The following is a 140,241-nucleotide window of genomic DNA, read 5'->3' on the forward strand; positions in this document are numbered from 1 at the left end:
TCAGTATTTAACGAGACGAATTTTTAAGCCTAATTAATCTATTATTAGCATATGTTTACTATAGCAAAACATTGTCAAATCATTGACTACTTAGGGTCAAAAGATTCGTCTCGTAAATTAGTCGCAAACTATGTAATTAGTTTTATAATTAGTCTATATTTAATACTTCATACATATATATATCCAAACATCCGATAGGATAATAACTAAAATTTAGGAGGAGGACCCAACACCCTTACGTAGGAGCTGGTAGATCGGGGTGATACTGGTACGTGTCCAAAGAAGCAACTGCTGGGAAAGAATCGAGTGCTTTATCTCTTGCTGGCAAGTGGAGTACGAGTAAGCAGTTTGGGCGTGGTGTTTTCTTTGCGCCTTCCGAGTTTTTTTTTTGGAACATGAAAAAAAAATGCGGTGTGATCGTTCTCGCCGGCTTTAAATCCGTCTGTGTCAGTGTCGTCGCAGCACCCAATCATCTCTAGTGACTACTAGTGGCATGTGCGTCCTTGCTCATCCACGCGGTTACGTAGTAGTATTGTCCAAGATGTGTTTAAAACAACTCCCTAATTAGTATTTTAGTAAGATAAAATAAAAGAAAATAGGCTTACAATAATAATATTTGGATCTCACCTCTTCAAAAGTAAGTACCTGGAAAATCCTCTCTCAACTTATAAATATGCGTGTGCGTTTTGTGTTTTTTTGTTCATCCGGGTCACCGGGTGTCACGGTTTTTCCTTCCTCCCGCCGCTGCCGCTACCTACCTCCTTGCGCTCGGCGGCTCGGCCTCCGCTACGCCGTCCACGCTTCCGCCTGCCAGCAGCCGGCAACCCAGCTCTTGCCCCTTAGTCCGGCATCCGCTAACCCTAGCAGCTGCCGCTCGCCCGCTCGACACTTACAGTCAGAATGATACGAAGACTGACAAGTAAGGAAAAAAAGGCCGATCATATTTGTTCATGGGCTGGCAACTGGCTTCTCTACTCAGTATGGGCCGCTGAAACACACGTGCTGCCCACGAAGGCAGCGCAACTGGCCAACTCGGAACTACTCGTCTTCAACCTTCGTTGGGAGCACTCCAGCCCCTCTAGCCTGTTGGTAATGGCTGAAATTTTTATGGGGGGCTCCAATGGCACGGTCGTGGTAGCCCCTCTACCCCGATGGCAGATCCACCCGGTCGTCACGTTGGCAAACACGTTGGGGTCGGCGTGGACCACCGCGACCTTCACGCTGGCAAACACGTACGAGGTGGTACTCGAGCAGGGAGAAGGTCACCGTGGAGTGATCCTTTTTATTGTGCGCCTCAAGGAGCAACGCGAGTTTCAAGTCTCAGGTTCTCGACTGGCCCTCGTCCAGGTCGTAGTCGTACTTGTAGATCAGCACGTCTAGGCTCGCCCTCGCACCGCCACGTACGGCGCACGGGCCCCAGCATCACCACCACGAGGATGTCGATGGCGCCCACCAGCACCACCACCGCCAGCGCCATCAACAGCGATGCCACGGACCACTCCACCGCACCCGATGGGAGCAACCTAAAGACAGGGGAGGATCCAGGTTCAGAACTCATTGATGTCAGCTCCACTAAACCATGATAAATCTTCACCTATGAACACTATTTTGCAAAGAAAAACACAAGGCATCATTGTTGTCACGTGACAGCATGAAAATAGGGTGGCTCCTCTCCTACCTGAAGTTCTGCCGCAGCAGAGGCAGCTCCTCCTCCCGCGCGGACAGCCGCCTTGCGCCGCCCGCGAACGCCATTTCCTTCTTCATGGATCACCTCTCTCTTTCTCCACCTCGGTTGCGTGGCGACGACAGGGAGCGAGTAGGGCCACGCTTGTTTGCAAGGGCGAAGCTGTAGCATGACCAGGGGTGCACATGCATCCCAAAAAATTCAAAAATTAATTATAACTAGCAAAAATACACGTGCATTGCAAATGGAGAGATAACTATTAAACATTGGGGGGGGACAATAAATTATCATACATATATGTTTATGTTTTATTTTTTGTAAAATTATAAAAGTTACGTATATTTAGGTACCTAACAAAACCTATGTAATTATATTAGAATTTCTATTCGGGTACTCATCAGATGGATCTAATTGGATTAGGATTCTAACTATGTAGGCCTCAAGAACATATATATTCAAGCGGTAGACGGCGAACATAAACAATTTTCACATTCACATAGTTAGTTAGGGAAGGCCGTACCAAAAAAAATGGGAAGAAATTTTACCTCCTTATTATTAGATATAGATATAGGAAGCTAAACATTAGGAACTATTGGAGGCAGACAAAAATAGAGCTCTGTATTCATTTTGTTCGCTTGATATAATCATTGGTTTACTAAGTACTCCCTCCGTCCCAAAATAAACACACATCTCGCCTTTTTTATATAAATTCAACAAATTATTATTTTTTGAATTAAAATAACTCTAAAAGTTGATTTAGCTAGGAACGAAGAAATTAACTAAATAATTGGAGAAGAAAAAGCCACCCAAAACACAAATACAATGTCTAGTGGATTTGGATATCTTTCTTAGAGGCTTTCTCAATTTTTCACATAGTGGATCGACACAGAAAGATCAAGAGTCTGTTGGACCCCTATTTTCTTTCATCATGTCTAAAATGAAGTTTTGGGAAAAGATTTAGGATACATTAGAGATGCTCTAAGAGCCGTATTTGGCAAAGCTCCATGCAAATCTCGCGGAGGGCCAAACTGTCCCGATAGCGGACTCTCTTTGTCCCAAAAACGAGTACACATCTTAGTATTCTGAGAACTCAATCAAGTTTAAGTTTGACTAGATTTATAAAAAATAGTCTTGACACTTAGAACTTTAAATAAGTTTACTATAAAAACGTATAGCATGATTATTCTAATAATGTGTATTTTATGTTATATATATATATATATATATATATATATTTGATTCCTCAAAGTGTGACGTGTGTAGAATTTATTTTAAGAGAGAGGAAGTAATGGTGTGAGGCTGAAATTGGGTGCCCATGTCACTGCAGCCTCTGGTGCGAGCGAGTGCCAGTGCCAGTGCGACGCCCCCTTTCACTTTTTACTTGTCAGTACGGCTAAACTGGTGGATCACGGATCACCACTTACCAACAGCTGAATGCGATCCATTGGGGCATCTTTCCTCTTTCCTCCCTCTGCCGTCCGCCCTGCACTGCACACAGCACACTGTACGCACCAGAGAAAGAGAGTTTGCACTGCACACAGCACACTGTACGCACCAGAGAAAGAGAGTCCGCCTGTTCGTTTGGCTGTAGCTCGTCGTAAATGATCGTAAATTTCTAGTTGGAATAATATTTTTCTCTTATATAAATTAGTCAGCAATACTTCTTCACGAACCAGCAACCATACGAACCAGTCAACCGAATAGACTGTCTTTCTCTGATGCGTACAGTGTGTTGTATACAGTATTAACTATTTTTCTCTCATAACAAATCAACGTCATCACCCGTATTAGCTATTTTTCCGATCAGCCGAAGTAGGCGAAAGCTGACTGTGTAAGGACTGAGGTAAGACTGTCTCCAACGACGAGTACCCAAATCGAGACCCATTCACCGATTTAGGTCACGCACAGTAGCTAGAGTCCGGCACCTAGAACCGGTCTCCTCCAACAGCGTATGCAAAAGTAGAGCACGCTGGCCTTCACGAGCACGCTGACCTCCGCCGGCCTTCTTCTCCAGCTCGCAGGAGCCCAAATCGAGCCTCCCGGCGCCCGAATCGAGCTTCCCCGCCTCCGAATCGAGCTTTCCCGTCCCCAAATCGAGCTCTTCTCCACCACTCGCGTCGGCCGCCAGGTGCCTTCCATGGCGGACAGTGGGGGCAGTGGCGGCGCTCGACGCAGGAAGGAAGAAGAGGAGTCTCCGGCAGGCGGGCACAGTGGCCGGGCTCTGGCGGGCGGGTGCAAGAGCGGGGCGGCGCTCCAGACGCGGGGCGAGGCGATGCTCCAGGCTCCGGGTGCGGCCGGGCGGGCGAGCGGCGCTCCAGGCTACGGGCGCGGGCGGGCGGGCGTGCTCCGCCCCCAACTCCGGCGCGCGGCCATCCGGGGCGAGCACGCGGCCGAGATCCGACCCGCCGCCTGCGCGCTACCGAGCGATGGGAGGAAGGGGAGGCGCGGCCGGGCGAGCGGGCGGCTTTTGCGTAGCGAGGAGAGAGGGGACGCGTTTTTGCGTTTCCTTTGCGCCGGTATCCAAAATGAGTCGTATGAATGGGTGATCCGTTGGAGGCGGTAATGTGATAGGCAAAGCACTGTGCGAGACTTATATTTGGGTTTGGTTAGCTTAGTTGGAGTCAGTCTAAGGCCACAGTATTACAGCAGCTTTGGCAGGTACGCACCGTGCACATGCGCCTGCCTGCCCTGCAAAACTGAAACTACCATGGTCTCGGTCGGGTACCTTCGTACTCCTGCTGCCCGGCCATGTGTTTGCGTCTTTTTTTTTTACTTTATTGCTTTATGAAATGTTCTCTTTTCTCTTCTCAAGGCCTTTTCTGCAATAGATATCTTCTCTAATCTCTATACTTTAATGTCAGCATCACTATTAGAGCAGCCAAAAAGCTATGAGATACTCCCTCCATTCCAAATTACTACCTCCAGTACAAAAAAACAACAACTATGGATTACGTGCCACGTAAAGTAGTTCATGTTTGACCAAGTTTCTAGTAAATGATATTCACATTTATGATTCTAAATTAATTTATTATAAAAATATATTTCGTAATTAATCTAATGGTATTTATTTGACCTCATAAATTTTAATATTTTTTTTATCTATAATTAGTCAAACTTAAGGTACTAAAACATGACACTGTGCTAGAATTGTATTATTTCTGGGACGGAGGGAGTACAAGTCATTACAACTTTCTTAGAGAATCAAAACATTTCAAGTTCCATCAAAATTATAAAATAACTGTCAGGAGACCTGTTAAATCAGGTAGAGCAATTTTATAAAATGCAATAGTTAGGGAGCCAGCTTATAGCACTATAAACTCATGGATGGACAATGATAGAGGAGTGTTAAAAGCCTAACTGTTTAGTTACATCTTTTTGGCAACATTGTATAATCTCTACTCTACCTGATTGAAACATCCTAAGAGCAAAGGTTAATAATGGAGCCAAGTGCTTGGCTACAAGTCAAAGTTATAAGAACTAAGCTATATAATAGTTAGTCTTCTATTTATCTATAATCTTTTTATTATTATAGGTTTTCTTTCTCTTTCTGATTCCTCCTTACATACATCTCTACTGGGACTCACTACTACCTATGCTTCCGAACCATAGCTATATACACTAGTACGAGGCTCTACTCGGTTCTAGACCATGATCCGCCACTCTCCATGTGCACCATTGCCGCAACTAGCGTCCTGTTTGTTTGGGCTTGTTTGGCTTATAAGCTGTATTTTTTCAACCAACGAACAATATTTTTCTCACACCAAATCAGCCAACAGTACTTTCAGCTATGACTTATCAGTCAAACAAGTCCAAATGAACAGGGCGTAGGGCTATAAAAACCTACGGCACACTCTATGACGGAAATCTAGCCCATTTACACTGATATGTTCCATGGCCGCCTATATTTTTTATAGTCAAACAACAGCCACGATTTTTCTGGCACCGAGGCGTTTGATGGCGAGGAACCAAGCAGGCCGTGTTATATATATATTCTATAGCTAGCTACAAAATAACATATTCTATAGCCACTTTGGGTTACGATAATTACTATGTTAATTTACGAGATTATAGTAACTCCTTACTAAGTAATTTACTGTAGCGTTACGGTAAATATCCCCATGTGTTAGAGTAACCTAAATTATTATAAATATGTATTGACATTATCGTAAATTAGTATATAAAATTATCGTAAATAGAGGTGGCTATAGAATAACTTATTTTGTAGCGCTACTGAATATACTCTCATATATATATATATCGTTTTCATGGATCCATGGAGGCAGGCACCACTATCTTTCTATATTTTCTGGGTACAAGTGACCAGTAACCTTATCATTTGCCTTCATCACAGTGACCTGCCTGCCAAGTGGCCACACACGAACAGTATTTGCATTGTTCCTGCATGTTATTTCGCTCTCCTTTCGTCTGATTAGACAAGACTCGCCCGGGCGGTACACTGCCTGCGTTGTCTTTGCCATCCATGCCCACCTTCGCTCCTGCGCACCTGTTGTTCATCTGCCATTGGACAACAAAGTTGCACTGCAGGCTGGTCCGCTTTACATTGTGCTGTGTCCACAACCTCACACGCACGGACGCACCATATGGCCCTGTCACAACCGTACAGTACGTGTAATATTTGGAGGAGGAGTGCATTGGTTGCGTTGTCACCGTCCTTGACTTTTTGTTTAGTCTTTTCAGATTAGAGTACAAGGGTGTTAGTTCTAGGAGCAAATTCCTTAATTGTCACTGAAACATATAATACTATCTTCACTGTTATTGAAAATTATATGTTTCCTTCACTGTCATCCATTCTAAATTTCAAATCCCTTCACTGCCATTGCCGTCCAATGTAGGGAGATTGTTGTTAGACAGCATGTGAAAGACAATCTTACCCTTAGAAATTTTCTCTACAACAATTCCTTGGTTGCCATTGAACTTTAGAACACAGGCACAGATCCTATGAAATCTGACCTTCTCAGCAATTTTGTGATGATCTATTACTACAAAACTGCCAGGGCAGCATCTTTTCACCTCTGCCTTAAACCTATACAGGTTATTGAAGCTGCTGTCCCAACTACCGAATAGTTGTGTTCGGGCTAGCTCCTTACCAGCATACACTCTCTTGTAGTTGATATATACCTTGTGCTTGTCCTTTATTCACCTCTGTAATTCTTTAGCTCCTACGCTCGCATCTTCCATAAGCCAATCCTTTACTTGTTCGCATATCCAGAATTTGCTTGCATTCCTAACTTCCTTGCTCCTTCTTGCACTAGAACAGTCATGACGACGTGGGTTTCTCCTCACCTACATACATTTAAACAAGATTATCAAATGTTGAAAAATAAAGAGCAAAAAAAATGTGTACAACAGTTCAAATGTTACATTTATTGTTACGTTGTCCTTCATTGTAGAAGCATGTAATCTCCATCTACACCCTTCGTCTTTCTTCTTTGAACAATATCCCCTCACTCTTCTTAGGTCACTCTTTTCAATGTTAAACTCAAATTAATGCTTGATAGCATGCTGAGATAGTGCAATCCTAAACTCACGCATGTTGGGATATATGCTGCCTACACCCATTGGAGGATCTTCTTTGTCATAAACTACAACTGGTATAGGTGGCAGAGGATCTTGCCCAACTAGCCCATCCTCTTTGTGGTACTCCTCATCAGATTCAGAGTCAGAGTCACTGCTATCGCTAAGAGCAGCTCTAGATTTCCCACAGGTTAGGTACAAACATTCCTCATCAACACCCACATGTTCATTATGTGGTTTTGGATTTGCTAGGTAATCATCATCATCAGTAGGCTTATTTATGCTAGGCTGGCTTGTTGTGGGCTCAGTGGGATTGCTTGTTGTAGGCATAGTGGGCTGGTTTGTTGTGGGCTCAATGGGATTGCTTGTTGTAGGCATGGTGGACTGGCTTGCTGCAGCTAGAATTGGACAAGCCACAGATGGAGTGCTTGGGATATCAAGCACATCTGCATTTTGTTGAGTATAACTCTCAGGGATACAAACAACATCCGTGGGCTCACTGTAAGTAATCGTCATGCGAACTTCCTTGCTATCAACATGTTTGTTGAACATTGCAAGAAGCTCCTGATCCGTTGTGACTTGTGGGAAATTCTTTTGGACCTCATCATAGTAAAAAACAGATACTATTTCATTATAGCCATGAGGGTATGCATCCACAATTGTTTCCACAAGATCCTTAAAGTTGCATAGATCAGAATCGACAACCTTGGTGATATGAAAGCATGAAAATTCTTTCCTATGCTTTTTAGGATTTCCAGTGAGTCTGATTTTCAGTAGGTAAGTGGACTTAGGGTCCATCCTGTGAATGCAAACGCAATAAAGTGTAGTCGTCTATACTTAAATGTAAAGAACTAAGAACAACATACGAAGCACTTACCCTGCAGGAAGCCAAGATGTGTCGGGGACTTGCCCCGGCGTTCCCATGCGTCCCTCTTGTCTCCTCAATCTATATCCAGAGGGAGTCGCGTCAGTTGATGATTTGTCTCAACTGTTTTTAAAAGCACAGCTGGGTAAAAAGTTGCACAGTTTGAGTTGGAGATCAGACACTCAACCTTACAGTTTTTTAAAAGCCTATTATATTAGTATAGATCACATCTATCCTTCCTTTCCTGTATGATGTATCTGCGTATTGCCACTGATACATGTTTTGTCTTTGAACGACATTTCAGTTTTATGGCCATGATAAAAATGTGGATAGTAGTTTGCCCATCAAAACTGACAAAGATACACTGAGAAAAGGATACATGTAAGAATGATGCTAGTAACAAACCTTTAAAATGGAAGTCTAGAATTTTAAAGGGTATTTAAAGAAATTGTATCAAACTATCAATGTACATGTTTTCTCATATATTATTATTATACCCCGAGAGATCAGAAATATATATTCTTGCAAACAGGAACTGCTATTTGTTGATCAATATCAATAATATTCAGTAATAACCAGAATATGCTCTTATGCAGGACAATAACCAGAATAACACTAATCTGCACTAATTGAAAGATTGATTGGCATGGCTTTCCATTTGAGACTCAAATAGTCAAATATCAAAACCACAGGGAGCCTCATGAAACTAATACTCTCAACCTAAGAAGCTTAAAAGATCCTAAACATGGCTTAATTTGAATTACATTTAGCTGGCACATGCAAATTACAAGTATGCATCAATTCAATTGATCAGTTACATATAAGAATAGACAAAGTTAATTTCCATAATATGGAAGTTATTCAGTAAGATTCAGCGAAAAGATAAAAGGCAAATAATTACTCCCCTCCAAGTAGTGACTGTAGGCTGAGTTAGCATTTACTACTAGTATATCAGGAGACACCTGATTTTCACATTGTATGAAACATGGTTGCACATATCGATTCTAGTACAGATAACAACGACACTTGCACATATCGAGGAAGACTGGTAATAAACTAGTACTAGCAATAAAGTAGTAGTACTTCTTCCTTTGTTACTCGTTTGCTCAGAATATTTGCAGAGTTTGGGAAGGGTAGGGGCAAAAGAACCCATACAATAGATTTGGGAAAGGAAAGGTGGAAGCGTATGCATACCAGTCTGACAGGAACCGTAGGGTCTTCAATAGAGAGCGTGAGTTCTTCGTTCCATTCCGGATTGGTACTCTTCTTCACCACCCGTGTCTTCAGTTTCTGTGGGTTGTTGGAAAAATAATCACGATTCTACGCACGCATGTGTGAAAAAAGGACAGACAACTTCATAGGGGAACGAACTCCAAACAGGGAAAATAAAATCCGAATAGCTGGAATAGCGTATTAGTCGTCGTCTCTGCTGTAGATCGGGCGGGGATCGATTCGAACGAAGTTCGACAGATCTCTTGACGGACAAAACCCACCAGTAAATCAAGGCAAACTTCAATCACATGTAGAAAAAGAAAAGGAGGGGAGGAGAGGAGGAGGCACGACGTCGTGGGGCGGGTCTGACGTCGCGTCGGTGGAGTCGGAGGTGGGGCGTCGCGTCGGGCGATGTCAGAGGCGGGCGTCGCTTCGCGTCGTGGGTTCAGGCGAGGCTCACCAAGCCAGGGATCTAGGGTTCTAGCTCGAGAAGATTTGGGATGAGGGAGCAGACCACTCGTGGTCTCTATTTTCATTGTTAGGAGAGGGAAAATTGGTACAACACTTACGTAGAGATAGTCTTCTAACGCCGTTCCGTTACCTCAGTGGCAATGGAAGGAACAAAATATCTGTATGAATGGCAATCAAAGGAACGAAGTCTATGTGTTGGACTGCAATGGCAGTGAAGGGATTTAAAATTTAGAATGGATGGCAGTGAAGGGAACATATAATTTTCAATGGCAGTGAAGAGAGTGTTATATGTTTCAGTGGCAATGAAGGAATTTGCTCTAGTTCTAGTGCTAGTTACTGAAAGGTCAAAATTTTGTTCAGATAATAATTAAAAGTCAACACGGTTCAGATCACATGAAAATCGCACCGAGAAAATTGTGGAAATTACCACCAAATTTAGGCCGCAGGAGTCAAAAAGCGTTGCCCCGGTCTTCAGTGGGAGAGGTGGTCCATGAGACTAATGTAGGGTGACCCTATTTAAAGTTAGTTCAATTAGTTGTGGTTGGCTACACAGTTAGCTAAGGACTAGTTGAATACCTGACAAAAAAAAAAATATCAGCCTACTTATTAGTCCTATTTGGATGCACTAGAATTAATTTGAGTTAAAATTAGGTAGCTAATAATTAGCCCATGGTATCAAACATCCCTTAGGCCCGTTCGTTTACTCGAGAACATAACGACAAGTTTATTTATAGTAGCAATGATCAGTCGGATTATTTTTCTACCCTCAATTCACCCTAAGCTAACGAGGCCTTAAGTATTGCAAAGTGTCACTAAGAAAACAACCAATCTGGTACTGTATAAGTAAACAATCAGCAACTCATTTAATGAAACAAACAACCGAAGTGATGCTACTTTGCTACTAGCACTTAATGAATGTTCGATCGTTACCCCTTTTTAAAACTGAGCAGGTGGCTCATGTCCATGACCATAAGCAAACAAATTAAATGCTCATTTGCCTAACTAAATTATGTAGGGTTAGGGCAACATGAAAAGTGGTAGTTCATTTGCAGCACATGACACCAACCTTTGAGCTTTCAAGGCCAGCATCGGTGGTAGTGGTCCGCCTAGCAGAGGTAGCATATGGTGGTACCACATGCATGCAGTGGTACCACTGTACCAGCACTCAGTACCATCTCCCTCTCACGTACTAGTAGGGGAGTACTACTAGGGATGCGGTTAGATCGCCACCTAGACTAGTCGTCAGCTAACTAATTTTTTTTTACTAATCCTGTGTACTAATCCGGTGAATGGTGATGCATGCTGCTGGGTGGGTGGGAGGACGTCGCCATCGGAGCAGAAGTGTAAGAAGAAACCAGGCAGGCGACGGATGGATTAGTGGAGTCATCACGTCGCAATCAGTCCATCCATCCTCCCTAAAGAAATGAAGCAATCAAATCAAATCGAATCAACCCCATGCTCCTCCCAACCAACCAAGCCCGTGTTTAGTTAGCCGAATTTTGAAATTTGGGCTACTGTAGCACTTCTGTTTTTATTTGGCAATTGGTGTTTAATTATAGACTAATTAGGCTCAAAACGTTCGTTTCACGATTTCCAATCAAGCTGTGTAATTAGTTTTTTTCGTCTATATTTAATGTTCTATTCACGTATCGCAGGATTCGATATGATGGCTACCGTAGTATTTTTTTTTTTGGGAATTTAGGTTTGAACTAAACCCGGCCCAACCCAGCAGCGGGTATCTCACCGGCGCCACGGCTCGTGCGGCTCCGTTTCTCGTGTCGTGTCGCGCGCGCGGCCGAGGACGGGGAGATCACGTATTCTCGTGGCCTCCCAAAGGCAAAAGACCCCCGCGATGTCGCGAGCCGCGCAGGCGGGAGACGATATGGCCAGATGGGGACCGATAAATCGGCTCGGCTCGCCCCGTCGCTGTCGTGAAATCTCCTTCTCGCGCTCGCGTTGCGTAATTGCGTCTGCAACTTGCACGGAGGGAGGCCAATAAATTTTACTGTTGGGGGATGGGAACGGGAGTCTGTCGTTGCTGGGTGAAAAGGACTGGTGGGGTTGCAGGTCAGGTGGTGGACCACCGCATCCATCCGTCTCTCTCGTGGTCGTGGACATCTTCCCTCCCAGTATCTCCCACTAAACCTCCCCACCATTCCATGCTTTTCTTTTATATTCTACTAGATACCATATTCGTACGTTGCTATGAAATAACTAACAATTTATACTAAAAATATACGGATCGCACGATAAGATAACAATACTGTTAAATTAAATACCAACGTTAAAGTAACATTTAATCCAAAAAGCAAAGTTTATGAATTTAACATAGTCACGGAGTGCGCGGCGTCGCAGGCTCACAAACTCTAGAGCTTCTAGAGATTGGGTCGAATCCAACCTCGGAACCCTGCATCTTTTCTTGGACAAGCTTCACTTCGGATGCGCCGGTAGCAATATCAACGATCTCCAGTCGATGGACCAAGTCGTATGGATCCCCATACAATGGCTCAGATATGTAGATTTTGTTCTCTTTTTACTTGGATACACTTGTTCCACTAAAGCTTTCATTGAAATATTTAGACACGAACAGTGTCTGATCACCGATATCCCTCACCCTGGATCAATCCGGCGTACGGTCGTAGAGGTTACACTTGTAGATCGCGCTGCTGTAGATGAAGCTCTGTATCTCGTGGAACGTGCTCACCATGGCACCCACAATGTGCAGCTCATCGTTTGATTCCAGGTAGCTGCGGTGGCAGCGCCCCGCAGGTGGCGACAGCGATGGCAGTAGCATCACGGTTGGAGTAGCGCCGACGGTATTGCTACTGCAGACAGAGATTTCTCCAGTGCAGTCAATTGCCAAGAACTTATCTTGGAAGTAGACGATGGACCCCATGGAGAACTCCAATTTGGTGTCGAGCAGCGTCCACGCGCTGTGGACTCCAACCCGGCAGAACGCGACCTCCGTGGAGCACCCAAGCATGGCCATGGCCACGCACTCACGACCGGCAGCGTCAGGCGGCGCCGAGAGCACGATCTCATGGAAGAACACATTCTTCATGTTTTCTAGCTTGATGGCCCTGCCTGCGGCATTCACGTCCCCGTAGCCGTTGGTGGGATGGAGGACCCACCAACCGTGGACCCTAGACACGCGTTCCAATAAGGACACCGTCGCGACGTGTTCGCCTACTGGCGGGAGCTCAACGCGGGGGGCACGGGCATCGGCGAACAGTGTTTTCCTAAACGCTAAACGGTAAACAGTCGGCCACCTATCGTTTAGCCATTATTCGGGCAAAACGTCCCATTAAACGGGCTAAACGGCCAATTAAATGGGGTAAACGGGTGATTAAACGAAAACGGCGCACCACCGTGTAGCGTTTACACGGTGTTTAAATGGGCTAAACGACCATTTAGGCGAACAGTGCCGGCGAATGGATTCAGCAGCGTCATGGATGCCGCCTCGTCCATGAGCGCCAGCCACCCACACGAGGAGCCGCACACCACCTTGCCGCGCACGTCGGGCAGCATCTTAGACAAGACCTTCTTCTCTGGGACGTAGTAGAAGCCGACGCGGTCTGAGTCGGGGTCGAACGGGAGCAGCAGGAGCAGCCCGAAGGTCGCGAACGGGACGGCGGCGCGCCATGGGGAGCAAGCGGATCGGAAGGACGCCGCGTCGTGGCCTAACGCGAGACGCTGCTTGATGGACTCGAGGAGATCCTCTGGCAGGCCGGATCTCCAGTCAGGGAGAGGTAGGGACCTTCTCTTAGGATTGGGAGGCTAAACCATGGAAGACAGATGACATCAACTATGGTTCACGCAAGAAACAACAAGCGATGGCGATGGAACACGTAAGCGTAAAACCAAATGAAAGGAGAAAAAAGTTGTCCCTTTTTTGCAAATGCAAAGAGGGGAAGTAATTAAATGTAAGCAAAATTTGGCAAGGTTCTTAGAAATACAAAGAGGTTCCTTTTGTCTTAATTATCTTTCCTTCTGTGTTAATTCTCTTTTCTTTTGCTCATTGCCATGTATGCTGGTGCATGCAAACATGCAATGTGTATATGGATAGCACAATAATTTTCTACTTCCTATTTTACCATGATTCCTCTATCACATGACAGGCAATATTCAATCAAGGAGAATTGCACGATCAATCAGCAATTAAGATGTCGTGGGATCGCAGGCGTGGACGGACGGATGAACCAAAACAAATGTCGCACCAAAACAAATGTCGCACCAAAAAATGTCACATCAAGCATTAGTGTATCAATGCCAACCATTGACTCATCCTCTAGAGTTTACAAATGTAAGCCATGGTGTCGGGTACCATAAAACGGGGTACCCCGAGCGTATACCAAAAGAATCACTTAAACCCCATCAAAAAACAAAGCCAAAGGGTAAGCCATTTGTTAAACCCCGGCCTCGTCCGAGCCCACCGGCTCTCCGCCTCGCTCCTGGCCTCGTGCGGGAGGTCTCGGCGGCCTACCAAACCTCCGCCTCGCGCGAGGCCTTGCGCAGGGGGCCTCAACGGGGAACCGATTTTCCGTCTCGCCCGAGGCCCCGCGCGTAAAGCCTCGGACAAGATGTAGATTCTTCGTCTCGCTCAAAGCCGGCTCGGCAATGATCCGTTGCTTCTGCCTCGACCGGGCTCCCCGACAGAGCGTCATGTCCCATTAATACATCAACCACTCCCGCAATCTCAGCCGGACGATGGCTCGACACCGCAGAGTGGCCGACGGGACAAGGAGTCGCGTCGACGCCATACCGACTAGGACAGGGCGCGGCTAGGATTACCGGCCACTGTGTTCTGGTGCTGTGCCCACGATCAGCGCCTACACTACACTGTGCCACGTAACCCCCGCCCCGGAGACAACGCGGCATGGGGAGTCTAGTCCGGGTCACCATAGCCTCGGAATCAGCGTACGAGACCAACTGTTCCCTCCAAGCCTCGGCAATCTACTTCAGAGGCTCGACAACCCTAGGATTCACGTCTACCGAGCCTCCCACGATGGTTCGGCCTCAGCACCAACTGAGCCTCGGCTTCTCGCGTAGTCAACACACAGTGACCCGCACGCCGACCACCACGCCCGTTGCGAGGTAACCCTGGAGCTCCCGCGACGCACAGGATCGGATGTGACCGACGCGTCACACCAGTACTTCAAGGACGGGACCACTCCGTCGCCCACGCCGCCACAGTAATAGGCTACAGGGCTCGGACATGCCGCCTCCGTCCGCACGACATCGTGTAGCTAGCGAATGTATCACCCTGATCCCCCCTTCAACTATAAAAGGGAGGGACCTGGGCCGTTTCTAGAGGGAGACGAACGATTAGGTCTAGGCCCACGCAACGAACTCATGCACAAACGCACAGATGAACGCTCGAACTTCCCCGCGGCCTAAGATCAACATCTCAAGCAATCCATGCCACCCCACGTAGAGACCTGGGATTAGCTCCCTCTCTCGCCCTGCTTGTAACCCCCTACTACGAGCACTTCGGTGTAAGGAATACAAGATCGATCTCTCAAACTGGACGTAGAGTGCTTATTACCCGAACCAGTATAAACCTTGTGTCTCTTTGCATCACCATCTAGGATTAGGAACACAGTACAAATTTACTAGTTGGTTGAGGACCCGCCGGTCCGAAACACCGACACATGGCAATAAATTGCAACAATTCAGGGCAAGTTCAATGAGAAATCCCTCTTTTTCAAGGTTTAACTTCAGTGAGAAATCATCATTCTTTTTCTTGCCTACCATGCGGCCGAGCCTAACCAAGCAGGGTGACGACACAGTACTAGTTGACCAGCGATGCACTCCTCCACCTCACCCCCCCCGCACCCACCCCACCGCGCAGCACGGGCGGGGTGACGGTGAGCGCCGCCGGGTGTCGCGTCGGCGCAGCGGGCCCCGATGGTGGGCGCCTTCAGCTATGGCGGCGCACCCACGCGCGCGGGCTCCACGGCGGAGTGGTTGTGATGCAGGAGGCTGGTTCCATGGCTGAGTTCCCCAACATCGCTGGCCTGAGTCCTACCAAGAAGACGCGTTCGATCGTGCAGCGACGAGCGACGATGGTCTTTCGTGTTTGTAGCGCATGCAAATCAGGGTTAAGAATTTCATATTTGTGGCACGAGGGCGGTATGATCGAGCGTGAGACGTGGGTGATCACTTTGCTTGCTTGAGGCAATTAGGGTCAAGACTTTCCGTGTTTGTAGCGCATGCAAATCAGGGTCAAGATTTTCCGTATTTGTAGCGCATGCAAATCAGGGTCAAGACTTTCCGTGTTTTCTTCGCACCAAAGGATGCAGCATGCGGGAAATGTCGTGGGATCGTAGGCGTGGGCAGACGGACGAACCAAAATAAATGTCGCACAAAAAAAATGTCCACGCTTTGTTCTTTTTAGTTGCAGGAGATATATTCTATTCTAGTATTTGTTTGTTTTTTCTACGCAAGTACCACAAAAAAAATACAGTTCTAGCTCTATCCTTAGTCAACCCATCTGAAATTGTTTGATCAAATCTACTGAAAAGATTATCGATATTTATATTACACCAAATAGATATGCTATAAAAATATATTCCACAACAAATCTTAGTTAAGAGTAAAATTCATCATCTTGATGTTATCTATAGGTGTCATATAGATTCCCAAAGTCTCCAAATGTATTTTAGGGTCTCTGACCCACATGTGAGTGGCAAATATTGACAAGAGTTTTTTTTGTCAGATTCATATAAGCACCGAGTCCGCATGCCACGTCAGCTACCGAGTCAGGTAAACGCCTGTTTAGACCTGGACGAGACCCGAACTAATTCCAGGGACCCAAAAATATATTTTGACAATCTAGGGACCTATATGACACCTACAGACAACTTCCAGGACCTACGGTGCATTTCACTCCTTATTTAATCTGCTACAAATATCGATGTTTATTTTTTATTTCCAAATCATAGTACAGACGCAACACTCTTACATACATGCACACCCACACCTACGAAAACGCATACACCATATCCCTATGAGCAGCTTCGAAAAACCGAGCCAACTTATAGACTTACTCATACAAACATACGTATACACCGTACCGCTATAAGCACCTTTAAAGAGACTCATATGCGTCTCATTGCCGATGGATACATCACCTACTACTAAAAGAACGCCATTAAATCTAGAGAAATACAAAAACCTACGTCAAATCGAGAATTTGAACCTGAATAGACAAGTTGAATTACAAGAAACTTACTATATCCGTCCCTAAAAACATGGAAATCTCATTTTTCATGGCCTGTTTAGTGAGGACGCCCACGTTTGTCCTTCACCGCGCCACAGCAAGTGTCCGCCGAAACTTCGAGATGAAACATCTGACGACGGTGTGAACGCTCCTCTGGATTCTCCGCATCCGCTATTTTTATTCTGGGTGCGGAAGGCCGGAAGGCTGCCTTCCTGCCAGTGCTTGAGAGAATCACGGATGGATGGATGCATGGATAGATCGTGCGGTTGCATGCGGTTCTTTTTTTTTATTGGTAGGTCCTACAAAAAAAAACTGATCCTCACCACATTTACATAAATTTTGAGACAACATTTAAATACCAGGATCACAACTTTTCTAGGACGGAGGTAGTAACTAGTTTGTAAATATTAATGATTTCCATATGAATTTGATATAAACTTAAAACGGTTGGATTCGGTACTATACTATGGCCTTGTTCTTTTGTCTTATAATCCGTACTTTTCAGCTTATTTTTTTTAGTCAGAACGGTGTTTTTCTTCCACAACAAATTAATCGAAACAGTGTTTCGGCTTGTTTTTTTAACGAAGCGAACGGGACCTGTACTATACTGGAACTGTCTTTTTTTTTCCTTCAGGCGGAAGAGTATTTAACATTTGATGGTAGAGAAAGTTTACGGAACTGGCTTTCGGCGAAAGATAACAACAGCCCAGCGGTAGGTTTACGTTTCAAAGTCCTTGTACGACACGACGCGGCTCGGTTCGGTTGCAAGATTTGACGTTGCATTGTCAACTTTGTCGTTGCGACTTGCGACGCTGATAGAGCTATCACAATCACGTGTCTGATGAACAGTCATTGCGTTTCTTCCATCCGAAAGTTTTGGATGAAATGACTCGCTTTGTTATGTCGCCGGTTTGATTTGATGTGAGCAGACAAAACAAGGGAAGTCTAGTATATCCATGCATCCATGACCATAACGGAGGAAGAGGAGAGAGGCAACAAGGAACCTACAAGCGGATTGCGCAAACTAGCATGTTCAATTCAGGCTTTGGAACTTGCAGACAAGACGACAGCATAACGCATGACGCAATGCAAGTTTGCAACGTGTATGTTCAGGCTTTCTTTCAGCTGGGAGGATCACTGAGATCCATGGTTGATGGCGACCCCTCCTACGTCGTCTGAAAAAATCAGGACAAAAACACAGCTGTTCATGAAGCTCTCATCATCTTCAGGGTTGAAAGAACAATACCAAAAAAAAAAAAAAACACAGCAGGGCTGCAAATAAAAACTCAAATCAAAACAAAGTCATGTGTGTATATTTTAGACTACTGGATTAGAAAAAGCCAGTGCATTTCTTTCAACTTTGGTCCTTTGCGAGAGTGAGAGTTGCTGTCACCCCATGCATGTTCGTTGCCTCGTTTGGCATCTCCATTTTTTGGTCCCGGGGAATCTGCCTTTTTCTTCCCTTCCCTTCCCTTTAAGCCCAAGACAAGAATCTCCCCGCTACAGGCCTTTTTCTAGCTATATTCAAAGTCGTCCAGAGACATCTGATCTCACGTCACCGTCTCACTCCATCTCATCTTTAAATAACATAACAATACAGTATCTTTATTGAAAGCGAACGGAAAAAAAAAGGCACAAAGATGCGCTTGGACCTGCTCTGAGGCCTTTTTCTAGGCCCATCTCACTTCCCCAAACCCCATGCAAGTAGCTGGGGTTGGCATTTAGCTCAACCTTGTGCATGTCCACCTAAACAAAGCAAACTGCTCATGTCTTTGCACCTCTGTTCTTGTGCAACCATTCTGGACTTTGTCCACCCATCCCAAACTGTTCTTGTATCCCTAATAACTCATTCCTTCCCCGCTATCACTCTATCATGGCACGCGACTGTCTTGCTTTCAAGATGCATATTCAGAGGAGAGGTGTGCAGCTCGATACAAGATGCCCAATTTGTCACCGGTTGGATGAGGATGGAGGACATTGCTTTCTTAAATGCAAGCTGGTGAAGCGATGTTGGTCTACTCTTTCCCTTGAACCGGTTCGCCAACAGCTGTTGTCAAAGCAATCGGCATGGGAAGTGGTGACTGAAATATTATCACTGAAAGAAGAAGCCCGAACTAAAACAGTGTTATTCCTTTGGAAGTGGTGGACTGAGAGAAACAAAATTAACAAAGGGGAGAAGGGTCAGGGTGTGGATGACGTTGCTGCAGATGTACTTAACTTGCTGAACGATCTGAGCAAGTCGGAGAGGAAGGAGCCGATCAGGCAGACAGCTGGGAATGCTAGATGGAAAGCTCCACCGCCGGGCCAGCTCATGATCAATTCGGTCCAGGAGATGATGCAAGGAAGTTGGGGCTTTACTGTCCGTGACTATGAAGGCGAAGTGGTGCCTGCAGGGGCCAGTCGCCTGGGATCAATCCCGGATGCGATCACAGCTGAAGCAGCCGCGTGTGCCCAGGCTTTGCAAGCGGCTACAGATCATGGCATTTCACGAGTGCAGGTGGAGATGGACTCGACAATTCTTCAAAAAGCTCATGTCTCACCATCCATGGATCTGGCAGCATGCAGAATGTTGATAAGGGACACTCGTGATTTGTTGAATGAGCATTTTGTATGCAGTAGTGTCATTTCTATTCCTAGAGCTTGTAATGGAATAGCACATAATTTAGCTAAGCTCGCTATGTGTTGGGACCCGGGTGGTCGCCACGTGTGGGCCCTCCCAGAATTTGTAGAGACCTTGATTGCTCGCAATGTTGTCGAGATTATGGTTCCAATAACAGGGCCATAGAGCCAGGGGTTGCATAGAAAAAAAAAAGAGTAGTGTAGTACATGTAGGCCTTTTTTAGGCCCACTTCAGCTCCCCAAGCCCATGTGAGCCAATTAGCCCAACCTGCAGGATCTCCACCTAAACAAAACAGACTGCGCTTGCCTTCTCACCTAAACTGTCCTTGTTCAATCACACCGGACTTCCGTACATGCTAATTCATTCCTCCCTCTGTTTCACATACAAGCATACTATGTTCTACTGAGCAAGACACAGGTTTCAGCAACAAAATTATAGGGTGACACTGACAGGACTACAAGTGTAGATAATAATACAGACTGACAGACACTGCCTCTGGTAACAGTCCTACACTACATACACCCTCCTTTCCGGGAGCTCCAACATATAAAGGCTATAAAGGCTAAAGGCGAAGAGGTTCAGATTGAGGGGCATGCTGGCGCTTGGGCATAATTCAGGCACAATCCAACTGGTCACGGTTTCTCCATTCGGATCTGAAGCCACCCAAACAGCAGCCATGGACATGTTGGACCACGTGAGCACATCTAGCAACAGCCAATGTTTACTCGCACTTGATGGAGCGGTAGATGTGCCGCACGAAGAAGAGCGATGCGCGGAAACCGACGGTGCCCAGCATGAGGAAGAAGCCGTAGCAGACGCAGGTCATGTAGCCAAAGAAGAAGGATGTCTGCATGAAGCCTGACATGTCGGACCGCGCATGGTAGTAGTAGATGCAGTAGAAGAAGATGAATATGCCCGTGGAGCCTCCACACAGGACAGATCTGCAAGCAGACATTTTTACAGGTTTGTAATTGTATTCCATATGGAAGATAAAACTGCAAGACAGAGAATGAAAACATAAACCTACAAAACTAGAGAACAGACATCTAACAAGTTTATCCAGATATGGTTCCCTAATGCACACATAAATTCTGACTTCTCTGCTACAGACCACGATTCCAAAAATGTATATGTTCATTCATATCATTCATTATAATCCACATCTTGAGTGTCCTATATCCATCAGCCTTATTTTAGCACCAAACTTTATCCAAGCATCAGTTGATACAAAACAACAGCAGATGATACATATTGCTGAAATATAACTTCTTAAGTGCTATAGAAGTAAGTTTATTCTAATTTCTCATTGGATGCCCGAGTGTTTATTAAGTTCCAGTACTTTCATAAATGCATTTTCTATAAACATTTCCCAAGGAAGCTCTGATCTAGCAATCCATGTACTAAAATAGTTGCTACAAACCAGACCTTGTGCTTCTCATTTCTAGTTTTGATGGATGGCATTTTCAAAGACAATAAAAAGGTAACCACAGACAAGAACAAAAATGAGGGATAAAGCATAAAGATGAGTTGATATTCCAAACACTGACCTCCACCACCACTCATGATCCTCAACAGCAAGCTGGAAGTACGTAAGTGCCACTGTGACAAAGGCTGTGACAATGATGAGGATAATGAACACAATAAAGAGGATGCTGTAGATAGTGTATATCTTATGCCCCCAGATACTGGCAAATATATAGTACAGCTCAATGTAAATTGCGCTGAAAGGGAGGAACCCTGCCATTGTCATCTGAGGAATGGTGCTTCGGTACCATGGAAGCTGAGGGATTTCCCTCGGGTACTTGGTTGTGCGGCAGGGGGATTGGAATTCTGTATTACTATTTTTCCCGGCTATACCACCCAACACAAGGAGAGGAGAGGTTACAAGTGCCCAGATGAGGATAATAACAATGATAGTGCCGAAAGGCAAAGCTGCTGTAGCACTGTACGCTATTGCAACTGTATTTAGGAAACAGAATGTCAAGAAGAGAGGTCCACAGAATAAGCAGCCAGTCAATATTAGATTCCTAACCTGAAACACATAGACATGATGTGTAAACATACAGCAGCAAAGGATTGAAGAAAGATGATCATTAAAGCATGGCTTACCCAGTTTGTTCCCTCCAGTTGCAGATAGAAAGAAGTGGCTGTGTATCCAGCAATACCGGATGTAAGAGCATAGATGACAACAAGGGCAGTAAAAAGAGCTCCCCGGTTGTATGGATAAAAGACACCAACAAGAGCGAGGAGGAAGATGAAAATCGCACTGTGAAACAAGAATCATTTATAACGGATAGGATCCTTTCAGAGCTTGACTAATAAGATAATATAAACTGACAGAGGTCTTACAGGGCAAGAAGCTGAGTTCCAGATCCAATAAGTGCTGCAAAAACGGACTTCTGTTTGGGGAAACGGAAGACATCACCATGAATATACTTCCATCCAGTCTCCTCTTGGTCTTCAAGGGACTCATCTTCATGAGAATACCTTCAATGAAAATTAATGAATTAATAATGCATCTAGTAAACTGCAAGCTAGGTGACTAGAATGGAGCCCAGTAGCTAATATCTTACTTGATGAAATCGTTCTTGAGAACACGCATCAAGATTGTAGCCAGGAAACCAGTCAGGAGGAGTACAGTAACACACGAGTTAATTATGGAAAACCAATGGATCTCTAGATGTTGTGGCATAGAGGAAGACTTGGAGTACTTATCCATTCTTTTCTCAAAAGGAATATCTGTCTTTTTCCATGTCACTGAATAAGAGAACTCTATTGGCACTTCCTTGTCCTCTGTGATATCCACAGCCACATTTGGATCAGTCTGTACATTGATTTCTATGACTCGGTTATCATTGTACATGATGTAAAAGTGGATGTGCTTAAACAGTAGGTACTTCGCATCTCCTTGATCCTTGTCCTTGTTCAGTTTACCAAGGAATCCCCATAATGGCAAATCATCGTAGTACATCTGGAAGTAGTAATCCTTGGCAACTGCATCCCGGAGGTTGGCAACTTGCTCTTTTGACAATACTTTCTTGCAGAGAACCTTGGAATTCCTGTCTTCCTTGAAGTCCAACTCATATGGGGCATCAACCAACCGGTCACCATTTAGAACCTCGCCAAGAGCTTCCTTTTTGTCCTTTGGATGTTCTATTACAAGCCAGCATTTAACAGAAAGAAGCAATAAATGGTCAGAACCAGTCAAAGAGATCGCTAAAGCAAACAACAGCAGAAAAGGTTGGGATTTGTATACCTGGTGCACAAAAGGGTAGATCATAGTACCGGTACGTCTCACTGCAACACACGACAACTCATGATCAAACAAAAGCAAAACAGCGCTAACAAGAGGCTCAATAGAGACATCGCATGCTTATTCCCTTGTAGATTCTGTTTTTTAAGCATTAACAAAAATATGAAAATGCCATAGCTCACATGGCATAATTGCCCATATAACCTATCCTCGATCGAGATATCCATACTGCTTATTTCTAGCTAGTGTAAGTGGAACCACAAAGACTGTAACAGCAACCAAGAGCATCTGTAAAGCAATTCCTCTAGCCATATATTGAGTTTCTTGGTAACAAAAAATACCGCCAACAGCACCCCAAAATTGTTCTCCAATTATGGCCATACCACATCCTGCAATCCTCGCTAGCTAGAGGTGGAGAGTCGACTCCACTCTGAATCCGGAGTCGTGAAAACCTTCCCACACAGGCAAGGAGCACAGCATTCCTTCCCTGCGCACGCAAATCCTTTTCCCGCGAGGTCTGCCTATTGCCACATTCCCCTTCCCCACATGCCACCGTTTCTGCAGATATGCCATGTTGGCGTACTCCATGAAACAATTCTGCAGCCCATGGCCTGGAGAGAACCCAATCGTGGCACCGGCAGGTCAATCCACATCCCCAGATGCTTGGCAGTGGTGAATCCTTTTCGTTCCAGTCAGCAGGTGGGGGAGACAGACTCCAGCTAGGGCAAGGGCTGTCGGCCCATGCATTGGCTGAAAGATGATGATCCGCTCAGTAGTTTTTGTTTTGTTTGATTCTGCAACCGGCTAGGGTGAAGCTCTGTCTTGTGTCCGAGTTATGGATAGGATCATCTTTTGGGAGAACAGAATCTGAAGTACTTGCTTAAAAAAATCAGCACATATAATTCTCCCATTTAGGCCAGCGGCCAGCCCCTCATGTGGATCTAACATAGATTTTCCCCCGGGTTACATCTCAGGTGTTAAACTGTTTTGTTTGAAAAGTAAATTGTTTTCTCTAGAAGTCAAAGACTGAAAATTGCCTGGGAAAAGCAAACTCTTGTGCTTGATGCAATAGCGGGGAAACTATAAAAAATAAATAAGTGATAGTAGCTCAGTTGGTAGAGTCTTCACTTTGTGAGACCATGAGCAGTACTACTAGCTAGTACTTGCATATGTAATTTAGCTGTTATTTTCTGTTCACTTGCAGCCTCTATTCAGTATTCACTTTGTTAGACCATAAGCGATACTACTAGTTTAGCTGCTCTTTCTTTTATGTTTTTTTCCGTTCATAGAGAGGCTCTGTAATGTTTTGGCAGGCCATATACATGGAGGGTGATATTTCACAACCTTGATTAGAGATGGTACTGATGCTGTTGGTTTGAGTGCTCAGATTAGCCAATCTGAGGAGCAAATACCAGCACAAGAAAGGATTAAACTTGATAAGTCTGAATTTGAGTTCAAGAGGATGTTGGACGAAGAGAGAATTATGAATCGACATTAGTACCATGCCCATCACTCAGCAGGAATACTACAAAAGCCTCTAGGATGGTATTCTTGCTCGACGCCTCAATAGCTAGAGCCTAGAGCTCATCTGCCTACAATTGTGCCTAACATTATTCCATAATTTCTAAGACAGTGTAATACATATGTACTGATATGCTTATACAATTGCTTCACATTGTTCTTTTATGGAATCTCATTTGTGCATGATCTACTCTTACACACAATTGGTGCTTGCAAATTGTGATATGTTCTTATACACATTTGTGAATTGTGATCTGAGCTATGTGTCAAATGTGTACAGAAAAGAATCTGTTATTATGTGTCAACAGAGAATATGTACACACTTGTGATCTGTGCTTCTGTGTCAATATGTTTTTATACAACCTTGTGAATTAGTGATTTTCTATTCAGCTGACCTGATTGTTGAAGGTTCCGCAAACATAAGTCATCTTTGTGTGCCATGCTGATCCTGATTGTTAAAGTATGCAGTCTGTGCTCATCCCATTTTTTTCGGATGGATTGTGGAAGTATGCAGTCTGTACTCGGTTCATTTTTTCAGTTATGCAAGATTGAGGGAACATTCTTTGTGCCATGCCATGACATTCAGCACGGTACAAGTATGGAGTTATCAAGATTATTATCAAGCATTCAAGCTAAATATGTAGCTCTGCAAACACTTAGTAATACATGACTCCATTCCTATAATTGAAGAATACCACTATAACAGTCTCGGAATGCAGATTCATAACTTTTATACTAAGCCCTATAATTGAGTAGTACATGACCTACGATACACTTAGTAATATTTAAGCTGCTGCGTCCAAACCATATTTTTTTAAGAGAAACTGTGGAGCAAAGCTCCCCAGCACCAAACAATATATTAAAAAATGAATAGAAGTTACAGGGTTGTTAGCTCGGAGCTAACAGAAGGACAAACCGTACAAGGAGGAAAAGAAGCTACCAAATTACAGAGATGCTAGCCATTGAATAATTACATGATGGTGACTGGGGTTAAAGCGACATAACTGCATCCAAACTGTTAGTGATCCCATTGTAATGTAACCACCAACATAAACAGCAAGCTTATTAAAACTCGCATTGTAAGGATAACTGAAACCATAGTACAACATAATGCTGATTCCATATCTAAAGTTTGAGCATTGCAAGAGTGTGCTGTACCTTGGATTGTGGAAAGGCCCGACCTTGTTGGCGTAGAGCGGAACATGATCCCCTTCCTTGTACTTGTGATCAGAGCCATCAGCTCTGGCTCCCAGTGCACAAGCCAAAACCACAACAGCAAGAACAGCAGCTGCCCCAGCGCTCGCCATCTCCGCAAGCACCTGTACAAGGGCACCGACAGAACTAAAGTCAGAGAGATCTTGACCGCACCAGAGAACGGCCTGCACATGCAACGCGCAAAGGCGAGATCCTTGCGAGCGAAAGGGAAAAGAGGACACGCAGACTCGACCCCACCAGCCCCTAAGATCCTTACCAAGATCCAAACTTTCCACCCGAATGAAGCTCAGGCGTCAAAATGACGAGACCGCGTCGGGAGATTTCAGCGGGAATGCGTCCCAACGGCGCCGCTCCCGCGCCGCTGCGGGGGCGGCTGATTTGGTGCGAACCCGTCGACTGGGGCGGCGGATTTGGGTGGGAACCGTCGACTGGGGCGGGGCTCTTGGGAGGCAACGGCCGGGGATCTGCTGGACAGGGCAGCTCGTGGAGGTTTTGGGAGGAAGAGCCGGAGAGGGGAGATGGATTGAAAGTTCAATTTTTTTTATGGTTTGTCTGGTCAAACAGCTTGGGAATGGAGAAATCTCTTGGATCTATGGAAGAAGGTGAAGAAGATAAAAGAGCCGGACGTGTTTCTTCTTTTGACTTGCAGGCAACTCGCGATTTCTAAATTCCGCAGCTTGGCTGCGTTCAGCACAGCGGGGCGGCGGGGGCGCCCGTTTGCCGGGTCGCCTATTACTGCCGTTCGATATTGCTACTGTGCGGCGTCGGTCCGGACCGACTCCGCACGACGCGACCGACTGCGCCTCTCTCTCTGCTCGTCCGCGTCCTCCTCCCACTCCTCTGCTCGACCGACGGCGTCTTGGTCTGCTCGCCCGCTCCTACTCCCACTCCTCCACTGCTGGCACGCAGCACTCGCGGGCTGCCCCTTTCTCCCTCCGCGATCTCCATGTCACCGGAAAGGAGGACGACGGCGATGGCTTTCGGCGAGTCTCCCTCCCTCCCTCCCTCTACGACCTCCATGCCATCGGAGAGGAGGGCGTTGGCGGCGGCTTCCGACGAGCCGTCCCTCCCTCCACGACTTCCATGCCACCGGAGAGGAGGATGTCGATGTTTTACCACCGATAGCCTGCCACGGGGGTACCCGGACAGTTTATTCGGGCTTCAGCGTATGCAGAACTCGACGGTTAACGCAAGAGACAGACGATTTATCCTGGTTCAGACCATCGACCGTGATCAAGTAACAGCCTTACGTCCAGTCGACATTAGCCTTTGCATTGAATTGATTGTAAAGTGTTGCGTTATCTAACTCTCCTCTCTTCCTTGCGGTGTATCCCGTGGGTCCCGCATCGACAAGCCCCCGAGCACTTCATGGTTGAACTCCAGAAGCCTTGTCTTGTTCCTCCAGGTCTTGCCGAGCAGGAACAAGCGTCGCCCGAGTGCTTTCTTGAGTGAAACCATATAGCGCTTCTTGGAATCTTCGAGTGGTGTGTGCTTTTTTGAAGAAAAAGTACTCTCATCTTGGTGTAGTCCCCGAGCCTCTTGCTATTTGGAACAAAAAGTTGGAGGGTCTTGAATCTAAGTTGTTCACAGAACTGAAAACCAAACCCGCGAACTACAATAGGCTATCCATATACCATTGCAAGTCAACACAGTTGCGCCACCGAGTAGTTTCCATAATTAGCTTGCGTGCTTGATGTCTTCTTGCATGCTGCTGTATATTATGCCTCTTTCTTTGTTTCGCTTGAGTAATGAAAGTACATATAAATATGCACGTGCATCCTCATATTCGTGCTCATCTTGCTCACGTAAAATTTTCTCGTTCGACCATGATCCGATCCGAGTAAGGCAACCTAGATAATCCGTTAAAAGGCTTCGGGTGGGCAGTCCCCTCACCGGAGACCCCGTATCACCCCCACCTTAGAATTTTCAAATCACCGCAACAAGGTCGACCTTAGTTGTCGAGTAGTTGATCACCTCAACCGAGTAGTCGATCACCGCGACCGAGTAGTCGGATGTCCTGGCGACTTGTAGAGCAGCAACCGAGTAAGACAGCATGGGGCATGTGTCTCACCCAACAAAGTAGTGGCCAAGTAAGGCAGCTAGCGGTGGGCGAGCTCTTTATTTGATGGCGTGGTCCAGAAAATAGTTCCCTGCAAAGTAATCATACGAAAGTATGTAATAATTGATATACAAGATATCAAGTTGGAAGTATGTCCCAGTATTATAAAATGCATATTAATTTTTTTCGCGTCTTGCTCTTACTAGGCTATGTAATTTCCCTATGTAGGTAGCCTATTATGTTTAAACACCTCTCGCACCTTTCCGGCGAGTATGCTTCACGGATTAAGGCCTCGGCAAACCAGGTAAATTAACAACCGTTAAGAGAAGACATTATAAAATGCATATTAAATTTTTTCGCGTCTTATTCTTATTAGGCTATGTAATTTCTCTAGGTAGGTAGCCTGTTACGTTTAAACACCTCTCGCACCTTTTCGGCAAGCAGACTTCACGGATTAAGGCCTCAGCAACTCAGATAAAATTACAACCGTTAAGAGAAGACTTTAGTAGTCGGAGATGCAACTGTAGCAGAGCCACGGAGACATATGGATAATATCCGGAGATATATGATGATTAAAGAATATTTGAAAAAATATTAAACCATGATTTAGCTTGATTGACGCCGCGTGGTGAAGTCGTGAAGGCGCAGTCGAACGGCTTGATGCAGTCGGACAGTTTGCTATCGGCTTAGACGTCTCGCCACCGGCTCAATCGACTCGCTGGCGGCTGGAGTCGTCTTGTTTGAAATAGACTTGCATGTAGATGGCTCGGTTCCGGCAGTGCTTCCTGTAGCGTGGCCGAGTAGAACTCCTTTGTTTGCTATACGGATGGCCGTAGTGTAGACGTACGGCTCCAAGACTTGCTGTAGCATTGGCATGCTTGATGGATCCCGTACAACGTGCAAGTGCCTTACAAGACTTGCTGTAGTAGTCGTCTTGGACAGTACTCGGCACCAAGAATAGTACCCGTCTACAAGACTTGCTGTAGTAGTCGGCTTGGACAGTACTCGGCACCGGATTCCGACTAGCAGTGCAAGCACTCGTGATGTCGAACTCATGTAGAAGTAGGACCCCCACAGCACACGTATTATGTTTCGGCTTTGTCGAAACCTGGCAACCGACGCCGCGTGTCGATGGTGTAAGGTCGAGATGCATGAAGTGTAGCACGTCTAAGACTCTGATTTGAACTTTCTCTTGCACCGTTCGTATGGCGCAACGCGTTGCTAGAGAAGGCAGCAACACCCGACTTTGACAGCCCGTGTGCCGTGTCCAGATACGACGTCAGGCTCTCTTGGATGAAATCGTAGCTGCCGTCTCGTGACCGAGTTGATGTCGACTTGAAGTAATTGACGAGTAGACCATGTAGGACGATGGGGACCTGCATGGGGAAACCAAGCTGCCGCGGACGGCGCAAGAGATGCACGTTGATCCCGCCGGAAAAATCATGTTGTTGAGGTCCGTCGAGCTCTCAGATGTAAATTCGCCGAAAGTAACACGGCACACAGGATGTTTCACCACCGATAGCCTGCCACGGGGGTACCCGGGGCAGTTTGTTCGGGCTTCAGCGTATGCAGAACTCGACGGTAAACGCAAGAGACAGTCGATTTATCCTGGTTCGGGCCCTCGACCGTGATCGAGTAACAGCCCTACGTCCAGTCGGCGTTAGCCTTTGCGCTGGATTGATTGTAAAGTGTTGCATTATCTAACTCTCCTCTCTTCCTTGCGGTGTATCCCGTGGGTCCCGTATCGACAGAGCAGGACGGCGGCAGCTTCCGGCGAAGTAGGCGGATCTGAGCCCTCCTCCTCCACCCCCTCCTCCTCCTCCTCTGGATCTTGATCTGAGAGACGCCGCGGTGGCTAGGGTTCCGACAAGCTCTATTGCTGTAGTCTTGTTTTGCTGTTGCAACAAGTATTATTCATTTGTTGCATTACTCTTTTTTTTCTAATGTTGCATCCCGTATTGCGCTTTATTTCTGTTATTGCAGTATCGTTGTTTTGCTGTTGCAACAAGTATTTTTTTCTTTGTTGCATTAGTCTTTTTTTCTGATGTTGCATCTCGCATTGTGTTTCATTTCTTGTTGTTGCGGTAGCTTTGTTTTGCTGTTGCAACATATAATTTTTCTTTGTTGCATTATTTTTTTTCTGATGTTGATTTCTTGCATTTGCGCTTTTGTTCTGTTTTTGTTGCAGCAGCCTTGTTACGGTGTTGCAACAAGTAATTTTTTTTGTTGCATTAGTTTCTTTTTTCTAATGTTGCATCTCGTATCGCAGTAGCTTTGTTCTGTTGTTGCAGTTACTTTGCTTTGATGTAGATTTGTTGTAGTAGATTTGTTCTGATGTTGCATCTCGCATTGCTTTTTGTTTGATGTTGCAAACAAGTAATACTTTATGATGGGAGTGCGATCAGGATGCGATGCACCTAGCATGGGCGCGGCAGGGGGATGGGGCGGCGCGGTGGGATGGCGGGATGGCAGCGCCTGCGGACGGAACGAGTTTACTGTTCCATGGGGTGGTGGGCGTTAGGTGCTCCGTTGTTTTGGTCGGGGATCGAAACGAGTCTACTGTTCTGGGGGCGGCAGGGGCGTGGTGTCATGCGTGGGGGCGGGACACTTGGACGGGGCCAGAGGTGCGTCCGGACGCGCCCCTAAATCTGGGCGTCCGAGTGCTAAGAGCGTGCATAACGCCGAACCGTCTTTTTTTAACTGATGAAAGGTTTCCACTGACCGGTGGCTCTAGGTATATCGTCATAGACCAAATTGGTTACAAATTCGGGGACCTAGTCCATCAACACATCAAAACCATATCGCACAACACTCAACCCCATAAGCAGCAAGGCTACCATCCACTTTGGTGCAAGATCTCAAGCAAGACTGGATCTCACACTGATCAGAAGACTCATAATTTCCTTTGTACGGCGAAAGATGCAGCCTTCCGCACTCCTTACCCACGGAGTCAGACCTCGGAGCCTTCTCTAAATTTGTTGCATCAGTCTCAAGAATAATTCAGGTCATTCCCAAGTGTGCCACCCTTTGAAGACTTTCCAACGCTGCAAAGTGCTTCAGCATGTATGGGGCTTGTAAGCTGCTTAAGATGTCCACATCCCCCTCTAAGAACTCACCATTGTTGTTGTGAGCAACAAAGCCCCATCCATCAGACCCGTTGTAGCACGGTAGGCAGCATAACTGTTAGTTAGCTAGCAACATGACTTAAGTATCTTCACACTAGATATGTTTGGTATCCAACATCCATAGGTTCCATTTTTTATGAAAGGGACAAGGTCAAGATGTATTGGCTGCGACATGTACAATTTTTTGAAAAAAAATGCTTAATGCATTATTTTGGCAATTTGGGCAGTGATCGATAGCATTTGTTATAGCAAAATGAAAATTTTAGATAGCTTCAGAGCTGGCCATTTATTAGCCAAGAACTTGAAAATTCAAGTTATTTACCCCCTTGGTCACTCTAATTTAATTAGCAAATGTGATCCAAATTTCTTCATACTTGGCAAAGGTGATATAGAACAGATATATGTTCCATTTTTTTGTGTGACAAGGCCAGGTTCTATTATCTGCGACATATGTAATTTCAAAATTGTTCAAAACATTGTTTTTGACAAAATTGCATTAGTGACAGTTAAGACTTTTTTATACTCACCGACATTTTCTCTTTCCTTAGCAATCCACACGTAACATGTGTATTTCTAGTAACCTCAATCCTAGGAACCCGCGCAATTGTAGCATGGATGTTGGTCTATTTAGATTTCGCTGATTGTACTACTAACAAAGAGCATCTTCAAGAGTACATAATATTTTCTTCCTAAAACATGAAGTTTTACAACTCCTAAAAAAATATTGGAAGAAATAAAGAAAACCATCTCTAAGCTTATAATCTACTCCTAAAATATAGAAGACAATTTTATATCAGAAATCTTATACTATTTCTAAATTATACTTACCACTTTTATATTTTCTCTTGTGTACATTTGCATAAGGAACAATTTCCTACTCTTTATTCTTTTCACGCACTTTCACTTTAGATTGGCCGACAAACACGCGCAGGAAAGAGAAGATACGCGTGACTTGGAAGCGCGTAACTTTACGCGGAATAGGGTGACTTTTCCCAAGTTAAAAAGATTAGTAGGATGGATTAATAGTTGTTGGACAAGGATTTTTTTCTCATCTTGCTAAAAACTAAGGATTAGAAAGGGATTTAGGGAACTTCTGGAGATGCTCTAAGATATGTTAGGCCAGACAGCTGAAGCAGTAGTCTGAAATTTTGGAAGGCGTGACAGTAATGTCTGCACCGCCCTCCTTTGAACAAATGAACAGGACAGGCAAAGCCAAGAAATACTAATATTTGGGATTGTTGGAATTACAGTAATTCTGATTAGGCTATAAATTATTAGTTCGTAATTATTTCATAAAAACTCCTGAAATGGTTAAATCAATAGATTAACATATGCAAGCAACAAATATACGACGTGTTCGCTGGTTGGTTTCTGGGCTGGTTTGGACTGGCCGGTGCTGGTTTGTTGTGAGATAAAAACATTGTTGGCTGGTTGAATAAGCCTGGCTGAAACCAACGAGCCAACATGGTGATAGATGAACAACAGATAATGTGAAAAAAATGACTACATATGCAAGCAACATATGCAGCAGAGACGGGTATCTAGCGTTGGCGATCTGCAGGGACGAAGGTACTCACGGAAGCTTCCCTCTCTCCCCGTCTCCTTCATCTGACAGGGCTATAGGATAGGGTGTACTGCAACTACGCTGATCCAGTCCACACACGGACAATACAGAGGGCATCGATAATAGAGGCCCGGACAGACGAGCGCATAATCGTATTTGCGCCGGAATGGAGTTTCTATGATTTTTTTGGAGGATATAAAGACACATTGTTTACCAAACCTTGCTTGGTTATGACAAAAGACCGGTCAGATTAATGGGGGCATTGTTTGCGTATTTAGAGTTACTGTATATTACCTCCATTCTCATATGTATATGTATGATGACATATACTCACTCCGTTCCTAAATAACTGTCGTCGTTGGTGTGCATGCCGCAAGTTTGACTCGATTTTTAGAAAATATATGTAATATTTGTATCTCTAAATAAATTTATTAAAAAACTTGATTAAAAATCTTTCTAATAATATTAATTATGTACCATAAATATTAATAATTTTTAATATATATTTAGTTAAAGTTGTTTCTCAGGAAGTGAAAACGATAGATATTTAGAGACAGATGGAGTATGAGTTAAGTGCAATTTTCGACTAATGGGTGACAGACAAGGAAGATCGGGAAGAGTTATATTACATGACTATGAATCTAACCAGTGCGGTGGCAAGCTCGAGTTTAGCATTAAGCTCAATGGGTTAATTAGGACTCAGAGGGTTTAGATTTTGAGAGCACTCCTCCTACATAAATACCAACAGTAGGTATTATGTTAGTGAGATGTCATGAATGGCATATTAAGTCAAGTTCAGAGCGTGACATAAAGTGGTTAAAAGTAGACCGGGTCGTGACAGCAAGGGATAGGAGTTGAACAGCGTGAAAAGACAATTACACCACCACCAATCATTTTAGAAGACATGTAGCAGAAGATAGCGCGTACCTAGCAATAGCAAATTACTTGATCACTTTCACACTCTCACCTTGCATATATTATATTGTATCAGCAAACTACATACTTAATCTGTCTTCATTACATATCTTTGTTGACCTTTTCTTCTCCCCTGGGCTACACTAAACCAAACACTCTGTAACTGTCTGGCTCTGGCATTATAGGTTGTGATGTGATTGGAAGTGCTTCTGCAGCATTATCGACACTACTTTATCACTGTCTTTCAACGAATAAATAATATTTTTCTCTCACTATATTTTAGCATAAGCCAAATTTCAGCGAAATTGTAGCCTGCTGCAGCCGCACCTCTCAGCGGCTACTGTACGAGTCAAATAACCTCTGCAGAGCTGCCGTAGTCAAGCAGAACAAAGGAAAATATAGTTTAAGAGCAGGACAAAGTAAACAAGGAAGCTATGCTCCTTGGGTCCATAAATATCTGTCGTATTCGCTTTCTAAGAAACAACTCTGACTAAATAAATATTAAAAAATATTAATATTTATAGTACATAATTAGTATCATTAGAAATATATTTGAATCTACTTTTTTTTAATAAATTTATTTAGAGATATAAATGTTGCACGTATTTTTTATAAATCGAGTCAAACTTGCGACACAGACACCAACAACGATAATTATTTAGGGACGAAGCGAGTATTTAACAACACTATTTGTTTTCTCGTAGTCTGACCGGCTGTCTTTGCTCATGTGGTTATCCTATTATACGTGAGCATGATTTCTCTCCATGAAAGAAACGAAACCTCTTCATCATAAGTCATGGCTAGGCAAGTGACGAGGATCAGGAGATCGATGGGGACTGATGGTGTCCAATATATAAATGTTGCTCCGTCGAGAAGAACTGAACAGTAAGCGACACTTGTGTTGAGCTGGAATGTGATGGATTCGTCTCGCTGCTAGCACGGCTGGTACAGGTGGACACTGTATCACGGCTGATTTTGGATGATTGAATAGTATTTTGTGAGAGAGAATAAGCTGAAACAAGCTGAAATAAGCTGGCACATGACCAGCCGAACGCAGTGTATAACAGCACAGTTTTTTAGCAGTTGTTTGGTGGCTACTGTAATTATAGCATGTCATACTTTCTAGTATTATTATGTCCCACGTGTTATAGGCTCATTTTTCCTAAGCTTTACTACAAATATGATTTCAATTTTGCTCGTCACACTTTATGTGAGCGGTGACATCCATATAGGTGGGGATAATGTTTAGGATACATGCACACATTTCATTAGATGCATAATCATTTTCCACACTACGGGAAACACGTGATTTGCCGAGTGCAAAAATCTTTGCCGAGTGCCAAATTTCGGGCACTCGGCAAAGACCTGCCTTGCCGAGCGCCGCACTCGGTAAAATATGGCACTCGACAAAGACCTGCACTCGGCAAATGCTGTGGCACTCGGCAAAGGCAGACACTCGGTAAAGATTGGTAGGGGCCTAATGGCATCCATCGGCGTCCTCTTTGTCGAGTGCCCCCTTTTGGCACTCGGCAAAATATATATTTTTTTGGTTTTTTGCCACCAATTTTTTTTGAAGCTTTAGTACACTACCACAAACAACATGTTTAAATTTGGGACATTTTCATTGTCTTTTGGCATATTTCTATAGTTTATTTTGTTTTGTTGAATTTTTTTAGAAAATGTAAGTTTGAACTGCAGGTGCATCGAATAATGGATTATATTCGTTCAAAAAATGTTATCCTTGTTTCTTAGTGTAAATTTAGGCTAAATCCATGAACTGTCTTGAAATTTCGATCAACGTGCTCATGGGGCAACGCCGCCAACTTGCGTGGGAGCGATTTTTAATTGTATAAAATGCGAACGAATTCCAAAAATCATGAAACCTGTCGAGTTGTCGCCGTATCGTATGCGTATGCCGTGGAAAATTTTTTAAAAAGTTTTGAGCACGTTGTCACGTACGATGCTCACAAACCAGGACATCTCACAAAAAACTACTCCCACGCAAGTTGGCGGCGTTGCCCTATGAGCACGTTGATCGAAATTTCGAGATAGTTCATGGATTTAGCCTAAATTTACACTAAGAAACAAGGATAACATTTTTTGAACGAATGTAATCCATTATTCGATGCACCTGCAGTTCAAACTTACATTTTCTAAAAAAATTCAACAAAACAAAATAAACTATAGAAATATGCCAAAAGGCAATGAAAATGTCCCAAATTTAAACATGTTGTTTGTGGTAGTGTATTAAACCTTCAAAAAAATTGGTGGAAAAAAAAACCAAAAAAAAAAAAATTTGTCGAGTGCCGCCCAGCTGGCACTCGGCAAAGAGCTGCTGAATTTTTCGTCGAGTGCCAGATCACGACACTCGGCGAAGAAAATTGACTTTGTCGGGTGCCGCCGATCTGGCACTCGGCAAAGCAGCTCTTATTCCTTCACCCGCGCCCGGCCGACGCGCGCTCTCTCTCTCTCTCTCATTTCTCTCTCCCTCTCACCTCTCTCTCCCTCAGCCGCCGCCGCACATCGCCGGTCCGTGCCTCCGCCCCAGCCACCGCGCCTCCCCGCGCGGGCCCCCGCGGCGCCCATCTCCATCTACCTCCCCACGCCAGCGCCTCGCACGGCGGCCCACGCGGCCCATCCCCGTCCGCCTTCCCGCGCCGGGTCCTCGCGCGGCCGTCGCCCCCGCCCAGCCTCCACCGCCTGCGCTGGCACCCTTGGCGGCCACCTCCCCCTTTGGCGGCCACTGCCCCCGTCGGCGGTCACTGCAGAAGAGAGGAGGAGGAGGCAGGGGAGAAGAAAGGGGAAGGGGAGAAGAAAGGAGGAGGGGAGAAGAGAGGAGGAGAAGGAAGGTGCCGGCCTAGGCCCGTCGACCCTCACGCCGCTGCGGTCGTCCCCGCTGTCGTCGCCGACCCTCGTTGTTGCCATTCTCGTCGCGAAGGTATGCCCTACACCTGTAGTAGTTAGTAGTAGTACTTAGTAGTGTTAGTAGTAGTTAGTAAGTAGTAGTAGTTAGTAGTTAGTAGTGTTAGTAGTATTGTTAGTAGTAAGTAGTGATAGTAGTAGTGTTAGTAGTAGTAGTTGTAGTGGTAGTAGTACTTGTTGTACTACTTCGATACTTTCATCTGCATGAAAAGAGAACTAAAGTACATGGCTTATCTTGGTATATATATGTTTGTTGGCCTTCGTGCCTATATTTGGTATATATGTGGTTGTTGGCCATCGCGCCTACGTTTCTTGCAGGTTTTGGAAACCTCCCCGTGCAGGAGAGGTGCTGCCGAAATTTTTAGGTTAGTACTGTTTTATTCGTCGTTCATTGCTTTTACACATCTACCTTGCCTGTGCATTATTTAAACATTGCGGGTGGAATGTTGCAGGCCGACTTGCGGAGGTTGGAAGCCCAGCAGGCGGCCTAGGCGGAGGCCCATCGGCTCGAGATGGAGGCTATATAAGCCCAGAGGGCGGCCAAGGCGCAGAGGCTACAGGACATGTTCAGCTTCATGGCGAGCCTTCAGGCCTTGCTAGATGTGGTCGTGCCCCAGTCGCTGTTCGCTCCAGTTGTGGCTCCTCCTCCTCCTGTAGGGACTCCGATGAGTATATATGGTTGTTTATTCCTTTAGCTTGTGCGGCCCTCCTGTAGATACCCATGAATTCGCTTCTCCTTTGTGCAGCCACAGTCGGCGGGTTCGAACCCGACTCCTCAAGGTGGCCCTTCTCCATAGGCCGAGTGGCCAACTGGCCCTCCTCAAGGTGGCAGTTCACACTCTGGGTGGGGAGGCTGGCAGTAGGTACCATTTATTTGTTTCTTTTTATGTTGCATGAACTTGTGTTAGACTTAGCCTTATGTTGGACTACTACTAGAGACATATATATATTGTGATGGATATTGTCATGGATGATGCGAATGTATGTGATGGATTATGGACAATGGATTTGTATGTGATGTATTATGGATGGTGGATGTGTATGTGATGGGTTATGGATGTGTATGTGATGGAATATGGATGTGTATGTGATATATCCTATGCTGTGTGTTGATATATATGTGATTTCTTTGTTTTGTGCTGATGGAAAGCAAAAAACCAAAAAAAATTAGCATTTCCCCCTCTTTACCGAGTGCCACACTCGGCAAAGAGGGCTTTGCCGAGTGCCGTGACCATGGCACTCGACAAAGCTGGGAAGTAGAGACTCAATTTCCTAGCTTTGCCGAGTGCCAGAGCCATGGCACTCGACAAAGATTTTTTTTTAAAAGAAAAAATTTCTTTGCCGAGTGCAAGAGTATGGCACTCGGTAAAGAATTTTCAAAAAAAGGAAAAATTCTTTGTCGAGTGCCGCTGAGGTGGCACTCGGCAAGGAGGCCGTCAGAGTTGACGTCGGATTTTTTTTGCCGAGTGCTGACGTGACACTCGGCAAAGGCTTTACCGAGTGCCCGATATGTGGCACTCGATAAAGAAACCTTTGCCGATAGGTTCTTTGCCGACTGCTCTTTGCCGATTACGGCACTCGGCAAAGCCTTTGCCGAGTGCAATAGGGGCTTTGCCGAGTGCCCTAAGCAATCGGCAAAGAGCCCGTCTACAGTAGTGCCATGACTACTCCATAAAAGCAAGGAATTTATGTCTAGGTTGTAATAAGACTACCACATGCAACAATTAGTTTCTACTATTTATGCTATTATATGTGACCTTGAATTTCATATATCGAACGTCCAAGACAACCCTACGTATCTCAAGTCTGTGTACATAACAGTAATAATTGATATACAGCCTATTAGTTTTCTACGAATCTGGTTGGAGCATTGTTGACGGTAGTTAAATCGTCAATATAACAGGCATAAGGGCATAAATATAATCACCAACGAAGGTCTAGGGGTTTAAACTAATAAGTTCCATGAGTTTTGGTGAATCTATATCTTCTGCAGGGTTTATCCAGAAAACCGTCAAGGTGGACCTACAAGTCGGAATTAATCGCGCTTATCCGCAGCGAAACGGACACCAGAAGGCTCTAGAAGACTCGAGAGGACTCCACACCGAGGCGGAGCCCGAGTGGCTACCAGGTGGGGCCTGTAGGCCGCCCTCCCTCCTGGGCCCACATGTCAGTCCCTCATTCGAATGTCGGTTCTCCACCGTCTCCTAGGTTGTATCTACGCTGTTCTTTAAGTCGGTTTGATCCAAGGGCTCACGATGGACACTCCGGCCTATATATATCAGCCCCTGCCACCCACCTGAGGAGATTAAGAAGTCATTTGAGAAAACAAAAACTCTAATCATCCTCAGAGCTCCATCAATTCTTGGGCATAGCTAGTTAGGCTAGGTCTAGAGGGAGGCAAGTAGGCTTCGCTTGGATTTCCGATCGTGTCAAGAGCGTGGTTTGGTATAATCTTTGTACCCCCTCTCTTTTGTTTCTCCATTACTTTTATATGCTTGCTACAATTGTTTTAACAATGTTAATATTCATCTCATTTATGTTCTTCATTATAATGTTTATCGTCTACTTTGATTATATGCTTAGTATAGTTGGATTATCATCATGTTCATGCATAAGTTCGTATAGCGCTCACTCTAAGGATCCATGGGTGGGTGGTCGACATTGTGTAAGCGTGGTGCTTATACGTTGTTTATCTGCGGATTCACCCTATATTTCAGGTCATGTGGTAGATCGCGGATGTGACACTCCCGTTGAGTTCTTTGTAGTCCACTCCCCGAATATAGGTATGCACATAGGATGCGGTTACGAAGGAAGACAAGCTCTGTTCTTAATCTTCCTTAGTAATATCCCTTATGTGTAGATATGACGATGGTCTTAACAATGACTACTAGGTATAATTGCACTACTCAATATATGCTTTGACTTGTAATTAAGAATGACTTAGAAATTATTCCTCTAATATTGTACCTAATCATGCTAATGCCATAGAAAGGAGTACTATGAGTGATTTATCATTATCATTGATCAATACTTATCATATATATATCTTATCCTATGACTTACCCCTGTTATGAGTAGAATATTGGTTATGGTTTACTTCTCCATCAATAGTATAAGTTATCAATACATGTCCATGCTAGACCTTTCCTGTGATAAAAATATAAATAACGATACCTGGAATACTCTCAGGTGAAGTGCTATAATGGTATATTATCTGTACCCTTATAGATCATTTTCATTCATATATTTATATATTTTTTCTAATCACATAAAATGATAAAGAACTGCTTAGTATTATTCTAGTAGTAATACTATGTAGTACCAACAAGCATCTCTGACATCATCACTAGGAATGACAACCTAGTAAAGTAATGTTAGGAGATATAGGTTTATAATAGGTGACTACTAAAACAAATGACAAGTTAATAGATACCAAGAAGCATCTATGGGATGTTTTTCGAAGCTTTATTTTACTACACGTTTACACAGTCAACCTACTGCCGACAATAGTAATGTATAATACTAGCTCAAAAATTGTCAATGGTAGGAATACCGTATATAACGACCCATCTCAACTCCTTTTCCTATATACAAGTTGTACGGCGGTTAGAACACAAAAACATACTTGGACTTGTTCTACTACACCAGAGATATACTAGTATTATTATTCAGTTGTTTCTTATATTCATGTACACATGTTTTTCAACCCTTGTGTTACTAAACACGCTCTAAACAAATTTGCATAAACGGAGTCCTAAAAGGCCGGCCGGAGATCGATCATGCCACACAGGTGACAGAGCCTTCTAGGTTCTAACAAAGAGGGAGAGGGCGTCAACTAGCATATAGTACTATAAATAATAAGGAGAAGAGAGAAGAGAGGTGTCGTGATCCCAAACTCCCCAACGCTCCAGCTTGCAAAGGAGACAAAGCAGCGAAAGATCGAGCATGTCTGCTTGCTCGTTTTCTGTACGGGCAGGAACGTGCAGAGATCCTAATCGTGCCTCCCTCAACTTGCTAGGCTTTATTCTTGCTCCGATCCCTCTTGCTACCTCCACTCCCTTTGTCTACCCACTACTTGCAATGTCATCTACCGATGTAATCTCGATAATGTATACCACAATTCGAATTCTATCATTTGTAGCGATGAAGAATGGGTAATTTATAATTATTCATGGCTATGCTAATGATGGCTAGTCTTCCTCTCGAAACAATGACCTACTCTTCTAGTAAGAGCTTGTTTGACGCGAGTACTTCTTGTAGATCCGGCTCCTCCTAAACCAGCACGGTAGAGCATTGTTCACATGAGTTATCTTTCTCTGTCTTCATGAAATGAATGTGGAGTCAGAAGAAGCCACGATTTATAGCTCCTGATCTGGTACAGTAGTGAGGAGCCCGAGCCCAAAAGAGCCTGGCCAAATGGGCCCTAAAACCTTTTCTGTTTTTCATTATGGTGTTAGGGTTTCCCGGTGGCAGTGAAAAGCAAACCTTAAGATGTCATGGAAGCAAACCATATTGAATCAAACTACTAGAGTATTTGATGCATGAACAGGTAGAGAAGAATTGACTGTTGTTAACGATTCCATGCAAGCACATTATTGCTAACTAAGTTTTGTCCATAGGAGTACTAAAGACATCATTGCACTTATCTTACCTATTTAGGGCTTGTTTGGATACACATGGCTAGTTATTAGTTAGGGCTAAAAATTTGTCCAAGTTAGTTATGGTTGGCTAACTAATTGGCTAACAACTAGTTGAAGACTTGGTTAAAAAATTAGCCCACCTGTTAGTCCTCTCTTTGGATGCACTGGGGCTAATTTTGCCAGCTAACTAGTAATTAACTCTTGTATATTCAACAAACCCTTAGTTTGGAAGGGTAACAATTGTTGCCTACCAGCCACACTAGAAGCCCTATTTTTGCTATCTAATAAGGACACTAAATAAGAAGAAATTCATATCAACACATTCTAAAAATGAGACACGGGGAAAGCATTTTTAGTCAAAAACTGCCATAGAGAATCCCTTCAAACACTGACTATTGCATGTCCTTCAGCGTGATCGCTGGGCTGGCTGGCCAGCCTCCTCACAAAAACACTGTTCATCAGAACCAGCCAGCGGTACTTCTCTCTCACATAAACGAACCAGCAACGATACGAACCAGCCAAACGAACATGTCGCTTGTCTGTGAGCAAGCATCATCCAGAAATGCTCAAATACGCACACAAAACAAACCCAGGAGCCAGGTGGGTCTCGTGGGGCCCACATGTCGGTCCTAGCGGGGACGCCCCGGGATACGTTTCCCCGATGGCGCGTAGCTATTTTTGCAAACGGAAGCCGGATTTGGGCCAATAATAGCGCGTCTCCCCTGTTCCTTCTGCCTGTCGTCTACGTCCCTTCCGGCCGCGTCCTTCGCCTCCCAAGATCTCCCCCCGTTGTCTCCTTCCCCCGGCCATCTCCATCCTCCGGCACCGGATTGTCGTCGCCGCCTTGCCCTGGCCCCTTCCGCGAAGACCCATTCCCACACCGCTTTATGCCAAGTTGCCGCCTCCGCGTATTCGCGCGCGCCGCGGTCGGTGTCTCAGCTTGATTGGCCCGGATTGGCCCAGGAGCACGGCGAAAGGCGGCGTCTTGGTGTGACGCGGCCGCGCTGAATTAGTTGCCGCCGCCGCTGGTGCCGCGGTTTGAGAGTGCGCGCAAGGCTTTTCGCTCTTCCTGCCCTGTGTGGGGAGTGGTCGGCAGGCAGGGTCAAAGGAGTCGGCTTTTCCTCTTGTCCCTATCGCATTGTTGATCTGACGCGGTTCTTGGGGAATTCGGATTGGGGATCGGCGGAGGGGGAAGTCGTCGTGAAGGAGGCGGCAGCGGTTCGCGTGAATCCAGGAAGGGATTTGATTGCGTTGGGATTTGGGAGGTGGTGGTTGTTCTGTTGCTGCTCTTGTGTTCTGTTGTTGCTCTTGCTGTTCTTGGCATGAGCGTTGGAGATGGGGACGGACTACTACAATGTGCTCAAGGTGAACCGGAGCGCCACGGAGGAGGACCTCAAGAAGTCATACCGCCGGCTGGCCATGAAGTGGCACCCCGACAAGAACCCTGGCGACGTCAAGAAGGAAGCCGAGGCCAAATTCAAGAAGATCTCCGAGGCCTACGAGGTATGGAATTTGCAGCGCGACATTTTTTTTTACTTTGCAGTTACGTTGGATGCAACTGCAGCGCCTCCTAGCTTAGCTTTTGCGGCGCAGGCCTGATTACACTTTGGAGTATTTGGTAGTAGTTGCTACTGGTATACCTCTGAATTGCAAGCACAGTTTGGATATATTTTCATGTGCTTGTTACAGAGAAAGTCCATTTTGACTAGTACAGATTAATAGTGGTTGTTTTGTTTGCGAACCTTGTTTTGTTTGCGAACCGGATATATCACGGAGATTCATGTCGACCTGTGTGTTATGTCGGTTTTCAATATGTTGATCTGTGCTATCCTGATCGAGTGGTCGATCCTGCCTCGAGTGATAACATTGTGTGTAATTTCTAATTCTATGGCTGGTCATTTCTGCTCCTTTCAGGTTTTGAGTGATCCCCAGAAGAGGGCGATATATGATCAATATGGTGAAGAAGGTCTGAAGGCCTCCGCAGATGGTGGTGGTTCCACATCAACGAATGGGGCTGCCAAGCAACGTTTCAATCCTCGCAATGCTGAAGACGTGTTTGCTGAGTTCTTTGGCGGCAGCAAGCCTTTCGAGAACATGGGGCGAGCGAAGTCAATGAGGTTCCAGACAGAAGGTGCTGGCACTTTCGGTGGGTTCGGTGGGAATGAGAACAAGTTCAGATCATACAATGAATCGGTTGGCACCAGTTCGAGTCAGGCTCGGAAGCCGCCGCCTGTGGAAACCAAACTGCCCTGCTCACTTGAAGAGTTATACGCAGGTTCAACACGCAAGATGAAGATATCCAGGAACGTTGTGAAGCCGAATGGGTAAGCATTTTTTGTAGCTGGGTTCTTGCTTTGCATCATCTTTCACATTTGAGACTACTCAGCTTTATTTACAATTAGAAACTAGACGTGTTTCACCTACGAAAGCACACCCTTGTTTGTAGTTACAAGGATAATGTATTTCAATTTTCAGGTCATAAATAACTAAAAAATGCTAATCTGAACAGATTAACAGTCTTACCTCAGTTCTCTTACTGCTGGGTTTTAAACAGGCAACTAGGGACCGAATCGGAGATTTTAACAATCGATATAAAGCCTGGCTGGAAGAAGGGAACTAAGATCACATTCCCCGACAAGGGCAACGAGCAGCCAAACCAGCTCCCTGCTGATCTCGTCTTTGTTATCGATGAGAAGCCCCATGATCTGTACACAAGGGAAAGCAACGATCTCCTGGTCCACCGGAAGATTGATTTGGTGGATGCATTGGCAGGAACTACGGTCAATCTGAAGACCCTAGACGGGCGTGACCTGGTGATTAAGCTCACAGATGTGGTGACACCTGGTTATGAGCTTGTGATTGCAAAGGAAGGGATGCCTATCGTCAAGGAGAACGGGAGAAGAGGCAACCTGAGGATCAAGTTCGATGTCAATTTTCCTAAGAGGTTGTCGTCAGAGCAGCGGCACAGCATTAGGAAGGTTCTTGGAGGTCAACATCAGCAGCAGTGAGCAGACTTTTGAAAGAAGATTACTTACCCATGCAATGCAGAATTGCAGACTAATTCAGATGTTCTTCTCTTTCTTCAGCTGGCTTGTATGTTTAGTTAATTTTCCTGTGCTATTTTCTGATCTTCTCCCTTATTGGAAAAATAGTGATGTTGAAGACCATAGGTGTAATACAAGAATGTTGTCTTTGTGTCTTCATTGAGTGTTAGGGCTGTCCATATCCTTTTCCTATGAATTATGTTTATTGATGTAAATAAAAACAACCTGATATCAGCGTTGCACAACGATGAAGGTTACAATCATGGTATTACGTGAAAAAGACTGAATTTTCTGAAATAATCATGCTTTGTAGCCCCAGACCCCAGGTGCATTAGTAAAAATGCCAAATGCTTTTGAGCATTCATTGAAAAAGGGCAGGAACCTGAAACATTTTCCAAATCCTCTTTTCTTTTGCAGTGGAAATATACATTTCACAGCAACAATAATACGAGTCTGAATTAAATCACTGTACGCGTGCAGATCGTGCATTTCATGGTGGCCTTTCACCGGGGAGATGCACAGCTTGAGCGCATCAACAGATCCCACATGGTCCTCATTCCGAAGAAGCCGGGCGCAGTGGATGTGGATGCTTTCAGACCAATATGCCTGCAAAATTGCACACTCAAGATCCTGACCAAGGTGCTTAGACCGTCTCCAATGCATGACCCATACGGAGACCCAAACCCAAAATAGGTCATGAATGGTACTGTATCAGCCTTCAATAGAATACCTATATGCGAAATCCATTTTGTGTTACAGCAGAGACACAACCCCCAAATATGAGTATCCTTTCTCCTAGAGACTCATTTGCAGAAAGGGTTCTCTTTTGGGTCCTGTTGCTGGAGAAGACCAAAATAGTTATTAAACTCTTTGTCTGTAGCGTTACCCAAACATAAAATGGGTCTCGTATTTTGGGTGATGTTGTTGGAGATAGTCTTACTAACCGACTGCAAGATGAAATCCCGAACCTCATTACATAAACCAGACGGGCTTTATCAGGAAGGTCAATCTACGACACTTTCGTATATGCCCTCGAATTGGTTCAGGTATGCCACAAAAGGAAGAGGGAGAATTGGTTATGTAGCATCAAAAGATTATGAGAATCGGAAAATACCACTGGAAAAACTCCGTCACGTGAAATACCATAGAAAGATGTAAGCGTTAACCGAAATTAGCATTCCGTCACGTTCAGTCAATTTTGGGGTAACGGCCGTCATCTCCACCCGCACAAGCATGCGCTGTGATGCGCCCTTCTTCCTCCTCCGTCCATGCGGCACAGGCTAGGCAACCCGAGGCACTTCTCCCGCAACCGCCCCGTCCTCCAGCCGGTGGAGGCTGGTCAGCACCCGCCACGCCGCTGGTTCCACGTCGTGCTCACGACCCAGGCCGGCGCGCTCACGCTGGCCACGCGCGCCGACAACCTCTACCTGGAGGGCTTTCGGAGCCGCGACGGCACGTGGTGGGAGCTCACCCGTGGCCTCATCCCGGGCGCCACCTACTTGGGCTTCGGCGGCTCCTAACGCGACCTGCTCAGCGACTCGGACCGCCTCGCCAGCGTCGCCCTCGGCCCGCAGCAGATGACGGAGGCCGTCAACGCGCTCGCCGCGCGCGTCCCGGCTGACCTCGCATCCGGCGCGGCGCAGCAGCGGGCGAGGGACGCGCTGCCGGTGCTGCTGCTCATGGTGCACGAGGCCACGCAGTTCGCGACCATGTCGTGGCTCGTGGCCGGCCTGATGCACCCCAGGGCGGCGATGAAGAACGGCTGTGGTTGAGGAACTCGTCCTCAAGGAACCTCCAGGCGCCACGAGCGTTGAACTGATGCAGCATCAAGGATTAGAGCAGGTCGTTGGAGACGGTGTCGTAGATCCACCACGTCAACACCGTGCAGTCCATATGGACCCAGACACGGCGGTCCGACAGAGCTTCATCGGATAGAACATGGGGAGTCAGGGCGTACTTTTGCCAAGCACCACGAGGAACAGGCCGCACCATTTGCTGAAGTTGTTGGCGGCCGGCTCCAGGGTGACCGGGATCAAGGCCTAAGTGTCAGATATAGAAATTTCTCTCTGCTTTCTGCCCCTATCAATCATGGCCTTCCTGTCCTCCGGCGACGGCGACAAGCCGACAGCCGCCTCGTCGTCGCGGATGGACTTAGGCTCCTGAGGGAAACAAAAATGTTGGCCGTACGGAAGCCGAACGCGAAGACGCCGGATGGGCTCATGATGGCGGCGACGCGGTGGCTTTGCATTGGTGCGCTGATGGAGGAGGCAGGAACAAGAACAAAGCGCAAGGAGAAGGAGCAGCCAGTACACGTGCGCGGTGTCGCGGCCGATGTCGAAGTTGCGCGTGGCGCGGCAGGCTGGCAGCGCAGCTGCGGTGCCGTAGGGGTCGTGCACTCATACTGGCACGCGCGACAGCAACTCTGTGGCCGCGCTCAGCGCCTGCCTTCCTTGCGCCGCACCAGCCAACGTGATCCTGGGCGACGGAGATGGGGCTGCTGCGGCGTTGGCGTGTTGCCTTCTGCCATGGCCTCCGGCTGGTGAGCTTGGGCGGCGGCAACTTCAATCGGCACTAAAACAGGCTAGCGGCTAGACAACAGTTCCAAACGTGAGCGCCAAGCAGCTCGCGCTCGTGGACGGCGCCAACTTGAGCAACCTCCTACTGCGGGCGTCGCCCATGAACTCTAGTGTCAAGTGCAAGTCCGTTTTCGCGTCCTCGACTCCAGCGACCCCCAGCTCCTCGCGGACGGTATGCGGATGGCGGCGCGGCGCGGTGAGGCGACGTTGCTCGCGGACGTGCGGACGGCGGCATGGTGAGGCAACGCTGCTCGCAGCTGGCGAGCGTGGGCCGTGGGGATAGCAGATGGACGGAGGAGGAAGGAGTCACAGCGCATGCTCGTGCGGGTGGCGATGACGGCCGTTAGCCTCAAAAGTAACTGAACACGACGGAATGCTAATTTCGGGTAACGCTTACATCTTTTGATGGTATTTCACGTGACGGAACTTTTTCAGTGGTATTTTTTGATTCTCATGATCTTTTGATGCTACCGAACCAATTCTCCCAAAGGAAGAAGCCAGCGCTGGTGCTCAAACTGGATTTTGCTAAGGCATTCGACATGGTCAGCTGGGCCGGTCTTTTCAGGGTGATGAGAGCAAGGGGTTTCAATGAGCTGTGGATCGGTTGGATGGAGGCCATTCTCAAAACCTCCAAATCCGCGGTCCTTGTCAACGGATGCCCGGGTCCTTGAATCACTTGCAAGCGGGGTCTGCGGCAAGGCGACCCGATCTCCCCTTACCTGTTCCTTCTAGTTGCTGAAACACTGCAGTGCATGATCAGGAGTTGCGGTGACATCCAACACCCAACCGAAGAAGGTTTGCCTTGTGCTGTTCTCCAGTACGCCGACGATACACTCATAGTCCTCAAAGGAAATCTGAGAGGAGCGTCTGCACTCAAAAGATTACTGGATCAGTTTGCCTCCATTTCCGGTTTGCATATCAACTTTGCTAAGAGCACTCTCGTGCCCATCCACATGGATGAGCAGACGGTTGCTCAATGTGTCGATGCCATTGGCTGCAAGAGGGAGGGTTTTCCGCAGCCTTACTTGGGCCTACCTCTTTCGGTCAACAACCTTCCGTTGTCCGCTTACACCCCAAACATTAAAAAGACGGACAGGTATCTCAGCGGCTGGCAAGCTAACCTTCTGAACTTGATGGGCAGAGCTGTGCTTGTTAACTCAGTCCTAGATAGCCAGCTTGTGTACTTCATGAGCTCCCTGCAACTGCCACCGTCGGTCATTCATCTTATGGACAAGAAGAGACGCGCCTTCTTGTGGTCTGGCGATAAAACGGGAAAGTCGTCGCCGGCGAGCTGTTTGGTTGCTTGGGTTCAGGTGTGCGCTCCAAAGGATCACGGCGGGCTGGGGATCAAGGACATGGGAACACAGAACATATGCCTCCTGCTCAAACTAATTCACAAGCTGCACTGCCCCCAATCCTCTGCCTGGGCGCAGTGGGTACAGGGCAGGGCCTGCATCTCCACTCTGAAAGGCGATATTCATGGGGAGCACTGGGAGGCGCTGAGATCTCTCCTTCCATTGTACCAAGCGATCACCTCGGTCCAGCTCGGCAACGGTGCGAATTGTTCCTTCTGGATGGATGTATGGGCCAATGATGAAGCACTAGCGGACATCTGCCCGGCGCTTTTCAGTCACTGCACTAAGAAGGAGGCTACGGTTCAGGAGGTAATACAGTCAGGCTTGCTTGATTGCTTGGTGCCCAGACTATCACCCACTGCGACACAGCAGCTGCAGTATGTGCAAGGGATCATTGCTGAAACTGAACTGACAGAGGATCCTGACACAAGATCACCACCATTCAGCAAACATGTGTCCGGCTTAGACAGTGGCGCCATCTACCAACTGTTAAAGGCTAGGGGTCAGCCGGCAGATGTAAGGGCCAAGTTCGTCTGGTCCAACTCGGCTCCACCACGCCTACAGATGTTCATGTGGCTCCTCATGCAGTGACGGATTCAGTGCGGAACCGTCCTATATCGGAAACATGTGCTCCGGACACCATCTGCGAAGTCTGCAGTGCGGAGGACGAAACTCCAGAACACATTGTATTCGGATGTGTTATCGGCGCCCAGTTCTGGGAGAAGATTGGAATGCCAAACATAAACCCTCCGAGAGACATTCCCAAAGAAGAGTTCTCGGCGTTCATCGCCCTTTCCTGTTGGCAACTATGGAAGACAAGGAATGCAGCGGTTTTCAGGAATGAAAGGCACAACATCTCACAAGTTCTTTCTGCATGAAAGGCAGCGGCCGAGCAGTGGAGGTTCAGGTTTCCAAGAAAAAAAAAGGCCCATTGTTGATCAATGGTGTCAGGTGTTGCAAAGTGCACCATCTAACCCCTTTCCTCCAAATTCAATTGTCATCACCGTCTGAGTGATGCTCCATGTAAACATGACTTGTAAAACTTTATAGCGGGCCGTTTTGGGCCAATAATGAAATCAGGTGGGGAACGCCTCCGCTGTTGACCTTCAAAAAAAAAAATCACGGTGTCCAGACTCTTAACCCATTCAGTTCATCATAAGGCAGCCCTGACAGGGCAGCCTTCCAATTTTGTTGCTAAAAAGGAGCAAACAGCACTGATGCGGTGATGCCTAACCACCATACCCTAGTTTAGAGCATAACAGGAAGGAGAATAATTAGTTTCCGAACAAAAAAAACTATCAAACTTCTTGGAAATGCAAAGATTTTTCAAGCAAATTCAATCGTATACGCGTTTTGCGAATAAGAAATTTCACAAAATAAAGTAAATCATACTATTATATGTACATACAACCGAGCATTTGCCGTTCCGTAAATAGCAACGGCCTCCCTCGAATTGTGCGAATTGTGGGACCCACAGCGTTCCTGCAATCTACCAACCGTCACTTTTTTTCCCCTTTTGCCGGTCGTTATTTTCCCGCGTCCACCAAAACCGTTGCCGCTTTTTTTTTCGTCGCCACGGACCAGGATCCAGTGGTGCCGATGAAGCCAGCGGAGGACGCGGCCGTCCCGGAGGCGACGGCGACGCCGCCGCCGGCGGCGGCGCAGACGGTTTGGTACGATCCCATGTCTTCGCCACAGGCGCCGGCGCCGCAGCAGCAGCCGGCGATAGAGGCTGTGGCGGAGACCTCGCCATCTGTGAGCTCCGACGCGCGGCCTCTCAGGGTGTACGCCGACGGCATCTACGATCTCTTCCACTTCGGCCATGCGCGCGCGCTCGAACAGGCTAAGAAGTCGTGAGCGCCTCGTCATCCATTCGATCTTTAATTTTCCCGTCTTATTTTGCCTTGTTCCAGATTTTGTGCTTACCTCGCAACTGGATTATTCAGAGATCCTGTAAAGTCGTTCAGATTGTTTTTATTTTCGTTTACTCATTAATTTGAACATCAAAAAGAAAATCCGTGTGGAAGTGGTCGAACATGCAGCTGCCAACTGCCATTAATTGTCTTGAAAAGATTGGCAGACTGCTTGTTGATTATTTAGCGATATGAATCGTATAGGTGATTAGTTAGAAGAAATGATGAAAAGTTCATTAAAAAAAAGAAATGATGAAAAGTCCGGAAATTCATATATTCTGATATCAGTTTTTAAACTTGAATTCTGCTAAATTTCTCTCGGCAGATTTCCCAACACCTACTTGCTGGTAGGTTGCTGCAGTGATGAGATCACCCACATGTACAAAGGAAAGACCGTCATGACCGAGGATGAGCGCTATGAATCGCTTCGGCATTGCAAGTAAGCTTCCACCTCCCCATTTTTCAGGGTTTCAGTGGTGGCACTGCCACCGAAACTGATGGGGGTTCTCTCTGACTATTTTGGGTACCTGTATTTTTTTTTCTTGAATATGCAAAAGATTTGCCCATTTTTCAGGAATATTCTAGTTACCTGTATTTTGGTTACCTGTATTGAATTCCAAAGGTGGGTTGACGAGGTTATACCGGATGCTCCGTGGGTGATCAACCAGGAGTTCATCGACAAGCACAACATCGACTATGTCGCTCACGACGCGCTCCCGTAAGTGTGTGTTGATGCAACAAAGTTTTGCCAAATGATCAAAGGAGAGGTGACTAACGCAATCTGACTGTTTCAGATATGCTGACACGAGTGGAGCTGCCAATGATGTCTATGAATTTGTTAGGACCTTTGAATCTCCCCGTTTTGTCATTTAGGCATCTATGAATTCTGATAATCAGGTGAGGGAATGCCTGATGATTGTGTCTATGCAGGTGAAAGCTATTGGGAAGTTCAAGGAGACAAAGCGCACCGAGGGCATCTCGACATCGGACATCATCATGAGGATCTTGAAGGACTACAACCAGTACATTATGCGGAATCTGACCCGGGGGTACAGCCGTAAAGACCTTGGCGTCAGCTATGTTAAGGTGATTTGTTCGTCCACAGGAATTTCTCCCGAAGACAGGAGAATGAGAATAGCCTCTCAATTGTGTCATTTTGTTGTGATTTGATCAGGAGAAGCAACTGAGAGTCAACATGGGGATTAGCAAGCTAAGGGAGAAGGTGAAGGAGCATCAAGAGAAGGTGATCAAGTTGCTTTGCAACTATTTTGAGACAGACCTTCACATGATTCGTAAAACTCTGATATCAAATGTGCTGCACACGCAGTTTCACAGTGCGGCAAAGATAGCTGGAACCAACCCTGTGGAGTGGATGGAGAATGCAGACCGTTGGATTGTTGGGTTTCTTGAGAAGTTTGAGGAAGGTTGTCACATGATGGTAAACAAGTTATAAGGAATATTCTAGTAACCTATCATTTCTAGAAGTAATTTGTGACCACAAACTGCATTTGGTTTGGTTTCGTTCCTTCGACAGGAAACCGCCATTAAAGATCGAATTCAGGAGGGATTGAAGAGGCAAGGCAGGTCAGAGTCAAACCTTTCTGGAGAGGACTCCGACTCGTAATGTTCTGTAATATCCAAATCAAACTAGACAAAAGCAGAACTGGAGATCATATTCCCACAGTTTGTGTAACAGTATGAGATTGAATAGCATGTTCTTGTAGGACATCAGGAATCATTGTTTAGTTGTACCAGGAGATTACGTAATGTTAAGAATAATCGTATTTCTGTATGCAATCAGTTGTTGTTCCTTGATTGAGCATCTGCATCTGGCACCTGCTAGGTGCTGTTATTATTTCCATAGAACTAAAGATGCGAAGAATCTGACCCTTTTCTTCTGAGTATGTGCTGACCTATGAGATACACCGCCAAATGAACTGAATATTGCTCATGTATCTCTTCTTGTTTAATTTATCGTCCATTGGGACATAATGATAAATTTATGGGTACCGCGTATTGCTGAGACTCCATTTTTTGTGGTCCTAGCTAGGAGTAGATACTGCAAAATTCGCTCATCTGTTGATATGTTAGAGCATATTTCGAAATTTTCAGATGAGCACCATTCCTTGGATCAAAACAGGACTTAGAGTCAACTGAGAAAGTTTGTAACTTAAACATTAGAAGGATGCATGTTTGTCTTAAGGGTTAAACTTGCCTCCATAGTGTTACGAGTGAGAGGAGGAATGGATGGATAATCAGTTCTATTGAACAGCCCCAAATGGGGTATATGTAGTACATGAGAGCACCCAAATACTAGATTAGTACAATGACTATAATACCCTTAACACAGTATACTGATAAATCTGAAATAGATTGGAAACATAAACACAGATACAACTATTAACTTGGGGATGTCAAATGGTGGAACACACATACTATCCTGACCAAAGGATTAACATCTGATCATAGCATTTCCTTTCTAAAACTCTGCAACTGATTTTTGAGGGGGGACTAACACTACCATACAAACATAGCAATAGATCTGAACACAACAATAACTAGACACAGCCTTATAAAAAAAATATCTTCTAAAAAAAATAACCAGGCACAGCGAATTCATTATTTTCTAATCTTGAACTTTCTGTTTTACACCCTGTCACCCTGATATTGCTCTCAGATAAACTACTTTTCTGAATGACTTCATTATCTCATTGCCAGTCTTCACCTATGCCCTCTGAAATACATGTACACTCTCTGCAAAAAGAGTTACAAAAAAGAGAGAGGGATCAGGATCATGATACCACCAGTTTAGTATACAGTTGCAGTACCGCGCGGTAGATGCGGAGAGCAATACTCATACAAACAAAAAAAAATGATAATACAGCAAAAACTTATCTGATGCAGTAATTGAGTGAGGAATTTATAAAATTCATGCAACAGATGCTAGGACTTTCATTTTTGCCAAATCAGATGAGTTCATAAAGATAAACTGTAATAAGCAGCTAAACAAGAAAAGGATGAAATAAATGAAGAAATAGGCAATGACCTCAAGCACCCAGATGCTTATAAGAGATTCCAAGGTAAACAGTGCAAAACCGAAAAGATAAAGCACCTGCAGTACTCCAAAAAATCTGACTATTAGTTCTCTCAGAAGGGATTTCACTTAGCTTAAAGGATCATGAACTGAGATAAAAATGTTATTAAAAAATAAAATAATGCAGGACAGCTTACGCCAGCGAATATATCTCCATCTAAAACTTCTATTGCAACAAGAACACCCCTGATTTAGTAAAGAAATGGTGGTGAGAAATCGCAGAGGAAATTCAGAAAAAAAATAGAACTTTACTAATTATACTCACGTGAGAGTTTTTCCCCTAAATATTATTGGAGGAGCAATTGCAGCAATGACACAAAATCCAACATGCACCTGGCACATATCAAGCCATTGTGATGCTCAGTACATAGAATTCCATTATATGATCAGAAGATGAAGAGTGAGAAAACTTTTCTAATTGAAAAGGTGAGAAAATTCAAGCTATGATAATATATTAGTAGAAATTTTACTGTTCTAGAATTTTCCAAGATTTTAAATTTGAGATTCATGAAACTTGACTAAACACAGAAAATTACCGAGTAGAAGACGAAGAACTGGCCAAAGGTTACCATGCTGTCAGTTCTGGACAACAGATGGCAGAGAACCAAGTTCAAAATTTGCATATCTATAAAGTGCTGTTTAATAATGACTGAAACTTGAAATAGTTTGAAGAAACCTCATCGCACGGTACAGAGGTCTGTACCAAAGTATGTATGAAAGAGGACACCCGGATATTGCATAGATTACAGCGAGGAGGAAAATAACGATGTCTGCAAATCAGAAATCTATCAGGAAAAATGTACATATATACTGAAGAGGATTGACTGGACGTTGAAATATTGGTCACCATCAGTATGAATTGATTCCACCAACACAGCAAACAGATTCCAAACGAGACAGGCAATCAGTCCTGGAAAAAAGAACCAACACAAATGATTAACTCTATGAATGGCAATTCAGGGTGAAAAAAAAATCAGCTATGATTTCAAGAAATAGGGAAAGATATATAGGTTCAAAGTCAAGTACCTAGCCAGCTAGCAAACGCCGTGTATTGCAACTTTTGAGCATGGATTGGTATTTCGCTGGCTATATCATGATGTATGATGGGATAGAACTGCGGCCAATTTCTCACTTCCACAGTGACACCAGCTGCGCAAACAAATGAATCTTCAGTACTCTGACGAAACTGAACACACTGAAGCATAAAGCAAATGGTATAGTAGATCTACCTCTGTTCATTGCATCCTCCCTCCGTTTAATATCCTGCAGCAAATCCCACACTTTTTAGGACTTGGTTAACAAAATCAACACAGAGAAAGAGTTCTATACCAATTAAAATGAACACATGGCACCTAAAAAATTCTAGTTGATTATGGAAGTGATCTCATAGGATCAATAGGAATGAAAAGGTGTTCGACTGAACCTGTTCCCGCCGTTTCAGGTCCTGCTCCCATGACAGCAGCTCCCTCTCCTTCTTCTTAGGATCCTACAAGCAACAGAACACCATAAGACAAGGATAAAACATCATGCTAATCTTGTAAGAACACCAAGATTATGTAGTGTGCATGGACTTTCAGTGCAAGAACATTGAACAATTCAATAATGTACCCCGAGGGGAATGTCGATGGTTGCGCCATGCTTGCCGCTTCCTCCGAAGCCTGCCGGGAGCCATGATTTCCTGGATGGCACAGAAGCTGGTGTTGTTGTTGCTGCTGCTTTCTGAAAGGCATTGCAAATGATAAACTGATAATGTTATTTTGCTGCATTGACACCCTGACTAAATTCATGAATATATATGATGAGCCTTGCATGGATGAGATAGAACCCATGAGGAATGCAAGATCTAGCATTAGATGCTTCTGATAAATTTCAATTCACGTATCAATAGTTCCTTGCAGCCAGATCAGAATGCAAAAGAATTTACCAGAAATCCCAAACGTTCCCAGCCAGAGGAACATTGGTGCATTTAGAACAAATTGTTCACATAATCTAGAGGTATTGATGCAAGATCATCCAACAAATGACTTCTTCCAAGAGAATAGATTGAACTATAGAAAATCGATGTTTATAAATGAAATGATCATTGGAAAGAATATGAATTTGAGTGACCATGAATACCGCGGTAGGGTTGACATTTTCTTCGTCGAAGGGATTGTTGTTACGAGGCATGGAGAAGATCAATCACTTGCGTGAATAAATCCTGGCGTCCTTTGGCCTCTGGGATGACCCGGAATCTGAGTGGCCTAATAATTTTTGTGTGGCCAGTGGAAAGAAGTTATTTTCAGTTAATGCCCGTTTTTGCACTTTGGTCCTTGTCAGCGTCCAGGTCATGCCGATTTGCCCCTCTACTGACAAGCTTGGGCATTTCTAAATGGTAGTTTCGGAAATTCACGTCATGGATAACCAAGAGGCCAGAAAAATGTTTGCATTTTCTTTTTGCTCACTTCGATACAATTCATCAGTGATCCTACCCACAAGACCACAATCAAGTTGAACTATGACTTGAATCAGGTACATGCATTTTATTATTTATTTGAACTTCTGAAGTCATTAAAAACATATTGATCTTGTAAGAACATGAAGATGCAAACGGATACACAACCAAGAAAGCAGATAAAATGCTCAATGAACTCCCCGGAAGACTTGAAAATTTCTGAATCAAAGTACCGAACTGAAGCACATGGATCCCAGAAATAAATTAAACTGGCTCAGCAAGGAAAATGTTTGGATCATGGATCTCCAGAAAAATAAAACTTCTGAGATTAAATTGCCCTCAGAATTAATTCCGTACTTTTCATATTCAGAGTTGGATTTCAATACACATATAGCTTGTATCGACTCTGAAAGGGGGGAGGGGGGGGGGGGGCATAATTCATCTATAGAAAAATCAACCCACAGTTAACACAGGATTATTAAAAAGTCATCCGAAAAGAGGATGATCATCAAAGGTAATACTTTGCCCTCAAGCATAGTACAAAGTACACTAGCAGAACTTGTGAAACAAATGTGCATGCACAAACTCCTCAACTCCAAACTTCTGCAGCGGTAAACGGCAGTATCTTCCCTATTTAGTGATGGTGAACTTGAACATAACGGAGACCGCAGTATTTGCATACATTAGGTGCCTCCAGATCAAGGCAGATATACTCGATCGGGTGGCCAAGTCCAACACCTTCAGAAGCTGAAACAATGCAGCAAGCACACAGGTAAGTCAGTTTTACATTAAATGTATGATATGATCATCAGTTTGAGAATGTGCAAGATAAATAAAGTTTGCATATTCAGCTTTGGTGCCTACCCCCTTCACAGACGGCAATGCGACCATCAACCTTGATTGGAGGTACCTCGTTGATCAGTTCCATTGGTGACTTCTTGCTCGTGTCCTAAAACAAATAAAATTAATGAAAGAAAATTTGATTGGGAAGAAAAGTGATCCATATGAGAAGGGAGGGGAAAAAAAGAAAAGGTCTGCAACTTCAGCAAATATCATAGCAACCAAAAAGCTAAAACTTTATCATGGTCTCACAATGATAAACTATTAAACTGGATGAGGACTCAGGTAGTCAGGTGGCAAGGCTCATCTCATGTGTGACTGGCCCAGGGTTCAAATGCTGGTTTTAATTTTCCAATACTAACTGATGCTACCCACCAGATATAGATACAAATCCTGAAGTAGTTCCAAGTTTCAAAGATATTTATTGGAAACTACAGAATTAATAAATCATTTCCGGTAGTCATTTTGTTTCTACTAACAAGGAACTCTGGTCTTCACGCCACTCGAAAAAATCATTTCAGGAACATTCAGCATGCAGGATAGTGCTTGATGTAAATTGTGAAGTCATCATAATACTAGAAGAAAAACAAAATATAAAAGCCATGTTGAGAACCTGCTTTGTCTGCTTGCTCTGTAACAACCACCTACCTTTCCTAAGTGAAAAAAAACTTGTTTCATGTGATCAACAATGGAAACTCATCTCAACACACAAAAACATAATAACCTACAGGACATGTTAAACATGTAGCGCGAAACTGTGCAATTCGAACATTCATCAATAGTGAGCTCCCATTCATCAGCTCAAACCTATACACATTGCATCAAGATGATAGCTTCCTTAGGAATCAGCTAAAGAAAACCTAAATCTCATCTGCAAACCTATATAAAATGAATTGCTTCAGAAAACAGTTCTTATATTATCTAAAGGTGCACCCATAGGAATCAACTAAAAAAACTTAAATCTAATCCAAGCATAACTGAAGTCTGCAAACCAATATAAATACATTCTTTTACTTCAGAAAACAGTGCTTATTACCTAAAGGCGCCACTACATGTTAAGCTTATAGGTACTGCAGAAAAAACTATCTGTTCCATTCCCAGCTCCTTGAAGGCACATAGCTATGTGAACAAGGCACGATAAAGTATAAACAAACTGTCATATAGAAGCTGTGTCTACCAGAACTGCAAGTCACTAACATGATCCTATAGCCCTTCACAATGCTACTAGCCAACTACTACAGTAAACCATTGCATGGGCATCAAAGCATACTTAGTTTACCAATGATCAAGAATATGTGATCTCTCATGGATTCACATACGGTAGCAATACAATGATGCCTGGTAAATCTAAAAGACAAGACCTGCAGATCTAACCAGGAACAGACAGAAACGTCAACATAAAACATGCATCCAGCAGCTTGTAAGAACTAATCGATTATCAGGACTCCTCAAGCGCATCAAAATGTCTCAACAACACCCAGGACGACCTAAACTAGAAAAGGGCAGTGAGCCAGTTAACCGGCGCGGGCTACACACCGAGCATAACCACCACATGCGGACCCCTAAAGGCGCGGTCTTCCCCGCCGAATCGGGCAAGAACCACACGGAAATGGTCTGGGTTCGCGAGGCCAAGGCGGATCGGAATCTAGAGATTGTGGGGGCACGGTGAGGAGAGGGATACATGTATACACACACCTGCATCCACTTAGCGGTGTGTCTGCCGACGACGGCAGCGGCGCCCACAGCCTTCTCCGTGGAGAGGCCGCGCGCGCCGGCTGGAGCTAGGGTCTTGAGGAGCGCGGGCAGCAGCCTCCGCGTCGCGGTCGCCATGGCTGGGGAAGGTTAGCGAGCGAGGTGAGCCTGGGGAATTCGGGAAAGAACAAGGAGGAGGAAGAGAAAGAGGAGGGCCCTTTTCTGCGGATGTACCTACTGGGTCAAGCGGCCCAATTTGTGGTATGGGCTTCTCATGCTGGGCTACTAATATGTCATGAGGCTAAGAGAAGAAAGGTAGGCCCAGAAAATAATGGATTGAAGGGAAATTCAGTATGGGCTCTAGTTAGTTTGATGCTAGTCTTTTCTTTTTCCTGATGGAGCACAGCAGTCAGCAGACATACAAAGCACACTCACCTTGTAGACGCTCACTCGAGCTACACTTTGGAGACAAGTTTGCATTTGTAACCTCAGTGCAAAAGCATTCGGCCCAAGAAGTTTTCAAATCACAACCTTGGCAACTTGAGTTAAAAATACGTCCTCTGGTTCTGCAACTCTCCTGATGACCATGAATTGGTTGCTGAGCTGAGCTGATCAGCTGGTCTCGGTCTCTTGCAGCTAGCTCCGTTCTTGTTGCATGGTGCATTGCTTGCATCAAGATCAAGGCACCAACTTGCATTGAGACCCGACACCCTCCTGCAGCAAGACCCAAACATTTCAATCTCTCGTGATCAGATCACGCCTCGCCACTTTGTCCGGTCAATTTGGTCTTATTGGACTTCTGCTTGTCTGTTGTCTCCCACCGGCCCTCAAGTTGCTCGTCCTCTCGCGCACGTGCACGCACGTGCGCGTGAGTCCACGACAAGCGGACCAAAGTTCAACGATCCCACTTGTCAGCGAGTAATCATATGGGGAGTATCTCCTGATTAATGACTATACTCAAATCATATGCATCGCGAGTAAGTGTAATCGCATGATCGCATCATTACAATATTTATCGTTCTTGGGATTCCGATACTAAACAACCGTTGGAAGATCACGGTCGCTTTGCACCAGAGGATTCGATGTTGAGTGGCTCAAGGGTGGTAACGATGCAAGTGCCCAGTTTTCTTTCGCATTATCATGCATGCATGCACCTAAGCACTTGTTTAAGTGGCCGGCCACGTGCTTGGTGTGTTGGCGGCTTGGAATAATCCCCATGTCTTGCTGGTGGCAGAGAGCAGGGGATAGGGCGCAGCCTTTATTTGTGAGTGTATTCAATTGGAAATCGAATCCTGATGCCATTAGCGCGTCCGCAATGGTGCTAACGATGTAGCTAGCTTACGTGGAGGTGAGAAACAAAAGCAAAGGCTATTTTATATATTTTTATTTTTTTTATATACTATTGGACCCTACATGTTCCTCTCTCGTATTCTTAGACTACGTGAAATAGATTATCTATTTATTCATCGCCAGTGGCTACTCTTTCTTCTACTTTTCTCTGTCCATGTCAGAGTAGCTAGCCAAATAGCTAGTTGTTGGGGGACGCCCTTACCATTAGCTAGGTGTACTTCTGCCTGCACAATGCACAATGCACAATGCCATTGACTAAGTTGGTTGAATCTATCTAGGTCTTGAGGTGCTGAAACTGCTTGAGCTGAATTTATAGCATGGTATGGGAAGACGGGAGTTGGGTCGATGGAAATGCTCAGCCAGTCAGTCAAGAGCAGAGCATACAAGTGGCTGCAATTGTGGATCGTTTGCATCCAGTGTAGGAGGGTGCTTCTTTTGGTTTTGGCATGACAGGACTCTGTATATGCAAAGCAATGTTAGAGCCCCTTTGGCAGAGCTTCTCTGCTCGGGCTCTGTTGGTGAAGCCGGAGCATTCAGGTAGAGCAAAAAAAAAAAAAGTAGCTTCATCTCTGTACAGACAAAATGGCTCTGGCTCCTCTCTCATGGGTGAAGAAGCACTTCTCCTTGTTACGTGCAGCTTCTCTTACTATGGTGTTTGAGCTATCGACGGAGCCAAAGCCGAAGTCGCACCAAGTAGACCCTTAGTTTGATTGTGTATAAAATTGGAGCGGGGGGGGGGGGGGGGGGGGGGGGGGGGGGGGGGGGCTTGCTATAGTACTTGGGTTCCCCTGAGATACTAGTCTCAAGGAATCATAGCTATTGATTTTTGAATTTGTCAAAGCTTAAATATTATAATAATCAAAAAGTAAAAAGTAAAGTCTCACTCCTTGCTATATCTGGCCCTTCTTTTTTACGGAGGTAAAGCTTACTTTTGTAGAAAGCAATTGAGTTTAAAGCAACAGACTCAACCAAAAAGAAGAAGAAAAGAAAAAAAACCATCGATACTACTCTAGGTTAAGAAACATCATCAACGTAACGCCCTAGCTAGATACCCAAACAACAGCATACCACAAAACGAAGAAGGAACCAAAGATGAAAGACCGCCGACACCTAGCACAAACCTACTTCTACTAAAGAGAACTGCGCAGCTTCACAAAATGCCTTCTACTTCGAGATCTTTAGTTTGCCTCCAAAATTCTTTCAACCACGTATTCATTCTTCTTATCTCGTTGTCCAAAAAATCTAGCATCTCCATCCTTCAGTAAAATTCGCCATTTCTGTAAGAATGTAAAAAATTTGCAGAAAACTTCATTAGACAAGCTCAGGAACCTTTTCTCTATCCCCATCTTATTCCTAACATTCCAAATACCCCACAGAACAATAGAACATGAAAAGCTTAATGTGATAATCCATGCATCCTAGGGTAATCCAGTAATAAAAAAATATCCTACAAATTGTTAGGCACACTTTCCCACCCTAAGGCCTCCTTGAAGCAAAAACATAAGACTTTTGCTATGTGACAGTGAAAAAATATATGATCAGTAGTCTCATTGATCCCACACAGACAACACTTAATGCTCACCTCCATGCTCTTTCTTTAAGTTTACTCCTGTTTGTATTACATCTTGTGTGTAGTCAACTAGACAGATATCTTGAGTTTATTTGGAAGTCTACTCTTCCAAAGTTTCATCATCCTTCTATTGGTTATACCTCTAAAAGTTAGTCTTTTGTTGATGGATCTAGTGGTATAGTCCCCTGATTTGTCCAAAGACCAAACAAACTTATCTTCTTCTTCATTGAGCCGACAATCTTCTAAAATCTCCATTTACCTTTCCCATTCTAACATATCCTCATTTCCTAACACTCTCTGAAAACTAACGTTGCATCCGTGCCCCTCTCAATAGTCACTCACTAGGCATTTCTTATCACCACATAAGTAGAAAAGATAGGGAAACTCTAGTTTCAAGGGAATATCCCCCGACCTATATTTCTTCCAAAAAAAATATTATGTCCTCCCTCATGAGCGGCTCTTTTCCTTATCTAGACATCACCTATCACGGAACGTGGAGGGAACACAACCGCAAGAAGTGCAAGTGCTGGTTCATAGAATCCAAGGGAAGTACTTTCACATGGGTAAAATTTGAAGCAAACATGAAATTTTGTAACAAATAACACTTTATCATCACTCATGAAGATTCAAAGAACATGCATAAGAGTCTTGGTCCACCAAAACCGTTTATATAACACAATTTTGAGTACATGCTTGCACGAAGGATCATGCTAAAACAATCTGGAGGACTATCTACAAAGCTACTAGGTTAACTCCTCCATGTATCCCATAAGTTAGGGAGTTAGCTATCAAGTTTTAATTTTAAAAGAGAAGAAATATATTTTGGTTGGGTAGCCATATTATTTTGGGGTAACTTGGAGATGTCATGAAGATCTAATCTTCAAAAATTGCAAATATACATCTTTTATGCAGGCCATTTTCAGGGGGAATGTACTGGCCATGATTTTTTGGGCATCGTGCTTCTACGTGATGATGAAACAAAGGAGTCTTTCCAATTAGCGAGCAGAAAATTAGAGACCACTGCGTTGGAGTTGTTCGCCTTTCACGGATGGAAATTTAATAATAGCCTTTGTCATGTATAGTTTTACATTCCTTGTTTTCCTGATTCATCTGCAATGTCGTTAAAACTATGTAATAATATAAATGTTGTATGTGGACACGTAGAGACGGGATGTTGCTGCCATTTTTCTAGAAAATGCTTAGACGAAGGAAACAACAAAGGGACACCTCATATTTCATTCACTACAAAATTCATACTTATAGAAGTACCATTTTAGATTTTTAAAGCGTAGATTTAAACATGTTCCATTGCAACATGGGAGTCAAAGAAACACGTTCTCTTTTTTTAAGTAATTGGACATGTATCATCGAAATGTTATGTATGATTTGACCCTATGTTTCTAAGTGTAGATCAAGAAGTGGATGGGTTATTTTAACTAAAGTCGCTAACATTGGCATGCAACAATTTAGTATCGATGAATGTAAAGCTCTCAAAGTAAATTGCACGAAAGGAAATTGAGCACTATTGACACCAGGAGTGGCGCACATGTAATAGACTGCAAGCTCACGGTTGTCAGAGTAGCTTTTCGCCAAGGAGTAATCCCGGGTTCGATCTCCGGCAACGGTGCCAGAAAAGCTTGTTGACACCAGGTGTGGCACACATAGAATAGACCGCAAGCGCACGGTTGTCAGAGTAGCTTTTCACCAAGGAGTAATCCTGGGTATTGAATCCACAGGGAACAAGGAGTGATCTAAATCTAGAACTAATAGATTCCTATGGATGTTGGGGAGGAAAGGAGTGGAATACTATGGGTTCTGTAACTATTGCTTGAACAAGGAATAGTAAATATCAACTGTTTACTTTGGGGCACAGCCCGCCTACCAATTAGAAGGGTTAACTAGACAAGGTCTGCCACGAGCCCTACGATTTAATAACTAAGCCTATCATGGTGAAATATAGAGGATAGACAAGGCTGTCACCACTTGCCACCTATCACTATCTATTCGGAGACTTAGCCACAAACACAGGTAAGGTATAGCCTAAGCACCACGCTTAATCTATGCGCTTACTACTCTAATTTGGATCCCGATGAAATAATACTAGAGCACTCTAACCAAGCAGTGAAACCCATAAACAACATAAATGTAACAAAACTTAATGCAAGAATGAGAACAGAATTACCATAGAAGAGCCGCGAAGCTACATGAAGAAGAGGATGCCGACAAGCCCGGCTCCTCCTCCAGCTTCTCCTTGCCTTCTCTCTCTCTCTCTACTCTAGAGACTAGCTATCCTAAGCTAAGCTACTCTCTTGAGAGCTCTTTCTTCACTTGTGTGTTTACAAACGAGCATCACGAGTCCTATTTATAGTTGAAGTGAGGCAGGGGGTACTTATAGGCAGCCACCAAGGCGGTGGAGGTTACTTGGGCGCCGGGTGGCCTCAAGGGGGCGCCGCCCGACCCTTGGTTCCACCGACCTTGCATCGTCGGGTGCTGATCAGCTCTCCAAGGCGGTGGCAAAGACAGCACATGTCAAAATTCCCACGGTAAGGTGGTGCTTAGGTCGGTTTGGAGCTCCTCTTTGTATGACAATGGGCACATCAATCCAAGCGAAGTGAATCTCAGCCACTGAGTGAACCGACATTGGATCAACGCCCCCACAGCACTCCAGGACACCCTCCCATGGATCAGTGACGTGGCAGGGCACCAGGTAGGGCCGGACGACGCCATGTTGGCATCGGGCGACACCCTCTGTGGGCCCTGCCTCTCCTGACCACGTGGATGGCTTCTAGAAGGTATGTTTTTGCTCCTTTTTACCTATTTTGTTCCTACAAGCACAATTCTCCAATACATGTGGAACCAAGTGAAATCTAAACATAAAATGTCATTTCATGCTTGATTTTATGCATTTCATGGCTATTTGTTGATGACAAAAGAGGGTGTTAAGAGCCGTCAACAAGCACAAGTGATAATAATTGATCGCGAGACAAGAATTGTATCTTGTGGCCTTGATGACTGCCAGTCACCCCTACTCCATGTTGACATGGATTCAATGTTCAAGTCCTCCTCTATTAATACATCGCTTATTTTTGAACCGGTTAGAACCAAAGAATATCTCCACACTCTGATTTAACTAGAGTTGCTCTGCACCGCTTGATGGGAGCACACAACCTCTTACAATCAACTCCTTGGGGCATGATCACAATCTGCTTTCAAGTGCTTCATAGATCCATGAGCTCTAAGCTGAAGGGGACAACAATCTTTAAGAGTATGAAGTAAATGGCGCTTGCTTAAAGACTCTCTAGTGCCACAAAACTCAAGTTCTTGATACACTACACTAGGATGCTCTCAATTTCACCAAAAATACAATCCTAAACAAAGTGTGTGAGAGAGAGGTGGAAGAAGACCCAAGTATGTCAAGGAAGCTTTCCAAATAGCACATATACCTCCCCATGATTGCGGGGATGTATATACAGCAACCCAACTATTTTCTAGCTATCACAGTGCCTTCTTCATGAAAACAACGATTCTGTGGAACGTCTGTTACAATGCCCGAAAAGTCTACCTTTCTATCCCACAACTATATTCTCATTTTTATGCGCTTGTGAGAGTCGACCATTAGTGACTCAAGGACCATCCTCCTCAGAGGGTGCGAACCTTCCATGGTTCAAAGTTTTCATACATGCTCGTGACTCCAGTTGGTAGTAGCACTACACAATCTGGTTTTCTCAATGGCGCGCACATGGTAGGGGGATGAGGGGGGCTCCAATGGCGCGGTAGCCCTACCTGGGTGGAAGATCTGCCCGGTGGTCACGTTGGCGAACACCACTCCGCCGTCACCTTCTCCCAGCTAGAGATCTGCGTCCTGTTCGCCAACCTCACCGTCGTTGTGGTCCGCGCCAAGCCGTTCCGGGTACCTGCCGGGGGCACGCTGCCGCTGCCATCCGTGGTGCGCGCGTGACTTCTCACTGGACGAGGCCGCGACTAGCTTCTTGGATGCCGCGACCAGCGACCGCAACATGCCGTTCGTGCTCGACGGAGAGGCCAGCACACACAGGACGGTCGCGGGGAGCGTCGCCGTCAACCAGCGCACACGCCTAAGTTGCCACGTTCACTTTTTCTGGCCAAACGTCTCGGCGGTTCCCTTCAACTGCAGGTCAAGGACAAAATATCTCTTCTGGTGACCACCATGCTCTCAAGACTGGACATCAGCGAGGCTAGCTGCTTTTATGTGGCTGCATCCTTCTAGATATGAAATTTGATTCGTTTGGTGACTGTAAGTGTAAGCTCACTTATGTAGTTTTGTTTTTTGTGCTTGCTTTTTCCATTGGCTGTGAGCTATTGAGTGGACTTAGGGCCTTTTGGCATGGCTTATGCCGACTTTGGCTTCATCTATTTTGCGCAAATCGAGGCACTGTAACATGAAGCCGTTTTGTAAGCCGGGGTTAAAATGAACTAGAAGCCGGGAAAACACAGTTTTTCTGGCTTCACCGGTGAAGCCGTTTTGGATGAGCCGTGCCAAAGGGGGCTTTAGTAATAATAGGCCCCGTTCAGCTTACCTTAAATCTGGCTTGTTCAGCTTCTTTTTTTCAGCTGGAACAATATTTTTCTCTCACAACATTGCAGCCAGAACAATGTTTTTAGCCAATTTATTTCAGCAAGCCGAACGGGCTTATATCACAATGTCTAGCCGGTACGGTGGGTTCACTACTAATTTTGTTTGCTTGACTCTGGACCCATTGAAAGTACAATCAGAAAGCTCTGCGGGATAGATGGATGTAGTACTGTAGTAGACTAGCAGCTAGTATGTTGTTTGCCCTGCTCAGTTGATAATATAACCCAGATAATCCAAGTAGAGGCGGAACCAGGGAGGGGCTACCGGGGGCCGTGCCCGCCCCCCCCCCCCCCCCCCCCAACCCCCGCGCACACTATAGATGTCAACGGGCCCGTTCCCTGAATCCCCGCGGGGAATTCACCCATTAGGAAACGGGGATGGTATGAATTCTACCCCATGGGAGATTAAACGGGGCTGAAGTTATCCCCGTCGGAGATCACGGGGGCGGGGATAGTATGTAGGCCCCCGCCCCCGCTCCCCGCGGGGACCCGATTCCAAAGGCCCATATCCTGGCAATGCCCAATACCTGTGATATATAAGCAATGTTGCAATCCTAGCTCCTGTCGAAACAATCAACGGAAACGCGAAACGAAAGTTACATTTCATAGTCCCGTTATATCACTTAGAGTTTTAAACCAATTTTTATTAAGCGAAAATGCTATAGAACATATATGTGCTACTTAAATAAAGTTTGAAGTGCAAACTTTGTAGATGATGATGAAATATCTACGGCCCATGGGGATCCCCACGGGGACTAATTCCCCGCGGGGATGGGGATGGGGAGAAAGTCTCCCCCGTGGCACTTGACGGGGATGGGGATGGGAAATTTTCTTTCCCACAGGGACGGGGATGGGAAGGCACTTCCCGACGGAGAATTCCCCGTTGACATCTAGACCCCCACACACACAACAACACAATACACAAAAATATTAATACCCCTGTAAATATTCATTTTACAGCATAACAATGCATCAAAATAGCTATTTATTATGATAATCTTGTGATTTCTCTTTATAAATACTAACTACATATGTAAAAATATTAAAAAAATTGTTGAGAAATACGTTTAGGTATATATTTATCACATTTAGACATGTGGTCATATTTACCGGGCCCTCTTAATCAAAATCAAAATGGCTGGTTCCGTTTCTGAATGAAGGGATTTGACAGATATAAAAACTAGGAAGCAGTAGGAGCACAGTCGCGACGTGTTCGGTTGGCTGGTTCGTATCATTGCTGGTTCGTAAAGAAGTACTGCTGGCTGGTTTGTGTGAGAGAAAAATACTGTTCCAGCTGAAAATTTATGATCGTTTACGACAAGCCACAACCAAACGAACAGGCTGCTGATCCCATAGATGACCATACTGATAGCCACGTAGGAACAAGGCGACAAACAAGTGAGCAGCACAGGGAACGAAAAGGTCGGCAAATTAAATAAAACCTTTGTTTTTGGCCTTTGGAGACCTTAAAGAAATGGTTCGTGTGTAACGGAGATGAGTTTGTTCGTTTAGCTGATAAGTTATGATAAAAAATACTATTAGTTGATTTGTTGTGAGAAAAAAATATTATTAGTTAGCTTAAAAAATATGACTTACCCGCCGAGCGAAAGGGACGAAATAATCTCTAGGTAGAACATTTGTCACCTTTCCCTGTGCAAGATCTTGAGTGGTCCTCAGCTGGAAGCCGTCTCTTCCATTCCATCGTCAAACGTCAAGAGAGAAGATGGGAACGAACACTGTTTTAACCATCAGTAAACTTCTCCTACAATTTTACAGAAATTTTTACACTCGCTGGTCAGTAAATTTGCTGCGCTAAAAATCAAAAGTTGTGACCTTTTCGTTGCTGGCTCGCTGTGTCCTGTGTGCGGTGTCCCGGTGTTCACAAGTCACTCCACATGGCATAGTTTCTGTGCAAAATGAACTGGACTGGACGGAGTACAAAGGTGAACTGGCATAGCCGACGCGAGCAGGAGCGCTGTGCTCCAAACAAAAGCTGCCACGATTTTGTCAGCTAATAAAAGCCTTTTGGAATCCCTTCAACAGTGAAGGAAAAAAGTAGCGTTGGGGTGCAGTGCAGGGGCGGAGGAGGAGATTGTTCACGTTGAGGCCTTGAGGCGGGGCAACAGTTCGTCCGGCCACATCCTTGCTGCTTCCCTGCCTTTTACAACGGTGAATGTGGCGCCATGCATCAGATCGGTCTAGTTTACCACCACATACTGAAATCATTGTAGTGCATACGAGTACATACATGAAGTGGTCAAGAGAGACATTGACTGAATTCGCGTGACACTTTGGCAATTTGGTATGATGTGCGATAAAGATGGAACGGCGACAGAAGATGATGTGCGAGTCTACTCTTTGTGCTCGTGATAGTACAGTGTTCAAACCTTCAAATCAACGTGAAAGGTAATAGTTCAGTGTTCAAACCTTCACATCAACGTGAAAGGTGGAGACTTTTTGTGCTCGTGAAAGCCATGGAAAAAGTTTGCGGTAACAAGTGAGGTTGGCACCAGAAAATCTCCACATTTTAACCTTTTTCCCCTCCCAACAAAATACAGTATTACTTCCGCTATTTCAAATTATAAGACCTTTGGGTATACATTTATGTTTATACATAGCAAAATCAATACACATAGACAAGTCAAAATATCATATAATTGGGGATGGAGGGAGCAGGAAAGAAGCAAAATTTGGCCGCTGGTCACTGACTCTGCAAATTCATTGGCCACCTACATCAAACCTACTACACATACTGCTGCTGCTTGCATTGCATGTTGCAGCTTCTTTCAGGAGAGGAGAGATCGAGACCGAGAGGGACCCCTCTGCATCTGCACTGCATCAAAGGAAACCGGAAAGGCTACCCTCTCTGAATCCGGACACGAGGACACGGGCCCATTTCCCTTTTATTATTTGTGTTTGTAGGAAAGTACAGAGGCTTCAATTGATGTGCCCCCGTGTGCGCTGTTTGGCACAGAATCCACGATTGATAGGGCTCATCACGATCAGACCTCGTTTGGCCGGACTCCGGCCAGCTCGGGCTCCGCCTGACAAAATCTACGCTGATCACTGTAGCACGCGGGAGCCGGAGAAGAGAAAAACCGAGCGTCCGGCTCTGATGAACAGTGCGAGGGTGGGGAGAGGGGCGAGAAAAACCGCTTCTATAAATAGTAAGAGCTAGAGCCGCGCCAAACTAAAATTTTCGTCCTATCGCATCAGATGTTGAGGTACATACATAGAGTGTTAAATATAGACTAAAAATAACTAATTGTACAGATTGTGACTAACTTATGAGACGAAATTTTTAAACCTAATTAGCCCATGATTTGATGATGTGGTGCTACAGTAAACATATGCTGATGATAAATTAATTAGACTTAATAAATTTATTTCGTAGATTACTGAGAACTTATGTAATTTATTTTATTATTACTATCCGAATACTCATCTATAACACCTGGATATGACGTCCCTGAATTATCAGCACCTCAACTCCACGCGTTGGAATTAATAGACAGACGCTTTCTTTCCTTTCCTCCTGTAGGTACTGTACCCCACTTATCTAGTGGGGTGAGTACAACCTCTGCACAGGATCACATCTTTCAAGGACATGTATTTGGTGAGCCATTACACTTGCCATCCTTCCTGCTGCTTCAGGCTCAAACAACAGAACCACAAAAGATTTTGTTAAGTACGCCAAATGAACATGAAAGGAAGTGCTAAACCACCAAACCGTCAAGTGCTCAACTTGGTCACGGACATGCACCTAGAATCGTGGAACAAAGCCAGGAATCCCTCTGCCAAACGTTGAAACAAGGAGATCAAAACCCTGTTGGAATCATGAAAAGAGGGAAAAAGAAATATAGTCCGGCAGGAAGGTGAGGGAGAGTTGCTACTTGGAACTTGCTGCTAGTAGGTAGGGGGAATGGGGTGGAGTGGACAGCCTAAACTCTAGTATACTGGTCTACTGAACTCTCAATTCCAGCCTACTGAAAACCGACGTGACCTTAATCCATTGTTTAAACAGGGCTTTGTTTAGATTGTAAATTTTTACAATCCGGACATTATAGCACGTTTCGTTTGTATTTGACAAACTTTGTCCGATCATGAACCAATTAGGCTCAAAAGATTCGTCTCGTGATTTACAACTAAATTGTGCAATTAGTTATTTTTTTATCTACATTTAATGTTTCATGTATATGTTCAAAAATTGATGTGATAGAGAGAGAGTGAAAAAACTTGAAATTTTGAGGCAATCTAAATGAGGCCTAGATCTCCTTGTCTTTTGCCAAAGCATGTAAGGCTCCGTTCAGTTGCCAAAAAATTTTGCATAGTACCTGTCACATCGAATTTTGCGGCATATGCATGGAGTACTAAATGTAGATGAAAAAAAACTAATTACACAGTTGATCGAGAAATCGCGAGACGAAACTTTTGAACCTAATTAGTCCATAATTAGACACTAATTACCAAATACAAACAAAATGCTACCATGAGCCAAAATCCAAAAATTTTTTATCTAAACGGGGCCTAAACGACCTGTGCCCACCCTATATTAATTAATGCTTTAATCAGTGTAGATGCTATATCAGCACATGCAGTTTGGGCCTTTGGGGTCATGTGGTGCCGGTGGTGTGGTGATAAGGGGTGCCGTGTCTGGTGCGGTTCCGGCTCTGCTACTGTAGAGCGGAGCCGGGGAAGCATCCTTCGGCAGAGCTCTCCTGTGCGCAGGAGTCGGAGCCTTTTGCTTGCTCGCTACAGGATTGCACAGGAAGTAATAGGGACGAAAGAGCCCGAGCCGAGAATGCAGGAGCCCAAATAGACTTGTTTGGCACGGCTTCGGCCAGCTCCGGTTCCGCCTGACAATCACCACGCACATCACTGTAGACTGTAGTTCGGAGCCGAATTTCTCTCCTGCTTTTTCCTCTCGCTGTAGCTCGGGTACTGTTCACGGAGCCGGAGGAGTCAAAATTTCGGGCTTCACCGGTGAAACTGCTGGCTGTGAGAGGGAGAGGGAAGGAGAGAAAGCTGGCTCCGCTACAGTGAATGAACAGTAAATTGGCAGGCCGAAGCCGGAGCCGTGCAGGTTCGTCCTAAAATTTATGTCACATCGAATGTTTAGATACTAATAAAGATCATTAAATATAGATTAATTACAAAACCAATTACATGGATGGAGGCTAATTTGCGAGACGAATTTTTAAGCCTAATTCACCTGGCATTAGCATATGTTTACTGTAGCACCATGTTGTCAAATCATGAACTAATTAGGCTTAAAAGATCCGCCTCGTAAATTAGTCGTAAGTTATGTAATTATTTTCGTAATTAGTCTATATTTAATACTCCATATATATGTCAAACATTCGATATGACAGGAATTTTAGACGTCATGTACAAACCTAGTAGAGGTGCTCGATTTCCCTTCCGTTTTTTCTCCTGTTGATGTCTTCCTTTACTCTCTGGACAGAATAACAAATTGATCTTACGCACTATATATATATATATTTTAATAAAATCAATCACTAGAAGTAATTTATAGTTTTAACCTTTTTAAATAATACAACAAATGCTCATTAACACATACACACACTGACTCTTATGGACAATCCTACTGCCATGAGCATCTCTAAACACACATCTCGAATTGAAGAAATCATTGTAGACCCATAACACACATATCAACTATCATTAAAGTAATAGAATCACTAAGGGCTTATTTAGCATGTCTTCTATGAAGGAGCCAGAGCACTCGAAGAGCCACAAATTATAATCCTATAAACCCAGAAATAGCTCGACTCTTCTATTATTCTCTCCGACAGACATAGAAATAGCTCCGAGTCTTCTACTATTGACCAGAAAATGAATCCTTCTCTAGACCCCAAAACGGTTCCAACTCCTCTAACATTCACCAGAAAACGACACCTCATAAAGTATTTGATACGACTCCTTCGTGGCAGCTTCTGCCAAAGTCAGAGCCAGTGTCATTGCCAAACAACGCTAAATCATGCAATAAAGCCGTGAAAATGCAGGCGCTTTGTATCAAGTCAACGATCTAAATCTAGGTGGGCATATTCCATCACAAAAGATATATACTGCGGTTTTAAATTTACTCCATCGATCCCAAAATAGATGTCGATCTCACTTTCCACGAAGTCAAATACTTTTAGCTTTAACCAAATATATATAAACAATATTAATACTTATAATACATAATTAGTATCATTAGATAGATTGTTGAATACACTTTCATAATAAACTTATTTGAAGATTAAATGTTGCACATATTTTCTACAAACCTAGTCAAAGTTGAGAAAATTTAATCTATGTGCTTCTCATAACGACTTTTATTTGGGACAGAGGGAGTATATTAGTATAATAACTAAAAGATGTTATTAACATTTTTTTAAGAAAACTGGAAGGGCGTAGCCCCTACAGGAGTTTATTGAAACCAAGCGGTACAAACATATCAAACAAAAGAAATTACAGAGGTTACAGAAGAAAGAAATGAAAAGAAAGCAGTTCACAAACAAAGAAAGAAACAAAGAAAATGAGGCTAAGGCTTTGATTTAGCTTTATTTTAGAAAAAAAAAAGAATGTGGAAGAGTTTTTTTTTTTTTTTTTGCATTTGCATAATAACAGCCTGTTCGGGAGGCCATATCGTATCGTGGATTATTTACTGCTGGCTGGTTTGGTGTGAGAAAAAAACACTGTTTCTGGCTGTAAATTTACGATCGTTTACGAGCAAACGAACAGGCTCGTCATCTAGAAATATGCGGTTTTCCATGCCCTGAGTTGTCCTCGTCATCATGTAACAGATTATCATGAGAAGCGTGAACGAACTCGACTAGAAACCATGGTCATTTTCATGCATGTATCATCACTCTTAGCTGTAAGGATAGATGGCCATAGAAAAACCAACAAACTTCTCACAAGAGACATCATCAGAATCTTATAGCTCTACAAATGTACAATCGTCATAGGAAGCCTGCAACCATCAACTCAGAGAACGCTAGCACTTGCAACAAAGACACGACCAAATTTTGGCACGAGAACTAAATGTCTCCTAAACACTCACGCTTGACAAAAATAACACGACAGTAATTACAACAATCTCATCAGATTTTTTTTACAAAGAATTATCATAGGTGTCCACAAAACTGACAGCTATGTTACTCGTGAACAACACGAGAACGCACCACGATAAATGTTCATGGAATTAATACATGAATCATCTCAAATATCCTGAGAGCACGATAGTACACACCAACAAAAAGCCGGTTCGCTGGTTAATTTCTAGACTGATAAGTTCAGCTAATACTGATTTATTGTGATAACAACACGGGTGACTGCGAACAGCCTGTTCACTCCAATCTCCGTCTCGGCCTCATCCGGCCCGTCTGATACCACGATCAGACGGTCCCCTGTTCCTCGATCGGCGGTGGCACACGCGGCACTGTAGCGGCGGCCTCACGCCGCCACGCTGCAGCGTGTCCGCTCCTCCCGTCCCGTGCGGCGGCCTCTGCGACTGCGAAGCAAAACAAACCCGGCGACGGTGAGCCAGCCCGAGGAGGAAAGAAATGCGATGCAAGCAACATCTTTTCGCAAAGGCGTGGCGTGGGGATCCCCTGCACTTTCCGCTGCCCTGTTCCAGCTTCATCTGCTGCTGCTCTCCCCACACGCGCGTACCCCTGCTGGCTGCTGCACGCACACAAACAGCATCTCTTTCCTCCCTCGGTTCCGGTTCCTCCTCCCACCCTCTCTCTCTCTCTCCTCCACCCTCTCTCTCTCCGTCTCTGAGTGCGTATGGGTGTCAGTGAGTAATAAATGGCAGTGAGCAGTGTGCGTGGCTGAGGGAGCGCTCGCTAGTCGCTAGTGCTGTGCTGTGCTGTGCAGCTGCTGGCTGTGTGCTGTGTGTGCAGCGGTTGCTCCTCCTCCTGGTGCTACTCCGCTCCTCGTCGCTTGCTCGTTTCTCACACTGGTAACCGCCGCACTAAACCCTCCCAAACCCCTCCCCTGTACGATTGGTACACCATGAATGCATTTCTTTGATGTTTCTCGATCGCTATCTCCCTGTTGAGATTTCGGAGATGCTGGTGATCAATCGCCCGATGGAGTGAGCCGGTTTCTTTGGCTTTTTGTTTTGATCAGGGCGGATTTCTTTCTCGCGAGGAGGAGGAGGGGGAAAAGGGCTATCCGTTTCTTGCGGGAGCCCGTTGCTGCAGAGATCCATCCAACCAGCCAGGATTCAAGAACTGGCCTTTTTGTGCTTTACTCCCCAAGAGATTTTCACCCAAAGTTTGATCCTTCAAGCCGATTCGATCCCTGAAAACAACCAAAGCTGCCGCAAATCCGTTGTGATTCCAGGAAATCGCAGGGTGGAGGGGAGAGGAGAGGAGAGGGCGTCCTCTTCCGAGCAGCCCCGCATTGCCGCCTGTCGATGAGTGAGCGCTGCCTCCGATGCTTTCGGGGTGCTCGGTGTCCAGTCTCGCGGCGCGGTTCGCCTTCTTCCCGCCGGAGCCGGCGACGTACGCCGTCCGGAAGGATGAGGCCACGGGCCGCCTCGTCGCCTCCGGCGTGCCGCGGGACAACGCCATGGACGTCCTGCTCGTCAACACCACCAGGGGGAACAAGGTCGTGGCTTTCTACTTCCGGAACCCCTGCGCGCGCCTCACCCTGCTCTACTCGCACGGCAACGCCGCCGACCTTGGCCAGCTGTACGACCTTTTTGTGCAGCTCAAGGTCAATCTCAAGATCAATCTGATGGGGTTAGTGGCGCACCATGTTTCCTGGCCATCTCTTTGATCTTGCAAATTTTCCCTTTCAAGTGTTTATTAGGTGCATTTATTCTGCTGTTTCCTAGTTTCTAGTATCAAATGCTATGCTCCTTAATCTGTTTAGGAAAGTGTACTTCAAGCGTTAATACCTTTCTTGTTTTAATAGGATGCTCTGCCTAGACATGCCTTTGCTTTCTATTCTCTGGATTTTATTTAGAGGGGATGGAGCGGCGCTACTGGATAAGATACTCTTTACCTTTAGTGACGGTTTGTGCGAATTACTGATGCTGCATTGCATAGATCAGTTTCATTTTGCATGTCGAGGGCGGCGGAAGCACGCCGTTACTGGAATGTGGGATTTGGAAGTGGTTATGACGTGTGCTACGCCGTCACTGGAATGTGGGATTTGGAAGTGGTTATGACGTGTGCTTCAGTCTTTCCGTTTCTTGTTTCAAACGTAGAATCTGACATCAATAGAAGATTCAGTTCTTATCGCTGCGTATGCGTTACTGTTGTGAATGGTTATCAAGGAAAAACGTTAATTTTAACCGTTTCTGTTGTTGAAATATTTCATATCACTATATCATTGGCCCAAAGTTGACTGCGTCTTCATTCTCTGACATCAATAGAAGATGATTTGGCGTTTTCGGTTTCATCAGTCTGCTCTTAAGGTAAGCTATAAAGTTGTGTAGAATATGCTGATGTGATTACTGTGTTTTTCTGTGATCGCAGATACGACTATTCTGGCTATGGTGCATCTACTGGCAAGGTAAGGATGAACTTATTTCTCAAGTGTAACAAATTGCTAAAAAGGGGCAGACCTAGTGCCGGAGGCTCCCACATGAGTGGGGTCTGGAGAAGGGAAAAACCGAAGTGGTGGTGAATTGCTGATTGGCTGTTTCAAACACTTGTCTTAAATTTTTGTGGCCTTTCAGAACTAACACATATACTTCTGCAAAAAGGAAAAAAAAAAGAACTAACACAGATAAATAGTTATCTAGCGTGCCTAACTACAGAGCTTGCAGTTTTTGCACTCAGTCTCAAGATTCAACGTGCCATGCTCGAGAAATGTGGCTTCGAGAAATGTGGCTTTAGTTTCACATTACAAGAAAGTTTCACATTACAAGAACGTAGTTTATATACCTACATGCGAAGAGGCTTTTTGGCCCATGCCTGACTGGTGCATTACTGGCACAGCATGGCCAACGCATCTTTAAAGGCTGCTCAGAGTCTCAGAGATAGCAATGGTCATCATATTTAGATTCGAACCCTTTTCTTGTCAGCCATGCATGCCATTTTAAAGTGTCATACTACAGTTTTAAGAATCAGCTTTTGCAAAATTACATGCATGAGCAGTTTGTTCCATTCAGGTCCACCTGCAGGCTTCATGGATGTCCCAACTATCCATCTCACTGTTGTGGCATGATATGCAAGTTCTGTCTCAATGGCATGTGGACCCAACATGTCATTCCCAGTTCAATGCAAAAAATCATTTTAAGCAAAATTTCATGATATTGTTTATATATGTCATAAAATTGAATTGAGGCTTTTAAGTTCTGACCTAATGATACACTGTTCCTGAAATTTCAGAATTAGATAAGCAAACTGGAACTGTTTTCTTTTGATTTTCCTGTCTTGTATTTTAAGACTCCATGTAGTCAGTGCAGCGATAATTCCTGACTTATTAAACTTTGTTCATCTTAAATTCAAATTCTGTTTTGGATACTAGATTGACTGATATATTGCTATATGCTCATTTGAGCTAAGTCAGATGCCGTGTTCAGTTTGTATTGCTGCCAGGTTCCTGGTTTTTGTACTTATCATACACTTGTATTCTTTCTAGAGGATTACATTTTGGAGGACTGGATCTTGTGTTTGTTATTTGTATGCAGCCAAGCGAAGAGAATACATATGCAGACATTGAAGCAGTTTACCAATGCTTAGAAACTGAGTATGGGATCAGCCAGGAAGACATTATCTTGTATGGACAATCTGTGGGCAGTGGACCAACATTACATTTAGCCTCTCGTTTGCCTAGATTGCGTGGGGTGGTTCTCCACAGTGCTATACTGTCAGGCCTCCGTGTTGTTTGCCATGTGAACTTTACTTTCTGCTTTGACATTTACAAAGTAAATAACTCAAACTGATTCTCTTTTGCAGTCCACACCTCCTATGCCTAGACTTACCCTTTACTAATGTCTAGCCAAACCTATTTCTGCAGAATGTGAAGAAAATAAAAAAGGTCAAATGCCCAGTGCTCGTTATTCATGTAAGTGTTCTCTAATAGGATATCTAGCCTTTGTCTATTTACTTCATTACTTGTCTGATTGGACAAGTAGCAGTAAATTTCAACTAACATGCACTGATCCCTTCTGATGGCAGTGTGCTGTTGTTGTTCCTGCTACACTAGCAGTTTATGTATTGGAGCAGTAATGCTATTACTGGTAGTTGTGATAGTGAATAAATTCATTACTCATTACACACTAGTTCATCATGGCATCAAAACATCCTTTTAGCAGAAAAGCAATTTCATGTAATACCTTTTTTATGCAATTTTAGATATAGGAGTCAAAGATGATGACCAATTGAAATCTGTGTAGAAGAAAATCCATTTAATATCTGGAATCCCTTTGATCAGATTCTCTCCTCTGTAGTCTTGCTACTCCTAGCAGGACAATTCATCATCTTGGTGCTAATTCTTGGCTTTTGAAAAAAAAATTTAAACCAAATGTTTTAGCCAATGTGTGGCCCAGTACATAGGTTTAGATGGGGTAACCTCCAGCCTCTACACTAACCAGGGATGTATACAGCCATAGGTAGATGGAAAAATACATAGGTGGAGGGGGAAAAACAGAACTACAAAGGCTAGAAACAAAGTCTTCATATTCAGCCTGTTGGCTTCTACTACTTGCCGCCGCAAACGAACACCTGTGCGGCACTGTTCCTTGTGCTGCTGTTGCAGCGGCCGCAGCCGACTGTTCCGAACAGGCCCAAAGCCTCGACTAGCCAGCAGTTACGTCAACTGAATTCATGCCCTTTTATGGGCTGGGATGTCACTAGCAGCTGTAGTTCTCTAGTGTGCAAGTTGTACACGTGGTAGCCTCACCATATGCCCATATGGGACCTCACTGACTTGATTCAGCCTGTAACCCCAAAGAATAATTGGGCATTGGCTGTCCTGGCATGGGTGGTTGTTGGCCTTTCACTGTTCATCCTGTCATAGTGAACAACTTATATTGTCTTGGCTGAGCCCAACCAAATTTATAGCCATGTCAAGCTAGTAGGCCCAAAAGATCAGGATTGTTCTGGCCCAAATTTTTGCACAGGCCTAACGAAATCTACAGGCTACATCTGAGTCTATTTGTTTGTTGCTGCCCTGCAAGTGCATATTCTTAGCCAATGATCTCAAAACATGAAAGGCCAAATCGTAGGGCCTGAAAGCCACCAGTTTACAGGAAACAGTCCTGTTACCCAGCTTTTTACAGTAAAACTATTTCCCAGCTTGTCTGACATATTTCATTTGATTTGCTCTTACCTATTTACAGTTTTTATGTTGTTGGTTGCTATCAGGCTGTCAGCATTAATTTGTTACACAAATCATAGGCATTTTCAGTTTTACCTAGATCGCTTGTTCATGCAATGGATATATATTTTGGGTGCTGATTTGTATTATTTAGCATTGCTAGACCCTGTTAGAACAAATGAACAATCATGAAAAACTGGTGAACATACATCCGAATTCATCTATATGTTTCATTGCTGTATGTTTTGTCATAGGGTTGCTTGTATTCCAATTATATTAGAAGATATTTTTCCTCAAAAAAATATTAGAAGGTATTTGTCTAAGTTACACCCATTGATTGTTGCAGGGGACGGATGATGATGTTGTGAACTGGTCACATGGAAAGGAGCTGTGGAAACTAGCAAGGGATCCTTATGACCCACTCTGGATCAAAGGGGGAGGTCACTGCAACCTGGAGCTGTACCCAGACTTCATCCGCCACCTATCCAGGTTCATCCGTGAGATGGAGAACATCACAACAAAGATCCGGCTCAAGAAGATCAGGCCGTCCCTGCAGCCTAGAAAGAAGGCCCACCACCAGGCGAACACCGCGACAACAACCACCTTCACCGCTAACTGCTGCTGCCGCATCCGAGTCCGCAAGCCGACCTGGCCCAGCTGCAACTTCAGCTGCGGCTGCTGCAGCGGGCTGAGGAACTGCTTCGCCTTCCGTTTTTCCAGGTGCTGCCGCCCTACTACCTGCTTCACCTCCTCCTGCAGCGACGGTTGTTGCTCGTGCAGGAGCTGCTTCAAGTGCTGCTGCTGTGGAGACGTGCGATAATGAATGCCACCGATCTTTGCGCATGTATAGTAAAGATTTGAGTCCTGGGATATCTGCTAACCCTTTAAATGCCGTAGTCTGAAACCTAGATTTGAGTTAGCTGAACGTTGTATTAACAGATAGAGACTCCCCCGCACTTGTGCTAGCTTCGTCTCTGCCGGTGCCACCTGCCCTCCGTTGTATTTGCTTGTCAGATTCGTTAGTCTAATTATTGACATATATAAGCCGTTTGCTGTTTGGAGTCTAGAATAATGCTGATACTTGGATTGATCCTTCTTTTTCGGCTAGTATCTTTTTCTGGTTGTTCCAGTAAAGCTCAAGCTCCCATTATGTAGTGGTCGGTCCATGCTGAGTTGCTGATGTCCGTTGAACTCGAGTCTGGTTCACCTGCATGCATATTTTCTTGATGAAAACTGGAAGATACTCCTTGCATGTGCAGACGGTTGTTTGTTAGACTGACAGGCAATGAGCCAAATGGAGTGGAATGTTTTTGAGATAGCATCTACCAGGCAGACACTGAGAACAAATCATAGGGCCTGTTTAGATTGAGGTTAGGAATCAGTATTGGGCACTGTAGCACTTTCGTTTGTATTTGACAATTATTGTTCAATCATGATCTAACTAGACTTAAAAGATTCATCTCGTAATTTATAATTAAACTGTGTAATTAGTTTTTTTATCTACATTTAATACTCCATGCATGTGTTTAAAGATTTGATGTGATGGAAAGAGAGTGAAAAAACTTACAATCTAAACAAGACCTGATAGTTCTTTCCACCACTGTTTTCTGTTCGTATTGTCAGAAATGGGCGATACGGTCGGTGGAAGAGATGGACCAGTGTAGTACGAACCTGAAATCAATCGATCATAGGGCCTCGCCGCTCCCATTCATGCTCATGCGTGCAGATTCAGGAACTGGCGCCCATTCATACAGTTGAGTCGCATACATACAGGAGCCAGCTACTAATGATTCTCTGATTCTGTACAAGGCCATGGCCATGTGAGGGCATTGAATTGGATTTCCTTAGAAAATGCGCGACTAAACCAACACAACAGTCAGTCGGCGCCTCGGCGGGTCGATGGATTATTGGAGCTCACGAAATCTGGCATGCATTCAGCTGCCTGCATTCCAGATTTCCAGGGTCAGGATCTCTGAACTTCCCTGAACCCCTTCCTGCACAAGCACAACCGGATTCCGGTGGTTGATCTGTAGCTCTTGCGCGTTTCACCGAGGATCGGAGGCGACAAACGGAGTATGCCGATGGATGTATGGGTGCACCAGCACCACAGGGTAGCTGTAGCTGCAGGTACACCAATGCCGTAGTACTAGTATACGTGACGTGTCATGGGTCTTGTGGCGATGTCTGTACGTTGTGTTGGAGTATCTAGTGCGCTGCTGCATGCCTGTCTCTGTATGCGGCCAAACGGCTACCTTGACACGTACCTTTCGCCAAGCGAATATAGGCTGCCCTGCCCAGTTGGAGCTAGCGCACATGATTGTGCACACACAAAACAGAAAACACCTACTGATTCTCCTCACACACAAGCACACAAAACTCGAGTGCACGAGCTAGCTACAATTCAGTTCTCCAGAGCTGTAGATGGTGGACGCAGATTCTGGTGTGGTGACTGACGGGCCGCTGAGCAATTAGGCAGCCCATGGATCCAATTGGCAGGTGGCGATTGCCGCTGTAAATTGTGATGGCTATGCCCCGTTCGCTGGGTTGATAAGCCATGGTTGAAAATACTGTTGACTGATTTATCGTGAGAGAAAAATATTGTTTATTGACTGAAAAAGTATGGCTTATAAGCCAAGCGAACACGGCATATGTGTGCAGCGTCCCTGGAAGGAAGGAGGGCAAACATGAAGCCATGGCTCGCTCACACTGACCGTCGAAGTGATGTGTCGCCGTACACTACAGTGTAGTCGCGGCAGCAGTAGCTCAAGCGTCCTAGTACACTGACTGGTCCATTGGCCAATGTGATGTGGTGGGGTATGGGTGGGCCCACGGGCCAGCAGTGTTGATGGGCATCCCCGGTGTGTTTCCTTCCTCCAATCACCCCCAATTGATTGACAATATCTCTCCTCCTTTTTATTTTTATATTTCCTTTTCCTCATGATATCTTTTTCTTTCCCCTTGCTAGCTAGGCCAAAGGCCATGCATCTCCGGAGGAATATCAAAGGGGGGCCGGGACACTGAATTAAATGGTGCTGGTTTTCTTTTGTCATAAAAAAAAAGAGATAGAGATATATATTCACAGGAAATGAAATGAATTGATTTATTAATGGCTTCTGTTGGGCATGGCTCCATCAAGTAGTAGCAAGTAGCCATGGCTGTGCTGCCGTGGTGCGTTTTGATGTAACACATGCATGCCGCCTTCTTCCTCCATATCTTGCGACCTGGCAGATCTTGTTCTGTTGCGTTGCGCCGGGCCCTAATGCATGTAGTAGATTAATTAGACCCCGGTTGGTGCAGGTAATTGCGCGTCTAATTATTGGTGGGGTTCGTCGCATCCACTAAATTAGTAGCCGCATCCAGTTGTTTAACACATCTTGATAGGTTTGCAGGAGTTTAATAAGAATCGACAGGACTGGAGCATGTAAAAGCAGGGGTTTTTTTGTATGTATGATTTGTGCAAGAGTTGTAGCATTTTTAATTTGCTGAAACTCTCTTGAAGTTCCACAGGCCGTTTACATGGTTTGTTTCTCTCTTTGCTTATTCCAGCCTTTCACCAACTGGTTACCTGATTTGTATTTTCTCCTGCCAACTGCCATGTGTATGTGCATATATATGCTTTGCTTGTGTCTCTCAACTACATGCATTATTGAGGCGGATCTTCTAGCCATCTGTCCGGTCTCCGGTCCGGTGCATTGCATTGCATAGAGTTGGTAGCTGGGGAGTCCTTCTTGCAAGGGCGGGGCCCACGGCCGTGGAGTTGTCTGAGGGAGTGTGATGTGCAGTGGCTGTCATGTAGTAGTAGCATAGCATCACTGGTAGTGGTAGTGATACTGATGTCTTCAGCGGCAGTAGTACTGGCAAGCAACAAACAAAACCAAATGATCTTTGAAGGTATATGCTTGTGTGTATTATTGGCCTTGTTTAATTATTCACTCACAGGTTTCGCTGATAATGATGCAGGCGAGTATCTGGTGATGCGGTACTTCACTTAGCTCATGATTGAACACTGATGGAATGTCTCGCTAGCTAGCTGCTCTTGGCTATTGCTTGTGCCTACTGCCTAGCTAAGCCGCATCACAAATGACAATGAAGTATCAGATGCACTGCTGTGTTTTAAGGCCGGCTGGCTACCTTGTTCACACGTCAGGGCATTTCCTGGGGGTGACATTTGGCGATCTGGAGTTCTGGACAGTGCTGGGCTGACAGTCAGTCAATGTGCACATACTGTACTAACCATAATCTAATCAGTTAATGGTTTGTGCTGCACAATCTGATGGATCTTTGTGTTGCAGGCAGTATTTAATTAGTAGCTAGAACTGCAACACTGGTCAAAATCTTTTGAGTAATACAAAGCATTGGTCGTCATTAATTTACAATGAGCATTTCTCTGCAAGCATGATACATGTGTTTGGAGCAGTAACTATAATCTAATCATGATAGTGCATGGTCTGTGTGTTCCACGTTCTGATCTCTGGTTTCCGGTTATTTATATTATTACTGCTACTGCTAGTTCTAGGTCCAACATGGTCAAAACCTTTTTGAGTAAAATATCATGGTCATTTACAATGAGCAGATGTGCAAGCAGGATATACGTGTGCTGTTGTGATTTTTGTCAGTGGAAGTGGAAAGTGTTTTAAGAAGATTGACAAGTGGACATACAAAGGCAACAATACAGTACTGGGTGTAACTGTAAAGTATAAACATGATGTCGATATGTTCTGATTTATGAACATTCGGACAGATGCCCTCATTTGCTGATGCTTCAGTGGTACAGCCATACAGGGAGCTGAGCATGCACTCGAGATTGACATGTACTCCGTACAGTATTTATTTACAGATAGAAGGTTAGAACTCTGAACAACGTACGGCGTCCCAATAGTTTCCAAATAGCTAGTGTAGAAAGAATTTTATTGGCTATCAAGGAAAGAGATCAAATAGCTAGCGACTTTCAAATAACTAGTCTAGCACGCTCTCTCATAAACAACTCTCTCACAGCTCACGTAACTCTCCACTACAGTGTTCTTTTATTATTATTTCTGAGTCTCATCTAGCTATCTATTTGCAATTTGCCATTGATATGTGACAGGTGTACAGGTGCAAATTGTTCACAGTTGATTATTCTGCACGCTGTGCCTATCTGCACCATGGTATGCCGGTTTTTGGGCAGCACAGCCGAATACAACATGGTGAAAGTCTGTTTCAAAGTAACTTATTACCGGGTCCGTAACTACGTACTGCCATAAGAAGATCCGGGAGGCTAGCGCCTGGACACCCGGGCCTGCCCTGTTCGTCTGCTTGGATTCGTGCGTCACTCGGGCCGACACCGTTACGCGCCATCCGCGCTGGCACCGTTTTGCGCGCGCACGCGGGACCGTCCCACATCGCTCGGATGACTCGCCTCCTCCACCGCTCAATCCCCGCACGGACACATCGGGCGCCAATCACCTCCACCACGTCGGACTCCTTTGAGGAATCGTGCGAGCCTCTTTCACATCGGTGGCACGCAGCCTACACCTCCTTCCCGCGTTGGTGGTCGCGGCTTGGCCCTATCGCCCTCGTCGACACCAACGCCGGTGGTCTGCACATGCAACATGAAAGATGTGATGCAACATACGACTGAAACAGATGAAACATTTTGAACAAACGCTTACAATATATGTGTATAGCCACTGCAACATATGCAACATCCAAATAAAACACTTGCCACATACGTCTAAAACAGATGAAATATTTTGAATAGACGCGTGCAACGTACCTCTGAAACACTTACAACATATGCAACATCCTGATATACTTTAGCAACATCCATATGAAACTCTTGCAATATACCTCTGAAACATCTAAAACACTTAAAACATACATTTGCAACATACACTTTAAGCGCAACATCTCCTTACTGAGGTCGCGCGTCGCAACGGCCACGTCCTTCATAGTGGGGAACTGCAACAGCGGAAGCACCTCGGCGCGTCAGGGGATGGGTGCGGCGGGGGATGGAGCTGGATGTGGCGCGCAGTAGGGGATGGCGGCGGCAGCAAGGCAGAGTGGGCCCGCTTCCCCGCATTACCGTCAGAAGATAGCTAGGAAGGTATATGTTTATCGGCCATGTGGGCTGCCACTGGACACGTGTCCATGTTTTTACACATTCTTAGGTCTCCTCTTTGTTGTTGTTATTATTATTCAGAGGTACAGAAGCATTGGAGCTGAGCTCTTTGTGATTGATCTACCCTTTTCATTGCTTTAATAATTTTTAACATAACAGATCCGTACAAATACATATAGTCATGCTGGTGAGATGTCCCACTGTTCATTCTCGTACGAAACCCGCACATGCCCTTATATCATTGGAATGCTGTCCATTATACCTTACCATATCATCACAAGGAAACATTGCACGGTTGTATTATATATACCCCAGCAAAAGAAGCATTGGATGATTATGCTCGTTCGTTGACACTTTCAGTGCGTGCAATGATGGATATGCATTAGGGACGAAATCAGTCGGAAACAATATATTGAAAAAGATAGAAATTGTTCTCAATTAGTTTTTTTTAAATGGTATTGAATTTCGCACGTTTTCCTTCAAAACGAAATGAGGAATATTGCGAAGGGCCAAATCAAATCATAGAAGAGGTATTTTCATTTACCTTTTTTTTGTTCTCAGTTTCTTCTTATTGTGACTTATTATGTGATTGGAAAAAAAAAACAATCAGCGGTAAACAGGATTTTTTTTTCGTATATAGAACTATAGATAAATGCGTGGGTGGGTGTCATCATCGAATAAAGAGCAAAGCAACAGAAACTATCGACATATGTATACATCATGGCGCTTTTACTTTATTTGTAGAAGACGTACTTTACATGGAGCGCATATATATGTATATAATATAAACGCCAATTGTTTTTTTTTTGGGTGGGTAATTGAGCGCATGAGCAAGCATTTGAGGCACGTTGTACTAGTAGTAAAAACTGAGCAGCGCATTTCCGCTCATGCATTGAAGTGAAGAATCTGATGGAATTCCCGGACCGGACCGACACGGGGCCGCGCGGCGGGGGTGGTTGGTTGGCTGGCGCGTCGCTGTTACGCAGGATCCTCTCGCTTCGGCTTTTGCTGCTGTCACCACTCATCAGCAAAGAGACGGTCAACAGCTATCTATAGCACCGGCGGGTTGAGGAGTTGATTGAAAGGCATATGGCACGGCATGGGGCTACGATCACGAGGGCCAATCATGGAGCTCCAGCCGCAACCAGGCCTTGTTTAGATTGTAAATTTTTGCAATCTGGATACTATAGCACGTTTTGTTTGTATCTGACAAACTTTGTCCGATCATGGACTAACTAGACTCAAAAGATTCGTCTCGTGATTTACAACCAAACTGTGTAATTAATTATTTTTTTACCTACATTAAATGCTCCATGCATGCGTCCAAAAATTGATGTGATGGAGAGAGAGTAAAAAAACTTAGAACTTTGAAGTGATCTAAACAAGGCCCCAGCCGCGCAAGGGGATTTCACTTTTCTTTTCATAGGGGCTGGTGTTAAACAAAAACAGCGGGTGCGTGAGAGTGAAAGCGAAAGGAATGGAATCATGGAGCTCGACTTGGGTGTGGGGGCGAGAGAGAGGCTTGCCATGGCATGCAGTGACGGAGGCCCCACACAGGCACCGGCAGCAGTGGGGGATGCTTGCTTGGGGTTTCGACGCCATGTTCCGCACATGCGCAATGCATGTCGTGGCGGTGCTGTTGTACTGCTGGCAGGACCGACAGAAAGCGGCGAGGCGAGAGGAGATGCCATGCTTGGAAGCTTCCCATATCCAGCATGGCAACTGGCTGTGGCACCAACGCCCATCTTTTCCCGCGCCGCGCCCCCCGTTTCGCATGGCATGGGAGTGCGCACACCGCTCGTCCGTCGCGCCAGCCAGCCCCGGCCCGCGCCGCACGCACCGACACGGACACGCTCCCGCGGACTCCGAGAACGGAAACCGCGCGGGCGGGAAGCGTGGCCACGCTCCGGCCCCGCGCCCTCGGTCGCCGCGCTCTGGGAAACGAGAATGACAGGGAGTATCTAGAACGACAGTTTCTGATCTGTACGGCCTGTGTCCACACGTATTTAACTTTTTTTTTTGTTTCATTATCATTTTCGTTCTAAATTATAAGTCTTTTCAACTTTCTTTGAGAGTCAAAGAATATCAAGTTTAATCAAAATTTATATAATAAAATAATAATATTTATGCTACCAAATAAGTATCATTATAGTCTTTATTAATTATATTTTATAGGAGCAAAATTCACCGGTGGTTCCTGAACTTGGTCGGAGGTGTCATCCATGTCCCTGAACTTCTAAAGTGATATCTATAGGTCCCTAAGCTTGGAAGACGGTGTCATCTAGGTCCCTAAACTTTCAAGGTGATCACTGTAGGTCCCTAACCTTGGCAAGCGATGTCATCCCTGTCCAAATGTAATAATATTGAAAGTTACCTATAGTATTAAAAGTTTTCTCTATTAAAAGTTACTTCTAATTTTATTATTATTTAAAAAGTTTTAATAGCAGTATTATAGAAGTAACTTTTCTCTTTTATTAATACTATAACATTATTATTAAAACTTTAATAATATAATACTATTATTTAAAGTTCTAATACTATAATACTACTATTAAAAGTAGTATAGTATTATAGTATTAATAATAGAGAAAAGTTACTTCTATAACACTACTATTAAAAGTCGTATAGTATTATAGTATTAATAATAGAGAAAAGTTACTTCTATAATACTACTATTAAAACTTTTAAAATAAGACTAAAATTAGAAGTAACTTTTAATAGAGAAAACTTTTAATACTATAGGAATTTTAATATTATTTTAATATTATTAATGATACATAAATATTAAATTAGTTTTTTTTTCTATTTTAGTTTAAACCTAATATATTTGTTGTTGTAAATTATTTTAATACTTTAAATTGTTTTTGCTGATGTAAATTATTTTATATAATTTATATTTTTATGATAAATATTATATAAATAATGATTGATTAATTGACACATGTTGGATCCACGTCTAACGTACAGGTCAGCGTACCACGCCAGCTTATAGAGTAGGTTAGGCCACATTTGGACATGAAAGATACCTCTTGTCAAGTTTAGGAACCAACGGTGACCACCTTGAAAGTTCAGGGACCGGAATGACGCCGCCAGCCAAGTTTAGGGACCTGCGGTGATCACCTTAAAAGTTTAGGGACCTAGATGACACCGTCTGCCATGTTTAGGGGCCCACAGATATCACTTTAGAAGTTTAGGGACCTGGATAACACCTCCGGTCAAGTTCAAGAACCACCGGTGAATTTGCTCTTTTTATAGTATACCTATGTCATAATTTTTTTGTAATTATCTCTATAATCTTGGTCAAACTTGAGATGCTTATAACTTATAATTTGGAGCAGAAGGAGCACGTCTGTGGATGTACTATAAAAAATGTACCATTTCAAAATGTTGGAAACCTATACATATACGTTTTCAACAGAGTTTTCAGGTTGAATCGAATGAATGGTTTGCACCGAACAATTACCCTGCATTCAACCAGCAAAGCCCCACCATGACTTGGCGCACAAGCGCTCGAATCGAACAGGAACTGTCAGTATATACAGTAGGTATGGTGCGCTTGCTACTTACTACACTGTAGTTGATGATGCGCGCGGCCGGGGGCGCTTTCCGTTAGTTGTTGGAAACGAGTTGTCAATAGAAGGCCTCCCACCTTTCTAATTTTTGGCGCGGGTGGTAGGGAGCAGAGGTCGACTGCTTGTCCGTGTTCTTCCTCGTCCAAGCTCCTGCGCACAATACTGGTATGTATGCAACCATAGATGCTAGCTGTGGCAATCCATGGTCCATCCATCAACAGGAAGGGGCAGATGAGACCATCGCTTCGTCCAATCGTGGGTAGGCTAAGCTAACGGGCAACATGTGCTTGGCAACGGTCGGTGTGGATGCCGGATCTGGATGGAGGTGACATCTTGGTTACGCCGCAGTTCGTTTGGAGAGGTGGAGCTAGCGCTAGAGCTACAGCACACCATCTCCTTCTCTAGAGAAGTAGTAGTAGCTCATAGCCCTCGCTGAAGCCACGCGTGATTGGACAGGTAGATTGCTTGAGGTGACGGCAGTGACTGGACAAGCGGCGGCGGCGGCCGGTGCGGTGAGCTTCCCCTGTTGGCAAGACGCGCAGTAACGACTGGAACGAAGCCGACAAGGCAGCAGCAGCAGACTAGCAGTAGCTGGATTGTTGATTGCCACTGCCCATTGGGCTGTGGTGGTCATGGTCGACCACTCGACCTGACCTAACGATGATGGACAGTTAGTTAGTTACCCGCTTTTCAGACCGAGACACCGCCGACCGCTCAGGCTCAGCTAGCTCCTTCTGGACCGTCCAGCTGTATGTATGTATGTATTATGTAATAATAATGTAAGCAGTATGTAAAAGGACGTGGGAGCTAGCTTCACCGGTCCAGGCTGTTGGTTTGTGGTCGTGGCTAGCTGCTGGGGTGCAGTCGGGACACTGTTGGTGCATATATATATATATATATATATATATATATATATATATATATATATATATATATATATATATATATATATATATATATGGTTCTGTTCGGCTTGCTGAAACTTGGTTGGATTGGTTGAAAAACATTGTTTTGGCTGAATTGTTGTGAGAGAAAAACACTGTTTCAGCTGAAAAAACAAGCTGAAAAGTGCGGATTATAAACGAGACCTGTACGTGTGTAGGACGGCCGATGGGGCTCGGCCACCTCGCCAGAGCCTAGAGCACGCGTATTGGTATTCATCTATTCCAGCCGCCATCGATCGAATGGAGAGGAGTCAGATATACTCCTATAGGGGATGGACGTGCACGGAGCAACGGCGGCGGTGCGGCGTCACATCTATCCGGCCGCCCGGTCTACCGCAACCGACCGTTGGGGGTGCAGGGCGGGGCGGGCCAAGGCAGCAGCAAGGCCGCGTGCGTGACCGCGGCGGAACACTCTGACGACAGCCCAGAACGCCTGGCGACCGAGCTGAGGGCGCGCATGCTGCCCTGCCAGACGGCCGGGGCAGCTAGCCAGTACTGGTAGGCCCGGCCGGCAGCACGCCGAGGGGAAGCGCCTGCGGGCGGCGGCATGCAAAGTTGCCACCTGCGCTGGCCTCTGGGGGGGTTCGTATTGTGGTTGTAGCAGCTACAGTACAGGGACATACATACATACATACATACATACAGATTAAACATAACATCAAAGACGTACGTGGTCGTCCGCGTGGTGCCGTCCATGTCGTCGTCCATAATTTGACCATCTTCCTCGCCTGTCGTCGGTTGGTTAATTACGTGCTCGATCGATCGTGTCGTAGGTGGCCGTGGCCAGAGCCAAAGCCAAGCCTGTAACAACTGAACGGCTGAACCCCAACTGCCAAGGATATTAACTGCCAGTCCGTGTCGCTGCTGGACCTTGGAACGCACATACACGCTCCACCTGGCGTGGGGTGTTCCTCTCGTCTCGTCGGACCAACCCTGCCACGCCATGCGCGTATAATCATGCAAGCATGCATACACGTACGCGCCTCTCGCTCGCTCCGGGCTCCGGCCGCTCATGATGACGACGACAACGGTTTCATCCGTGCACGCCTCTGCACTGCAGGTGCAGATCGTCGCGCGCTAATCGTTACTACTAGCTGCTAGCCAGAGTACACTAGCTAAGGCCATGTGTTGATTCCAAGGAATTGAGAGAAATTGAAAAGTAATTTCAGAATGAAATGATTTTTTTTAATATTGGTTTCGGTTCATAGGATCCAATCCAAACAGGTCCTAATAGGTTTTATTAGCCAGACTATTAGCTGAGCCTAAGCCCGGTTTGAATTCTCCAGAGTATTGTACTACCTAGGTAGGTAAATAGGAGTACCATCTAAAGATGTCCATAACTCATTTTAAAGGTGGCTTATATGGGATCCAAACGTACGCTTACACTAATAAACTACGTGCCGGTTGGTGTCAGTGGGCGACAATATGCACTGACGCTGCACGTACATTATCCAAGCCACCTTTCGTGCGTGCACGCACTTATCCTCCTGATATGGTGGCCGGCGACCGGTGTTTATGGCCTCTGGTTTATAGGCGGCCGGTAGTACGTACGATCGACACTCAGTGCTGCTGCTAGAGGAGGAGAAGCAACGCAATTTGATACGTAGAAATGTATGTATTCCGCACTAGTAGAGAACAGATCTTTGATCCTCGATCAAAATGGGCTCTAGTCTCGGAATTTTTTGCCCCCGGGACTAAAAATACCTTTAGTCCCGGTTGGAGGCTCCAACCGGGACTAAAGGTCCCTGCCCAACGGCTACTGCGCCAGACAGAGGTGGCAGGGACCTTTAGTCCCGGTTGGAGCCACCAACCGGGACTAAAGGTATACTTTTACTCCCGGTTGGTGGCTCCAACCGGGAGTAAAGGTCTACTCCCGGGCCGTGGCTGCGCCTGGGGTTGGAAAGTTACCTTTAGTCCCGGTTGGATCCATCAACCAGGACTAAATGTTCTCCCTTTATAAATCGGCCGTCTCCTCCTTCCTCCCGGCCCCGAGCCCGAGCTCAGCACATTTTGAAGCTCACTGCAGTAGTGTTCTTGCTTCCTCCCTCCCTCCATTGTTCCTCCATCCATTCTTCGATTCCTCCGTCGATTTCTTCGATTCCTCCGTCGATTCTTCAGTTGTAAAGGTTACCAATCTCATACTCTCATTTTTTACCATTATCTTATGCCGTTTTGTTCACTATATATATTTATGGTTCTTTATTGTGGTTTTTTTCATTTGTAAGCAATTTGAGCTCAAAATCACTTCAAGCTTGTATATTTACATGAAAGAAGGTTAAAGTATATATAAATATAAAGTTAGAAATAGTTAGAAAATTATAGCAAATCCTTACTAGTTGAACTTGCGGACTGTGTTCAGGTCGGCGAGGATGTTCTCTACCGAGCGGTAACGGACGTCAAGGAGGAGCTTTGATTCTACGAGGGAGAGCGACAACGGTCGTGGAAGACCGTGTTCCCTTCCTCGTAGAATCGGAGCTCTTCCTTGACCAAGTACGGTGTCGTTCGGTGGAGAAATGCTCACCGAGCTGATCATGTAAGCAAGGTCAACTAGTACGGATGGTTATTTATTCACATGTCCCGATATCGTCGCAGTAGTCTGTCAATCACCGTACCTAAACGTAGTAGTCTGTTATGTGTGTACATTCCCATTCTTCTGTTAATTTGCGGAAATATCATATGAATTACTTACCTGCCGCAGTAAAAGACGAGAACACAATGACCATTAAAAATATCATTGTTTAGAGATCTAGATAATTTTATAGTTTGTTAATTTTATTTGTTTATAAAAGGAGAAATTTATAGTGTATTAAAAAATGAGTATAGAGAGTAGATGGCAACTGCTTCCGGGTCCTCGGCCTCTCATGGGTTTCCAAAACGACTTAGGCCGGGCCTTCCTCTCATTCCATGCGGCAAGTGTCGTGATGAGACGAAGATTGTGATGGAGTACCGAGTGAAGGAGGGTCCCAACAAGGATCGTATCTTCTACAAGTGTCCGGATCGCAATGTGAGTTATTTTATCGTATTTAATGATTATGGTTAGTTTATACCTATTTTCATGATGGTTGTGATTAAAGTTCTAATTTTTTGTTTTAATTTCAGTGGGATGGCAGTGGACGATGTTCAGGCTTCTACTGGGAGGAAGAGTATGTTGAACTCGTGCAAAAATATCTTGCACAACAGGCAGATACGGCGGCTAATGAGGCAGTGATCCAGCCGAAGAAGCCCAAAGATGTTGCACAATCGGGGGATCTGTCTGTTTTAGTTGAGATTGGTCGCGAAATCCTTGTGCTCCTGAAATATATTTTAGCTTTAGTTCTTTTAGTGGTAGTTGGGATTGTCTACACTGTAGCGATGCTTTCATAAATTTGTATCTTTTGTGGTGGCACGCATGTTGTATAAATAATTAATTATGATCTAGGTTTTAATATGATATTTATGTCATGTAATGCAGATGAGCCGTTATTGGATGTATAATGCTGATCGCCGCTCCCAAGAGTTCATTGACGGCGTGCATTCTTTGTTACGTGCGGCCGAGGCAAACAAACGCGACGGTTTCATGTGCTGCCCATGTGCCATATGTAAGAATACGGTGGAATATCCTTGCTCAAGGACTCTTCATTCACACTTGTTCAAGTCGGGTTTCATGCTAAACTATATTTGTTGGGCAAAGCACGGAGAAACCGGTGTTGTAATGGAAGAAGGTGAAGAAGAACAATGGGACGACAATGATATTATTCCTGATGGTGCGTGCTTCAATGATACTGCAATGAGAGAAGCTGAAGAAGAGGTAGCCGTAGAAGATGAGCCGGCTGATGATCTTTGTCAGGTCATTCGTGATGCACAAAGAGAATGTGAAAGTGAAAAGGAGAAGATCAAGTTCGAGCGGATGCTAGAAGATCACAAGAAATTGTTGTACCCAACTTGTGATACAGGGCAGAAAAAATTGGGAACCACACTAGAATTGCTGCAATGGAAGGCAAAGAATGGTGTATCTGACAAGGGATTTTGGAGAGTTACTAAAAATCCAAAAGAAGATGCTTCCGAAGTACAATGAATTGCCCGCCACTACCTACGAAGCAAAACAAGTTGTCTGTCCTATGGGGCTAGAAATAGAGAAGATACATGCATGTCCTAATGACTGCATCCTATACCGTGGCAAAGAGTACGAGAAATTGGATGCATACCCGGTATGCCATGCGTCGCGGTATAAGATCAGGCGAGATGACCCTGGTGATGTTGAGGGCGAACGTCCGCGTAAGAAAATCCCTGCCAAGGTTATGTGATATGCTCCTATAATACCACGCTTGAAACGTCTGTTCAGAAACAAAGAACATGCAAAATTGTTACGATGGCACAAAGAAGACCGTAAGGTAGACAATATGTTGAGACACCCTGCTGATGGGTCCCAGTGGAGAGCAATCGACAGAGAATTCCCGGAGTTTACAAATGACCCAAGAAACTTAAGGTTTGCTTTAAGTACATGTCTAGATTCTATGACAAACTTAAAATGAATCAAGAAGCAAGGAGAAACCCATAGAAACCGTACTTCTTCGTAGCTCCGGATATTTTAAGAAAAAAGGTGACTTCTTACCAGCAACAACAGCGGGAATCTCGTAAGCCGTCCAAATCAACGTTATCAGACTATGACCGCACTCTCACCAAGTCAATTGAGGCGGCACAGAAAAAGAAGCGGGCAGGGAAAGGAGTTGCCCAACTCGGACAACAAGCGCACCAATCAATCCCCCCGCTAGTTGTTGGTAATGAATATGGTTCGAATTTAGGATTAATGCATCAGGCAAACATACCTCCGGATGTCGATTTGGATCACCTTGATGAATTTCTTGATGAGACTGGTCTCGACCTTTACCAGATGTTTGGTGATGGAAACATTGAGAGTGCGGCGGAGGTTGATATTTGGAAGAAAAAATTTGTACTAGGCCAGAGTCTATACAACCCTCAAGCCTTATCTGATCTGGGGACGCAAATGTACCTGCTAAACAAGTGGTACATGCAGGCGTCTACCAGTGGAGACTTCTGTGTTGGTGTCAGAATTAGAGACGAACATTGGTTCCGTGGCGATGATGTTATGTATGTTGACTTTGCAGAATTTCATCAACTATGCCACCTGACCTCTCTGGACAAAGTTATCATTAGCTGCTATTGCCTGTAAGTAATAATTCTTTCGATCTATTATTAAACTCATCATATGTGTGTATATGCATATAAATTATCCTAACAAGTACTATATATATGCAGATTTACAATGACAAAGCTCAGAAAGGAAGGCTGCAATGAAATTGGTTTTGTTGATCCCCATATAGTATTCAAAGACCCAATTACTCCAAAGACTAATTGGAAGTCTGAGTCAGAGAGTAACCTCATGAACTTCTTAGTGAACCAACGCCACAAGAAGGATATACTCTTTCCCTATAACTTCAAGTGAGTGTTAATCATGTCGATCATAGCCTTAATGGCTCATATGTTGATTCTAGTTAATTAATGAGTGTTATGCGTTATATCCTATAAACACATGCAGTAATCACTGGATATTGATGGACATCGATCTGGTGAAAAGTCACTTGATAATCTATGACTCGATGAGAAAACCACAACAAGACTACCAAGATATGATAGATATTATCCAGAAGTAATTTTGGGATCTCTAGCAACTATATATACACACAAACATGATGATTAACTATATCTGATGACGTTGCAAATTTTTTATTGGGCAGTGTTTGGAAAACCTTTATTGAGAAGCAACACATGGAAAAATGCAAAGCGCCACTGAATGTAATCCCATTGAAAGTAAGTCCCCTGAATCGCATCATCTTTATTAATTAAACATATAGCTTTCACCGGATCACCAGATTGGATGACAAATCTTTTTCTCGTAAAGTGGTGTCTGAGGCAGGAACAGGGGAATAACTACTGTGGTTACTATGTTTGCAAGTTTATCAAGGTGCTCTCCCAAAAAACTCCTACAGAGAGACTCAAAGTACGTTAAAAATACACTATATATTCATTTAATTATTATTATTGATTGTGTTACTATGTCTTTATATATATATATATATATGTACATATATTAATTTATTTTCCTTTAATTCAAACCTGTAGACTCGATGGTTGGAGGAAAAGGTCATACGGCAAGACCAAATCAAAGCAATTCAAGAGTCTATAGCCGGATTTTTTAATGAGCATGTCATCGATTCCAAGGGCGAGTTCTACTTCGACCCAACACTGCCATTGAAGCCAAGCTAGAGGATGAGAAGAAACTTGTTATGTCACAACAACTATAATGCAATCTTTTGTAATATATGCACATGAAATAATATAATGTAAAATACACATATGCATGCATGCATGTAAATATATATATGATGCATGCATGTATATATATATATATATATATGCTTGAATTGTGTGATTTAATACGTTCATTGTGCTTGAACCGAAACATACTATATGCGCGTATAAATGTATAATTAGCAGCGTACAATACGACTTCGAAAACCTATTTTGAAAAGAAAACAAAAAAATGAAAAGAAAAGAAAAAAAGAAAAAAACCTTTAGTCCCGGTTCGTATTACCAACCGGGACTAAAGGTGCCGGCCATCGTGGCATGTCAGGAGGCACCTTTAGTCCCGGTTGGTGTTACCCACCGGGACTAAAGGTCCTCCTTTAGTCCCGGTTCCTGATCCGGGACTAAAGGACCTCCTTTAGTCCCGGATGCTTGCTCCTGGGTGGGGAATCGGGACTAGAGGGGGTTCCCCACCAAAAATAAAGCTTGGTTCTCTACCAGTGCCGGCACAACACTCCACCTAGCTCTCTGGCTCTCTTTTATTATAGTTTGCTGCTTGCTGGTGGCATTTGGTGTGCATGCATATGCATGCGTATATGCTGCTCTGCAACACTGCCCGTCGACCATCAATGCAGAAAGGCGTCCGAAACAAGCAAAGCATCATCAGTGACAGTTTGGATAGTTTTTCTTTCTCCCTGGGCCTTGTTTAGATTGTAAGTTTTTTCACTTTCTCTTCATCATATCAAATCTTTGGACACATGCATGGAGTATTAAATGTAGATAAAAAAATAACTAATTACACAGTTTGATTATAAATTACGAGACGAATCTTTTGAGCCTAGTTAGGCCATGATTAGACAATAATTGTCAAATACAAACGAAAGTGCTACAGTGCCAAATACTGACTCCTAACCCTAATCTAAACAAGGCCTTGGCTTGCATGCATGCACGCATGCTGCAAGACAAGTGTCAGGGCAGCAAGGAGAAGGCCGGAGGAATGTCGCCCTCTAATCCATCTTTCGTGCCATGCATGCACTTGTCCGTCCGTCCGGTCCCAAAAACGTGCAAAAGAGAATGCTAGTACTGCACCTACGTGCTTGGCGGCAGCCTAGGGGACTTTGGTTCCTTTCACTCAAAGTGATCAGGCACACACACTGCAGGCGCAGTAGGAGTCATACGCACTCTTGGCATTGGAATTGGTTAGTTCCATGTCATGATTGGACGACCAGTACTACAACTACAATAGGAGTAGGGGAGTGCTTCATTCCATCTACTCACTCGGCGTGACGGAATGGTCGACTCAGCTGTTGGCCGAATGGATGTCACATTGTTATTTCCGGGACGACACAATCAACCGTTCCCTTTGAAATTTCTGCACTACAGGTCTTCATTAAAAACAGATCACTGTGCTGCCTTCTGAGTACCTGCAGACCATATTTAAGTGTAGAGCTCTTTTACGATGGTTACCTCAGGTACTTTTGTTTTTTTTTTCTATTTTCTAGCTAATTAACAAAATTTATAGCAGAGGAGAACACACAATGTATGAGTGGACCCTTATTTTTCTTGTCTTTATTAATCATCAAGTACTTGGGGGAGCATCAGTTGAAAGCGATTAAAGAAATAAAGTAAAAGGCTTAGAAACTTATATTCTTTTCACTAAAGTACCATATATGGCAGTACTACCTACTACGGATACAAGGTTACAGCCTTAGCACGACAAGTTGAACCGGCCGAGAACATACCGCTTCTAGCTTGCACTTGTACTTTGCCTTACATACGACTAAATAAGTTGTTTCAACGTGATTTAGGTAGGATTACTTAGCAAGACTAAGGCCTTGTTTAGATCACCTTCAAATTTTAAGTTTTTTCACTCTCTCTCCATCACATCAATTTTTAGCAGCTTGCATGGAGCACTAAATGTAGGTAAAAAAAATAACTAATTGCACAGTTTAGTTGAAAATTACGAGATGAATCTTTTGAGCTTAGTTGGTCCACGATTGAACAATATTTACCAAATAAGACGAAAACGCTACTATTCATCAGGTTGCAATTTTTTGCAATCTAAACATGGCCTAATTGGGATTATATATGTGCGGCGACTTAATTAATTATAGCTGCAAAAAGAAAGCATTAGTCCATTTGTTATTTGTAGGTTAGCACATAGCCATTAAGAAAATATCAAATGGCTTATTGCAGCATGCATGTAGATGCATGGTGCGCCCTTGTTATTTATTTATTTATTTATTTATTTACTGTTTCAATTGTTTGTGATCTCCTCGCATCCAAAGCACGTCCCTGTCAATGATCGACTGAAAAGCATCACATACCTTTCTTTCCTCCTCACAATGCAAACTTTGTTTTGATTTCCGGGCGAACTTTTGCTGTTTTATCCTATCTTTTAGTAAAATGGATCTAAACACCATAGGCAAAAACTGCAAAACGTGGGCTGCAAAGCTTTTGATATTTGGTACCTAAGAGGGCCAAAACTGGGCAAAAAACGTCTTGGGAGCACGTGCTATGTCTGCATGGCTAAAGTTTTGCCATGTATCTAAACACCAAATACCAAAAATTTGAATAGCAAAAGTTTTACAGAAAAAAAATAGAGACAAAAGCTATGTCATTCCAAAAGTATCTAAACACCGCCTTGTTCATTCTTTTGGCCTCCAATACGGTCCACCCAAACTGTCGGTGGTGGCACGGCGGCAGGGCAGGGGGCATCTCATATATGTTCCCATCTCCGGCTACCTAGCCTGTTGCTAATCATGGCCCTTATTTCTTTTTTTTGTCCATTTAGGAATTTTTTTTGGGTGCTTCTTTTAGCCTATTGCTAATAATGGCCATGAATGATGGTGTGGTGTGACGATGCTTATGTATGTAATCACCCACGGTTTGACCCTTTATTAATCACGCATAATAAGCTTTTGATTCCACGCCTAATCATTTGTACGTACGTCATAAACTCGGGTTTGTTTTCTACATTTCGTGACACCATGCATCATGTACTGGTCAAGTGTAATGCATGAACAAGCTGGATTAAATTCTCTGCTGCCTTCCGGAGCACGTGATAAGATGTGATGTAGTACTAGTAACCTAAGCCAGTTATAAGTCTGTTTCTGAATGTGAACGGGGCGCTATATATAGCTCATCTATATCAATTTCTTATCAAGATAAACTTCACTAGCAATTTATCTTGTCATACAAAAAGTTCACGTTAGCATCCACTAGAACATCCCACTAGCATATTCAACTATCTCGACATACAAAATGTCCACATCAGAATCCACTAACACATCCAACTAAAGCATGCTAGAATGGCCCCGTTCGCTTCGCTGAAAAAACAAGCTGAAACACTTTTCTGGCTGATTTGTTGTGAGAGAAAAACACTGTTCTGACTGAAAAGACAAGCCGAAAAGTACGGATTATAAGACAAGCGAACATGGCCATATGTCTTCGTTCAAACTATTCACATTAGCAAACCACATCATTTACTAGCATATATTTGGTTGTCTACATCATGATACTAAAAATCATCCACTAACATGTATTATGATATTTATTCAATCATATTAGTAAATATAAGTATTATAATTATTTCACTAGCAATTCCTGCGGGCGGGGTGTTCTTCAAGTATAATATATAGTATATCTCGCTGACAGTAACTTGTTTACCATGGAGACAGATTATACTGTGCGTAGCTAATTAAATATAACATGAAAAGATCATGACAAAAAATAAAGTCGATATAATTTAGAAAAAAAAATACCCCACTCCATGTGTGTATACACATATAATATTTTTTTAAAAAAATGCGTGTATATGTACATACTGTACTACGTACCCATCAATGTCGGCATTGATGGCTGATAAGCCACCTACCGCGCGCGTCGCCCTCTGTCGCGAGCGACGACGGTGGCATTGCTTGACGTGGAGCAAATTGTAATTTGTATATATGCGCAGCTGTCGGGCTCTTAATTTCCCCCCGGTTTTGACGCGTGCGTGACCAAAACGTGACACGCTCTCGTCGCTGATCAATCGGACACTACTGGACGTACGCGCGGGCCGCCGTCGGTGAAGGCGCGCGCGCGGCACGTACTTACTACACACATGCATGGCTGGCGGTGGCGCGGCACCGGGAGAAAACGGCCGCGTCCGGTTCGGCGGTTGGTACGTGGGAGCTGCTGCGCTGGTTTGCTCTTTGGTTTCAGTTAAGGCTTATCAGCTAGTTAATAGAGTATCAATTGGGCTTATCAGCCTTCTAGAAACCATACAGCGAATATGGCTCCGTATGTATAGTATTTGCGGTGATCGAGACGCCGACGGCCGCGGGAGTAGCGAGCGAGCGGGAGGCCGGGCCTTGTTCCAGGGAGCCAGCACACGTCGTCACGTCCCCGGCCGGACCCCGGGCCCGGCCGTGATGGCGCCATCTCTCCTGCAGCCTGCAGCCTTCCTCTGCCTGAAAATCTGAAATGGCTTGCCTCGGTTTGTCATCACGGCAAGCTGGATAAAGATTCCCGGGCCCTGTGTGTCAGAGATCTTTTTATTTTACATTTCTTGTAATTACTTTCATAAGGATTAAGGAAGTACTATATACTATATTTTATATTTCTACGACTTTAAAACATGGGATACGTTTCCTTGTGGGCGCAGGAAGCAGAGAGGAATAAGCTGACAGATTGCTCGTCAAGAAATACTCTTATCTCCTGCAATATATTCTTTTTTATTCTCAGACGGAATATGTACTGTTCGGCGGAATAAAGTCATCAATCACATGCAGCCACGCCAAATGACAAACATATGTACAGTGTCGTCGGTAGTAAGGAAGATCACCGGCCACTTAATGTAATCCTTCACCAAAGCCACTCCAGAGATGGAGCCAAAAGTCCTTCAGCTTTCGCAGTTGCCAACGCACTCAGCCCTGTCTTAGCCCTGTTTAGTTGTACTCCACGAGACGAATCTTTTAAGCCTAATTAGACTATAATTGAATACTAATTGCTAAATAACAACGAAAACTCTACAGTAGCATTTTGCCAAAAAATTTGGCATCCAAACTGGCCCTTACTCTTTTAATAAAAAAATAAAAAAATAAAGAAAGAAAAAAATCTCATCCGTACAAAATTTGACGCGCATGCACGGTAGTGGTAGCTAGCCTGGTAGGCAGTACTCCCTCCTTCCAAAAAAAATTATAATTCTTGTTTTTTGAAAAGTCAAATAATTTAAATTTTGATCAAAATTATATAAAAAAGGTACTAACATTCATGATGCAAAATTAACATCAGTAGATTAGTCATGGAATATATTTTCATAATAAATTTATTTAGAGACATAAATATTAATACTATTTACTATAAACTTAATCAAACTTGAGCTACCTTAGTCAGCACACATCCCGCAATTGCATTCTTTGAGGGAGTACCGTACAGAGGAGTACAGTTGTTTTCTGCACTCATGTTAACCGAGGCATGCAGTCCAGTCCACCTAGCGCGCGCGCGTTGACGGGTGTGCATATGCATCAGAGGAGCGAGCAGCGGCACATCCGCACATGATGCATGCGCTCGCGGTCGTTGGATCCATGGATCCAACGACCGCGAGGAGGCTGTGGGTTCGTTCGTTCGTTCAGTCGTTGACGACGACGCGCAAGTTGGCGGATCTTCGGATTGGAGGCATGCATGCATGCAGCTGAATTGGCGGTAGGCATTCACTCCATCCGCCTCCGCGTCTGCCATCATACTCATCAGCGTATAACTAGCCATCGTCAGCAACATACTCCTCTCCATCAGCCTGGCATGCATATGGCAAATATATATATATATATATATATATATATATATATATATATATATATATATATATATATATATATATATATATATATATGATATGATATGATATGATTAATACTGATACGCCAGGCACGTTACGCGCCGGTCCGACCTGGCATTGCTGTGCGCCGCAAGTCCTCTACCACGACCACGCAGGCACGTTACGAGCCAGCAGGGCACAGCACAGCCGCGCAGCAACTGGAAGCCGCGTCCTCCTCCGTCTCCGTGGGCGTGGCTCGCTGGCCGCGGACGCGGTAACTCCCGCTTTCTGTCGGGACTCGGAGTCGGAGGGGAGGTACAGTAGGCCGGAGCCAGGACCGCAGGACCCCAGGCAAAGGCAATACTCCTAGGCAAGGCAGGGACGGACGCGGGACGCGGGACCCAAGTACTGCGTGCCAGCCCGCATCCCTCTCCCTTGCCTTCTTGCACCACTGGACCTGGACCGGACGTCGCCCGCCGCAAAAACGCACGTTTTTTTGGTTTATTATTCCCCGCGCCCGTAATCATTTCTTTCACGCTTTGGTTGGTGTCGCCCCGGCGAGGAAGTGGCCGAGAACACCCCCCCGGCGCCTAGAGCCCCAGGCTCCACACGGCAACAGGTCGCGGTGCCACTGCCACCGTAACGCCAGTGCCGCCACCGCTCGACGGCCTGTACGATCGACCACGGTTCATTCCGATCATCGCGTCCCGGATCCTTACACGGCTACTCTTATCTTACATGAACGTTCCCGGCATGTGTTTCAGTACCCAATTCCATTCTCGCGGTAGTTCCCTGGTTTCCAATCCAGCGAACGATCCAAACGAGAAGATTCTCCACCACACGTCCACGTCATATACGTTGCTCGTTACCTCTTTTCTGTTAGGGCCAGTTTAGTTTTCCAAAAATTTTGCCAAATACATGAAAGTCAAAATGGGGTAGCAGCACACCAAAATGCTGACATCAAAAGTTTTTGCATTTTGCTGTTTAGTTGCCAAGAATTTTGCATCGATATCAGCATTGAATAGTAGATTTCGGTTGCATTAATTGTGTTCCATGCAAACTGCTGGTGCAGACTCCATGCAAACTTTACGCATGGTACTTTCATGCAGTTACAAACTGGTTGCATGCAGATTATTGAACAAAATTTTCTCATTCAACAATTATTCAAACACATATAATGAACAGACTTTTCTCATCCAACATTCACAATAATTATTCATCCCTATTACATCACAGACTGTGCTCAAGCATTCACAGAAGCCGTAACACACTGTACTATAGAAACATGTACTGAACCACACAAAACTGTCAATTACGATCCATCAGAGCATTAGCAAGCGAATCACGGATGGCATTCATGCATGACCACTCCTCATCCTCCACTACCTTGGGTTCAGGTTGATTTTCATAAGCTTGTCTCGGCACAAAGTTCTCATTTCAGTCACACCTATCGAAATGCTTATCTGCTAAGCCACTAGTCCTCACAAAATTATGAAGAGCCATACATGCACAAATGATTTGGGCTTGCTTCTCAGGTGGATAAGGAGGGATCTTTTGCAAGATCCGCCACTTCATTTTCAGTACCCCGAATGACCTCTCAATAACATTCCTAAGAGAAGAGTGTGTGTAATTGAAGAGCTCTTCTTTAGTTGTGGCTCGGGCCCGTCGTGGAACTCCTGGAGATGGTACTTGGTTCCCTTATATGGAGCAAGATAACCCAGCCGGTTAGGATACCCGGAGTCCACTAGATAGTATTTGCCTACAGCAGCAAACAAATTATGAGCAACAGGTACATAACCAACAAGGAACAATTGTACTCATGTGTACCTACGTACCATTTGGTGGATGTGGAAAGACTGCGGAGTATATTATTGTTGAATCATTGAACACTCTCATGTCATGAACAGATCCAGGCCAGCCAGCATTAACAAATGTAAACCTCATGTCGAAGTCACAACAGGCCATTACATTTTGTGTAGTGATGCTCTTGCGGCACAAGTGCTGAATAAACAAATAGTTTGGCACGACACAAGGGATATGAGTCCCATCTATAGCCCCTATGTAGTTCTTGAAGTAGGGATAACATCTAGTACTTCTTAGTCTAGGATGCATTGTTCTGAACTGTGGATCTACTGGCTTAATAATGTCTGCAGCAAGCCTAATCAGACACCTCAAAACTTTGGTAAACATAGTTGAAACAGTGCCCAATGACCTCTAAAACTTGTCATCTGCTTGCCTAACAGACTGTGGTGTTCCTACCATCCAAAGAAACATCCATAAAGCCTCAACAGATATGGACTTAGTGGTAGACTTGAGCCCATATTTGTCCACTAACAAGTTATGAAGGCTATGGAACTATTGTTGGGGTCATTCTAAACATGTTGTAACAAGACTTAATGTTGTCAAGCTTATTATGCACCCACTGGAAACCACTAACTCTTGGAGTCCTATACTAAGCCCTATTCATATACTTGTCAATGTGCATAGCAAACTGATACATACCATGGAGAAACTCATCATCCTCGTCATCATTCATTAGCTCTTCCATCAACTCATCATCATCATCCAATATCATCTGCAGCCACTGTTGTCTTCTTGCATCTTGATCATCATCACCAACCTATCATGGACAGAGACAAGAGCAAGTCAGTCATTTGATCAAACAGCCTATGAATCCCATGCATCACTCCCTGTCATCCCACAAGATCAAGTTTCAAAACAGCACATATATCCATTCCACAAGTTAATATAGGAAAACAGCAAATAAACCTATCATACTGCATAACAAGTTCAAATTTAACTGGCACAACACAACAGGACACAACAAGTTCATACGCCCTGCACCAAATGCCCTACATGCAAATAAGGCTAAGTTTTCTAGTTGTCCACCGGGCTAGTCTGTGGGTAAGCCTGGATAACGAGCCGGCTCGGCTCGTTTGGGCTCGGTTCGTTCTGGCTCGTTAAGATAACGAGCTAGCTCGGCTCGGCTCGTTATCCTAACGAGCCAGAAAGCCAGCTCGGCTCGGCTCGTTAAAAGCTCGAGCTGGCTCGTTAAGCTCGCGAGCCAGGTATAAAAAATACACAAAATATAATATTTGCATTTATCTAAAATTTAAGAATAATAATAATACACAAGAAATGCATCTAGACCAGTTACCAGTCAATTTATAGGGTCTAGACCAGTTACCAGTCAATTGTAAAGTGCAAGACATGAAGTAATACAAAAACTAATACAAGTTTTGATACTTTTTTCCTGGAAGGTTGGCTCGTTTAGCTCGCGAGCGGCTCACGAGCTGGCTCGAGTTGGCTCGTTATAGCTAACGAGCTAAAATCTTGGCTCGGCTCAGCTCGTTATCATAACGAGCCGAGCCGAGCCGAGTCGAGCCAGCCACGAACCGAGCGAGTTAACGAGCTTCGAGTTTTTCGTCCAGCCTTATCTGTGGGATATTCAGCTCGATGACGTGCATCTTCCCTTCCTTAGTGTCCTAGGCAAGGAAGAAGTCCATTTCAGTTTCTGATTGCACTAGCTTGTGCAACCCAGAAAACAAAGTCTTCGTTGTAGTACTGATGCCCAGCTCTTGTAGAGCTATCTTGGTGCACTCTGTTATCTTCCAAGACTTGTCCTTAACTAATCTCTGCAGCACTTCCTCCCTTCTACTCTCTCTCTCCTTGAAGAACTGTAGCCTCTCTCTGCTTAAGTCATTGTGTGTGGTCATTTGGATGGTCATTGCCCTCACTGCTAGGCTCTTTGACCTCTTGCTGGGGCTAGATGTAGTTGTGCTTGTACTGCTGGTCCTCTTGTTTCCAACACTCATAGGGGTCAGTTCATCCTCTTGCTCTTGTCCTGCTTCTTCATCAGAATCATCATTATTCCAGTCAATGGTCTCTCTTACAGCAGGAACAAAGGAGGTTGTCCCATCAACTGTGTTTCCTTTGAACATGCCATGTAGCTGGTCCAAGTATGCAGGCACACCATCCCTTCTAATCTTCAGCAAATCATTGTCACCCTATACAATATAGACTGATGTAGTTGTCAAGCAATTAGGGAATTAACATTTGTTAATAACAGAGCAACCTATAGAACAAATTACCTGAGCATTGTCATTCCACCATTGGTCAAAAGCATGAATCTTTCCATCTGCATCTATACCTAAGCCAGTGTAGTTTTGTGCTTTGTCACACAATGTCCATATTTTCCTGAGTGTCCTCAGCTTGCCTTGAAGCTGTTCTCTGTCATGCATCAAGCCTGATGCTAAATAGTACCTCCGAGCGACATTCTTCCACCCAAATTTGTTCATCTGTCCTCCTAGACAGTTCCCAGCATATATCTCGACAAGGTAGGAGTCACAGAACTTCTCTATGTTGTATGGTAACCAATTTGCTTTATGCTTCTGAACCTAAACGGTGAAGAGGGACAGCAATATTGAACAATAAACACTGACAAGCTTTAACAATAGACATGCAGCTAACACTAACAAGCATACAAGAACAATTCATAAACTGAGCTTCTAACAGATCAACATACATGGACATACTTGAACAATACACATACAGCTAACACTAACAAGCATACAGTGACGAAGCCAGAAAAAAATTTAGGAGAGGCTGAACAGAAGAATAGAGTTTTTTTATCTTCTCTTAACCTTAGCCCCTTCTACCTAATACATGTATGCATAAAATTTTAAGGCAGGACTTAGGAAAACTCCACGTGCTCAGAATGGGTAGGGGGGGCTGAAGCCCCCCTAGCTCCACCGCTGGCTACATCTCTGCAAGCATACAAGAACAATTAAAAAACTGAGCTTCTAACACATCAGCATACATGAACAATTCATAAACTGAGCTTCTAACATATGAACATACATCAACGTACTTGAACAATACACATGCATCTAACTGAGCTTGTAACACATCAACATACATGATCATACTTGAACAATACACATGATCTAACTGAGCTTGTAACACATCAACATACATCATCATACTTGAACAATAGACATGCATCAGAGAAGGTGCTTGCCGGGTTAGGGACAACGTAGGAGCCGTCGAAATTGTCGCCGTGGATGGCTGGCCCCAGCCCCCGTGCACGCGGGCGGCCAGCCCACCGATGGATTGAACCGCTTCCTAGACGCGGGAGAGGAGAGACGAAGCCACCTCCGGTGGATGCGGACGGACCGTCGAAGGCAGCACCTTCTGTAGCTCCACCTACTCCGGCGTGGCTAGGCGGTCGAAAACTGAGGCTCCGAGACACGTCGCCCCTCGGAACGCGAACGGGAGGCAAGACGTCCTGGGCTCCTTGAATGTGGTCCGCGTACTGCTGGTAAACACCGGCGAAGCCACCGTTTAGGTCAAGCCGGCCCATCTGCTCGTTGGGGTTCTGGTGGCTGCTGGACCCAACGGCGGCGTGTAACGTGCTGGAACCCGGAGCGTCGTTGTAGACGAGGCTAGCTCCGACATTACCTAAGAAATCTAGGGTAAAGCCGGCGTCGGCATCCCCGTATGCGGCAGGCTCGCCATTGAAGTCGTCGCCATGTCCTGCCATCGAATCCGCGCAAAGGAACTTGTCGATCCGGACGACGGCGGGGTAGATCTACAGGTGGAGGCGGTGGATCTGAATGCCGGCGGTGGAATGGAGCGAGTGCGGCGGCGCTGGGATGGCGAGGATGAGAGCGGTGGCGTTGCGATGGAGACGGCGGGAGAGACACGGATAGGGTTGGGCGAGCAAGCTGAATGGATATGGTTCGACGTCGGCTGTGGGACGGAGGGATAGGGTTGGGCACGCAGGCCAAGGCCATAGCAGGCCGAATTCGCAAAATTTTTTGGCCCAAAATTTTTCAGGCCTGTTTAGTTCCCAAATGCCAAAACGCCAAATTTTTTGCTTTTGGCCAAAAAAATTTGTGAACTAAACTGGCCCTTACACGGAGCGTAGGTTGTGCCACTCGCACGAGGTTCTGCGTTTTGTTAAGTCAGTGTAACTTTTGCATTTTATATAATGAGAACTAAATATATGGGCCAGTTTCATATGTGGTGGTTGATTGACCAAGTTACCAAATATTAGTCTTCAAAGGAACCGCTCGATAATAGTTTTGATTCGCTTTAAGCCAACATATACAAGGTTGCATTGTTGTACTATATAGAAGGCCATGTGTTGGTTATCCTTGTGAGTGGATAGATTTGGACTATAACAAAGAGTTATACTGAAAGAAAAGTAATCCCTCTGATCTTAAATATATGACATTTTGATTAAGATATGGTCAAACTTTTGAATTTTTTACTATTATAGCTTATTTAATCTGGAAACATAAAAACTGCACGTGTAGATTTGTCTCAAAAATAACGTTTCCATAATCCCATACACTCATTACACACTATAGCTATATATTTAAAATTCCAATCGAAATTTTTGCATACTTTGAAGACCACAAAAAACCAAAAATGACATGTCTTTTTTTATCGGAGGGAGTAACTGCCACCTTGACCATAGTTCTAGATTATGTTTACACAACAAATACTTGCATTGCACAGATACCAGTTGCTCATTTACCTATTGCATATAGATACATTAAGCTTGAAAGGAACTGTTCAAATGTGGTTTTGCATAGCATTAAGTTAGGTAACTTTGCATCCCAAAGAAAATTTGAGACCAATTAACTAGGCGATCTTACCAAACATTTGTCTCGAAAGAAACTGCTCCTCACGGTTGTGCGTTGCACTAAGTTAAGGTTGGATTCCATACACGACAATAGGTTGCTAACGGATAGAGTGAATTAACCAACAACTATTGAAAGTAACTGCTCAGACGCTATTTTGAGTCACGTTAAAAACAATATAGACTTACACGTTTGTGCACGGTTTACCGAGACAAAAATATAGTAGTCTCCCATTTTGTTGAGGCATGTCAATAATGTGATTCAGCAACAAGACGAACATTTGCACAAAACAAATAGTAGCCGCGCTCGTTTACCAACCAGGCAACCACACACATCAATACGCCGAATCACCGGCCATACTTGAAAACAACCACTCGCACGAGGTTGTGCCTTTCGTTAAGTTAGTGTAACTTTTGCATTTTATACAAAAGGGAACTATATATATGGGTCAATTTTCATATGTGGCGGTTGATAGACCAAGTTACCAAATATTAGTCTTCAAAGGAACCACCCGATAACGGTTTTCATTTGCTTTAAGTCAACAGATAGAAGGTTGCATTGTTGTATATAGACGACAATGTGTCGGTTATCCTTGTGAGTGGATAGATTTGGATTATAACAAAGGGTTATATTGAAAGAAAAAAAGTACTCCCTTTGATCATTAATATATGACATTTTGATTAAGATATGGTCAAACTTATGAAAATTTGACTATTATAGCTTATTTAATTTGGAAATATAAAAATTGCACGTGTAGATTTGTCTCAAAAAATAACGTTTCCATAATCCCATACATTCGTTACACACTATAGCTATATTTAAAATTCAACAGAAATTTTGCACTTTGAAGACCACAAAATGACCAAAAAAGACATATTTTATTGGAGGAAGTAACTGTCACCTTGATCATAGTTCTAGATTATGTTAAGACATTGGTCATTTACCTATTGCCTCTAGATATATTAAGCTTGAAAGGAACTGTTCAAATGTGGTTTTGCATAGAGTTAAGTTAGGTAACTTTGCGTCCCAAAGAAAATCTTAGTCCAATTAACTAGGCGATCTTACCAAATATTTGTTTCTAAAGAAACCGTTCCTCACCGTTGTGCATCGCACTAAGTTAAGGTCCGACTCCGTACATGACAGTAGGTTGGCAACGGATAGGATCAGACCTATTTTGAGCATGGTTTTGGGAACCTGTTCCTAGTTTTAAGGAAAATAAAGCAATAGGTGTACCTTGCAATGGTATATGTGGTACAATTTATAAGTTGCTTACTTATGGGTAAAACTAGTTGAAATGAACAGCTAAAACGGTGTTATTTCTTTGCAGCTTTTCTTGGTCGGGGTGACCTAAGTACTAACGAGTGATTTTCCTCTGTTTACGTAGGTTGAATAGGGCCATCAATTACTGCCGATCCTTCCTGGGCCCTTTGTTGGGGGGCAGCCTATGCAGACAAGGGCATGGCACCTATGCAGGGAGTCGAGTGGTCGTCACTCATCAGGCAATGGAAGCAGGGCGCAGTAACTGTGGGTCGGTACAGAGCTAGCCCAGCATGGACGCAGACGGGTCGGGCAGCATCGGATCGATCCTGAGCGCCGGGCGGCGCCACCGATGGATGACGACATCACACCGTCGCCGTGCCGCGCGCACGTACGGACGGCGTGCTGTCAGCAACCTCGCGGTCGCGGAGGAGCCTTGCATTGCGCGGGTACACGATCGGAGCGGAGGTGGTGGTGGCACTAATGGCGTCGCCGGGTGGGGGGACGGGTTAACGTGCCGGCGTTTGCAGTTGGATCTCCGTGCGTGCGGATGTGTGTACTCCATCACCGGAAACCGTTGGAGCCACCGGGGCCGGGGATTTAATCACCGTACTAGGTACGTTTACGTACGCGTACTGCACTGGTGGATCGAGATTTTTAGTGAATGACTAGATGATCTCTGACGCTCTCGCTCACATGGTTAACTGTGTGCATGTATAGGCGTCGTCGGTGAGAGGCTGTGAATCGAGATGACGATGGGCGCATCGATTTTCACCGTGACGGATCGACGGGCGGACGACGGCACAGAGATGGGCAGGTCGATGGAGGTCGGGCCGGTCGGTGGACGCGCGCGTCCCCGTCGTACCAAGTAGTGCCACTACCCTCTGGCTCGTGCGTGGTGGATGGATCTATCTAGTGGGGCGACGGCGCGGCCATGCGCGCAGCGACACAGGTCACAGGGCCGGCCGGGGTTAGTGTGTGAGTGGTCGCGTGGACGCTAGCCTCGCCCTCACCCCCGTTAGTTCAGGGGGCGCCATCAACGCCACGGCGTAATGCACTACTAGGCGACGGCACCACACATACACGACGATTTTCACGCACAAGCGTATGTGTGTTAAGTAAGTACAGGCGCGCCCGCCCCAAATTAAAAGCAGCATTCGTCAGCTGTACATTGTACTCTATGCATCGTATACCGCATGCCTCCTGTTGGATATGTCATGGGTTTGACCCGTATAATATTTAATAAATCAAATAAACTTTATGGTTGATAATGTTAAGTGTTGTATGGTTTAATACCGTACGAGATTTTGACTGAATGTTTACTCAGCTTATTTGGTTGGAAATTATTTATCTTAATTGAGAAGCTGAGAAAAGGACACGTGTGCCACACACGCGAGTGGGTGGGCGTGGGCGAGCGGGTGGGCGTGGCTAGGTTTTGCCCCTTAATCCACAAAATCACGGAAATTTCTCTCTTTTATGGTCGAGGCGAACTGATTGCGTTAGTTATCGTCTCTTCGTGTCTCCGTCTCCTAGGTTCCTCCGCTGCCTTTCTCCCTCCTCTGGGTTCCTCCGCTGCCTTTCTCCCTCCCCGTCGCAGCCAAATCTGAAGTCCTCCGTCAGTCCAGTTCTTCCCTTCGCTTCCGAGAGACCACATCTCAGTCGCCCTTTGACTTTTTCCGCCCCGTACCTCTGCTCGCACGGAGTAGCGGGAGAGCAGGTGCCTTCGGAACCCCCGCCCGCTTGCGAACCTTGCATGGAGTGTGCGACGATTAGGTTTTTGGGGACCGATTCCGCGACTGCTCGTCCGACGTCTTCTTCCTGGTGATCGCTCGCGGGACCTGTCTTCTTTCTGTTGATCGATCGCGGAACCCGTCTTCTTCCTGGTGACCGTTCGTGGGACTGCACTGGGAACACCTTCTTGCATCGACTGTGGTTCACGACTTCGAGCAACGCACTATGTCGACTGGGTACAATCTTAACTCTGAGATTATCGCACTTTGCGTTCTTACTGTATCGGTCTGTATGTTATACTTGCATGCTGTAGCGTTTGTTAGTGATATACACATGCACATATATGTCGTCACAAACCTGCTGATGTTTTATTTCTGGATTAATCGATCATGAAAATGCCTAATTATCTAACACCTCCTAGTTCGTGTTCTGTCGCTACCTAGCAGCTCGTCGTCGCCGCCGCCGCCCATCGATCATGCTTGATGCTCGTTACTTACTAGCCTGTTCGGCTGATATTAAAGTCAATTAAAGCTGTTTCGTTGTGAGAGAAGAATACTGTAGATTAGCTGATAAGTTGCGCGTGAAGGTGACGACGGACGGAGGCCGGAATTCCAGGTTTTGCACGTACACAGCTCACACGAATGACGAATTCCATTTGACAACCTGTATGTGTATGTAGAAACGCGCGCGCGCGCACGACGCTGGCCGGTAGTCCTGGTCCCGGTCCCGGCGAGGTTTTTGACCTGGGGCAGAGAGGTGCACGCCCCGGGGACCATGTCGCGGGCGCGGGCGGAACGTGGTGGTTTCCCCGTGAACCCAATTGGTTGCAAGGGAACAAAACACCCTCTGGCCCTGCGTCCCTGCCTGCGCTGTGACCTGAGTAAACTCGCTCGATCACTCCGGCGCCGGGCCCCCAAGGGCCATGGCATGGAATCTACAGAGGCATACATGCCCATGCACGCGGTTGCAGATTGCAAGGCAGGGTGAGGGATTGGGAGGTGGATGCATGAATGAAGACGCCACGGAACTTTCCGTGGAATCAACCCGCTGCAGCCCCCGATCGGATCCACCGCGGCACCGTGTGCCCTGCAATCAATAACCCGGCTTCCTTCCCGGAACCTTAAGGTTTGGCTTGGAAAGGTACCCTACCCAGCTCATGACGGGAGCCTGCTGCCATTGCCCTGCGCTCAGCTGCTGCTGCCAACGCCATCGCCATGTACACGCATGTAGTACTGCGAGTCCAGCACGACGGAGGGACGGACCGGACGTAGTACCTGCGCTGCTCCCGTCCCAGCGTCCCTCATGTTCCATTGATGGAAGGGAAATGGAAAGGCAAACGCAAGGAATCTTCCAATCAGGGGACGCGCGAGGACGTTAGCTAGCTATCCTGCTTCTTCCTCCTCGATGTCCACCCTCAGGACTCAGCGCGTAAAAAATACAGGAGCATAGTAGCAAAAACAAACTAATCATTACCGTCGCTTTATTCTATTCCCCGCCGATTTGTGGGTGCCTAGGTTAATCATGTGGCGCAATGCCAATGGGAGGAGAAATCCGCACCATATCTGGCCGTGCCCGGGGCGAGCGATGAATAAATAAATAAATAAACTTTTTATTAATTAGAGCGCCGCAAATTAATAATCAGGCGGAGGAGGGTATAGTCCTGCAGCTGCTAGCTAGTGCATGAAGCCAGGGGGATCACATGGGGGTTAACACGGAATATTAGCGGAAGCAGCCTGGTAGGTAGGTGCCCCCATATGGGCCTCTCATGGCGCCTGTTCATAGCGCAGCTTGCAAATGCCTGCCTGCCACTGCCACCTACATATACGCGCACAGCTCACCTTCTTCTTCCTTCATCACACACAGAGAGTCGGCGGCCTGCTGATTACCCATATAAATCGTGGAGGGAGGGGGGGTGCTTGCCTTCCAAAACTCACCACCACTCACGCATATCCAGCTCGCTCGCTCTCACTCACACGCGCATAGGGACAGACGACGCGCACATTGACAGAGCAGCTGAGTGAGTAGATACCTACAGCTACAGAGTGTGAAGAAAAGAGAGAGGGGACGTGTACAAAAATACAGAGGAAGCTTAGATAGCCTCCCCTGCCTGCCTTGCAAACCCACCCGACCGACACTCGGCTAGTGAATTCCGGCCCATAATTTCTATATATCCCGTCCCTCCCCCCCACGTACTTTACTCGGCATCTCATCTCCCTCCCACACCACCACCCCTCGCCCCGCGCCACCTTCTCTTCTCCCTCTCCTCCTCCGCCTCTCTCCATCCTTCTCATACAACCCAGAAGAGCAGAGAGAGCTTCGCATTCCTGGTCTCCGTCCTCCAATCCCCCGCTCGGCCTCTTCTCTCTTGCCTCGAGAGAGAAGAGCCACCACCGTGTCCGACAAAGCGGAAGGGGAGGGCGCGCCCGGCATTATGGCGCCCGGCGGCGGAGACGGCCGGCGCAACGGCGAGGCGGCGACAGGACAGCAGGCGAAGCGGCGCCAACAACGCTAAGGCGAAGCACGGGTGCGTGTGCGGGTTCCCCGTGTGCGCGTGCGCCGGCGCCGCCGCGGTGGCGTCCGCCGCCTCCTCCGCCGACATGGACCGCGTGGCGGTCGCCGCCACCGAGGGCCAGATCGGCGCCGTCAACGACGAGAGCTGGATCGCCGTCGACCTCAGCGACGACCTCTCCGGCGACGGCGCCGACCCCGGCGTCGCGCTCGAGGACCGCCCCGTCTTCCGCACCGAGAAGATCAAGGGCATCCTCCTCCACCCCTACAGGTATATATGCAATCCTCCTGCCTTTCTCCGCTTCTCCTGTGTCTCTCTCTGAATTCACCTCGCCGGCACACACGTCTGCATTGACCGGCCTCGCCGCCGTAGCATCTACTCCCAACAACGCTGTCAAGCGCCCAGTCTCCCACTCCAAGCACTCTAGCTAGGAGACTTGCAGCAGTGGATTAACAACTAAACAAAACAAAACCAGGCAGATAAATTTCAATCTCATCAATCAATCTGGGCTCAGACCCTAGACATCAGAAGACAAGTGCACGTTACCGTTAGGCAGGGGACCCCCCCGAAGCCCCGACCTGGGATACCGCGTCTCCCGTTGGGCTGTCGGCACTGGCGTCACCGCCATCTGCACTGTGGGCCGGGCCAGCTGGACGGGAACGTTGGGAGGGAGGGAGTTTAATTCGTGGTCGGGCACTGCCACTGCCAGGTGGGGCCGGCCTCTGCCCCTGGCGGCTCATAATTTTTTTCTACCTGCCCCGGAGTCGGTGAAGGTGAAGCCACCACCGTCGGTGTTGATGGCTGGGTGGGTCTGTGCTAATTACCCACAGTGGGAATCCGAGGTGGGCGGTGGGCGGCCGTTCTGGTGAAATCCATGAATGAATGCTTTCTTCAGATTGCCTGCGTAGCAGCCTAGGATGCGTGGCTTGCATGTGACTCCAAGCAAGCCATCATTGAAAAGCCTCCAAATTCCGGTAAAGGCCATTGATGATTAGCGAGAAAGTCCGCGTAATAACTGCAAAGCTCCTTGTGCTGTGTGTCTGTCCACTAATGTGTTTTTTTTCCCGTTGTTCTTTTGGGCCGTGGGGGGTTAAGGTGAAAGTGGTATGACCTAGTTTTGGACCGGAGGAAAGAAGGATGTTTGTGGAAAAATGAAAAGGAGGGTGAAAAGAAAAACAGAAAGGGGGACTGGTGGTGGTGTTGGGGGTGTTCCAGTTGTCGCCTCTCCCTTGGGGTGTTGGATTTTTCTAGAGGGCTCAACTGTCTTTTTGGGGTTGCATCTAATCCTAGCTTTGATGCATGAGCTTGGGGCATCCATCCAAGGAAAAAGACTAGCACATCTCCAAAAGCACACGCTTTAGATAGAGGAAGAGAAAAAAGATGGGGGAGGAAGAGGTAGTGGTAGCTCCACATTAGCCTCGGCATGGTGACGACAGCTCGAGATGGAGGGGATTAGATTTCGGCCCATTTACAGCTCAGACCATAGCAGTACGTACTTGGCTGTAGCGTACAGTACGTATACTTGGTAGTATAGGATTTGCTTTCCCGAGTCCACGCTGTACAGCAGCACCGCGCGCGACCCTCACATGGGATTCGGCTACTACCGGAGCATACACACAGGAGTGGTGGGAGGGGAGCTTGGCCCGGAATTATTCCAGGGAAGGATAGGCTCTCGTCGGGTTGAGCTTATAAGTCAGAATCAGTCCTATTTTTTTAGTCATGAAACAATGTTTTTTTATTACAATAAATTAGCCCTAGGTGAAGGACCCCCAAGTGGAAACAAAAGAAATCTGTTGTTTCCAGAAGGAAAAATAGAAGGTGGAGGGGGGAAAAGAAGACCGTTATTCCTTGCAAATCTACGCCGCTCTGCCTCTCGGGGGCGTGGGGTCCCCCCGAGCGGCGGCCTTGCCTGGCTGGCAGGCGCTGGCGCTTTCACGCCGCGGGCCCCGTGGACTGGACGCGGACGGGCGGGTGCCCCGCTTGTCGGTGGCGTGGCGTCGTGCCAGCTCACGGGCATTGACTGCCACCCGCACCACGCCAGCGGTTCCGTTCCCCTCGCGCTCACATGATTGGTCGGGTGGATTCCTCCTCCTCCTCCTCCGGCTTTTTCGCCACGGCCGTGCCGTGTGCCGTGTGCCGCGCCGCGGCTGGACGGACGCCCCTGGACAGTGGATACTGGACTGGACGGCAGCACGCACACGCATATGCTCGCCTCAGGCTGTGAGAGGCCGCCAACATGATGCATGTTCCCTCCCCAATTATTGCACGACCCAACATCGTGCATGCACTCAATCACCACTCACGCTTTGTTTTTTAGTATTTATCATCACTGTTATTGCTGTTAATCACCACCATGATTATGAAAATTATTAAATTTAAAATTTGGGAATTGAATTTTAACTAATAATAACGATGCGTGTTGGTGAATCCGTGTTCTGCCGCAGGGTGCTGATCTTCGTCCGTCTGATCGCGTTCACGCTGTTCGTGATCTGGCGTATCTCGCACCGCAACCCGGATGCGCTGTGGCTGTGGGTGACCTCGATCGCGGGCGAGTTCTGGTTCGGCTTCTCCTGGCTTCTCGACCAGCTCCCCAAGCTGAACCCGATCAACCGCGTCCCGGACCTCGCGGTGCTCCGGCAGCGGTTCGACCGCGCCGACGGGACGTCCCGCCTCCCCGGGCTGGACATCTTCGTGACCACGGCGGACCCGTTCAAGGAACCCATCCTGAGCACGGCCAACTCCATCCTGTCCATCCTGGCCGCCGACTACCCCGTGGAGCGCAACACGTGCTACCTCTCCGACGACTCCGGGATGCTGCTGACCTACGAGGCCATGGCGGAGGCCGCCAAGTTCGCCACCGTCTGGGTGCCCTTCTGCCGGAAGCACGGCATCGAGCCCCGCGGGCCCGAGAGCTACTTCGAGCTCAAGTCGCACCCGTACATAGGCCGGTCGCAGGAGGACTTCGTCAACGACCGCCGCCGCGTCCGCAAGGAGTACGACGAGTTCAAGGCGCGCATCAACGGGCTCGAGCATGATATCAAGCAGAGGTCCGACGCGTACAACGCCGCTAGGGGGCTTAAGGACGGCGAGCCCAGGGCCACCTGGATGGCCGACGGTAACCAGTGGGAGGGCACATGGGTCGAGCCCTCCGAGAACCACCGCAAGGGAGACCACGCCGGCATCGTCTATGTGAGTCTTCTTCTTCTTTCTTCTTTAAATTATTACTAGTACTTCCCTAGATTATACTACTACTAGATTGATTTTTTGCATGAATGTGAATGCATGTCTAGCTGGCTAGAGAGTGGGGAACGCATCAGCATCCTTGCAGTGATATGGCACATGTGGCCGAAATCGGTTAGTAGATGAAGGGTGTTTTTCCAAGGGGTTTGACGGAATGGACGGGGCTGATGGTCGAGAGGGCAACCACCGCCGCGTACACTAATTCCGCAGCTGTACAAATACCAGTGTCCACCACCACCACCATTGAATTGAATGGACGACGCCACGGCGGATGATGCGTCCACCATGGGATGGGCGGGCAGACACAGACAGAGCCATCCATCTAGCCCCATTGAACCCCTAGCGTGACGGAGGTGGTTGGGGTGGTCCTATCGCCCCCCGACACCACCACGGCATCGCCTTTAAATCCAAATTCAATTAGCCACTGGTGGATTCCTGATTAGGGCTGTGATGTGCAGCTGTGGTGCTGTGTGTGCTGCCTTTCTTCGGTCGCCCTCAATCATTGATTCCCCGGATAAATTACTCTGCTCTACCCACCTGTAGTAAATTAATTAACTTAAGGAATCACCACTTGGTTGACAGTTTTATTAATTGACCGCCAGGTTCGCTTTCACTTTCACCCAAGTACTGTAGGAGAGGAGTAACTAATTACTACTGTAATTACACATTGACATTTACCATCGCAAAGTTAACCAACCCGCTCGGTAATTAGCAGTAATTACCCGAGCTGAGGCACTGCAAATGTTAAAAAAAATTACCCTCAGTAACTAACGGTGGCGCTCCATGGAAAAAAATGCAGGTGCTTCTGAACCACCCCAGCCACAGCCGTCAGCTCGGCCCGCCGGCGAGCGCGGACAACCCGCTGGACTTCAGCATGGTGGACGTGCGGCTGCCCATGCTGGTGTACGTCTCCCGTGAGAAGCGGCCGGGGTTCAACCACGAGAAGAAGGCCGGCGCCATGAACGCGCTGACCCGCTGCTCCGCCGTGATCTCCAACTCGCCCTTCATCCTCAACCTGGACTGCGACCACTACATCAACAACTCGCAGGCGCTGCGCGCGGGCATCTGCTTCATGCTCGGCCGCGACAGCGACACGGTGGCGTTCGTGCAGTTCCCGCAGCGGTTCGAGGGCGTGGACCCCACGGACCTGTACGCCAACCACAACCGCATCTTCTTCGACGGCACGCTTCGGGCGCTGGACGGCATGCAGGGCCCCATCTACGTCGGCACCGGGTGCATGTTCCGCCGCATCACGCTCTACGGCTTCGACCCGCCGAGGATCAACGTGGGCGGGCCGTGCTTCCCGTCGCTGGGCGGCATGTTCACCAAGACCAAGTACGAGAAGCCCGGGCTGGAGCTCACCACCAAGGCCGCCGTGGCGAAAGGCAAGCACGGCTTCCTGCCCTTACCGAAGAAGTCGTACGGCAAGTCGGACGCGTTCGTGGACACCATCCCGAGGGCGTCCCACCCGTCGCCGTTCGCGGACGCGGACGAGGCCGCCGCCATCGTGTCCGACGAGGCGACCATCACCGAGGCCGTGGCGGTGTGCACGGCGGCGTACGAGAAGAAGACCGGGTGGGGCAGCGACATCGGGTGGGTGTACGGCACGGTGACGGAGGACGTGGTGACGGGGTACCGGATGCACATCAAGGGGTGGCGGTCCCGCTACTGCTCCATCTACCCGCACGCCTTCATCGGCACCGCCCCGATCAACCTGACGGAGCGGCTGTACCAGGTGCTCCGCTGGTCCACGGGCTCCCTGGAGATCTTCTTCTCCCGGAACAACCCGCTGTTCGGGAGCACGTTCCTGCACCCGCTGCAGCGCGTGGCGTACATCAACATCACCACCTACCCGTTCACGGCGCTGTTCCTCATCTTCTACACCACGGTGCCGGCGCTGTCGTTCGTGACGGGGCACTTCATCGTGCAGCGGCCCACCACCATGTTCTACGTGTACCTGGCCATCGTGCTGGGGACTTTGCTGATCCTGGCCGTCCTGGAGGTCAAGTGGGCGGGCGTCACCGTCTTCGAGTGGTTCCGGAACGGCCAGTTCTGGATGACGGCCAGCTGCTCCGCGTACCTGGCCGCCGTGTGCCAGGTGCTGGTGAAGGTGGTGTTCCGGCGGGACATCTCCTTCAAGCTGACCTCCAAGCAGCCCGCGGGCGACGAGAAGAAGGACCCCTACGCCGACCTCTACGTGGTGCGCTGGACCTGGCTCATGGTGACCCCCATCATCATCATCCTCGTCAACATCATCGGATCCGCCGTGGCCTTCGCCAAGGTGCTGGACGGCGAGTGGACGCACTGGCTCAAGGTGGCCGGCGGCGTCTTCTTCAACTTCTGGGTGCTCTTCCACCTCTACCCGTTCGCCAAGGGCCTCCTCGGGAAGCACGGCAAGACACCCGTGGTGGTGCTCGTCTGGTGGGCATTCACCTTCGTCATCACCGCCGTGCTGTACATCAACATCCCCCACATCCACGGGCCCGGCGGCAAGCACGGCGGCGCGATCGGAAAGCACGGCGCCGCCCACCACGGCAAGAGGTACGAGCTCTACGGTTGGCCCTGAGGGACCGAGCAGCCAGCCGCCGCCGCCCAGCATCGTCATGCATGCACATACCTGCCCTGATGATGATGATATGGTGAGCCGGCCGCGAAGGAGAAGAGTACGTTCCCGTTCATCCATCCATCCATCCTTAGTACTACCTGGTGATTGGTTGATGAAGAGTGAAGACTACACAGCAGCCCCCACACACATTTGATCGACCCAGCGACGTACCCGCCAAAATTTGATTTTTCTTCTTTCCTTTTTGCCCCCCCCCCCCCCCCCCCCTCCCTTTATTCTTTTTCTTTTAGTTTTGTCCAGAAATTGAAAGATGTGTTGATTTGATTTAGTTTTTTGAATTACCGTACCCGTGGTAATTAATTATGTACCTACTTATATATATACATTACATTACGCCGAAGAGGAAGGAGGAAGGAATCACAACCTTGTATAAGATAATAAGAAGAGAGAAATGGGGAATGTAGGTGGGGCTTACGGGTGGGGCCGGGGTGTCAGTGTCTACTTTGTCTGTACTGTACATGCTGGAGTGGAGAGGAGTCACATACAGAGAGAGTGAGAGGGGGTCTAGGGCCCGGCTTTGGGGTGGTATTCTTTTAGTATACGGAAAAAACACAATAAATTTAATTTCATTCTTGTTCTTGGAAAAAAATGCTTGTGTGCACACCCTGCTGTGTCCTCCTGGACTGGACTATGTGATCCATCAGATCTTGGCCCCGGTCGCTTCGCTGAAAAAATAAGCCAAATGGCTCCTTCGGCTTATCCCGTATTTAGCTTGTTCGACTTGTTTTTTCAGCCGGAACAGTGTTTTCTTTCACAATAATTCAGCCAGAACAGTGTTTTTTAGCTAGTTTCAGCCAAGATTCAGACCAGCGAACGAGGTCATAATATACTATTCCGGCTGATTTGTTGCGAGAGAAAAGCACTGTTCCGGCTGAAAAATAAGCTGAAAAAGACGGATTATAAGAGAAGCGAATAGAGTGCTAGTATGTACTGTACTGTACTGTTGTATACTACCACCACCACCTATGTTGTTAGTAATTGATACTACTACTCCACAACTCTGCTGATCTAATTAATGTTTTGTTTTATATGGCTATGATTAGTCAATGGTGAACTAGCTGGAACGATGTGTTGGACTGTTGGTTTTGTGTGCTACTAGTGCTTGTTGTTTGTTGCGTGTGAATGGGAATTTCTTGAGCTCTTCGCCATGGCGCGGGCGTTGTTTTGACTTGTGAGCTGGTTGATGATGCTCTAGGGCCATGCGATGGCATGGCCGTGCTTGTTAAGTTGTCCTCTGTTGGAGCACGGCGCGGCATCGTGCAGAGCAGAGGAGCAGTAGTGGCTTTGCGTGGCCTGTGATTTGTGAGTGGTTAGGCAGGTAGCGGCCTAGCGGGAATCTTGTGCTGTGCCAGCAGGACTTGACTCGAGAGGCTTCTTCAACTGAACGTGGATGCGTTGATGAGAGGGAGAAAGAGTCATGTGAACAAGCATGCCATACTTGTTCGGCAAACGCGGCGCCTCTGTCCTTGACTCCATGCCATACTTGAGTGGACAACATGGCGTTTGTTGGGACAGAGCAGAGCAGCATGGGTTTCCGTTTTCAAGGAGGTTGGTGGCTAGGCTCTGTGTCTATTGTGTAGTCGTAGGGAACTGCTGGCAGCTCTGCATGACTATATGTACAACAAATATATATCATTTATAGCTTTTCAACGTTTTTACACGTATATTTAGTACTCATAACAAAAAAAGCAAAATATTTTTCATCAAATTAGAGTGAAACAATCAAATTTTTATTTATGCAATTGAATTTTCTATAGGTGGCTCTCGTCGTGATGATGGGGGCGGTGGCCATCCTCGTCGTCGTGGTGCTTTGGCCCCGCGCGCCGTACGTGGCGGTGCGGGGGGCGAGCCTGGACGTGCTGCTGTATGAGTCCCACTACGACCCGGACAAGGGCTATCGCGGGAACCTGACAGTCTTGGAGGTCGCGCTGCTTCTGGAGGCCCACAACGACGCCGATCATTCCGCGGTCACCTTCTCCCAGCTCGAGATCCGCCTCGTGTTCGCCAACGTGACGGTCGCGGTGGTCCGCGCCGACCCCTTCCGCGTACGTGCCTAGGGCACCCTGCTGCTGCCGTACTTGGCGAGCGTGCACAACTTCCAGCTGAGCGAGCACAACTTCCAGCTGAGCGAGGACTTACACACATCTCAGTGCGAATCCAATAACATAGTGTGTCGGGGAAAAAACCCTTTTCGTTTGTTGGAACAGAGCAGAGCAGCAATGCGTGCTCTTTAGAGTCTTACTAGTAGTTACCGGTAGTCGTGGAGGTTGGTGGCATGCTCTGCGACTATTGTAAAGTCCTAGGAACTGCTGGCAGCTCTGCCGACACGAGACGTGGCCTGTTGTAAGGACGTTGTACTGATTGTATGTAATGGATGGGCGCCACAACCACAAAGCTTTACTACTTTGCTCTGTAGAAGACGGACCCCCCAAGCACGGATTGTCTCTTTTGGTGGATTAATGTCTCAAAAAGACGCCGTGCTTGCACGTACGACGCATATCCATCATGGTTCATGGACTGGCGGTGTGGTGTGAGTTACTGCACCATTTACCCGATCGATCTGCCACCCATTCCGTTATGATGGATGGATGGTGTCGTGTCTGTCACCAATGATGGCAAGCTAGAGTAGCTTTGTTTGCTTTGCTGTACCAACAAGGCAAGCCAAATATATGCGCTGATCCGATGACGGGGAGCGTAGAGTAGAGACTGGCATGCATGGAGAGAGCATGCACACGCCAGGAATGTATGCATGCCGCCCACCCCCTTTCTTCGATGTGCACGGGAGTAGGCAGGCACCAAACTCCCAATACTCTTTCTGATGGATATTGCAAATAAAGCGGCCTCCTTTCGGGCTTTGCCGAACCACTTCTGTCCGTCTCGTGCTGCTCCACATTGGGGATGCGAAATGTAAGGTGCAAACATTGTGCAATCATACACGTATCATTGAGCCTTGCCATGAAAGATTCCGTCTAGTAGTATTGTAGTCCATACATACACGCACCAAACGCTCTGTGCATGTGGGGTGTGAACTGAACTGTTCTCTGTACCAAACCCGTGCATACACAGTAGTAACACTGGCTAGTAGTCGTCGTAGATGTATACGCACTGTGCCTTTTCACGCCTCACCAATCTCTTATTTGCGTGTGTACGAAGCGCGCACGCGTGTGCGTGCGTATGGTGTAAGTGTGGAGTGTGTAAGTTGTGTGCGTCGAAGTTATACCCGATCAAAAAGAGAGAGAGAGAGAGATCGATGCTACGTGTTCACTCTCTGTCTCTGGTTACTCCCGTCCGTCCCAAGATAAGCGTACTTCTAGAGTTTAGGTAAAGAGACTAATGTTAGTGAAGAAATTACATATACGCTCCTATAAAAGGTGTAATCATTGCGCCTTGAACAGAGAGGAAGTAGAAAAAAACAAATAAAGTTAGTTTATCTAATACGTAGAGGTGCACTTATTTTAGAAAGAAAAAATTGAACTCTAGAAGGACGGAGGTGGACAAGTGGTGGGGAGGAGAGACATGGAAGAAAGAGACGCGAGAGGAGCAGAGAACAGCACGGACAAGGCCGAGGAACGTTGGTCACTCGGTTGGGCCATTTGCTGTAGGTGGGATCCGACTAGATGGGCCCTAGTCTGGGCCCGGCCTCCTCGCGCGAGATCCGGCTGGATCGAGCCAGGCTGTCTCCGATGGCCCACGAGGATCGGAGGTGCGTTTCGTCCCGGCCCCTCTTTCTGGCTGCTGCTGCGGTGCTGCCTTCCGTGTGGACCGTGTCCGTCGTCTTCCTCCCTCCACTCATACATCCAATCCCCATCACCCCGTGGCAACGGCAAGGCGCACCCGGGCCCTGTCGGCGATTCTCTTCTCCGGCCTCTCGCTCTCTCGAGAAGTAGACAGGTTAGCCTTTCTCTCTCTCTGTCCTCGCTCCATGATTGCTAGCTGCTTCAAGCAATAGGCAAGCTAAGGTTTGCTACCACCATGCATGCAGGAAGCAGGCAGGCGACAGGATCCACATGGTCATCAGATGCAGGTGAAGGTTGATTCGCCCGCCCGGCCGGCTGGGAGACCCGGAGCCTTCACCTTTTCTCGCTAGCGAGCGAGCTTTCCCTGTGCGTCGTCCATGGACAAAAGCGGATGTGAGTGCGCGTACTGCTTGTCCCCAGGACCCCAATGCAAACCCCGCTTTGGATGTCCGCGTGGGGATGGTGACGCGCCTACTGTTTCCGTGTGTGGATCATCCACTTCTGTTTCAACATCTCAATCATTGCCATTTGCCACTCAGCCCCTGCACCCCCAGACCGAGCGGGTAGGTCACGTCGCGACGGAGGCCCGTCGTTGTGGCTGCTGCCTCTTTCTGGGCCTGGGCCCAACGGGCGCAAAACGATTGCGGCATGCTTCAGCTCTTCTGGCCATAGTTGCCTGGTGGCTGGTGGGCTTATTTCTATGGGTAGCTAGCTAGTAACTCAGGGCCGGGACACGAACACGAACATGAACGCTGGGCCACGGTGTCCCGTTTCAGCGGAAGGATGTGATTGTGAGAGTCGGCTGCAGCCCGAGATGGAGTATCCCTCCCACGTTCCATGCGTGTGCACGTGCGATACCGGCCCAACAAGGGAAGTCAGCTCCGTAGCCCACCCATGGGCCGCAGCTACTGCTGTCTTGTGCCTCCCGTTAGAATTTCGAGATTGCGATTAGTTCGCAGGCAACTGCCACGCCATGGCTTCCTAAACCGGCATTTCCAAACATCTCTCACCTCTCCAGATATATTGTGTTATGCCCTTGTTTAGTTCGCGAAATTTGGATTTTGGGATTACTGTAGCACCTTCGTTTTTATTTGGCAAATAGTGTCCAAACATTGACTAATTAGGCTTAAAACGTTCGTCTCGCAATTTTCCACCAAACTGTGCAATTAGTTTTTCTTTTTGTCTACATTTAATGCTCCATGCACGGGCCGCAAATATTTGATGTGACAGGTACTGTAGCAACTTTTTGGATTTTGGGGTGGAACTTTCCATGCAGATTTCTACAGATGAGATATTTATAGTTCGTGCTGTTTGTTAAAATGTCGAAGCGCTTTGGCACTGCTATTGGCCCGCTTTCTGTGTTGCCTCATTTTGTCAAAACCGGGAGCGAGGGGCACTAGTTGGGCTCTCCTTTTCGTTTTCATTCATTGTTGTTCCATTTTTTTCTCCCTTCGGCCTTTTTCTTTTAAGGCCTCATTTGGAATGTAGGAATGATAAAATACAGGAAAATGAAAACTAGGACAGGAACGCAAGTGCAAAATGGAGGAATCGAAAACATAGCAATTTTCCGTATCAAGGTGTTTGGATATACAAAGGTGAAACATAGGAATCTTAAAAGAAACTTTAGGAGCAAATAGAACTTGCTTTCTTAATCAATCTAATTATTGTATTCCACTCCCTTGATTAGACACAAGCGGTTCTCGTAAATCCATTGTTTGCCTAGTTCCTTGTGCATAGGATTTTTTCCATGAGGTCTAGGTGGATTGTTTTTTTCCTATACTTTTCCTATGGAATTGGAGGGAAAGGAAAGTTTCCTTTAAAATTCCTATGAGCAATTCCTACAAACCATAGGCTGCTATAGAAATCCAATCCATAGGAATTTGAATCCTTTGTTTTTCCTCCGTTTCAAAGGAGGCCTAATTTGTGCTGCAACAGATACTGTATATATCACTTCAGATGTTTGTGTTAGCCCTATGGTTTATTTTAAAGTTTAATAAGAGAACCCTAAGTTTTCTTCAATCTACAAGGTACATTAAGGTCATGTTTGGAATGGTAGAAAACACATGAACCAGGGGCATTAAAGCATTTATAGGGATACTTAACAAACTTGCACCGGCCCCGTTCGCTTCGCTGAAAAAACAAACCGAAACACTGTTCCGGCTGATTTATTGTGAGAGAAAAACACTGTTTTGGCTGAAAAAACAAGCTGAAAAAGACGGATTATAAGAGAAGCGAACAGGGCCAGAGGAGTTCTGTGTTTGGGGGTGGCCCCCCTTGGTTTCACCATTGTCTATCCCGGCTCGCTGACAATCATTGTCAGGTATCAGGAGTACTGTACGTGCTAGAATCATCAATCAAAGCAAACACAAGGAACAAGTTGTTCGGATCCTTTGACGAAGCGTGGTCTCGTCCCCTGACCCGGAGCGTCACGGCAGCTCCAAAAATTGGCTTTTAAGCTAACTCTAAGTTTTTTTTTATATTTTAATAGAAAAGAGAAAAGATTGTTCTCGATTCTTTCACACATTCCAAGGTTACATGAAAGTATCACGTAGGGTTAGCCATGTTAAAAGCTACTACCTCCGATCCGTTATACCAGGCGTGAGAAGCCAATTCCCAGATACCAAGATATATCCATCTATCATCCATGGCGATTCCTACCACAACGGCCAGCGCTTGGGGTTGGTGCTACGGAGAAGCTTCACGTAATAGATTACTTAAGTCTACGGAGAAGCAGCTTCTCTATTGCCGTCACTTTTAAGTCTAGAGAAGCTTCTCCACCTCGATTGCCGTCACTTCCCACCCTGCTGGCCTCCCCTTGGTTCCTCCATTGTCTATCCTGGCTCGTTGGCAGTCCTTATCAGGCTTTTAGCACTTCGGATGTTTGTTCAACCCTATGATTCAATTTAAAGCTTAATTAATATAAGGAACCCTAAATTTTCTTCATTGTAGAAAGGTACATTGGCAGTCTATCAGGTTATCCGTTCATATGTTTTTCCATCCCTATGATTCAGTTTAAATTTTGGTCCTCCTTTGGAACATGGATTTTTTTTCTTACATTTTCCTATGAAAATGAATTGATTAATTTAAAGTTCATGTACAAATTTCTATGAAATTCCTGCAATCCAAAGGTGCCCTTAATGTGGGCAGAGGTTTCTTGAGTTCACAACGTTTTAAGACAACAGGTTTTAAGACTCGGTTTAGTATAAATATTAAGGGCTATGCTATGGTACTTGTAGTGTACCTCTCCCTAAGTTACTGATCATTGATTCGAAAGAGCATTCCAATTAAAAGAATCTTACATTAAGGACCCTTTTGGAATGGGAGAAAACGTAGGGACAAGGGGAAATGAAAACTCGAAAACTAAATGATTGCAAACCACAATATAGATTTGGGTTGTTCGGATTTAAGGAAACAATTTTGAATACTCACATTGAAAGCATATAGGCCCATAATTCGGTTTTAGCGATTGGTGATGATTGACGACATAACCATTATGATTGATGTGTGTTTTGCAGCGACAATAATTAATGTGGTCAAAACGATGCATTTTGATTGGGCTTCTTGGGTTTTCATGCCCCTCATGATGGATATGGCCATCTTTGCCATACAAAACCACTCCGTGCTTCGTATTATCAATGTCTTCACTTTTTCACTTCGATCATCGTTCATCAAGGACAAGAGCCACGGCACATGATGGGTCCAAATCATCCCCTTAAATTTATGGCAAGCCTAAAAAAACGTTAAACTTATGTTGAACTTAGAAGAACATGTGCGTTTGTCATCACATATTTCCTCCAAAAAGTTTGTCATCACATAGCTTGGTATTTTTCTACATAAGGGTCCAGTTTAGTTTGCAAAAAATTTTGCAAAATTTTTTATATTCCCTGTCACATCGAATCTTTGAACGCATACATGAAGCATGAAATATAAATAAAAAATAAAACTAATTACACAGTTTAGACGAAATCCACGAGACGAATCTTTTAAGCCTAATTAGACTATGATTGGACACTATTTGTCAAATAACAACGAAAACACTACAGTAGTCATTTTGCAAAATTTTTTGCATCTAAACAAGGCCAAGGTGAGTCGTGAGTGTCCATCCCGTTCTCTCAATAATTTGAGAATGATTACCTCATGATGATACATAGTAGTGCTAGTCGTAGCTCCCAGGTACATGCTCCCTTGTCCTACTCCCAGTGTCCTACACGGCTACAGTGAGGCAGCTAGCGCTGCCACTCTTCCATGGAGTACCAGTACTGTACTGTACGTACGTTGCAGTTGCAGGGCCTCATTCATGTAGCCGTGCAGGGGGCACTCGGGACTTCTGCTGGGAGCAGAGGCCCCGGACTACGGCGAGCGAGCCAGCAAGGACCAGGGGCGGGGAAAGAAGGTCAGAGGCTGCACTGTTCACGGCGGCCGGCCCTACGCTGAGGTGAGGTGACCCATCATCCTCGCCTCGCTTTCCTCCCTTGTTTCTCTCTCGTCGTCGTCTCCCCCCTCTCCCTCTCGCTTGGTGTGGTGCCCGTGCCGTCGTCTGCGGTGGCGTGGTAGCAGTAATCTCTCTGCTCCTTCCCCATGCAATGCAGAGCTTGAGCAGCTTCCTCTCCCCTGCTCTGGTCTGCGCTGCACCCCTTGATTGCTGTGATCATTTAGGGCTTGTTTAGTTCCTCCCTAAAATTTTACGTCCTATCACATCCGAATATTTGGACACACGTATAGAGTATTAAATATAGACTAAAAAAAATAACTAATTACACAGATTACGACTACTTTGCAACACGAATCGTTTAAGCTAAATTAGTTTATGATTTGATAATTTGGAGCTACGGTAACAAATGTGCTAATGACGGATCAATTATGCTTAATAAATTTGTCTCGCGGTTTACTGATGTATTATGTAAATTTTTTTTATTAGTATCGAATACCCAATACTTCTATATAATATTCCATATGACACCTTAAAACTCTAGCCTCTTGATCTAACCAAGGCCCTACTCTCTCTTTCTCATGCAGCGGCGGCAGTGCTGGTTGTTGCACCGTTCGCACTTCATAGAGTCACAGCACAGTCGTCGTCGTCTCTCTCTGTGTACTCCGTACTCAAAATATAAAGGAGAGAGTATTGACTGAGTATGACAGACAGCGATGACGTAGGGTCACAGGTGAAGCCGGCACCCAAAAGGAGATGGACTGATGGAGGACCGTGCTGGGGTCAACACCGATTCAACGCTCCCTGTACAGGATAGGAGTACGTACTACTCGTAGCTCATTCAATTTGATGGACATGAGCAGTTGGCATTTATACATACTGTACCTGACGTAGTATGGAAGCTCCTTGAGACGGTCTCCAACCACAGCGACGCAAAGTACGAGACCTATTTTTTTTTGGTTTGATAGCTATAGGTAAAGGGTTTAATACCTATTTTTTTGTCTTTTTTAACAACAAGACCTAAAAGATAACTATTTCTACAAATAGATCTCCAGAAGAAATGATACTTAGATTTGGATGATGCCTCTCTTAACACCTAAAATGGGTCTTTTATATAGATACTCTGATAAATACTATAGATATTATGTTGGAGACCTGTTTTAGGTTCGTATTCCACAACGGGCCTCCATTAAGTAAGCAACTTGCTGTCTGAAAATGCATCTGGCCTCTTTTTTTTTCCCCCATTGCTGTCTCCTTGTCGAAAGGCCGGCTTGGAGAGCATCATTGTTGCCGTTCAGACCAAATTGAAGAATGCCCATGCAACAAGGAGGCATACACCAGCATATATGATCGATGTCCGATCAGATCAAACCTCTTATACAGTATGCCACTGGAAAACATATATATACTAGTATATGTGTACGCAGCATGCCAGCATCAGTGCGTGGGCTCTGCTGCAAGGCATTCATCAGCTGATCGTCTGATCCCACTCCGATCCTATCGCATGCAGCTGTGTCATCAGTCTCTCGCTCGCCCGCCCGCCCAGTCCCAGTGTTGCGTTTCGTCCGGTCCGGCCGGTCAGCGGCGGAATACGTACGACGAGATGGTGGCGCAGTCTTCCTCGCTGTCGCTTGTCAAGCAGTGTACAGGCGCAGCGTTTGGTTGCGCCCCGAACTCTCGCTGCTGCTCCTGAGTCCTCACATATAGTACATACGTAGTACCAGGGGCGGATCCAGGACCCGGACTGCAGTCCGAGGCGAGTCCACGTAGCCCTTTTAACATATGTAGTGTTTAGCCTAGAAAACTATGATCTTAATTAGATAAAAGAAGGCCTAGAAAGTAAGATCAGACTGTTTTGAACGTGAATCAGCAGCTCAGTCCGGGGCACAGCCCCGTTCTGGATCCGCCCCTGCGTAGTATAGTACTACCTATCTCTTGCACGCCAAGACCACTTTACGTTTCTAGTAGTAAGGGTGTGTTTAGTTATCCCAAAATACAAACTTTGGCACTATATAAAAAGAAAATTCTCCGTCACATCAAACTTGCGGTACATGCATGGAGTACTAAATGTTGACAAAATCAAAAACTAATTACACAGTTTGGTTATACTTTGCGAGACGAACGTTTTGAACCTAATTAGTCAACGATTGGATAATTATTACCAAATACAAACGAAATGCTACAGTGCTCTACAGTGCCTCACAGTGATTCCGGCGGCGCCAACTTTGACCAACTAAACAAGGGCTAACTGTAATTCCCAAGAGAAAGAGGAACAAATCTCTTCATCGTAGAGTATATACTACCTCCGTCCAAAATAAAGTACTATTTTTAATTAGATTTAGATTGAATTAAACTTTTTCAAATTTAACTAGTTTATAAAAAAAACTATTGGAGCTAACACCAACACTTAACATTATGTGTATCTTAGATTTTTCTAGTGTGGCCTACTTTAACTAACCTACAAAGGCTCCGTTCGCTTCACTAAAAAAACAAGCCGAAACACTGTTTCGGCTGATTTGTTATGAGAGAAAAATATTGTTCTGGCTAGAAAAATAAGCTGAAAAGTACGGCTTATAAGAGTTTAACTTCGTACTTTAGAGTCAATCCTATCAACTAGTCTGTGCTAATCTAGCCAGGAAAGCTAAAGGTCATGCAAAACAAGCACAACGCAAAAAGCTTAAATATGTAATGTAAAGAGCAAGTCAAAAGATGGTGGTAAGAAACATGGACCTTAACAAGGGCTTGGCGATTTTGATGGTTAATTGAAAGTTAACCACTAGGGCTAACAATGCTTGCTGGCATATCTACTTAGATTATGAAAGCAAGATATGGACTTGAGCTAGGCTAAGGGTAGATATCAAGCAATATCAACACCTCAAAGAAGGATCAAAGAGGATCATTGAAGTCCCTAAAACACAAGCAAGAAACTAAAATGCCGTTTGGATATAGGATTAGAGGGGAATTGTGCGTGTTTGTGAATATGCAAGTGCTTTTTGACTTGCTAACATCTCCAAACACATATCTTCAAGTTTGGTTTGAACTAGAATTCATTAGGCGTACTTTCATTTTGTTGCATATTGACAAGGTCGGATGTTCCGATGGTTACTTTCGACGTAGATCGCAAGTTCCATCCATCGGAACTTCTGGTTTCTGTGGCAGATAAGATGGCTGAAGCTGTTTTGTTGTGAGAGAAAAACATTGTACCATGACTGATAAACAATACTGATAAGTTTAAGTGAACATGGCGTTAATCCACTACGAAGTTTTTGTTTTGTATTAAATTTCATAAACACCTAACCTCCTCTAAGTGACATCAAGGTACTTCCAATGACTTTCTCGTTTGAATGCAGTTAGTGTCTACGTATTCTATATATTCTAAGGTTTCATACTTTGAAATTCATTTTTTTTTGAATTTTTCAAATGACCTAGGACCGAGAAAAGAGCTAAACCAAAGTTTTCAAACTTTATCCATTTAATTCATTTAGGGTGTCAATATTCAACATTGTATTAGCCACTTAGTCACAAGTGATTCTAAGGTGCAATGGAAAGAATGAATGAGCGAGGCTAGGGGGTTGACCGGTAGGATTCTTTTGAGTTTTTCCCTATTTTTTGGCCCAATTTGCAGGTAAGTAGAGGTGGGCCAAATAACATCCTCTATAAACCTTTTCCAGCCACCTCTATGAATACTTCCTGTAGTAGTGATAATGCATATAGAGTAGTTGATAATTAATCAAAATCTATCATAACAACATAGAGATTATATTGCCTTTTTTGTTGCAAAACACGAATATAGACAAATAAGACATAAACCAAAGAAAAGCAATTTCCCTAAATTCGCACACGAACATATAGCACTTACATCTCTTTTAAAATATCTATGACTCCTATAATTGCTAACACATGATAGATATGACCTGCATTAATAATCAATTAGTACTTCATAAAAACAAGTTAGGAAAGATTAGTTATTGACCCTAAAAACTTCATATAAATATTTTTTTAAAACACATAAACTATATTTGTAGAACATTTTATTGAGAAATATTTGCCAAATCTCATACTCCCTCCGTCCATAAATAGATGATCTTAAAGGATTTCAAATTTGTCCCAAAACACTTGACCATATAGCATCGCAATACACATTTCTATTTTTACAATACATCTTTCTCTTTTCCCAATACATCTCTATCTTTATCTCTCTCTTGCATGTTTTATGTATACCACATCTATTTTAATCCTCAAAAATATTTGTGATACCAAATAGATATCACTAGATTATTCATGTCATATATTTCTATAGTAAATATATTTGGAGATGCAAGTGTTAATACTATTTTTTTTATAAATCTAGCCAAATTGTTGATTTGTCATAGTACGAGATGAGCACTTACTCCCTACGTCCAAGAAAGAATGCAATTATAGCAAAATGTCATGTTTTAGTATCTTGAGTGTGACCAATTATAGATTAAAAGTATCAATATTTATGATTTAAAATAAATACCCTTAGTTTAATTACAAAACATACTTTCATAATAAATTGATTTGGAGCCATAAATGTGAATACCACTTACTCCCTACATCCACAAAAGAATACAATTCTCACTTTTTATGGAGTCACCCAACTTAAAGTTTGACCAAAATTATATAAAATTTTACTAACAATTATAATACAAAATAAATAGGGATTTTGGTGTTTCGACCCCTATTTCAAACCTCATTAGTGATTTTACCCCTCCTTTTTAACTTTGTGATTTTACCCTCATTATTTTAAAATAAAGGCGCCGTCTACCCCTCCTTTCTAACACCGTTGGTAATGATTGGATTAAATAGCAAAAAAAAGAAAGGAAAAGGCAGATGGACCAAAAGATAGTAATGCCCATGGGAGTTTCCTATAGTTGCTCGAAGCGTCTAACCGGCCTTCACTCGCGAAATCGTGTCGGGCCTCTAGCGTGGCTTAGGGTTCTAACGCGACGTGACTACGGGCGGCGGAGCTACCTCTCCCTACCCCCTCACCCTCCGTCTCACACGGGCTACATTAGGGGCACCGTACGGGCTGCATCAGTCATGACTGCTCCCCCAGCTCACTCCCACGACGATGTTGTAGGATCTCTGGTTAGCCTAAAGGGGGGGTGGATAGGCCTGTTAAAACAAAACTTGAACTTTTGTCAAATTCAACCTATGGCACTGCTGAGCCAGAACAGCGGCACTGTCGCACCTGCAGACAACTTCGTGATGTAATTCAAAATCTATAAAAGGAAACTTAGATCCAATACGTTACTAAGGTCCCTGCAGGTATATTGAACATAGATCGACAGCAAGAAGTGGTAGAAACACCACACACAAGTAGATCGACATCAAAACCTAAAAATTACCTCAACAACAATATGAATCACAAGAATGTAAAACAAGCACAAAGTGACATAATGATTTATCCTGTGGTTCAGCTCGCCTCTAAGGCTTGCTAAGTCCACGTTGTTGAGGTTAGCCACTACGGCTTAGGGCTTTCCAACCCTTCCTCGTTCTCAAGTCAAGAGACTTAACTCTTGAGATGAGGGGTGATTTTACTAGCTATAAGAGTTGGTTACAAACCTCCCGATGCTGCCACACAAGTTGCAAGCTCCACGGGCAACGCTCTAGCCAGCTAGGAGCCAAGCTCCAAGAGTAACAAACACAACCACCAGCCAAAACATGAACCAAGTGCTCTTTAGAGGTAGAGAATCAGTGGATCTGCTCTCTAATTGAGTTTGACACCTTTTTCTCTCAAGGATTGATGGGAAAATCAATGGAGAAGCTTTGGGGCTCAAGGTCACCAATGGAGGAGAGAGAGAAGAACTTTTCTATTTTTGCACAAGCTGAATGGTTGAGGAAGAAGAGAAAGATGTTTGGGAGGAAGGGCAAAGGTATAAATACCCCTCAGCCCCCAACGGTCACTTAAGTCACGACAATGCCGCTCTGCGGCAGTGTCTCTCTACAGGTGTGGCACTACCGCACTAGGTAAGACATCAAGGGTAAGAGTAAAGTGCTGACTGTCTTGGCTGTGAAACCGAGGATATATGTATAGGATTGAGCACTTGGTAGCTGTGGCAGGACCGCCTGAAATAACACGCTTTCAAAGGCGCTCGTCTTCCATTAGACACTAAGCACCCCAAAAGTTAGCTACATCGGACAGTTCCGTCGAGCACACTCCACGGGAGAACTCGTTACACCTATCAATACACATACCATATCCCTGCCTGGTCTCCATTTTTCCTTTCATCATTTTTATCATGAGAGTAATTATAATAATCATCTATTGTGAGTAACGGTAGGTTACGCTACCAAAAGCCTAAGCATTACTCGAACCTATACTAGTAGAACTCATAGGACAGTTATATCTATGCAGGTGGTTTTCATAAGATTCCTCTAACATAAATGCACATAACATATATAAACAGTGATTATAAAAAAATAAGGGGTTATGCACCGGGGCTTGCCTTGGGCAGGCACGGTGTCAAGCTGAGTCAGTCGTCAGTGGCTCTGGGACCTCCTCCCTCATGAGGATCTCCTTCTCGTATTCCTCGATGATCTTCCTTGAACTCGCGATCGTTTATGGTCACAATCTCCACCAACTCATTCTCTACAAACATGCGATGATGATGCAACACTTAACATTTAGGCAACAACACCTCTTAAAATAAGAATACACATATCAAACTACTAAGCTAGCTCTAATGACTAAGATAATAAGCTAACTATCATCTTCATCAAGCTAAGTGTTGGGTTCAACTAACAAACACTTGACTTTGCAAATTAAGGACACATCTTTATTTCTACTAGTGATTTAATGTATATTGAAACAAAGAGCATTTAACTATCGTAATGCTTAGTCTATTCTAAGGCTACAAAAATTATACTAAACACATAATAATACAATGAAACTGTTGTAAAAATTTTAGGATCAAAACTATCACCAATTCACCACAAAAATTCCTACAATAATCAACTTAATAATATTAAGCATTCTCATACTATTTAATAGCTCCTAGTGTCAACACATATAAACATTAACTAAATACACTAACAGATAGATCATAATTTTAGAAACCTAACAAAATTTGTTTCATAATTTTTAGACACCTACATGATTTTATATTAATTACCAAAGATTCGCTCAGAAATTAAATTAGAAAACTATTTACTAATTCCTTGGAAAAAGAAAATGGATTCTCCGCACGGCCCACAACATGTGGCCCATGCAACGCAGCACACGCGCAGCGGCCCAGCTTCCGCGGCCCATGCGCGAGGCTCCCACGTGCTGGTGCTTTTGCAACCACGTCCTCGGTTTCCTCCTAAATCACACCGAAGTCCTAATACTATTTCCCCCTCTCATAGACCTTCTCACTTAACCCCTTGACCTTTTTCTAATTCACCCATGCACACCCCTAGAGACTTAGCGCACGGCGGCATGGTGGGCGGTGACACGGCGCGACCACGCCAGCCACTAGAGGCTCGCGCTGGCCCGTTGGTCGGGCCAACCTTCGACTATGGTCCAACTGCCTACATGAAGCAGCAACGCGGGGCGACAAGACGTGCTGGAGCGAGCTACAACGACGTGCGGCCATATGCAGTGGTGGCACACTCGTTATGGTGAGCTAGGGCTGCTACGGACCTAACTGGCTAGCGCATGAGCATCAGGAGGCTCCTTGGGCTAGGACGAGGTGACGGTTGGAGTAGAGGATGGCGGAGGAGGGGTGGCCACGTGCGGCTGAGCCGTGTGATGGCGCACTACGGTGGCGTGGTCGCGTCAATGGTGACAGGGAGGCAGTAGCGGTTCCTGTTCAACTCCAGAAACTAGGACAACTTTCTGTTCAGCAAACCAGTAGGAATATAATACTGACGGAAAGCAGTGGTAAACTCCCACCAAGTCACATGGTGGTCCATAGGTTGCTTCAAAGTGTCCTGAAAGATCCTTATGTGGTTTTGGTAATTGAGTGATAACCCTAGGTGGACTAATTGTGTTTATGTGAGATACACAGGTGATTAGTTCCATAAGTACATGTGTGTGAGCAACATATGCCGTGAAGGCGAAAATGGTTTAGAGATGTTACAAAGCTCACACATGTGATGATGAAGGAGCTTATTGCACATGATACATGACATTGAGCCATGTGATCAAGGTGGAGAAGATTAAGACAAGACTTGGCTTGATGGACCGGTTGCAAGCGTGAAGGGCAAGTCAGAGGCTTTGGAGCGATGGACCGCATGGCGGTGAAGCTTGAGCAAGACTTGGCTGCCGATGGACAAAGGCAACGGTGAAAAGCAAGTGAAGTCAAGATCGATGAACCAATATGATCACGTGATGATATGAAGTGTATTATATCATTGTTGATCATGTTGGTGCATAGTGTTGCATCGATATTGGAGGAGATAGAATGAAATGTGCAAGGCAAAGGTATAACCTAGGGCATTTCATTTCACCAGTCATAGGTGTGTAGAGAAGTTGATGACCGGGTTTAGGATAGATGGCCAGTACTATTAAGAGGGGCAAACTTGTTTGCATATCGGTCATCTAGTGCCACTCGAGTGATCTAACTTTGCATCATCGCTAGGATCGAGTGGCATGGCAAGTTGAGTGGCTAATCCTTTGGAAAATTTTTGTGAAAAGCTAACACACATACACATGGTGGTGCACACTTGGTGGTGTTGGCACATTTACAAAGGAGAAGAAGTTAGAGTTATCGTGAATCAACTTAGAGAAGAAAAAAAGGTTTTTTGGTGTACTCCAAACTATAGGATGGTCCTTGGATTAGAATACTATTTTGATCCATTGTGATTTGGACCAAGTTTGCATGTGGGATGTGTAGCCCTCTGAGTAAGCTTTCCAAAATGTTCAAGATCGTCAAAATCGAAGTTCAGAGCTAAGAGTTATAGCCGTTTTAGCGCTGAAAGGTCTGTGACCGGATGCTGGCACGAAAAACAACCGGACGCTAGGGTCCTAGCGTCCGGTCAGCACCTGCGAGTCTGGTCACAGCGTTTGGTTAGTGTTTTTAGCATGTCCTAGAAGCGACCAGACGCTGAGAGAGTCCGGTCATTGATGACCGGAACGCGTCCGATTCGCTGAAAAACATCGCTGGAATCTCTCTGTAAGTGACCGAACGCTGGGTTTCATCGTCCGGTCATTATGACCTGCATGTCCGGTCAGTACACGCTTTGCCCAGTGAAGGGGTAATGGCTATTTTAGCCCTTAGAGCTATAAAAGGAGTGTGTGGCCAGCCTTGGGCTGGTTGCTGAGCACCCTCACGCCTATGTGGCTTGTGTAGGAGTTCTTAGATGCCCTCTAACTCACTTGTGCTTGCAAGAGTGCTGAATTAATTGCGAGTGAGTGTGATTCTAGTATGTTGCATGGTGAGATTATATCGAGTGGCACTAGGTGATCGAGTTGCAAGCCAGTGGTGCTTGTTACTCTTGGAGGTTGCCACCTCCTAGACGGTTTGGTGGTGGTCTCCGTCAAAGCCCGTAAGAAGCTTGTGTGGTGCTCCATTGAAGAGCTTTGTGAGGGGCATTGTGCTCGCCCCACGGGAGCCGCGAAGAGCAACTCTAGTTGATCGTGTCATTGAGCTACCCTCACTTTCAGGGTAGGTTCTTGCAGGTGCCCGACGTGCGGGCTTGGCGGGTGATGCCAATTAGCCGCCGAACCATCAAATAAGCGATCGACACAATGGAGACTTAGCGTGTTGGCAAGCACGTGAACCTCGGGAGAAAATCACCGTGTCAACCTTGTTTTTCCTGTTGGTTTGCAATCCCTTTATACAAGCTTGAGATTACTTTTATATACATTATGCTTGTGTAGTTGCTTTTGTAATTAGTTAGCGTGTGTAGCCCACTAGTTACAATCTTGCTTGTGTAGCATAGAAGTAGCTCCCTTGCATGGCTATTTTAGTTTGTGTAACCTTGTTAGTCACATTGCTTAGTTTGTGTAGCTAAGTATTTGTGCTCTCTAATTTGGCATTGGTTGCCTTATTATTGAGCATTGCTAGTGAGCTTAGTTGGCTTTGTGCTTTTGCTTACTAGCATGTGTAGGAGCTCCCTCATTGCTTGAAGTACTAGTGGCATAGGTTTGTGTGACCATGCTTCTAGAATTGGTTAGGTGAGCTCTAGCTAGCCCTGACACCTTTGTTACTTAATTAGGATCTTAGCGAGGTGCTAGAGAATATAGATAGAGGGGTGTAGTATTGGCTATACCGATAGTTTTAATTCCACACTTGTTTCGATTAGCCGACGCGATTAAGTTTTAGTAACGACTATTCACCCCCCCTCTAGTTCGCCATCTCGACCCTACAAGTGGTATCGGAGCTAGGTCTCTCATTTCTGGTCTTCACTAACCCTGAGAGGATGGTGGCTTATGGGCTAGATGTTGATTGTCCACACATCTTTGATGGCACACACTTTACACAATGGAAAAATTGGATGATATACAATTTTAAGTTTATTTGCCCTCAAATATGGTGGGTGGTAGATGTAGGCTTTTCTCATATGTTGGATGAAGATAATCTAACTTAAGCACAAGAGAAATGCCTAGATCTCGATATCCAAGCTACTAACATCATGTATAGATCCTTGCATGATAACATCTTCGAAGAGATCATTGACATGAAGACCGCCCATGAGATTTGGAGTTATCTCAATGAGAAGTATGGGATGGTCTCCGATGATGATGATGAGCCCAAGAAGGAGGCGCATGAGTGTGTCAAGCATGATCACAATGTGGTGATTGAGAAAGATTGCTCCACCTCATGGTCAAGTGATGATGATAATGATCATATCACAAGATCACTTGACAAGATTGATGATGATGCCACAAGTGATGCCAATGATGATGCTACTCCATGCACACTTAATGGTGATAATGATGGATCATGCTCGGGGTATGAGAGTGATGTTTCTTCAAGCTCTCCAACTACATCATATTGCTTCATGTCACAAGGTGACACTAAGGTATCTAATACAAATGTGATTGATCTTGATTCATATGAGGAGCTTATAGATAGATATGGTGGCATGATCAAAGCTTTAGAAAAAGAGATGGCTAAAACTGAGAAATTGAAAAATAAAAACTCTTTTCTAAAGAACACACATGAACAAGAAAAACATCTACTTTGTGTTACTACTTATTCACATGAGGAGCAAAAATTGGCTCATGAGGAACTTAGTGTTGCTCATGATAACTTGGTACAAGACCATGCTTTTCTCACTATGGAGATTTCTAATAGAAAAACTAAAACTAGTGAGAGCTCATCACATGGGTCAATTGATCAATCACATATTACTGCTAACCCTTGTGATATAGGCAAGAAGCATGTATTCACCTCTAGTGATGATTTATTAGAAATGCCACGTTCTTCACAATTTGATGCTTGTTCTACTTCTATGTCTTGTGAGACGAACCTTTTAAAGGAGAACAATGAGCTCAAAAATAAAGTAAAAAATTTGAGCAACAAGTTAGAGAGGTGCTACAACTCAAAAGTCACCTTTGAGCACATATTGAAGACTCAAAGAAACTATGATGACAAGTATGGCCTTGGCTTCAAGAAGGAGATGACAAAGGGCGAAAGAAAGAGAGAAAGAAGAAGTTACAACAAAGAAAGCTCTCTCATACCATGTGCAACCGGTGTCATGAAGCGAGACACCTTATAAATGGTTGCCCTAACCTTGAGAAGCTCAAGAAGATAAAAGAAGAAGGGAGGCTCAAGCATGTGAAGTGCTTCAAGTGTCGCACTTGGGGTTATCTTATCTCAATGTGCCAAACCAAGCAATTGGTGAAGCAACTAGAAGAGCCTCAACCAAAGTCACAAGTTGAGCAAAAGAAGACACCCCAAAAGCAAGTCAAAATCAACCATGAAGATGATAGTGATTTGATGATAAAGAAGAAGAAAACTAGAAGAGGTGGAAAAGCAAGAGAAAGATCAATGCGTTCAAGGATGAATCAAGATACAAAGCAAGTTAGCAAAAACAAAGAAGAAAAAATGAAGAAGATTGCTCACATGAGATGCTTTAGTTGTGACATATTGGGCCACCTAGCTTCGGGTTGTCCAAACAAGCTTGAGAAAAAGGCTCAAGCAAACAAGGAGAAGCAAGGCAATGAGAAGCACAACATGAGCAAGGAAGAAAATGCTCAAGCAAAGAGAAAGTGCTACTCATGTCGGGAAAGGGGACACATGGCACATTTATGTCCTCTAGGTGACATTTCTAAGCCTATTTTAATTATTGATAATAATGTGCTTAGAAAGGATAGTAATGGTACCTCTGTGGTTACTACTGCAATACATCCTGCTACTCATACTAAGGCTATGCATAAGTATGTTGCTCCTAACTTGAGAGGACCCAAACTTGATTGGGTACCATAAAAAATAGATGATTGATTGTAGGTACTATTGACATTGGAGACTTGATTCAATTGATTTCATATTGATCATCATATATTGAGTCAAGATATGAAGCCTAGTGCACATCCAAACCCAATGCCAAGTGAAAATTGAGTGAAGTCCAAATGCTATCAACATACAAGTGTTATATTCAAGTTAGGGTGATTTATTGGAATATTTGATGGCTTGCAAAAATATTTGAGTTGAAACTTGCTAATTAGATGATCATAAGCTAACTAAGGTATATCTCTTGTTGATCATTTTATTTGGGTGCATATGAGTTGATTGAATTGGATAAATATGCAATGTTGCTTGCTATAAGTTGATTGAATGGATAATTGCTTAGTAATCAAGTTTGGATTGATTTGTGTTGGATAAATTCATGAGATGATATTTAATAAGTGGATTGAATGGATTTATGTCTTGTGAAAGTATTCAAACAAGTTGGTTTCAAGTTTGATTCATACTTGATGAAGTATAGCTCAAGTGATTGAAATCTGTCCTATATTGAAAATCTAAGCTAGCTGTGATCTTAGCCATGTTTGAGTGATCAAAACTTATTGGATTGGCAGTGGAGGGAGTAGAGGTTTCCTTTGCCTTAGAGGGATGTGAGTTGCTATCCCAAAGAATGCCATATTATAGCTCAAGTTCTTTGTGCTTTTCATCTAAGTCATAATACTTTCTCTTGAGGGCATTATTTGCTTTCTTTGTAATAGCATGGTCCTATTGCTCTTTGGCCAAAGTCTTACGCAAGGATTCCACCTCACTTCTCTCTAATGCAAGAGCTTCTTTGCTAGCAATATAGAGATCCTCTTGTTGAATAAGAGTCTCCTCTCTAGATTCTAGCTCAACTTGGACACTCTCTAAATCCTACATTAATTTAGTGATGAATAATTTGGTCTTTCCATCCAAATTTTTAGTTATTTAATCAATTTCTTCATCACTAGAGCTATCACTGATATCACAACTAGAGATATCACTAGGAGGTGGAGGAGGTTTGGCTTTCGATTTAGATTTTACCTTCTCACCCTTTGCCATGAGATAAATATGAGGAGAGTAGTAGTCATCGTTGGATGTGTTGTTGAAGGGCCTTGGTGTAGGGGATGAATTGTGAATAGCAAAGGTTGCAACCTTCTCATCCTCTTCACTTGTGCTTTCTTTAGTTGAGTCCCATTCATGCCCAATGTGAGTCTCTCCCATGTACTTCTTACTCTTTCTATGGTCGGCCTTGTCCTCTTTCTTGTCATTCTTGTATTTGTTGTCCTTGATCTCATATGGACACTTAGCAATAAAGTGATCGGTGCTACCACAATTGTAGCATGTCCTCTTTTTCTTGTTTGGAAATTTTC

At 45.2% G+C, this 140,241-nt stretch overlaps 8 protein-coding genes and 3 pseudogenes across 13 annotated transcripts; 6 read left to right on the forward strand and 5 right to left on the reverse strand.

Annotated features, from left to right (window-relative positions):
• Positions 1-12,387: 12,387 nt before the first annotated feature.
• LOC136469101 (uncharacterized) lies at positions 12,388-15,777 on the reverse strand. The gene is made up of 3 exons (XM_066467425.1): positions 15,706-15,777; positions 13,193-13,544; positions 12,388-13,013 (listed from the first exon to the last, which is right to left on the reverse strand). Exons 1-3 carry the CDS (start codon positions 15,775-15,777, stop codon positions 12,388-12,390), a joined length of 1,050 nt encoding a protein of 349 aa, XP_066323522.1.
• A 3,085-nt stretch (positions 15,778-18,862) lies between these two features.
• On the forward strand, positions 18,863-19,774 carry LOC136469102 (uncharacterized). The gene has a single exon (XM_066467426.1). The coding sequence runs from the start codon at positions 18,863-18,865 to the stop codon at positions 19,772-19,774; it is 912 nt and encodes a 303-aa protein (XP_066323523.1).
• Positions 19,775-20,027: 253 nt separating this feature from the next.
• On the reverse strand, positions 20,028-26,306 carry LOC136476429 (transmembrane 9 superfamily member 2-like). Of its 2 annotated transcripts, XM_066474248.1 has the most exons (8): positions 25,855-26,306; positions 25,542-25,702; positions 22,866-22,906; positions 22,183-22,762; positions 21,959-22,096; positions 21,719-21,875; positions 21,157-21,641; positions 20,028-20,550 (listed from the first exon to the last, which is right to left on the reverse strand). In XM_066474248.1, exons 2-8 carry the CDS (start codon positions 25,688-25,690, stop codon positions 20,331-20,333), a joined length of 1,770 nt encoding a protein of 589 aa, XP_066330345.1. In that variant the 5' UTR covers positions 25,691-25,702; positions 25,855-26,306; the 3' UTR covers positions 20,028-20,330. The 2 variants fall into 2 exon arrangements, with proteins under 2 accessions (XP_066330345.1, XP_066330346.1); XM_066474249.1 differs by lacking the exons at positions 25,542-25,702; positions 25,855-26,306 and adding an exon at positions 24,878-24,883 and having other exon boundaries at positions 22,866-22,908.
• A 15,260-nt stretch (positions 26,307-41,566) lies between these two features.
• Positions 41,567-44,108, forward strand: LOC136472128 (uncharacterized). Its single transcript, XM_066469852.1, has 3 exons — positions 41,567-42,326; positions 42,738-43,147; positions 43,378-44,108. The coding sequence occupies exons 1-3, from the start codon at positions 42,159-42,161 to the stop codon at positions 43,829-43,831; spliced, it is 1,032 nt and encodes a 343-aa protein (XP_066325949.1). The 5' UTR covers positions 41,567-42,158; the 3' UTR covers positions 43,832-44,108.
• An 829-nt stretch (positions 44,109-44,937) lies between these two features.
• On the forward strand, positions 44,938-46,923 carry LOC136472129 (protein synthesis inhibitor I-like; annotated as a pseudogene).
• Positions 46,924-49,358: 2,435 nt separating this feature from the next.
• Positions 49,359-51,502, forward strand: LOC136472130 (choline-phosphate cytidylyltransferase 2-like). Of its 2 annotated transcripts, XM_066469854.1 has the most exons (8): positions 49,359-49,651; positions 50,037-50,150; positions 50,334-50,429; positions 50,506-50,548; positions 50,642-50,797; positions 50,886-50,954; positions 51,039-51,149; positions 51,246-51,502. In XM_066469854.1, the coding sequence occupies exons 1-8, from the start codon at positions 49,398-49,400 to the stop codon at positions 51,333-51,335; spliced, it is 933 nt and encodes a 310-aa protein (XP_066325951.1). In that variant the 5' UTR covers positions 49,359-49,397; the 3' UTR covers positions 51,336-51,502. The 2 variants fall into 2 exon arrangements, with proteins under 2 accessions (XP_066325951.1, XP_066325950.1); XM_066469853.1 differs by having other exon boundaries at positions 50,886-51,149.
• Positions 51,503-52,077: 575 nt separating this feature from the next.
• On the reverse strand, positions 52,078-55,411 carry LOC136472131 (secretory carrier-associated membrane protein 6-like). Of its 2 annotated transcripts, XM_066469855.1 has the most exons (12): positions 54,924-55,411; positions 54,414-54,524; positions 54,229-54,291; positions 54,035-54,068; positions 53,832-53,954; positions 53,653-53,715; positions 53,482-53,575; positions 53,342-53,387; positions 53,071-53,138; positions 52,943-52,991; positions 52,758-52,823; positions 52,078-52,465 (listed from the first exon to the last, which is right to left on the reverse strand). In XM_066469855.1, exons 1-12 carry the CDS (start codon positions 54,972-54,974, stop codon positions 52,433-52,435), a joined length of 801 nt encoding a protein of 266 aa, XP_066325952.1. In that variant the 5' UTR covers positions 54,975-55,411; the 3' UTR covers positions 52,078-52,432. The 2 variants fall into 2 exon arrangements, with proteins under 2 accessions (XP_066325952.1, XP_066325953.1); XM_066469856.1 differs by lacking the exons at positions 52,758-52,823; positions 52,943-52,991.
• A 257-nt stretch (positions 55,412-55,668) lies between these two features.
• On the reverse strand, positions 55,669-57,968 carry LOC136472132 (NADH dehydrogenase [ubiquinone] iron-sulfur protein 6, mitochondrial-like). Its single transcript, XM_066469857.1, has 3 exons — positions 57,775-57,968; positions 56,104-56,188; positions 55,669-55,986 (listed from the first exon to the last, which is right to left on the reverse strand). Exons 1-3 carry the CDS (start codon positions 57,907-57,909, stop codon positions 55,874-55,876), a joined length of 333 nt encoding a protein of 110 aa, XP_066325954.1. The 5' UTR covers positions 57,910-57,968; the 3' UTR covers positions 55,669-55,873.
• Positions 57,969-72,924: 14,956 nt separating this feature from the next.
• On the forward strand, positions 72,925-78,703 carry LOC136472133 (uncharacterized). 3 transcript variants are annotated; one of them, XM_066469860.1, is made up of 7 exons: positions 72,925-73,277; positions 73,448-73,594; positions 73,674-74,064; positions 74,806-74,842; positions 75,966-76,202; positions 76,295-76,342; positions 77,943-78,703. In XM_066469860.1, exons 3-7 carry the CDS (start codon positions 73,757-73,759, stop codon positions 78,414-78,416), a joined length of 1,104 nt encoding a protein of 367 aa, XP_066325957.1. In that variant the 5' UTR covers positions 72,925-73,277; positions 73,448-73,594; positions 73,674-73,756; the 3' UTR covers positions 78,417-78,703. The 3 variants fall into 3 exon arrangements, with proteins under 3 accessions (XP_066325957.1, XP_066325955.1, XP_066325956.1); XM_066469858.1 differs by having other exon boundaries at positions 73,448-74,064; XM_066469859.1 differs by lacking the exon at positions 72,925-73,277 and adding an exon at positions 73,288-73,314 and having other exon boundaries at positions 73,448-74,064.
• A 22,920-nt stretch (positions 78,704-101,623) lies between these two features.
• LOC136469103 (uncharacterized) lies at positions 101,624-102,280 on the reverse strand (annotated as a pseudogene).
• Positions 102,281-112,247: 9,967 nt separating this feature from the next.
• Positions 112,248-118,966, forward strand: LOC136476430 (probable mixed-linked glucan synthase 6; annotated as a pseudogene).
• The last annotated feature ends 21,275 nt before the right edge of the window (positions 118,967-140,241 follow it).

This window comes from Miscanthus floridulus, chromosome 8 (genome assembly GCF_019320115.1).
Source record: "Miscanthus floridulus cultivar M001 chromosome 8, ASM1932011v1, whole genome shotgun sequence".
Classification (NCBI taxonomy): domain Eukaryota; kingdom Viridiplantae; phylum Streptophyta; class Magnoliopsida; order Poales; family Poaceae; genus Miscanthus; species Miscanthus floridulus.

Coding starts and splice junctions, on each gene's coding strand:
- LOC136472133 (XM_066469858.1), top strand. CDS start 73,757: ATGCTTTCGGGGTGCTCGGTGTCCAGTCTCGCGGCGCGGTTCGCCTTC. Junction 74,843..75,965: donor ATGGTGCATCTACTGGCAAG/GTAAGGATGAAC, acceptor ATTTGTATGCAG/CCAAGCGAAGAGAATACATA. Junction 76,203..76,294: donor TCTGCTTTGACATTTACAAA/GTAAATAACTCA, acceptor CTATTTCTGCAG/AATGTGAAGAAAATAAAAAA.
- LOC136472132 (XM_066469857.1), bottom strand. CDS start 57,909: ATGGCGACCGCGACGCGGAGGCTGCTGCCCGCGCTCCTCAAGACCCTA. Junction 56,189..57,774: donor ACACCGCTAAGTGGATGCAG/GTGTGTGTATAC, acceptor TATTTGTTTTAG/GACACGAGCAAGAAGTCACC. Junction 55,987..56,103: donor CATTGCCGTCTGTGAAGGGG/GTAGGCACCAAA, acceptor GCATTGTTTCAG/CTTCTGAAGGTGTTGGACTT.
- LOC136476429 (XM_066474248.1), bottom strand. CDS start 25,690: ATGGCGAGCGCTGGGGCAGCTGCTGTTCTTGCTGTTGTGGTTTTGGCT. Junction 22,763..22,865: donor TCTACCCTTTTGTGCACCAG/GTATACAAATCC, acceptor GGCTTGTAATAG/AACATCCAAAGGACAAAAAG. Junction 22,097..22,182: donor CTCAAGAACGATTTCATCAA/GTAAGATATTAG, acceptor TTTTCATTGAAG/GTATTCTCATGAAGATGAGT.
- LOC136472131 (XM_066469855.1), bottom strand. CDS start 54,974: ATGCCTCGTAACAACAATCCCTTCGACGAAGAAAATGTCAACCCTACC. Junction 53,139..53,341: donor AGTTCTTCGTCTTCTACTCG/GTAATTTTCTGT, acceptor GATATGTGCCAG/GTGCATGTTGGATTTTGTGT. Junction 52,992..53,070: donor TTTAGGGGAAAAACTCTCAC/GTGAGTATAATT, acceptor TTACTAAATCAG/GGGTGTTCTTGTTGCAATAG.
- LOC136472128 (XM_066469852.1), top strand. CDS start 42,159: ATGGGGACGGACTACTACAATGTGCTCAAGGTGAACCGGAGCGCCACG. Junction 42,327..42,737: donor AGATCTCCGAGGCCTACGAG/GTATGGAATTTG, acceptor TGCTCCTTTCAG/GTTTTGAGTGATCCCCAGAA. Junction 43,148..43,377: donor AACGTTGTGAAGCCGAATGG/GTAAGCATTTTT, acceptor GGTTTTAAACAG/GCAACTAGGGACCGAATCGG.
- LOC136472130 (XM_066469853.1), top strand. CDS start 49,398: ATGAAGCCAGCGGAGGACGCGGCCGTCCCGGAGGCGACGGCGACGCCG. Junction 49,652..50,036: donor CTCGAACAGGCTAAGAAGTC/GTGAGCGCCTCG, acceptor TTCTCTCGGCAG/ATTTCCCAACACCTACTTGC. Junction 50,430..50,505: donor GTCGCTCACGACGCGCTCCC/GTAAGTGTGTGT, acceptor TGACTGTTTCAG/ATATGCTGACACGAGTGGAG.
- LOC136469101 (XM_066467425.1), bottom strand. CDS start 15,777: ATGTTGGGGAACTCAGCCATGGAACCAGCCTCCTGCATCACAACCACT. Junction 13,545..15,705: donor CGTGGAGCCCGCGCGCGTGG/GTGCGCCGCCAT, acceptor TCCATGGTTTAG/CCTCCCAATCCTAAGAGAAG. Junction 13,014..13,192: donor GCTGCTGAATCCATTCGCCG/GCACTGTTCGCC, acceptor TTTACCGTTTAG/CGTTTAGGAAAACACTGTTC.
- LOC136469102 (XM_066467426.1), top strand. CDS start 18,863: ATGGCACGCGACTGTCTTGCTTTCAAGATGCATATTCAGAGGAGAGGT.